The sequence below is a fragment of the Misgurnus anguillicaudatus genome, chromosome 21 (assembly GCF_027580225.2).
Source record: "Misgurnus anguillicaudatus chromosome 21, ASM2758022v2, whole genome shotgun sequence".
In the NCBI taxonomy this organism is placed as follows: domain Eukaryota; kingdom Metazoa; phylum Chordata; class Actinopteri; order Cypriniformes; family Cobitidae; genus Misgurnus; species Misgurnus anguillicaudatus.
In genome coordinates, this window is record NC_073357.2 from 26,532,942 (window position 1) to 26,638,036 (window position 105,095).

The window sequence follows — 105,095 nt, forward strand, 5'->3', positions numbered from 1 at the left end:
GGACAGCCTATCAGCTATCACCTTCAGCTTTCCGCCAAAGTCCCAATAGTCAGATTTAGATAAGAGAAGAAACCATGGACGAAACAAAGGATGAAGACACAGCAGACTATTTAAATTTTCTAAACAAGTTAATGATAGTTTTCGCTTTAAATGTTTGCTGTGTTTACCAAAACAGAGCTTCATCACCGCTTACAAAAATTCTACCACTGGAGAGCGGCGGGGGTCACTGGTGATCCCGAATTATTGTTGTTCAAAATTCATTACTTTTCAAAACATCACACTCTTACTTGATCTGGACAAACTCAGCATCACAAGACAGGTTTAAGACTCCAGCTTCGACATTTGACCACTGTTTGTTATTAAACTGGTTTGCAGTGACATTAATTTCTTAATTTATGCCAGGAGTGCAAAATAATTCACCTGAAACGTTAGTTTTTTTGAATAGAAATCATTAAACATTTATTCTCGTCTTCTCCGGTTTATTTGTATTCAAAGACATAAAATATACAGAATCCGCCAGGGCTATTAGTACAATGGTGCGCATATTTGAAGAAATAATGATTAATTATCACATGTTAGTAAAATATTTAGTCTTACAGAATAAGATTTCTATTAATTTTCCACTGAATTATGCGATCTGAAGAGCTCAAAGAGCGAACAGAGTGAGATGTGTGTCTCCTCTTCCTTATTCGTGTCAGATTTGACCTCAGAGCTCTATCATTTGCTGTACAGTTGTCAATCATCTCACATGGTTCAATGTGCACTGTGGCAGTAGTAATGCAAAATTAAAAAATTTACTCTTGTACTCTTGGTACTCAAGTACTTTTAAAAACAAGTACTTTTTACTTTTACTTGAGTAGACATCTGACTGCAGTACTTTTACTTGTACTTGAGTAAAATTTAGCAAGGGGTAACTGTACTCTTACTCAAGTAATGAACCTGTGTACTCTGTCCGCCTCTGCTTTCCGTGTAGCTTTTAAGAGATTGTTTTGGTGCTCTCTGTATCTCTTATATACAGCTTCGGGGGGAAAAAATAGGAAACCATTTTAATGGTCCCTTTCAGTTTTTGTAGATTTACTATTTATAGGTGTTTAAGTAAAAAAATGATTTTCGTTTCATTCTGTCAACTACTGACAACATTTTGGCCAAATTCTTAAGAAAAATAAAGTTTTATTTGCATTTATTTACTGAAAATTCAAATGGGGAAAATGTGGTTAAAATAACAAAAAAAAAGATTGTCAAGTTCATTTCTCCACTACAAAATACTTTACATGTATTTTAGGAAGAATTCAAAATTTAATTTTTCATTTTGGAAAAACCCTGACTTTTAGTCAAATCTTTCACGAGTCTTGTCATGCTCTCAGTCTTTTACATTTGCTGTTGGGTGACTTTATGTCACTCCCGAGGTTTGCTTTTGTTAAAACTCAACAGACACTGGACTGAATTTTTTCCACGGCTGTATATGCATGCTAGCCACACTACACAGTTGACATAATTTCAGTAGTCTACAAATGAGCTTTGTAGTTTTAAATGTTTAACATTTTTTAACTAACAACAACAAAATTTTTAAATTAACACCAAAGATATACAATTTTAATTATTGCTAAGACAAAACAACTATTGCTCATAAAGACTTAAACATTTTACCATGTATTAAGCTTTGCTGTATACAGTGCATGCATGGATATGCATATTTCAGAAATGTGTTATAAAATGTCTATGCGATCAGAATCTTTGCCTGGTGAAAAAAACAAAATGCATTGAAAATGCACTGAATGAGAGACCCAAGAGAGACACATCTACACTCCAGAATATCACAGACAACCACACTTATAGAAACGCTAGTTACGCAACCACAGGGCAACATTGAACTTCTATAATGGTAGTGAATTTTAACAGAGTTAAAAAATTGTGCTGCTGTATCATTTTAACATAAGAATGGCAGACCTTTTTAATATATACTGTCTAGTGTCATTAGAAAATCTTCAGTGTTTTAGATGTGTTAATTGATTCAGTAACCACTGCAACTGTCAAAATAATGTACACTTAAACTCTGATTTTGTTTGTGCAGACGATAGATAGAGAGGAGTTCATTTTTTTACAGATTAAGATTCCTGGGGTTAATAAAGCACTTAAATTATGTTTGCATAATGTTAGGTTCATGCTAAATCATGCTAACATCATGTAAAATTGTGCTGGCTTCATTTGCAATTAATCTGTAGCAGAATAACATTTTTTTTTATCATCCTATATGTGTGAACTGTGTATAATAACTTTGTAAAGATAAATGCACACACATGCATGTATATATTTAAGAAATGTTTACATGTGTATATACATTTGTAATAATTGTAATTATAAATACTTATATTTTTTCTTAAAATGATACATGCATGTGTATATACATAATTATTATACACAGTTCACACACACACATATGATGTAAACAAAAACTTTTATTCATCGCGATTCTAGCATGAAGACTACTACTTTTCCATCACAACGCTGCAATCTAACTCTTACAGCACTTCTAAAGCTGTCTGTAATGTTTGTCATTCACTACAACTCCTAAACTTATAAATGTAAATGAATTATGATATAAAAATTTCCCTTATTCCTCGTTTTAATCACTATTAGCATCTGTATTGCATGAAAAAGCTCTTTCCTTAAAAAAATGTATTTTTGTGATTTTTTATATATATAAAGAAATATAAATATATTTGATCGATTTACAGATCCTTTAATCATACCGATACATGCTCCTAAACAAGAAAGAATTTTCTGATTTATTGAAGAGACAAATTTCCTTATTTTTTTCTGACGTGTTTCCAAGCGTTAGGGAACTTTTATTTTGAAGCAAACTAAACTCCAGCTTCACTTTCAAGGATGCGACAAACCAAACCTGTGGGATAGCTTTCAGCAGTGCGACCCAAATGCGATAGCGATTGCCAGGGCAATAAGCTTTTAAATGTCAACATTCTTAAGTCATTGTCTTTCTGAAAGAAAAATAAACCGTTCTGCTTCCGAGCTGATTGGTTTACTTTTAACGGGATTGTGTGAAGTCAACACGACAAGCTCTTGGGTTAGCTCGTTTTGCTAAGCAGTCTTTGTCTCAGACCAGCGTGACCATGGTTTAGGATTTATTCTCCAACTTTTGCCTGGTAAAATTGACCTATTTATTCAAGTGAACGTAGTTGCATCTTTGACACCGTTACAAGCTTAAAATGTTGCTGTAAAGTTGCTGTTTATCGTTTTGGTTATATGTATTGCGTCTCTGCTCAGCCGTGCACAGATAGCGATGGAGCGATGCGCAGCTCCGCAGCTCGAGAGCGCGCCCGCCTCACCTCCAGAGCCGATGACTCGTACTGAAATCGAGGTGGACACCGAAGTGACGACTAAAGATGCTTACGAGTGTCGGATTTGTGGTTATAAAGCGATAGACGTTAAATGCCTCAGTCAGCATCTTCACGCCGCTCACCCGGTTACTAGCTTTCCGGAGACAAGCTCGCTGAGGAGCGACAGATGCAATACACAAGAGGAGGAGCGTGGAGGTGTGGATGACGAAGATGATGGTAATAATGATGAGGAGTCAGCCTGCCTGATTGTGCCGAGGTCACAGTCGACTCCTGCTAATAATAAAGTAAGTTGAGTGAATGCATGCCTGCGTGTGTATGTGTGGACTTGCGTGGATGACGTCAATTATCATCTAGTTCTACATTAGACAACCACTGGTGTGTTTTTTTGAGATGGTCCCCTAGACAATTTAGTTTTGAAGAATAATTATATTTGAAAAAAAAAATGGTTACATTTATTTTTGTTATCCTACATTAATCCAAGGGGAAGGATGTGATGTCAATTGTGTAGTGTACAACCAACACCAAGACTGTGAGTCTGTGAGAAGTGAATGTAGGGTGATGTCTTCAGTCAGTTATATTTCAGTCATATTGTGTGTGTTTGGCTTTAGTGGTATGGTCATGTTGCATTTGCTTTTATGCATTTTGTATTCATACTCCTGTTTTCTCACCTTCAGGCAGCCACATCTGAGGGATCCGAATCCGCTTCACTTAATACCACTGAAGACTCAAATGAAACTTCATCCTCCATAGAGGCCCAGGAACGGGAAGACGGGATGGACATCTCTCCTGATCCCAAAGCCACGCAAGGCTCATCTCCTGCATTAATGCCTAAGCATGCATGCCACAGGGGTCAAACTGTGCTTGGCACACCAACCCATAACAAGACTAACCTGGTCTGTCTGCCATTGGTATCAGAAGGATTGAAGCTTATTTGGGTGCGCTCCGAGCAGATCCAGGAACTGGATGCTGTGTCTGATCTTGTGGAGGCGTTTAACGAGTTTCCCTACCCCACGCCGCAGGAGGCGAGTGCTCTGGCTCGGAAGTGCGCATTACCAGCAGACCGAGTGAAAGCGTGGTTCATGATGCAACGGGTGCGTTACGGAATCAGCTGGGGTGATGATGACATTCGTGACATACGGCGCAAGCTTTGGCACATTCAGAAAAGAACAGCAGGAGAGGATTGTGAGGATCTCAACGATGAGGAGGGTGAACGGCAGGATTACTTAGGAAATGTCAGGAGAAGGCCAGATGAAATGCAGCAGGTTTCAAAACAGCCAGCTGTGGCAGAGACCCACATACAACAGAGAGACCACACACCTAAACCCAGCCACGGTGTTCCTCAACACACTACCAATGACCAACATCGCTTCAATGTTAGCCAGAATAATATCACCTCTCAGTCCGACAACGGTGTTCGGCAGTTGCCTAATACAAATGTTGTGTTTAATAATGGTGTTGATCTTTTAAACCAAGTTCCTCAAATGAATTCCCACTTGCACAGTGGCAGTACAAATGTAACCCCTCAGAATACCAGAGTACAGGTTTTTAGTTCCTATGGACAGCCACCATACATGGTAATGAATGACCAACACACCGCAGCTCAGCTTCTTCCCCAGTCGTTCCAAAGCTTGCCAGGGAAAAAAACCAAAGCTCAGCTGATGGCCCTGCGCCGAAGTTTTGTACGGAAGTCTTGGCCCTCCGATGCCGAAGTCCAGCGCCTCCTAAAAGCGACCGGACTGAGCTGCCGTGAAATTCGTAAATGGTTTGCCGACAGCCGCTACCAGCTTCGCAAGAATGGCCGAGCTTGGCTGGCCAAGCTTGCCAAGCACAATCTCGCAATGCAGCAAGCTGAACAGCTAGGGGATGAATCTATACCTGGTGGCAGTTTCTGTAGCAGCGAGGCAGATAACACTGAGGAGCAGTTTGATTTCGATGTGGGTGTGGATGATAATGAGGAAAAAGTTGACCAATTAGATGAGACCGTACAGGAAATAAGTGATGAAGGTGAGTTTGAGGACGGCAAAAGTTCCACTCGGCAACAATCGGCAGAACGCTCCACTTCCCCTTCTCCTTCGCCCTCTCCATCATTCCATCAAGGCCGAGTAGAACCAAATGTGCGACTTCGAAAGAAAACCAGGGAACAGTTGGAAGTTTTGAGGCAGAGCTTCCTTCTCTGCCAGTGGCCGACAAGTGACGACTACTTGATTCTACAGCAGAAGACGGGCCTGACGAAAACTGAGATTATTCAGTGGTACGGAGACACGCGTTACCACATCAAACACAATCAGATGCGATGGATGACATCGCAGGAGAGACAACGCATCATTGAGGTCATAACCCAACAGCAGAAAAAGAACGGGAAGACTATGCGGAGTAAAATCTTACTAGAGGGCTCGGGAGCTTCAGCTTTTATGAATGGAAGCGGAAGTGGTGCTCCCATTACGTGGGCTGAACTCTTTAGAGGAAATGCCCCAGTAGTGCCCGAGGGTGAACTTTTGACTTGATAAGCAAAGTCAGTTCATGAAGGCATTTGTAGCTGTGCAGATAGGTGGAAGCTGAATTCCACATCGCTGCCAAAGATGTTACACAAAAAGTTCAACCTTTTTGTTTTCCCTTAACCGTCTCGGCACCCAAAAATTAATGTTATGATCCAGGCACCTCTCACAACATTGTTATGCAATACGTATCTCTAAACTCGGCATCTTACTTGAATCAAAACTACTTACTTAGTATTAGAATATGTACCTAAAAGTAATTGAAATAAAATAGCGTGCAGCAATGCACTGAATGACTGTAAAATGTATTTTGTTTTGTAGCTTGTTGCATCGGTTTATTCATTGTGATTCAACGGAGCGAGTGCATGTTTGCATTTCATTTTTTTTAGTTGCACTTAAAGCTTGGATATGTATATGTTTGCTTTTACAAAGGTCAGTTGTATTTAAGGTTTTAAGCAGAACTACAGTTTTTTCGATCGAAAGTTCTCTATACAACATTAAGGATTCTTTGATGAAAACAGCGTGCTGATATAACATACTAATTTCTTTACTTGATTATTTTTTTCCCAAACATAACGGGGTGGTTTCCCAGACAGGGTTTAAATTCATTCAGGACTATTTAGTTTATACAAACATACCTTACAAAAAACATTACGGGTGTGCATACCGAGACAAAACGATGGCACTAATATGTTTAAATATATGTGAGTGAGTGCACGCTGTTTTCAGTTAAGACAACTCAAATTTGCATTTTAGTCTGGGATTAAACTTAAACCCTGTCCAGGAAACTGACCCAATGTGTTTTGTTTAAATAAATGATAAATAAAATCTTGTAGTACTAAATGACAGTTTATTATAGTTTATGCATTGAGTGAATTGACTATAGAGACTGTCCTTATCTGTGCCCAAGCTCTTTGTACAAATTTGGTTTTAATAAATAGATTTTAAAACAATCCTATATTAAATGTAATATATTACTGTTTTACTCATTCACTGTCATGAACACATCCGTTTATTTACATTATCATACAGTAGTCTAGCACATAAAATAATAAACATTTCACTATATGTGATAATAGAGCGGACTTTACCAAAAAGGGTCAAAAGCAGTGTTGTGGAAAGTTACTTTTAAAGGTAATGCATTACAATATTAAGTTACTCCCAAAAAAGTAACTAATTGCGTTACTTAGTTACTTTTCATGGAAAGTAATGCTTACGTTACTTTTTAGTTACTTTTGCATTACATTTTCTTGGCTGAGGCTTGACCTCTTTTAGGCCTTGCAGGTGTTTTTTATGACTGAAAAGTTCTGCATTCAGAAATTGCATATTTTATCACAAAAATTTATTTTATCACTTGCCATCTCAGTTTCTGACTCAAACTGTTCCCACACAGGCGTGTACGCATAGAGTGCATAATGTGACTACGTTTAGTTTAATTCAGTACATTATTTTTTTTAATTGAATTAATTAAACTAAAAAAGTAACTTGCATTACTTTTTTGAAAAAGTAACTAAAATATTAATGTGTAGATTTAAAAAGTAATGCGTTACTTTACACGTTATTTCAGAAAAGTAATATTATTATTAGGTAATGTATGTTACTTGTAATGCGTAACGCCAATTAAGCCCCAACACTGGTCAAAACCATAGAATCTATTTCTGCAAACATTGAGTAATCCTGAAATAATAAAAGAAAACTTAAAATTACTCTAAAAGGTCTGTTTTCATAGAAACATTAGCATTTTTCGGTGAATATACAGTTATCGCCATAGCAAAGAAACAATCTGCAAATGAAGCGGTAACAAATCAGTGTCTAAGAAAATATACACAAAGATAAACATCTCTCCATTTACAGTGCCTCTACAGATACATCTCTTAGTTTATTTCCAGTACGCCGTGTGAGTGACAGGTTTGCCTTGCTGAGCGTCAAGAAAATCCGCCCCCTGGATGACACGGCGAATCACATTAGCAGATGAGATCAGCAGGTAACCAGCAGCATGAAGGAGAGCTGACATCATTTTAAGGGCCTCCCTTAAAGTTAAAGGGAGATCAAAAGAAAATCATGGTGAGAGAATAAATTCTGTTTATGACCAGAGACACTAAACTTTACTTTTAGAGTATTTATTATCTGTATGGCCGCACAATGTCTGGAAATGACTTTTATTCCTGTTTACCTCAAGACTTTCTTTGGTCCCAGGCATTGAAAATCGGCACTGACAGAGTAGACCCCTTGATATGTGGCTTTCACGTTCAGTGAGCCAAATAAATCTTTGGGGCTTGTACGGTAAAGATCAAAGGTGACTTGAGCAATGTCTCTTCCTGTCCTTGGCTTGTCGTCAGCTGGTTTATAACCACTCCTTTGATGTAACTATAGAAGCAACAGATTAGATACGGTTCTGAACAATATAATAGACATACTGGACACAGCCGGATGATTTTATGAACAGTATGATCATTCTTTATAAAAAATTATAATTTTAACCGGCTTTAACACATCCCTGGTTTTGCAGAAAAGGCTTAAAGCTAGCCCCAACAACTGAAAATAACTTGCATTACAGATCTTAAAATATGCCAATGAAACTAATTTCTCTCAAGATACACACCAGTAAGGTCTTTTTCTAAGGCACACTGTAAAAAATGTATGTAGAAATTACAGTATTACTGGCAGCTGGTTGCCAGTAACTTACTGTAGATTTTACATGCATGTTATTTACTGGCAACAGTTTGTTCAAAGTTAAATGAACATGAAACATTTTCAGTCTTTATCTTCTACAGTAAGTTACTGGCAACCAGCTGCATAATTACAGCTATTTTTTATGCTTAAAAAAACTTTATTTAACTAAGACCTTGTCCTGGCTTTAACAAAGCCTTTTCTGTGAAACTAGGCCATTATGTTGCACAATCAATATAAAAAACACGTGATGCTTGATGTATTACTTAACCACAGCATGAGACTAAAACATTGATAAGTATAGCACATTACTTAGTATGTCATATGCATAAACAGCCAATTATATTTGCCTGATGGTGTGATGTGTGATAAGGTTCAATGCTGGTGATATTTCCATTATCCAATAGTGTGCTGCTGGTATGACAATGTTGTAGGCCAACCCAGAAATGATCACCACCTGGTTCCCTCAACAAAAAGCCAATAGGATTTTTCCATAGTCAAAACTTAAAGGCGGAGTCCATGATGTTTGAAAGCCAATGTTGATATTTGAAATCACCTAAACAAACATGCCCCTACCCCAATAGAATCTGGACCTTCTGTTGATAGACCCGCCCAACACATACGCAACCCGGCATTTGATTTGATTTGATTGGCTATAAGTGTGTTTTGGTAGTCGGCCCGTCTCCTTTTCCAACGCGTTTTTCAAACATCGGGGACTCCGCCTTTAAGCTCTAACTACACCATGGTCGCTGGACTTCAACGATACCACCACCAAGCTCATGACAATTCTTTTAAACTTTATTAAAAACATGTTCACCTGTGGTTAAATCTCAAAATACTTTGGGAATTGTGCCAATGTGGTGTATTATTTTTAATGTCCCCGATAACATCTCCCATGTAGAAACTTGTTAGAAAGTAAAAATAGACTGTAAATGTTTTTATCTTACCTATTTTTGTTACTTTAACTTAACAAATTAAGTAAAAAAAATGTCAACTTGTTTTTCTAAGTTATGTCAACTTATCACAAGTCAACACTTAAAAAGTGGGTAGAATTGACTTGCAAAATTAAGTTGTTTAAACTACATGCTGCATTTTCCTTAAAGTAAATTACTGATTCAAAGAACCTAATGACTTTCGGAAGAGGGAACGGGAAGTGCAACAATGCTAACTAGTTTCCGGATTTGTGGTCTACAGAACAAAGTCATGATTGCAGCACTAACCAATATAGTCAATAGAATGAATAGTGAGTAAATATTTCTAGATGTCGAATATATGAAATAAACATACAGGATGAGGTTTCCAGGTCTCTCCAGGTTTCAGTCCCATAAAAACGGTGTTGTCTGGTAGGACAGTGAGAAATTCATCTGAGTCAACCTCTGTCCCATCCTCCTCACACACCAAGGTCAGCACATTAGATATCAAGAGAACCTGTCCTGCCTGAGGTATAAAAATAACACCACATTTACATGTGCCAGAATATTTACTTATATGAAATCATCCTACAATGTTTAAGGTCCTGAAAATTATTATAGTATACAAAATGTACATCCTTTTGTTGTTTTGCATGTGTCTGTGATGGTTCCTATAGTTTTCAAGGTCATTGTAGGATTTCTAGAAAACTTGGTTATAACAGAAATTACCCCTTAATTAAAACATGAGGCATAATTAACTTCCTAAGACCCTAGCTTTGGTTTGTCTTTTATTTCAGATTTCTTCCAGCTATATTGGATTAGGAAGAACCAATAAATATTTATACACGTATGTGGACATCCAGGTCTTAGGAGGTTAACTACTATCACTATTACAGTTACTGACTGACACATTCTTTATATTTTTCCAGATTGTTTTTAAAGTAAGAAAAACATAACTATGGGAATTATGCTGTGATGAAAGCTATGTTATCATCTCTTAAAGGTGCAGTGTGTTAATTTTAGCGGCATCTAGTGGTGAGGTAGCGAATTGCAACCAAAGGCTCAGTCCACTGCTCACTCCTCACTTTTGAAACACATAGAGAAGCTACGGTATCCGCCACGGGACAAACATGCCATCATCGGAGACAACTTAGTAAAAACACTTAGTCCATTAAGGGCTTCTGTAGAAACATGGCGGCACAAAATGGCGGCTTCTATGTAAGGGGACCCTCAGTATGTAGATAAAAACGTCTCATTCTAAGGTAATAAAAACATAATGGTTCATTATTAAAAGGTCTTTATACACCCCTGATAATATAGTTTTGTATATTATTTAGTATTTCTGTCAAGAGATCCTTTTAAAAATTACACACTGCACCTTTAAAGTAGCCATCCTTTGCCTATAATTGCTAAAATGGAGAAATGAAAGAGTCATCCATTTTAAAACTGCTGTCTCTGTTTTCTTAACCTTCATTTCAACCGATGAAGCCACTTGGATGAGTGGAAAAACATATTGCACAACAGGAAAACATGATCAGTTGAATTGAGCTTTAGGCATTAGCCTTTGCGTTTAAAAACTCATACATTTTCCCATCAATGCTAATGGATAACCCCACTACTAACCTTCTCTTTTAGCTCCTCTAAAGTTCCTGCAGTGACTCCTTTTTTAATCTCTCTGTTCCAGGAACACACTCTGAATGGACGCTGAGGAGGAGCCCAAACCCGTCTAGACACTGACTTTAAAAAATGAGAGATCGAATTATGGTTGGTTTTTAGGAAAGAACATCATTTAATATTCCAGATCTTCTCCGAAATATGACTGAGCTGTAATCACACTGTATGACATTTAGATCTTTTCTTTAGTGAGACAATGTGGTGAAACAAATTTCTTGTGAAAGACAGGATAAAGGCCGATGTCTAAACACTAAGAACATTGACAAAACATTTAAACAAAACTATGTACATAGTTTTCTTTTTTATCTCAAATGTTTACAAATATTTTTGAAGTGGTTTTTGGTTTACATACAAGATGATTATTATAAATAACAATGCTGAATATTTACAAATTGATGTCAGTATGTTGATATACTGACTTTAAAAGAGAGGATGTTGTTTCCATCATGGTAAGTGCCTTAGTCCACTTGCTTCTCTACTTATTTTGCTTTAGTTGTCTACACTCCCTTCTACGTTAAAATCACTGTTTGAAGTAAACTGGTAATACTTAGTCAGAGCAGGTGGAGAATATCTTTTGTAAAATGTGTACTGTTGTTGTGGCCAGGTGGACTTTGACTTTGCTGGATGATAAGTCTGATAGTGTGTGTCATTGGGCAAGGTCTCTTCTATGACGGTAGGTATGTGTGTAGGAGCGAAGGTTTGGGTTTAGACCCCAAAATGTTACTGAATTAACCCTTATTTTTGTTTTTGATTGAAAATGTCAATATTGCCTGGCACTGATGGTAATCAATTAGTTTAAATAATGTAAGTACTAAGTTATATGTTTAAAAAAACTTTTTTCTCCTTAAGAATAAAGAAGATTGGTCTGAAATTGCCTCTTGACACCACCTCAATCTAAATATTAACTGCATTTGAAAGCCCTATGAAATCTCAGAAATAATGGAGAAGACCTTTATTTTGAAACCTTACAAAAACACAACCACAATTCCACTTTACGATGACAACCAATGAGATAAGGACACTTTAAACCTCTATAATAAAAACAAACAAACAGCATATTTAGATATTGACCAGACTAATGTCATTTAAAAAAAGTTTAATCGAAACATTGTATAAAGTTTTGCTTTTTAAATATATAACAACTGTTTTTATCTATTTTATTATCTTGAAAATCTACTATTCTAATAACGGATTGCGCTAATTTATCTAGTTTTTTTAAATTATTAAACATACAACGAAGGCACAACGTTTCGTTTAATTCAAAATATCAAACTAAAAGAGCAAAACATTAAATAAATTTTTCAAAAAGCATTAGTTAAAACGTACAATAATAGGAAAACAATTTAACAAACATAATAAAAAACAAAACACTTGTCTACTTACCCACTAGGACTTTTAGTATACTTCACACCGGAAACAGCAGTTTCGTCACTTTGGCGCGAGAAGTGGATTTTTCCGCGAATAGCAGTATTTTTATATTGACGGTCTCTTTGTGCTATTGTTGCTTTTAAATAATTAGGAAAATACATATACGACATATGAGATTGTTGTTACAGTTGCGCTTTACAATTATGTTTTAGACGAGTCGTCTTTTTTTTTGATAAATTGTAGGATATAAACTAGTTAAATACTAAGCTGCTTGCACAACTCTTGATCGCTTTGTTGTCTGGACTGTCAAGACGATGACAACCGCAAAGAACTCTAAAAGTGAAGGTGAGTTTATGCAAAGTAAGTTAGCTCTAATCGAAGAATTAACTTACAGAGAGCTAAATTAAAGCATCTAACGTAAGTTAAACGTTAGAGCTGTAACGTTAAAAGTAATGTTTTGAAGATGATTGCGTCTCTTCGAGTAGACAACAGTTTTCTTTTGTGATGCCATCTACATTACGGAATATGATGAGACTTGATGTTAGGTTTCACAAAATTATTACTTCAAAATTAAACATGACGGCATGTGACACGACATAAAAATATGACAATCTACAGTCCTCTTGTGACCGTTTTAACGTAAAGGGGTTCCCTGTCAAGTACATAGACGTGCTTGATTTACGAACTAACTTAGTTTTATTGAACAAAATTATAGTAACTTACTATAGTATTATAGTCGTAATGACATTTCAGTCAGATTTGTGTACGTAATATTCAATCTAAAACAGAAAATGCTTATAGAATATACCTAATAAGTTTATCTGCGTGTGCGTAATGTTAGTTGGAGACTCATTTTTTAATATAGTTAAGACTGTTTGAAATGTTTGCTTGTGTCCTAATGTAAATGTGTTTTCTTCGCAACAGATGCGTCTCTATCCCTGTCAGCTATGCGGCTTATAGCTCCGCCTCTGCGCCTGCTCTCTGCATCCATGTGGAAAGTTATGCAGAAGAGGGATGCAGTGCATTATGGGAAACTGGAGGAGACTGTAACGTCAATCTGTGAAACTGTACCTGGGTTGCTCCACTATAGACATCAGGCCAGGCTTTCATTGGGTTTGCGGGCACTGGTAAGATTACTGAAAGTTAAGTTAAGCAAAAGATGAAAAGTTCAACAGTTACCTGATTTTGCCAACTTTTATACCATTCAAACTATTCTCATCATCAGGCTGTTGTTTTGTCCATTGTAGTATGTAGTACCACATTTTCCCCGTATGTTTTTTGCTTCAGTGAAGTAATCTCTGATCGTAAACTTGTACCTTTAATGCTGTTATAATTTCTCTAAATGCTAAAACATGTGCGTTTTATTCTACAGTTGATCCTTGAAGAACTTCAATCTGATCCTCCTGATGCTGAGCATGTCCTCCAGGAGTTAGACAGGCTGCAAGCTTTCTCAATCGACAGCGGCAGGGTGAGTGCAGGCCAAACACTAGTGCAAAGATTTTTGTGTTTTCCTTGCTTGTCTCATCCAGTTTCTTAAGAAAATACATTGAGTTGTATTGCATATAGGTTCACAGTAGTTGCATTCATTCATATATTCCTACATATGTCTCTTATACGCAGAGGAAGGATAAGAAGGTGGAGGAAGCTAAACGCAATTTCCACACCCTCGTACACTCTCTCCTAAAGAGCCCAGCTGCCAGACAACAATTCTTTAAGGTAGTAAAAAAGTAGATTATATTGCTCAACTCAACTTTAACCCAAAAGCTTGCTACAGTTGTTGCAAATCTGTATTAGTTGCCCCAAGTCGGAGATAGTCTGCAGAATAATGTTTTAGTTTTGACAGTAATTTAAAGGGTATGGGATTTGATCAAGTTTGAGAATATTACATATGTTGGTTGTTTTTCAAATGGCATAGTGTATGCTATGGTTTATCGTTTAAATAACTGATAAAATTACTTTAACATACAGACATCTATTCAGCCTTCTGTTCTGTCTGTTATTGTTTAGTTGAATAACTTGCCTTTCCAGATGAAATGTCTGTTCTTCGGCTTGGATTTTGTAAAATAATTTTCTAAATAAACGCGACAAATAGTCCACTGTGACTTATATATGTTATTTCATCTTAATGACGCATTTTTGAATGATGCTGCTTATAGTCCGGAAAGTACGGTATCGCCAATAGCAGGCTTTCATGACGATAGTTGACGATGGTTATTATTATCATCATAGTTTTGCATTAAAGGAATAGTCTACTCATTTTCAATATTAAAATATGTTATTACCTTAACTAAGAATTGTTGATGCATCCCTCTGTCGTCTGTGTGCGTGCGCGTGGGCGCTGGAGCGCTTCGATAGCATTTTGCTTAGCCCCGTTCATTCAATTGTACCATTTAGAGATAAAGTTAGAAGTGACCAAACACATCAACGTTTTTCCTATTTAAGATGAGTAGTTATACGAGCAAGTTTGGTGGTACAAAATAAAACGTAGCGCTTTTCTAAGCGGATTTAAAAGAGTAACTATATTTTATGGCGTAATAACATTTTTGGGAGTACTTCGACTCGGCGCAGTAACACCCTCCCTCTCCCATTATGAGAGTGAGAAGGGGAGCGGACTTTTCAGGCGAGTCGAAGTACTCCCAAAAGTGCTATTACGCCATAAAATATAGTTCCTCTTTTAAATCCGCTTAGAAAAGCGCTAAGTTTTATTTTGTACCACCAAACTTGCTCGTATAACTACTCGTCTTAAATAGGAAAAACGTTGATGTGTTTGGTCACTTATAACTTTATCTCTAAATGGTACAATTGAATGAATGGGGCTAAGCTAAATGCTATCGAAGCGTCGCAGCGCGCTCCAGCGCTTACGTGCACGCACACAGATGATAGAGGGATGTATCAACAGTTCTTAGTTAAGGTAATAACATATTTTAATATTGAAAATGAGTAGACTATTCCTTTAACATGCACATTCACGCAGTGGATTCACTGGTGCTTATTATGATATTACTTTTTGTTATGAGTAACACTTATGCTAACATTTTATCTCGCTGTAACCGTATATACCACCATACCGCCCAACCCGAGAACAAATATTATTTTTATTAAAGTATAAGGAAATTAGTATAAGGAAGTATTAGCACATAATAACTGTAATTGGCCCCTAACCCATATAGTTTCAAGCATCAGCTATTTGACCACTAATACTCAATTTATTTTTACTTGGACTTCAGGAGGATTTTCATCAACAGTATGGAGAAAACTATGTAGCCAGTCTAGAGAAACTACTTTGGGAGTTTCTAATAAGATTGGATCAACTGTTGCCTGTTCCAGACCTTGCTCAGGTAAAAATTTACATATCAAAACAATGCCCATATTTTTTCCTCTTTATGTTTGTTTGATATTTTTCTGTCATGTTTTCTGTCACTTGCAAATATGTGAATATTATAATAAATATTTACAGGCCGTTTATACCTGGTAATAAGATGCCTTTTTTGGTCAATCGGATTGCCAGTTGACAAGAGAGACGTTTACCCCTGATATGTTAATTCATCTCTTTTGTGCAATTTCGACCACTTCTGTTTTGATTACTGATTGGTGGTCTGTGGGCGAGTCCCTCTGCTTTTGGGATCAAATTGACACAAACTAGTATTAAGTAAGACTCGCGGCTTGTGTTGTTAGTAAACATGCTGCACAGAGTTTTGTACATGTATATGTAAGAGCTTTCTCTGATATTTCAGCGCAACTGATGAAATAAGCTTGTGCAACTTTCAAACACTTGCAAAATGAAACAAAAATTAAAGAGGCAGAGAGCAGCCACTTCAGTTTTATCAATAAAAGCCTCAAAATAGTGCTTTACACTGTTGGCTCGCACTAGAAGTCACGACCGATGGATAAACTTTGTGCTTGGTGCATCACGTTAGATCAGTAGGCGGTCTTATGTGGCTGTTTGAACTAGAGCCCGACCGATAAAGGATTTTAAATGCCGATACCGATACAAATGTTTGTTGTATTGCGATATATCGGCTAATGTTTTTTTATTATTATTTCAGAAACGTGCAACAAAACATTAACAGATTTCCCTAACATTAGTTATTTGTAGTTATTTATGAGTTTTAACTAAAATAATATGATAACGCATTTTAAAAAGTAACTTGTTTCTTTTATTGTCTTGTGACCAACTCACCATGAACTCACTTAACCGTGGATAAGCTCAAAATGTTTCACACCTGTAGTTAGTGCCGTCTTCTGTGATCCGATCGACCAAAATGCATCTTAATATCAGGTGTAAACAGCCTCTTAGACAGAACAGTACAATATAAGTGAGAGAAAACAAAATCCTGTGCATTTCAGACAGTGTCATGGCTCAGCGGTGCCCCTGCTGTTCTGGAGGAGTGTGCTCGCACTGCCTCACAGCCCCAGCTCCTCAGGACTCTGCTGCAACACGAGAAATGTCTCGGACACCTCGGCTCAGGTATAACAATCATCTAGTTGTATGTCAGTAAGTACAACGTTGAACCTAGATATACTGACATCTTCCTTCCTTCCTTCCTGCCCCTCCCTGTGTTGTTGTTTTTTTCCTGTGACAGCATCTCTTCTGTCTTCCACTGGTGACTCGATCCTATCATCCCTTTCCCTCCCTCTTTCTGGCAGAGTGCAGCAGACGGTCCAATCAGAATCCACTCCCAAGTCTAACAGAGTCATTAGTCCAGCCCTGTCGATGCCCAGAACCACTCGTAGATCAGCAAGAGATCTATCACAGATTGCACCTGTGATTGGATCAATTTCCAATCAAATAAACACCGTAACCAATAAGACTGTAACATCCAGTTCAGCAAAACCAATTGACCAGGCTTCAGAGACCTCAGTAAATATGAGGACCAAACTCAGATCATGTACTAAAAAAAAGGAGGATGCACAAAATGAGTATGTTGTTGGTAATATGTTAGTCACAGTCGTCAGTCAGTCATCAAGCAGTGAAACAGAAGGAGAAGACAGCAATAACAAAAGGAGTGAAGACGAAAAACGTAGTGAGGGGAATGACGTACCAAAAAGAAAGACAAAAGGAAAGATCACAAATAGAAAAGAAGATGGAGGTGTTAGGAGAAATTCATCTGAAGAAAACTCCAAAGGCATTTGCTCGGAGGAAGAGGCAAACTTAAGTGCTCTTCTCGTTTCTTGTATGAAGCGCCAAGTGAGAGTTGTTATTCCCAGATTGAAGATCAGCAATCTACCTGTCCATCTGCCTGATGAGCAAGATGCAGCAAAATCTCCATGCCAAACTCGGGACGTATCCACAGCAGGAAACAGTCACTCCATGAAACGGAAGAGGAACTTTGTGGATTGGACTCCGACACCTGAAAAGTACCTGGGGAGTGCAATCAATAAACCGTAAGTAGTAAATATGAGTAGACTAGAAAACAGAATTTTTATAAGGTATATAAACATAAAAATGTATACGGCATGTAATAGTACTATAGTTAATGATAACACAAAAGTTAAAAGTCGTCAATAATTTAAGTTTTTAGTACTCTAATGCTATGGATTTATGATGTTGTGTTGCTTGAGAGAATACTTCCCATTTAATTGTCTGAATGGCTTTTTTTAAGGTCATCTGAGTGCTCTCCATGTATTCCTCCTGTTCTGCGTTTTCCAATGGCTAGTCCAGGTAACCATTTTTTTTCCCATTTATGGCTCATTAGTCATTTTTGGCCAAAAAACTATATTGATTTCTTTTTTTTAGAAACACCATCTTCCATAGCTGATTCGTCTGGAGAAATCATAGTCGATTCTGATGATGAAAGATCAGAGAAAGTGAAGAGAAAGGTTTGTTATGGCACTCATGGGAGTATAACACAGAAAATAAGGTGTTATGATTACCTGTGGCCACGTACATACTGCTCGTCTTTGAATGTTATGTACACAGTGTGTTTATACAGCGACAAGATCCATACTGAACAAGTAGTTGTTAATTCAATGATGCAACTCTCTTTTGGACACTGACAGCTCGTCTGAGATGTCTGTCCTCACTTCAGGAGCAGTACTAGCAAATCAGAGACATTCAGGTATGTGCGTGGACTCATTTGCCCATTCCACTTAAGCTGCGTCCCAGTTCGAAGGCCAGACTAATCTTAGAACGGCTCACAAGCATTTAGTCGTACTGCTGTGAATCGTTGATCTTCAGAGGATACAGCCTCTGAATTGGGACGCAGCTACAGAACAATAATTCAACATTATAAACCAATGTTTAAATCACTTCCAAATTTTGCAGTGTGTACGTGGCCTATTTATCTTTACATATTTCACATTACAATCTACAATTGCACAACACAAAGATTAAATGGTGTCTGTATTGCTAATGTATTGCTGTATTGCTAATGTATTGCAAAACCACAAGATTATTAATCTCAAACATTAACATAAAAAACTATACGTTAACAAACACACATAAAAAGCTTGGATTAAAGTTGTATACCGTTTATATACAACATTCACCCCTCCTCTCTGGCAGATCACAGTCCTCATATTTACTCAAAATATTTTACAAATAGAAATTTACAAAATCTCTACTATCTCCAACAATGCAATTATGACTTGCTTTATGTGTCAAACAGAAAGTCATTCAAAACTCAAGATCAGTTTTACAGAGCTCAAGGGTCTGTGTCTCTCTTTAGACCCGTCCTCTCTTTTAGTGCTTAGCAGCATGTGAAAGCTGAACCAACTAAAAGTATATACTTTTTGGGCTTGGTGTAAGTAGGTGAATTGGGATGCACTGCAGCAAAACCCTTACCAGATGTCACTGTTGTTTTTGCACGTTGAATCCAAAGCAACGCGCTATCCAGTAACAAAAAAGTTTTCCAAATAATTTTTGTGTAATTTCATTTGTGACTTTTCCTATTTGTCAGGTGTTCACACAGCGCTATTGCAAGACAAAGAATGGCACGTATGTGCCGACTCTACAGGAGTTCTGGAATCCAGGGTTTTATCACAGAGACATTGTGTCACCTGGAAACAAATGTTGATTTAGTTACATGGTAACTACTTTTACTATTATAAATAGCTTGTCGTTTTCCTCTATACTACACTTTTAGATAGTATGAGCATTAATAATTGTCATATATTAAATATATTGTGATTATATTTTATTTGTATCATGTGGAATAGTTATTATAAGTGCATTCTTTTTTTTTAATAAAGAATTTTGTCTGCTACTTTTGTACTCCGTAAAGTCCACTTTTGAAGTTCACAAATAATAAAAGAATTGTGTTATCTTGGTCTAAACCAATAATGGACATTTCTACATTTATCCAGTGGCGGCTCGTGACTGCTCTTCCGAGGGACGCAAATTCAAAATATGTGTTCATAGTGTCATGTGTTTGTTGCGTCATGAACCATGTGCATCACGTGCTTTGTCAAAATAAGTGCCTGCTGCACACGCGTCAAAACCATTTATGATAAAAGATACACGCAAGACACTCCCTTAACAGTAAACCCAGTATCTGACAAACGCGAGTGTCTCTTTTATCATAAACCCTTTAGAAGTATCTGCAGCAGGCACTTATTTTGACAAGACACATGATGCACATAGGTTCACTCGACGCGGCGAACACATATTTTGAAATTATAATCAACACACATGATGGGCTACATACATGTTTTGACGAACTTCACATCGTGCGCCCTCGAAAAAAAGAAGTCACCGGCCGCCACTGCGTCAGGGTGTCAGGGAATTTTTTTTTTTTTACAAAAGTTCCTATTACTATTATTAATTGAAATGATCTAGTAACCATGTGCTATTGGAAAGTCATAGGTATGGAGAATGAAAAGGTATAACAACTTAAATATTTTTACAAAATATGCAACAAAAAAAAAACACTTTATTATAATTACAAAATATTTATGCGTTCCCACATAAATTATGTTTTTGTGTTGAATCATACAATCAGACGGCTCCTCTGATGTACACATGCTGCATCAGTACACATTAATGTATATGAGAACAGCATCCGCTGGTATTCAAAGTCTGCAGTTGATGCCTCCGGTTACAGTAAAGGTCTCTCCTGTGATATATGAGGCTTCATCCGTGCACAGGAATGCAATCACACCGCCTATCTCCTCTGGTTTCCCAAGTCTAAAATATTAAGATACAAAACATAAGAATGGTATTGTCTACATTCCAAATAATGAGATTTGATATCATGTCCAATTAATGTAGTGATGACTGGTAACTAGTAACAATTACATACAGGCTTTAAATCTATGTTTTAAAAAAAAGTCTAGTATCAATCATACTCTATTAATCATATATATAACTTAGTCCTAGTATGTATGTATGTATGTATTTATATATATATATATATTAAAATGTTCTGCACTCCATTATGCCAGTGTGATTGTTCAGTTAAAACACTCATATGGCAGTACAAACCTCTATTATCTTTTTATATACGATTTTAACTGTACTTTTCATTCATGTCCTTAAGTCAGTAAATGTACAGACCTTTTCATGCTTATCTGCTTTAGGACTTCTTCTAGCACATTCTCGTTCTCCCACAGCTACAGAAGAATAAAGACACAACTCATTCTTCAAACATGCAGAAAGGGTTTCACTGGTAATTTCTATTAAAGACTAGAACTGAAGTCACAGTTACATTAAAAAAAAAAACTTTTTTACTAGATGTTTAAGTTTTCCTTAAGCACATAGCAAGTACTTTAAACTATAAAACGTCAAGCACTTTTAGTTAAAGGTAATATTGTGTAATTTCATGGGAACTTTGCCTTTTCAAGACACAAAATGCAAGAGTGTAGGAAATCCTTACTGCAGAGCTGAAACGCGTCTTGATGATGCCAGGGGCAACACAGTTGACCCGGATATTACTGTGGGCGAGATCAGGAGCAAGTGCTCGAGTTAACCCAAGCAGAGCTGTCTTACTCACACTGTAAGGGCCCAGGCCCTAAAAGTCAAACGGCAAAATAACATTTCTAAGTGGGAGAACTTGCAAAATAGCAGGGTGTTTAAATACTTATTTTCCTCACTGTATATAGAATATCTTGGTATCCATGACACATTTATGCCAAAATCTTTAATTTTAAATGGTTTATTTTAAATACCATGCTGTTAATATATTGTAGAGAGAAAATAATTCATATTTTGAACTTATTTAGCCATCAATAACAAGTTTATTAATTAGTGCTGGGCAAAGATTAATCGCATACAAAATAAAAGTGACTTTTTGCATGATATACGAGTGTGTGCTGTGTGTAATTATTATGTATATACAAATACACACATTCATGTATTTAAGAAACATTTACATGTGTATATATATTTATTTTTATTTATTCTATATGAAATATAAATTTTAAAAATATATATAAAAACAATTCTGAATGTATGTGTGTGTGGCTAAATATACATAATAATTACACACAGTACACACATATATTATGCAAAAAAAAAAATCACTTTTATTTTGTATGCGATTAATCACGATTAATCTTTGCCTAGCACAAGTATTAATCATGTACACTCAAAATCTCACAAATGTATTGTTTCACTTCAGATGACATTAACATTTATTATTTATTTATCTACTAACCATCTGAATATGGTCATATGGATTACTTTTATGGGTGCACTTTTTAGAGTTTCAAAAACGTAGGCACAATTCATCAAAGCTAAGTAGAGCTAGAATATTATTTATTTACTATAAGATATTGCATTTTTAATATAAGAAAGCCATACCTAGTATGATCTAAAAATTTATTAAAATCCTTCCCCATGTTGATATGTTTCGAAACACATCCTGTTTTGTATTTTCTATTGCTGTTTATTACACTATTATAACTATTACTGTATATACATCACAATGCGTACTACTTATAGCCCAACTTTGTTGTAATAGCAGTAATTTGGCAAGACTAAAATATGTTGCATGATTAAACAAACGATAAAGTAACTTATGGGTTCATACTTGCATTGGCTGGTACCCTGCTACTGAAGACACAAACACAACCGACCCACCTCTGCAATTGAAATTAAACATACATTAGGCCCAAATATACCATTTTAACTGGCAATACTTTTTTTATATCACAACTTTGTGCTCATCTCTCACCCTCTTTTCTCCATGTAAGGAACGACTAGTTTGGTCAGTAGAAATGAACTTTTTACATTCACTCCAAGTATCTGAAAAAATTAAGTGTTAAGCCAGTCAAATTATTTATACAAATGTACGTATGGATTATAATCATAACATGTTGTTCTTTAAGATCTCTTCAAAGAACAAATCTGTACTACGTTTAAAACTATTTTCATACTTTGTCCCAGACGTCCTCTGTTGAGTCTAATATGTTCCCAAAAAATGGGTTCACTGCTGCATTAGACACCAGGATGTCCACACCACCACACTGCTCAACTGTCTGCAATATAAACCAAAATATTCAGAGTTAAACCATTTAGAGACAACAAAAAAATATTTATTTTTCATCACAAAGCCTCCCAAATTCATATTTGGTCAAATAAATAATAATTCACCATGTTAATGAGCTTCTCTCTGTCTTCTGCGTTTCCTACATTACATGTGGTCCCTGTTACTTTTATATTTTTACTGCGCAAAAGTGATACAGCCTTGTCAACGTTGGTCTGTCGTCGACTGCTCACAACAACATGTGCTCCTCTCTGACCCAAGGCCTCTGCAGCCGCAAGCCCAATCCTAAAAAAAATCAGGGTTTGAATGTGTTATGCCACTGTGAATACATTTTTACATTAACTTAGATTTATAATAATGCTTTAGTAACTTTAATACTTAAGAGAATGTGTATTGGCTTAGAAAGTTTTATTTTGGTTCCATACTTTTCTCTATGTGATCTGAATTTTAATGTAAATAATAACAATGGGAAATCCAATGGCATACCCATCAGTTGATGCAGTTACAATAGCAACCTTTCCTGATAGGGGGCTGTGGTGGGACATCATTCTTATACCAGCGACAGATTTTAACCACAGAGACCTGGTTACCGCTTTCAACATTGCCTTCAGATAGAAACAGTACGTTCAGATAATATTTACATCAGACTCGAGGTCACGGTGTAGAAACTCACAATCTCATAGATGATCAAAGGATGTACATCAAATTTAAATGTCATAGCAAAGCCTCTGAAATAGGGATGCATAATAATTAATCGCGATTAATAGCAGAATAAATTTTTTTTTACATCATATATGTGTGTGAACTGTGTATAATAATTATGTATATAAATATGCACACATGCATGTATAATTTTAAGAAAAAAATATATTTATATATTAAGTATTTATATATAATATAAACTATACATAAATATACAAATGTATATACACATGTAAACATTTCTTAAATATATACACATGCATGTGTGTGCATTTATCTATACACATTTTTATACACAATTTACACATATATGATGTAAACAAAAACTTTTATTCTGCTATAGAATAATCGCTATGCATCCCTACTCTGAAATTCTTGTGTCAGTGTGACGTTTTAGTTGTATTTATAATAATTGTATAAAAACAAAATTTTAAAATCCTTTTATGTCATCACAACAAATCCAATGTAGATTATTTAGATCAATTTTATTTAGTGAGAAAATAATGTAAAGTGGGGTTCAAGTTTGATGCACTGAAACCCTTTTGTTTTGATATTATTGTGACTTTAGTACAACAGTTTACAGTCCTCACGTTTAAGTTAGGCCGTTGGGTTAAAGGTTATGCAAGTTCAGGGAGATACAAAGGCCGGTTTTTTACTTTAGCATGAATACAACGATTCTGTACACGGACAGCAAGTGTTTTAAGTATTACCTGTATAGAGGTTAACGTTAAATACAGTTTTGTGTGCTGTTGCACAACAAAACGCAAATCAAATGGAAGGTTAACATTAAATACTGCACAAAGTATAATAAAAGATGACTTATGACAGCAAACTTTACCTGTGAAGTGTGGAGATACTGTATGCTCTCCTGTTGACAGTTGTTGGTCGCGATCAAAACGTTTGTACTTATCGATGCTTCAAACCCTTTACGAATCGTTTGTTTCGAATCAGTGCTTCATAAGCTCGCGCCAAACTGACCGAGTAGCGTGATTTTAGCTGACACGAGTTTTTAATGATGTCGAAAGTGGTTTGTCGCTACGGAGGGTTCTGCAACTGATCTGGAGTCAGTTTTATAACTTGGGTTCATACAAGTGATTCGGTTCATTTGGACTGAGCACAGTCAGGCTCCAAAACAACAAGATACCTATGTTTCAAAATAATAAAAGACTATACATTTTACAGGCACTTAATACTTTACTTTATTGAATTTTATTTAAAATCATCTTTAGATTTACTACAATGAAAAACCACTGGAATTGTATTAAAAATCGTCGGTTTTATCTGCGCTCATATTGGACTTTTGATCGAATCAAAAATTCTTCTTCTTGTTAAATGGCCGCTTACTTCTTTGGAGCTTTACTGCCACCTGCTGTGCATTGCAGTATCCTGCACAAATTATTCTGAAACTTCAGCTTCTCCAGCAAAGCAGGGCATCATTGCCTAAACCTGTGTCTTGTAAAAATGTAAAACGTGTTTTTTGCATCTGTGCATCATACTTACCTTCCCCCAGAATATCCATAACATTCAGTAGCCTCCTCTTTACACAATCAAGTAAACTGCTTGACAGATAATTTACATACTATTTCCATACAGAATATATCCTCCGTTTTATTCCACCCAATGTATTGTTCCCTCAGCAGGACTGACTGGATAATACAGTTTTTTTTATTCGCTTTGGTACTATTTTCACAAGTATGTGGTAAAACCTCACAACTCAAAGCAGATCATCAAAAAGTCAGTTTTTTCAAACATGTAATCACATTTTCAATTGACTTAGTACAATGATACATTCATTTTTCACCACACCTAATCATTGTGTCATCAAAGAAATATCTTTCATATGAAGTCATTGTCTTTCACAATGCAATGCTCACAATACTTTTGATATGCTTCTCATGATTTGCGTAAATACATTTGACCAGCACTAAATCCAACTGATCCTTATGGTTAATCACTGAACCATTTGGTAAACATATATATTTTCATTTCAGCAATATACAGTATATGGATTTTGAGAACTACAGAAATAAAATGTGTGTTTGTACAAACATATAAATTATGTGTAACCACACATGATAAAATACTCTTTATTGCTAATTAATTTTACATAGTGGTAACCACAGTTGTTCATCACAGTAGATATACTGTTAAAGTGGGAGTGTAAACACTGGCAATTTCTTTCAACATGAAGCAGGACAGACAGCAAGGAATAAGAAGATCTTGTGGACAAGGGATCTGTCAGAGAGGTGGGCATGGGCACCCACAGAGAGGTCAAAGAAGTGGACCAAAAACAGGCTTGATCCAAATTACTGCTAATGTGTGCACAAAATGTTATGTTTTGTTCTCTTTTAGTTACATTATAGAAAGTATACCTATGTTACAATTATATCTGAAATTTAAAAACTAATTTGTCCAAATGATTGTAGGGGATGTCTTTATTGATACATCACTTGATTAGACATAGGATGGATATTTTATAAATTAAAGATTATGTAAATGTTGGGTAATGTAAGTGTATTGCCTAATGTGAAACAGTGTAATCTGTCTTTTATAGTATTGTAGCATATTAATTTCAGCACTTCTAAGGCCGATTTGAAACATGTATGTTGCATTGTTTGCTGTTGGATGAACTGATTGTTAAAAGATCATACCGTTGTGTTTCAGTGATTAAACCAAATGTTCTTATTACATACAATAATCTTGTATTTGAAACAATGATCATGTGGACTGAAAACATGTGCAACTTACTGAAAGCATTACATCAAGTTTTGAAAGAATGACTAGCTGTGTTACAAGTGTGACCAGTTTGGATTTTTGTACTAAGAGTTTTGAAAGTGTACACCTTACTTGTGCTGTTTCTGTCTTACATTTACAATCATTTTTTTAATATTGTAATGGTACAAAAAGCTGTCAGGTTTTGGTTACCTAGATATTGTTACAATTTCATGCTTATAAATCTGTTAGAGAAATACAGCTGATCAAAGCTTTCTTTATGTAAAATATCTGATAGATAGATAGATAGATAGATAGATAGATAGATAGATAGATAGATAGATAGATAGATAGATAGATAGATAGATAGATAGATAGATAGATAGATAGATAGATAGATAGATAGATAGATAGATAGATAGATAGATACTTCCACTAGGGGGCGTATTGTACTGTTACAGTTTTTTACAGACACTAGGACACATTTCTCAATACTTAGGTCACAATTGATCCTCAGTTTAGCCCATATAGACTTCTGTTGTGCACACTGTGTGAAGAGTTTTGCAAAAGTGACCTAATAGTCCAGGCAAACTAACTCATTTTGGAGCAAAAAATAGAAGTAATTGTAAAAGAATTTTTTTCAGCCTAGATCATTTCTATGAGGTGTCCAGAACAACATACTAAAAGTCCTAAGAAATCCTAGTTGAGGAAATATGTTAATTTCTCATCAATCCAAAATGTGTGCCAATAAGGCCAGACTACAATACACCCCAATGGGGCTATTTTTTTCCTTTACTCCTATCAAAATTAAACTTTACACAATGAAAGTACCCATGAAAAGTAATTTTTTTTGTATTACAAGTTGCTTTGAAAATTAAATTTAATATGCAAATGAGCTATACACTAATCGAATATGCCCAAAATACACCCAAAAGTAACTTTTTGGTATTACAAGTTTCTTTTGAAATGAATTTGAATATCAACATGAGCTTTACACTTATTTAATATGTCCTAATTTGCATAGACAGAAACATAATTCATATGTATGATAAATATATCGGCCCAATGTTCATCCAATCATCCTGCTGCTTTCAAACTGGCCTCTAACCTGAAAACTGCCTGGCTTGGTAGTTCCTGCCAGCTGTATAACCCCCACCGGTATTATCTTCAGGGTCCAAAGGAACACAAGCCTGAACAGAAGGGGAGGGTTGTGTTTTTTTGTGTGTGTTTTTGTTTTTACATTTTTTTTATGTTTTTTATTCAGCCTGGATCCTCAACCCCTTCTTTGTGGCTTTTGGTTCGGGCACCCCCATATCATTTCCTGGTTTGTTCTTTACTTGGTTCTTCCCCTCCGGATTATATTCATCTGATAAAATTGCCTCACTAAAGCAATCTGAATTGCACTAGCAAAATCTGTACAATTTAAATGCATGTTAAGTTAGAAAATAGATCAACACAGTAAATCATTAACAAAACACAAGAAAGACTGATACCTTTTTTCTTAAGGTCACTAGTATAACAGCATAAATGTACCTGAGGTTTCCTTGCAGCATTGATATGGGTAAAAAAATTGCATTGCAAAATACATTCATTACAATGCAGTGCAATTGGCCATTTATTTTGTTGGGGCACTATTATGGGTCAGTGCTGAAACAATTGATATAAAATCCTCTTATGTTTCAGAATTGAAATGACATTTTTATTAAGAATGTGTAATTGATTGTTTTCCATACTTACATTTTAATCAGGGAACGAAAACACTACCGTATTATAGATATTTATTTAAAAGCAACTAAATGATTTCAGACTTTTTCCATTCAAGATGACACATCGAGCTCTTCAAACAATCCAACCCTAATCATTTTGAGGCTTTAATTCTACATCTCGTCTATTTGGCATAGGAAAGGGATGGCATTGAAAAAAGTAAAGAATGACACTGGCTTTCTCAAACAAGTTAAGGTGTTTAGCCAGTCACAGGAAAATAAGGGAAAAGGCATCATCATTGCAGGTGAAAAAGCTCTAGTATCACTGTATGGGGGCAAAAGGATGAATCACTGGACATGCTAAGATACAGGAGATTCTTTATTAAAGGAACTCAGAACTCATCTCCAGTGGAAGCTCAATCTCTCCCTTCAACGTCAGCAGCTGCAAAGTTCCATAGTCTTCAGGTCTTTTACCAAATGATGAATTGGAAAGGGGGAAGTGAACCTATGGACCCAAAACCTTGGGGGTGCCATGTTTTGGATGGGAGATTAATGCCAATAATGACTGATCAGCCAAGCAGCGTAACGAGCCAACACCAGGTTACTTTTTGCCAGGCTGGGAGGACCAGCTTAAACCAGCTACTGCCACCTTAAATCAACAAAAAACAGCTACCAGCTTATGGTGGTCTTAGCTAAATTTTTCAGTAGGGATTGTTAATCACTGCTATAACTAAACACATACGCATAGGTCTAAAAGGTACCAAATTGTGAAAAGCGCTATATAAATAAAATTGAATTGAAAAAAATGTAGGTTAGGTTGGAGGCCTGTCTGGGAGCAGCGGGATCATTGGATGAGCATTGGGCCGATATATTTGTCATGCATGTGGATGGTGTTTCTGTCTATGCAAATTGGGACGTATTGAATAGGTGTAAAGCTCATGTGAATATTCAAATTCATTTCAAAAGAAACTTGTAATACCAAAATGTTACTTTTGGGTGTATTTTGGGCATATTCGATTAGTGTATAGCTCATTTGCATATTAAATTTAATTTTCTAAGCAACTTGTAATACAAAAAAATTACTTTTCATGGGTGCTATCATTGTGTAAAGTTTCATTTTGATAGGAGTAAAGGAAAAAAATAGCCCTATTGGGGTGTATTGTAGTCTGGCCTTATTGGCACACATTTCGGATTGATGAAAAATTAACACATTTCCTCAGCTGGGATTTCTTGGGACTTTTGGTGTGTTGTTCTGGACACCTCATGGAGGTGATCTGGACTGAAAAAAATTCTTTTACAATTAGTCTGTCGTAAAACGCTATTTTGCCTGGACTATAAGTATTGAGTAATGTGTCCTAGCGTCTGTAAAAAACTGTAACACATAATTGCCAAATTATAAAATTGAAATTAAATATGAAAGATGTCCTTTAAAAAGTTAGGAACATTATGAAATTTTATGAAATGATGTCTTCACTCCCCTGCTAAAGCCCAATGGCTGGTCTGACTAGTTTAACCACTGCAGCTGTCTTTACAGGTTTTAACAGCCTCAAGTCTATTTGTGAAACACTACTGTATTCATAACATGTCTCAGATTGCCACATTTATCCTAAAAATGTTTTTTTTTCTATCCACCAGGTTCAAAATGTGTCAGATGTGATGAAAGTCACAAATTGCATAGGATTCTGTCAGATCAGGATTTTGAGATATTTACCTCCGCTGCACACTTCAGGTTAAAGGAAAAACAAATCTGTAAAACAAGCAGATTCCATGTGGAATTACCCAAACCAAAAACTGTGGAGAACCGGCTTCAAAAATGTCTCTATCTGTAAGTGTGTATGCATTTAAAATGTGACGGGTTTTGATAGGGTACTGCTGTAAACCCTTCTGTCTATCCCTGAAAAACCCTACTGTCCAATGTAAAATCGGTGCTTATTAATAAACCGCATTTATTAATGTGTTCAGGGATTAATTATAATTTAAAGTGATGCAGATGGCATCTCCCATCAGATGTTTCATACTTCCCATATTAGTGACAATATGCATAAGAAGATGAGTCCGCCCATCCACACAATGACACTTTTTAAGTAAAAAAATTGGAAAAGTAAAAAAATCATGTCTATTTCCAAAGCTCACTTATTAGTTACATATAAGGTTAAAAATATTTTTTCTGCCAGTAATTTAACTAAGGTTTACTACAGTGTGACCTCAAACTGTTTTATCTCGTATGGCAACATACCGTAAACTGCTATACCGGCTGGAGACTGGAAAATACCTTGATATGACTTTTAGCTTATATCGCCCACCCCTATTTTCAGTATTGTTTTTGGAATATGAGCAATTGCAGTGTCAAATCACATTGATTCAGCTGCACACTCTCCGCTGAAATAAACACAAGTTTTGTCTTTGCTTGCTTAAAGTTCAGAAAACTTTACACCTATTACCATTATGTGTGAGATGTGCTTTCTATGTTTGCCACCACAGCTGCCTCGGGAGACCTCTGCACGAGCACAGAGAGAGGGAGAGACCCGCAGTGGATTCACTGGTGCTTATTATGAAATTACAGAAATTATTCGTTCATTTGTTACGAGTGAATTATTTTACATGTTTCTCCGTCACACTTATGCTAACATGCAGGAAAGCGCTTTAAACTCTTGGAAACACAAGGCGTGACACACTGCCTTTTAAAAAAAAAGAGCAGTGCGACGCGGCTTTTTATATTGCTAAGCAACCACCGAGTCAGCTGTCTTGTCAATCAAATATTGAAGCGTGAGCGCTCTTTTGCTGTTAACTGTCATATTAGCAGAAACTTTAAAAAGAGGGCGCTTGGTCTGACCTTGTTTGAGGGTGAGAGGTGCACAAACAAAGCAACCGGTTCTTCAAAGCAACTGTAAACTTCCCTCGCCACAATGTAAGGCCCGCCTCTCCCCTCATTCGATTGGACAATGAAAAGACGCGAATGACATTGAGCGCTTCTCCACTCTCAGCGCTCCTTCAGCGCGTGCTGCGGCTGGCGGCAAAAACCGCAAACGATCTCTGCCCAGAGAATATCATTCAAAAAAGGCGCCTGCAACTGCCATAAACGCTTTTGGTGTGATCGACCCCTTAGCCAACAGAGTTAGTTATGCAGAGTACACAGAATAGAAAAATCTGTTCCGGTTGACATTTTATTTCACTGTAACGGTATATACAGCCATAACGCCCAGCCATAGTACAAATATTATTTTTATTAAAGTATTAGGAAATTGTATTAGCATATAATAACTGTAATTGGCTCCTACACTCTATAGTTCCAAGCATCAGCTGTATTGACCACTAATAGACCCCTTCACAGTTCACGTCACAGGCGGCTCCCACTACGCATGTCGGGGTCAGAAAAGTCATTTGCCGTGTCAAATCACATTGAGGGGCAAATAAACTTAACGGCAAACCTGGTGCGATTTTCAATGCTGATTTTAAATATATTGTGTTTTTATTTTTATCATGTGGAAAGTTATTATAAGCTTATTCTTTTTTTTTTTTAAATTAATTCTGCTACTTTTGTACTCTGTAGAGTAAAGTCTGTCTGTGAAGTTCCCAAATAATAAAAGAATTGTGTTATCTTGGTCTAAACCAGGGGTCCTGGAGGGCCACTGTCCTGCAGAGTTTTGTTCTAACCCCAATTAAACACACCTGAAAAATCTAATCAAAGGCTGCAGGATTACTTGGAAATTTAATTCAGGTGTGTTTGATTAGGGTTGTAACTAAACTCTGCAGTACAGTGACCTTTCAGGACCCAGGGTTCCCCACTCCTGGGGCCTCATTTATAAAACTGTGCATAGGATCCTTACTAAAAGTCTACGTACGCACAAATGCCAAAAATGGCATACCCCAAAAAATAATAAGACTTATAAAACAAAGCAATGTTCCCTTTATAAATCACACATCAACTGCAAGTGTGCGTACATGAATCACCCTGCAAGCCCATTCTCCCATTCAGTTTTTTTATAGATCGCAACCTTTGTGTGGGAACTGGTATACGCACGTTTCCAGCCACGTTTTGTGCGTACGCACGCTTTATTAATGAGACCCCTCGTCTAAACCAATAATAGACATTTATACATATATCTCTAAAGTTTTAGGGAATTTTTTTTTACAAAAGTTCCTCTTACTATTCTTAATTTTAATGATCTAGTAACCATGTACTGTTGGAAACTCGTAGTTATTGAGAATGAAAAGGTGTAACAACTTGCAATAAAATAAATAAATATTTTTGCAAATATCACTTTATTATAATTATAAGCTTTAAAGTAGTTTCCACATAAATGATGTTTTTGTGCTGAATCATACAATCAGATTGCTCCTCTGATGTACACATGCTGCATCAGTACACATTAATGTTTATGAGAACAGCAAACACTGGCACTCAAAGTTTGCAGCTGATGCCTCCAGTTGCAGAAAAGGTCTCTCCTGTGACATATGAGGCTTCATCCGTGCACAGGAATGCAATCACACCGCCTATCTCCTCTGGTTTCCCAATTCTAAAATATTAAGACAAAACATAAGAATGGCTTTGTTAAATCATGTACAAATACTGCAGTGATGACTGATAACTAACAATTACATACAGGCTTTAAATCTACGTTTTTAAAAACGTCTAGTAACAATCATACTTTATTAATCAAATAATCATAGACTATTAAATGACAACAGTGATCAATTATATATATATATATATATATATATATATATATATATATATATATATATATTAAAAAATGGATTTATCTCATTTTGCAACGAAACTCTTCATATATATATGTATATATATATATATATATATATATATATATATATATATATATATATATATATATATATATATATATATATATATATATATATATATATATCATACTTTATTAATCAAATAATCATAGACTATTAAATGACAACAGTGATCAATTATATATATATATCTCATTTTGCAACGAAACTCTTCATATATATATACAGTCTTGTTCAAAATAATAGCAGTACAATGTGACTAACCAGAATAATCAAGGTTTTTAGTATATTTTTTATTGCTACGTGGCAAACAAGTTACAAGTAGGTTCAGTAGATTCTCAGAAAACAAACAAGACCCAGCATTCATGATATGCACGCTCTTAAGGCTGTGCAATTGGGCAATTAGTTGAAAGGGGTGTGTTCAAAAAAATAGCAGTGTCTACCTTTGACTGTACAAACTCAAAACTATTTTGTACAAACATTTTTTTTTCTGGGATTTAGCAATCCTGTGAATCACTAAACTAATATTTAGTTGTATGACCACAGTTTTTTAAAACTGCTTGACATCTGTGTGGCATGGAGTCAACCAACTTGTGGCACCTCTCAGCTGTTATTCCACTCCATGATTCTTTAACAACATTCCACAATTCATTCACATTTCTTGGTTTTGCTTCAGAAACAGCATTTTTGATATCACCCCACAAGTTCCCAATTGGATTAAGGTCTGGAGATTGGGCTGGCCACTCCATAACATTAATTTTGTTGGTTTGGAACCAAGACTTTGCCCGTTTACTAGTGTGTTTTGGGTCATTGTCTTGTTGAAACAACCATTTCAAGGGCATGTCCTCTTCAGCATAGGGCAACATGACCTCTTCAAGTATTTTAACATATGCAAACTGATCCATGATCCCTGGTATGCGATAAATAGGCCCAACACCATAGTAGGAGAAACATGCCCATATCATGATGCTTGCACCTCCATGCTTCACTGTCTTCACTGTGTACTGTGGCTTGAATTCAGAGTTTGGGGGTCGTCTCACAAACTGCCTGTGGCCCTTGGACCCAAAAAGAAAAATTTTACTCTCATCAGTCCACAAAATGTTCCTCCATTTCTCTTTAGGCCAGTTGATGTGTTCTTTGGCAAATTGTAACCTCTTCTGCACATGCCTTTTTTTTAACAGAGGGACTTTGCGGGGGATTCTTGAAAATAGATTAGCTTCACACAGACGTCTTCTAACAGTACTTACAGGTAACTCCAGACTGTCTTTGATCATCCTGGAGGTGATCATTGGCTGAGCCTTTGCCATTCTGGTTATTCTTCTATCCATTTTGATGGTTGTCTTCCGTTTTCTTCCACGTCTCTCTGATTTTGCTCTCCATTTTAAGGCATTGGAGATCATTTTAGCTGAACAGCCTATCATTTTTTGCACCTCTTTATAGGTTTTCCCCTCTCCAATCAACTTTTTAATCAAAGTACGCTGTTCTTCTGAACAATGTCTTGAACGACCCATTTTCCTCAGCTTTCAAATGCATGTTCAACAAGTGTTGGCTTCATCCTTAAATAGGGGCCACCTGATTCACACCTGTTTCTTCACAAAATTGATGACCTCAGTGATTGAATGCCACACTGCTATTTTTTTGAACACACCCCTTTCAACGAATTGCCCAATTGCACAGCCTTAAGAGCGTGCATATCATGAATGCTGGGTCTTGTTTGTTTTCTGAGAATCTACTGAACCTACTGGTAACTTGTTTGCCACGTAGCAATAAAAAATATACTAAAAACCTTGATTATTCTGGTTAGTCACATTGTACTGCTATTATTTTGAACAAGACTGTATGAAGAGTTTCGTTGCAAAATGAGATAAATCCATTTTTTAACATTTTTGACAAAACATGTTAATTATTATGTTATCATGTTATTATTTTGTTTTATGGTGCTACTTAGCTGTATTTTTTAAGTTATGAAGATTTAAATCAAAACAAACCAACTGCAGTTGCATTGAAATTAATTGGAATGCACAACCAAAAAACGAGATTTCTGAACAATTTAAAAAACGGTGGTTATCTCGTTTTGTAACGAAACTCTTCATATATATATAATGAGGAGTGTACTGTAATAAACAGTATATATTTAAGCAATAAGGTACGAGAGGCTGTGCTGTATCGTGAATAAGTAACGGCTGAAGGGCGTTGTTAGGCACGACGCGAAGCGGAGTGCCTGCAACCCCTTCAGCCGTTACTTATTCACGATACAGCACTTGCCTCGAGTACCTTATTGCTTTTATAAAACGGTTACTACACAATATTAAAGTAAAAAAAATATTACTGCAACTTTCATGAAGTTAAATCAATAAAAGCATTCCTTCCGCTAGAAAAAATAGTCCCTGACTGCGAACAATAACATGAAAGCTCAAATAAAAACAACAAACTGTTCTCAAACTTTGTCTCATTATATGTTTATGTGTTGCTAAGGGTGTTGCTAAGGGCGCAGTGATATTAAATAGAACTGTTGGGTGAAGCGGTCGTAGCAGTGTTTTATTGTGAATAAAGCACACCTATTGGCCAATCAGAATCAAGGATTGGAACTAACCGTTTTATAAATATATATAATATAATATAATTTTATAAATATATATATATATATATGTTCTGCAGTCCATAAGTGATTGTTCAGTTAAAACACTCATATGGCAGTACTTAGACAGACCTCTATTATCTTTTTATTCATGTCTTAAAGTCAGTAAATGTACAGACCTCTTCATGTTTATCAGCTTCAGGAATCCGTTCAGCAGATTTTCATTCTCCCACAGCTACAGAAGAACAAAGACAAAACTCATTCTTTAAACATGCAGAAAGGGTTTCACTAGTAAATTACTTTAATGACTAGAACTGAAGTCACAGTTACATTAAAAAAATCACTTATTTTTACTAGATATATGTATACGTTTTCCTAAAGCACACAGCAAGTCTTTTAAGTCAACTATAGCACTTTAATTAAAGGTAAGATTGTGTAAATTTATGGAAACTTTGCCTTGTTAAGGCACCAAATGCAAAATTGTAGGAAATCCTTACCATAGAGCTGAAAGGTGTCTTGATGAGGCCAGGAGCAACAGAGTTGACCCGGATATTACTGTGGGCGAGATCAGGAGCAAGTGCTCGAGTTAACCCAAGCAGAGCTGTCTTACTCACACTGTAAACGCCCAGGCCCTAAAAGTCAAAGGGCAAAAAATGACATCAAAAACATAAAAAAAACCTGAACATCTTTTGTAAAGGGCGATAGGGACAAAACAAAATGCCCAAATATTTAAATTGAAATGGTTTATTTTAAATACCATGTTGTTAACATATTTTTAGCTTATTTAGCCATCAATAACAAGTGTATTAATGTAAACACACAATATGAGCCAAGTACACTCAAATTCTCACAAATGTGATGTTTCACCTCAGGAAACATTAACATTTATTATTTATTTATTTATTAACCATCTGAGGTCATATGGGCTACTTTTAGGATAGATGAATGCACTTTTTGGACTTTCAAAAACGTAGACACTAAAGCTAAGTAGAGCTGGAATATTTTTTATTATAAGATATTGTATTTTTAATATATAAAACCATGTCTGGTATGATATAAAAATGTATAAAATTCTTCCCCATGTTGACATGTTTTGAAACACATCCTGCTTTGTATTTTCTATTGTTGTTTATTACACTATTATAACTATTACTTTATATACATCACAATGCGTACTACTTATAGCCCAACTCTGTTGTAATAGCAGTAATTTGGCAAGACTAAAATATGTTGCATGACTAAACAAACGATTAAGTTACTTATGGGTTCATACTTGTATTGGCATGTACCCTGCTACTGAAGACACAAACACAACCGACCCACCTCTGAAATTCAAATGAAACATACATTAGGCCCAAATATAAGATTTTATCTGGCAACACTTTTTTATATCACAACTTAGGCTCATCTCTCACCCTCTTTTCTCCATGTAAGGAACGACTAGTTTGGTCAGTAGAAATTGACTTTTTACATTCACTCCAAATATCTGAAAAAATAAATCTGAAAGTGTTAAGCCAGTCAAATTATTTATACAAATGTACTTATGGATTATAATTATAACAAGTTTTCATACTTTGTCCCAGACATCCTCTGTGGAGTCTAATATGTTCTCAATATATTGGATCATTGCTGCATTATTTACCAGGATGTCCACACCACCACACTGCTCAACGGTCTGCAATATAAACCAAAATATTCAGAGATAAAACAATTAGAGACAACCAAAAAAATCAAAGCCTCCCAAATTTATATTTGGTCAAAAATATAATAATAATTCACCATGTTAATGAGCTTCTCTCTGTCTTCTGCGTTTCCTACATCACATGTGGTTCCTGTTACTTTTATATTTTTACTGCGCAAAAGTGATACAGCCTTGTCAACGTTGGTCTGTCGTCGACTGCTCACAACAACATGTGCTCCTCTCCGACCCAAGGCTTCTGCAGCCGCAAGCCCAATCCTAAAAAAAATCAGGGTTTGACTGTGTTACGCCACTGTTAAATACATTTTTACATTAACTTAGATTTATAATAATGCTTTAGTAACTTTAATACTTAAGAGAATGTGTATTGGCGTAGAATGAGTTTCTTTTGTTTCACACTGTTCTCTACATGATCTTAACTTTAATGTAAATAACAATGGGAAATCCAATGGTATACCCATCAGTTGATCCAGTTACAATAGCAACCTTTCCTGATAGGGGGCTGTGGTGGGACATCATTCGTATACCAGCCACGGATTTTAACCACAGAGACCTGGTTACCGCTTTCAACATTGCCTTCAGATAGAAAAAGTACGTTAAGATAATATTCAAATCAGCCTCAAGGTCAAAGTATAGAAATATAGAATCTCATAGATGATCGAGACTGATAGGATTAATCTATAGCAGAATAAAAGTTTTGTTTACATCATATATGTGTGTGAACTGTGTATAATAATTATGTATATAAATATGCACACATGCATGCATAATTTTAAGATATATTTATATATTAAGTATTTTTATATAATATAAATTATACATAAATATACAAAATACACATGTAAACATTTCTTAAATATATACATGCACGTGTGCATTTATCTATACGAGGTATTATATACAGTTTACACACATATGAACATTTTTTTATATAAAAAATACAGCTAAGTAGCACCATAAAACAAAATAATAACATGATAACATCATAATAAACAGCTTTTGACAAAAATGTAAAAAAATGGATTTATCACGTTTTGCAACGAAACTCTTCATATATAGTTTTTCATTTCAATTTCATTGCGACTTTAACTAACACATTTTCTGCGAGAACCCCTGCCCTGATAACAAGCTCCGGCAGATCCGCAACGGATCCAGACCGGAGCTGCCAGTTTTGTAACGGATCGGTTGCGAATGCACCCCAGAGTTTATTGTAAACAACTTTTATTCTGCTATAGATTAATCGCATCCATACTCTGAAATTCTTAAGTCAGTTTGACATTTTGGTTGTATTTATAATAATTTTATAAAAACAAAAATATAAAATCCTATCACAACAAATCCAATGTAGATTACATAAAAATAATTTAAACGGGTTGATGTTTGATGCACAGAAACCCTTTTGTTTTGAAATTATTGTGACTTTAGTAGCCTACAACAGTTAGATACAAAAGCCGTTTTTTAATTTAAGCATGAATACAACGATTCTGTATGGAGTGTTTTAAGTATTACCACTATAAAGGTTAACGTTAAATACAGTTTTGTGTGCTGACTGCACAACAAAACACACTTACCAACCAAACGCAAATCAAATGGAAGGTTAACATTAAATACTGAAAAAAAGTATGATAAACGATGACTTACCGCAAACTTTACCTGCGATGTGTGGAGATACTGTGTGTGAACGGTTGTCGACCGCGATCAAAACGTGGGTACAGCTTCAAACCTTTTACGAATCGTTTGTTTCGAATCAGTGGTTTATATGAGCTCACGTCAAACTGACCGAGTAGCGTGATTTAGCTGACGAGTTTTTAATGATGTCGAAAGTGGTTTGTCGCTACGGAGAGTTCTGTCAAAGTGTCTGCAACTGATCTGGAGTCAGTTTTATAACTTGGGTTCATAAAAGTGATTCGGTTCACTAATGCATAGTCTCCAAAACAACAAGATACATATGCTTCAAAATAATAAAAGACTATACATTTTACAGGCACTTAAACTTTACTTTATTGAATTATATTTAAAATACTTTAGATTTACTTTAATGAAAAACAACTGGACAGAGCTCCAGACTAACTTTTTTCACTAGGAGCACAGTGGCCCCCAACTGAAAAATTTTAGGGACGCAACCATAAAATTTAGGGGCACATACCGTAAATCAACATGGTTACCAAATATTCACATTTCTACTAAGTAATACACTGTATTACTAATATATACTTTGATGATAGATGCAGAAAGTACAAGCTGTTTTAAATTCAGTGCCACATCACAAAAAAGGTCAAATTTACTCTCAAATTCTGGAGCCCTGCTGGAATTGTATTATAATTGTCGCTTTCAACTGCGTCCTCATTGGACTTTTGATCGAATCAAAGATTCTACTACTTGTTAAATGGCCGCTTACTTCTTTGGAGCTTTACTGCCACCTGCTGTACATTGCAGTATCCTGCACAAATTATTCTGAAACTTCAGCTTCTCCAGCCACACGGCAAAGCAGCGGGCATCATTCCCCAAACCTAGTGTCTTGTAAAAATGTAAAACGTGGTTTTTGCATCTGTGCATCCAACTTACCTCCCCCCAGAATATCCATAACATCCAGGAGCCTCCTCTTTACACAATCAAGTAAACTGCTTGACAGATAATTTACATACTATTTCCCTACAATATCTCCTTCGTTTTATTCCACCCAATGTATTGTTCTCTCGGCAGCACTCACTGAATAATAATAATACCATCTATTTGTGCTGTTTATGTCTTACATTTACAATCATTTGTATTACCTAGATATTGTTACAATTTCATGCTTATAAATATGTTAGAGAAATACGGCTGATCGAAGCTTTTCTATAGATAGATAGATAGATAGATAGATAGATAGAAAGATAGATAGATAGATAGATAGATAGATAGATAGATAGATAGATAGATAGATAGATAGATAGATAGATAGATAGATAGATAGATAGATAGATAGATAGATAGATAGATAGATAGATAGATAGATAGATAGATAGATAGATAGATAGATAGATAGATAGATAGATACTTCCACTAGGGGGCGTACTGTACCGTAAGGAATGGTGCGGTGTCGGGCACAATGAGGGGGGAGCAGCCATATGCGCTCAACTGTAATTCAAAACCAAGAAGGCCAACAGCAGCAGCAGGGAAGGGCGAAGCCTGGTGGAGCGAGACGCGTATCCCTAAAGAAAGAAAGGAAAACAACAGCCGTGCATTGCAGTCGTTTGAGGAGATATGATTTGTGAGGTTTGCCTCTACTTGTGTATTTCACGGTGATTTTTCCAGAAATGTGAACGGTAAGATTGCGCATTGCTATTTAGTTCACATTTACGTTACACTGGGCTGTCGCTGTTTGTTTGTCTCTTTGTGACTGAAATAAATAGCATCCCATTTCATTTATGTTATTTGTGTAGTTGTTATTACCCTTGCTGTTGGTTTACAGGGAGAGTGAGCTTCTTTTATTTATATATATTTTTTCGCTGGTCCCATTTGTCCCATTGGGTTTCTGCTGCATAAAGGAAAGCTTGAGGTTTCTTGGATGGAAAACGAAACGTGGCTTTAAATTATCTGCGCTTTCCCTCCCCTTTCACTGATGCAGCTTAATGCATTTCAATCTACGTATATCAAAGACTTTTTAGGCAGGATTATAAATATATTTCGTATATTTACATATTTGTCTGTATATTTGACCAAGGCCAGTATCCTAGTCTTTAGGCTGTTGTAATAATATCTTGAAGTGGTTTATTTTTTTGTTTAATGCTACTGAATTACACAATTATTATAGATAATGGGGTCTGCTCCTCTATTAACACATAATTACCGAATTATAAAATTTAAAATGAAAGATGTCCTTTAAAAAGTTATGATTTTATGAAATGATGTCTACACTCCCCTGCTAAAGCCCAATGGCTGGTCTGACTAGTTTAACCACTGCAGCTGTCTTTACAGGTTTTAACAGCCTCAAGTCTATTTGTGAAACACTACTGTATTCATAACATGTCTCAGATTACCACATTTATCCTAAAAATGTGTGTTTTCTTCTATCCACCAGGTTCAAAATGTGTCAGATGTGATGAAAGTCACAAATTGCATAGGATTCTGTCAGATCAGGATTTTGGGATATTTACCTCCGCTGCACAGTTCAGGTTAAAGGAAAAACAGATCTGTAAAACATGCAGATGACGCACACGGTCTGGATGTGAATGGGGTTTAGTGGAAAGCCCATGTGGAAATAACCAAACCAAAAACTGTGGAGAACCGGCTTCAAAAATGTCTCTATCGGTAAGTGTGTATGCATTTAAATTGTGACGGGTTTTGATATATAGGGAGGGCACTGCTGTAAACCCTTCTGTTTATCCCTGAAAAACCCCTACTGTCCAATGTAAAATCAGTGCTTCATAATGGGGGAGTGTGTGTTGGGGGTGTTGGGGTACTGGGGCTCAGCTTGCCCAGAGCACTACATCCCCTGTGGGGAATGAGAGGGAAATTTAGAGGTAAATAGAGGATGACAAAAGGACCCAAAACTGGGGGACAGATGTTGTACCCCTCCCCCAGTTGTCTTTCTCATTATCATTAACTCGGCAGCTCTTTTCTTTAATCACCATTTCTCTCTTTCCGTAATCACGGACCTCTGCCCTTACTTATGCATCCTCTCTATCAATATTGATTTAACCATAAAGTCAGTAGTGTGGGTGTCTGAATACAAAAACACCAGAAGGCGGACCCGTGACATCATTTCCGATTTACATTTATGCATTTGGCAGACGGCTTTTATTTAAAGCGACTTACAGTGTATTACAATATATTCATTTTATTAGTTTATGACAATATGTTACCTGAGAATTGAACCAATGACCTTTTTCACTGCTTCCATAATGCTCTACCAGCTGTGCAACAGAAACATCATTCTAAATATAAAGCTTACATGCACATCTTCTTTACAGTTTATGTATGCCAGGAAAATAGGTCAGCGATTATATTGCTATATATATTGACAGTCTTTAAGCCGTTCTTTAATCATTTTCAGTAAAAATTGTCAACTTGTGTCCTTTTTGAATGTTTGAATACAGAATATGTTTAGATTATTCAGCTATGGTCTTATTCTCTGTTGCTGATATAGATGAAGGGCTTGGATGCATTTTGGTTCCTTTTTGTGACTTCTCTTAATAGCACACAACCCAGCTAAAAACAGAGTCCATTGAGGGTGTAAATAAAAGAGTTTTAGATGAGGACATTAGATTTAAAGGAACACTCAATTTTTTTTTAAAATATGCTCATTTTCCATCAACCCTAGAGTTAAACATTAGATTTTTACCATTTTGGAATCCATTTAGCTGATCTCCGGGTCTGGCGCTGGCACTTTTGGCATGGCTTGGCATAGTCCATTGAATCTGATTGGACCATTGGCATCGCGCTAGAGATAACCAAAGAGTTTCGATATTTTTCCTATTTAAAACTTGACTCTTCTGTAGTTACATCGTGTACTAAGACTGACAGAAAATTAAACGTTGCGATTATCTAGGCAGATATGTCTAGGAACTCTTCTGTCATTCCGGCGTAATAATCAAGGACTTAACTGCCGTACCATGGATGCAGCAGGCACAATGATATTAGGTAGCGCCCGAAAGTAGTCCCCAGCTAGGTAACTTTCAATATGACCGGTGTCATGAGCAATTCGGTCCCCCGTGGCATTTTGGTCTCCCCTAGGACCCTGATTAGTACCTAGCACTAATGCCTGTTCAAAAATTTGTCATTGTGATATCTTATCTGCATTAGCAGTCTAGCAAGCTAATCATGTTGTACAAAATAGAAGCATACAATTTAAAAAAAAAAAAGGTAACAAAAAATAATATAATAAACTAATATTCATTTTGCAGACACGTCAGTACTTTTGTGTCATCATCTGCTTTACAAAAACAATACTTTTATTTTTGTAAATTATTAACATACCTTACGGCAGTGGTTTTCAAACTGGGGGCCGCAAGATGGTTCCAGGGGGCCACAGTTTTATGACATTTTATGAAATACATTAAATTATCATGAATTATGTGTAATTAAACCTAAAAAAATAAGGCTACTAATCAAAAGCACTACTTTTTTGTATAATTTTATTAAAATGTTGATAGAAATGTTTTAGAACAGCTTTTGTCACACATTTTCTTTGGGGGGCCGCGAAGGAATGCACCGTACACAAACGGGGCGCACGCTGAAAAAGTTTGGGGACCACTGCCTTACGGAATGTATTTTTTTAAAATAGTAAAAGTGTAGTAATCATGGCTTATAAATTATAATTTTAATGTGCGATTCAACTATGTAGTAATCGTGTTTTGTATAAGTAATTTGTTAACTTTACACAGTAAAAAAGTGGAAAGGGTACAGTATATAATATCTTAATAATAAAATGACACAAGCAATGTGTAGATCTCCCACCTATAGACTAATTTATATACTACTATATGAAACATATCATTTAAAAGACATAAATTGTAATTTAAACAACGTTCTAACTACATAAATCATAACGCGATTTTGTAGGAATTGTAATAAGACACTAAGAAAACTACCCATGATTAGTTTTTTCAGCCAATGGAATCACGGGGGTCCTAAGGGGGCAGAATTGCCAGGGGGGACCGAATTGCTCATGACACCGGCACCAAGTTTGTGTAGTTGCAGAGTGGCAGTCGGGATTATTTTCGGGAACTGCGTAAACTTTAAATTTTCCGTCGGTCTTAGAGCACGATGTAACTACAGAAGAGTCAAGTTTTAAATAGGAAAAAGATCTCAACTCTTTGGTCATTTTTGAGCGCGATGCTAATGGTCTAATCGGATTCAATGGATTATACTAAGCTATGCTAAAAGTGGTACCGCGAGACCCGGAGATCGGCCGAATAGATCCCAAAATGGTAAAACTCAAAATCTAGGGGAGCTGGAAAATGTGCCTATTTTAAAAAAAAAGTGGAATGTTCCTTTAAACATCAACTCTATTACATTGTTGCATGTAGCATTTCTAGCACACTGGGATCTGCACCATTGCTGTCACTCGCCATTCTATCCAAAAGACTCTGTTACAACCTTTCTCTTTTGCTATTTCTAATCTGCCTCCTTTCATGAAAAAATGTATGCAAATTAATGTAGATTTTTTTATGCATGCATGACTTTATATTTTATCACCTTGATAAGAACAGGCTTGATATGTTTTATTTAAAGCCTTTTACTTTTTTCTTCTATCTCCCCATCCTTCCATTCTCTCAGTATCTCTCCACCCTTTCCATAAAGATTACAAGAGTGTTGAGTTTTATGTGTCTCTCTTTTATCTTTTAGACTGTGCTTGCGAAGGCACTTTTTGACAATGCCGCTGAAAGCCCAGAGGAGTTGGCATTCCGTAAAGGTGATATCCTGATGGTTCTGGACCAAGAACAGGAAGGTGGACCTGGCTGGTGGCTTTGCTCCCTTCACGGTCGGCAAGGCATTGCCCCCGCCAACCGACTGCGTCTCCTTCAAACTCAGACTCCCACTTCAAGCACAAGTACAGAAACCCGACGGGCTCCTAGTGTGGATTCAGTCCATCTTTCACCTAACCAACTGGGCTCCGTAAATGGGCTGACTGCTGAAGATTTAGATGGGGTGTATCTCTCTCCACCCAGCTTGACAGAAGGGGTTTACCAAAGCCCTGGGGCAGCACCTGTTCCAGTCAGGTCTGGAGATCTACGCCATCCTGATGGAGGAAGGCCACGATCACACTCTAGTTCTGGAACCAGGCCTCGTCCAGACTGGGGCGATATGTCTGTGGCAGGGAGACCCCGCTCGCCCTCTCTTAAAGGACGGGGTGGGGAGTCAGGGACCCTTTATCAGACACCAACTTCGCCTGCCCCGCTGGCGGCACAACACAGATCACAGGGTGCATTAGCATCAGATTCGGTTTACTTGAGTCCAAGTGCTGTTTCGAGGTCTACAGCAGAAACGGGAGGTGAGGCAAGATATTTAACCCCAAAAGATGCAGCGACAGGGCATTCTGATGGATGCTACTTGGTGCCAAGGTCAGCTGTAACTGCACTGACCAATGAAAATTTATATCAGACTCCGAGTGGTGCAGTACCAGGAATAAATTCGAGACTTACAGATGGAATTGCACCTAAAAGCAGCCCATCTTCTGCCATTAATCCTTCCGGTCAAGATGCCCCAGGCATGTACCAAACCCCAACCACACCTGGCGGAGCAGTATCAAGGACTCCTCAGTCTGAGCGCAAACAAACCTCTGGAACTGCTCCTTCAAAACCGGCGCAAAATGTTAAGCAGACACCTTCCTCTGTCCGAGGATCTCAGAGGACACAGGGTACTTCTTCAACTCCTCCTACTAGTAGAGGAAAACTAACACAAGGTAGCATAAGGGAGTCCCCTCTACTCACCAGGACAGGAAAGTCCGGAGTACCGGGTTCCCCAAACTTTGGCCGCAAACCACCTCCTCCAGCGCCACCAGTTAGAAGTGTAACCAGGAAAGATTTACCTCAATCAAGTATAACTCCAGCTACTAAACCTGTTCTCCAGTCAAAACTTGCATCCACACAGACACAGATGCTTGAAGAGGACAGACAGGGAAATAAAAACGGAAATGCACAAGTGGATGAGAATAAACAGAACGGCGAATCAGTGACCAAGACACCTTGTGCAAATTCTGAAAAACTCAGTGATGAGGTAAGATGCATTAGAAAATGTTGGATCTTAAATGTTTTGAAACGGATAGAGATGATTACTGATTTAAAGTGAGGTTTGTAATATTTAATATTTATTGCTTTAGGTATATGATACACCTCCCACCAAAAGGTGGCAAAATCCAGTTCCTGCAGTGCCTTCTGAGGAAGATGATGATGGGATCTATAACACCCCTCGTGCTGTACTCCCTGATCAGGCCTCTGAGGTAAGAAACAATACATGTCATCCATGTTGTAAAGGAATTGGAAAATGTTATCATCACTTACCGAGCTGTAATCATAATGACAAAAAGCGGTGGTTGAAGCTATGTGGACAGCACTCCAGACTCCATGTGACCCGAGTCTGAGACCTGGCTTGTCATTCTTTCCAGATACTTTCTGTGCCTTTATACTGTCCTCTAAAAATTAGGAGACTAAACCTTAAAATGACAAAAAAGCACCACAAATAACTCGCTATATTCTTTATTCACTGAAAATCTTGCTCCTTATGGGTTAGGGTTATGGGTACTTTTTAGAGCACCAACCGAATTATGTCTGTTCTACCAATTCACATTAAATCAATCGGTGCCTAATTTCCGGTACCTGGCTGAGAACGCATCTGGGTGCTGTGAATCTGGTAGAGAGAGTGAAAGACAGATGGCACAACGTGATGCGTCGTCACCAACGTTCACATGCTTTATGTAAATATTTAGATGGCAATGCAAATATTGAGCACAAAAAAGACGCGTAACAGATCAATCAACGAGCTACTCATGCGCTGTTTAAGGGGTTTTGTGTGTGTGTGTGCATATCAATGCTTCAGACAGCGCGCAAATGCTAACTAATTTAAGGTTTTCTTGCACTGGAATGGATATATATTACACACAATATCTAAAAATGTTGTTATTTGATTATCCTGGTAAATGCACTCTGTCAAGCTAAGCTACCCCTTAAGTGGAAGTGGTAGCATTTTAGAAATAAAACTCGGGTGTAACTGTATATTGGATCTGTGCACTGTTTTTAATATTAATCAAAAAATGGACAAATAAAAAAATCATTGACTTAAAGGTGGGGTGCTTGATCTCTGAAAGCCAATGTTGTCATTTGAAATCATCTAAAGAAACACGCCCATACCCCATTTTAATTTTGACATTCTTTTGATAGACCCGTCCCACACATACGCAACCCACTCAACGATGTCGGTTGATAGACACGCCCCTTACTGCTGATTGGCTACAAGTGTGTTTTGGTACGCGGCTCGACTCCCTTTTCCAAAGTGTTTTTCAAAAATTGTACACCCCGCCTTTAACTTGACTGATTCACTTGTAATTTTAGGGTTAATATATATTTGTATTATGACTTTTTTTCTCTGAACTAAATGTTTTTATTATTACACAGAGATTAAAGTACAGAAAAAAGGTACCGTACTGGTTAAAATGTGAACAGTACCCAACTCAGGGTTCCCACGGGTCCTTGAAATCCTTAAAAGTTTGTGAATCTGGAGGGAAAAATTCAAGGCCCTGGGAAGTTTTTGAAAATATACATAGATACAGGTCATTGATACCGGTTTCCATATTATTCACTGTGTAGTGTAGGATAATATCATAAAAATTCTAGACTTTTTAAGCACAAGTGCTAAACTGTTCGCTTTAAATGCTTATATCTTCTGTATGCGAATGTTGATTCATATCAAAATGCTTTTTTGCATAGTGTTTGACACATGAAAAGCGAGAAAGGAACGAGACGCTGTGTCTCCCTTGCCATAATTCCTGCATCCTTGTAACGCCATCTTTGGCAATATTTTAGATAGCGATATACTTCCTGGCTCCCACGTCACCCTGTTTTTGTCGTTAAGCCTCACCATTGGTTGAAATTGATATACACATTCAGACGCACTTATTACCCCTGGAGGCGTCCCCAAAGTGTCACTGCAGTGACGCATCGCAAGTTCCCTCGAAAGAGAACTGTAACAATGTATCTTAAAGGGTAACACCATGTAAACTTGCTCTCACTTTAAATGTCTCCCCACATTTAGTCCTTGAATTTGAGGGTATTGGACCAGGATATTTCTTGAAAGGTCCTTGACTATGAAGTTAACTAAGGTGTGGGAACCCTGCCAACTGTAGTGTGGGTCCCATTTTTTTTCAATCACATTGCGTTCAGTGACATCAATCGTGGTGCAATGCGTCTTCATTCATCATATTTAAATATACACACAAATGCGATTTGCAAATTAGATCACCGCAGGGGAAGATTTTCAGTAAAAGTTTCACTGACATGAAAGCGAGTACATAATTTTCAATTGTTTGAGGTTTGCAGAAGTTATCAAATCTCTGCATTCTCCTATAGCCTCTCTTGCTGTTTGTTCCCTCTTTGCTGTTTTTCTCGTTCTGCATTTCTTGCTGTCTCGCTCCTATTCATTCATTTTAAACCACACCTTTATTTCTGCTATGAGCTAATTCAGTCCAACACTTCCAACATTTTCGTCAGCTCACGCAATCACACTTGCTTGTCGAGTTGGGCAGATCAGCCAGACTCAAGTGCAAAGTGGCCTGGTTCTCTTTAGACCTCCACCCACATGCTTTCTCTCTTCTTTTCTCTCTCATTTATTCCTGTTAATCCCCACTATATCCTTAGCAGTGAATACTATACTGTTTCACCAGTTAGTCTAAAAGTAGAACATGTTATTTACTATATATTGATAGTGACCAAACATAAGAGACCTTCACAAGGTCATCTGAACTTTGCAGCACTGGTGAACACATATTAAGCTGAACTGCAGCCAAAGCTCTGTGTTCCCACACAACAGTTAAAGAAACAGAGCACATTTTTTTTCAACCTCTGGACTTAGCACAATGGCTTTTATAATGATGTTATTGTAGAAATAAATGGAGTCTGAGATCCACCCTATGAGTAACCTCTTTCTCTGTCATGTCTAGATTTATGATGTCCCCACGCTGGCCCTTAATTCCTCTTCAGACCATCAGCAGCAAACATACAAAATACCAGGACCAGCTGCTGTGACTGGTGATGCAGAGGATGAGGATGTATACAGTGTTCCCAGTCTCCCCGGTTTACCCTTGGAGGCAAGCGAGATGCCAGGAATTAATTCTATTTCCAGTCAAAGAAAGCAAGATTTAACCAGTGAAGATGGGTCAGAAGTTGACGGAGGCATCTATGACATGCCTGCCCTCACTCTAGAAATCCCAACGCGACGTTTGTCCATATCGAGCAATGGATCTGGGGACGTCCAGTGGAAAGCCTCTCTTTCTGCTCTTATCCAGTCTGCACTGACTTATGCATCTCTCACCACCACACCCTCCAGAGACCTAGCTGCTGCACTCGCTGAGATACTTTCTGTTTGGAAGGCAGGCCATGTTGGTGATGTTCCTCAAGTTCTCCAGCAAGTTTGGTCTCGTCTATCAGACCTACTTCCGGCACTAACAGTGTGTGGCACTGCCCCTCCAGCTGACGGTCTACTGCAGATGGTCCGCTGTGCTCTGGAAGACTCCGCCTCCTTTCTGCAAAGTCAGACGCGGCCCAGACTACCTTCCCAGGAGTCTCTGTCCCGGAGACCTTTACCTGCTCTACCGGTGGCAGAGGTCAAACCGATCTCAGGGGACATGGGGTCAAGAAAGGGTAGCTGGATCCAGGAACGACCACTTCCTCCTCCACCACCAGTTGCCTTCCCGTTGCCCCCTGCACCCATCTCCTTAGCCCCTACCACAGGAAGGCCTGAAGATGAGGAACAAGGGAATGAATATGCAGGAATTGGCTTAACTCCTACACCGCCGCCTTCATATCCTGTAGGTGATAGTGTGGGATACGTCAAACTACAGGTTAGGCACCTGTTTTATGCATAAATTATAAAATATATAAGTGTGAACATAATAAACTTAGAAAAAAGTAGGGGTGTCACGATTCTCCAAATCCTCAATTTGATTACATTCGATTCTAAAGTCACTATTCGATTCTCGGTTTTTACATTTTTTTTCAAAGCACAAGAAAATGCTATGCCATTTTTAGACTAAACTAAAATATAATAGGTACACACATACCTGATAAAACAAAACTTCCTGTCAGATGAACATTCCTGTCAGTACTTTGCACCTTGAAACCGTGCTTTTATTACCGTCAGACGAGATTGTGAGACTATACCCCAATAAGTCATGTTTAAATGCTGTTTTCATAACTCTTAAGCAACTGAAATAAGTTGTTGTGAAACTTAAACAGATCTCAGTTCAGAGAAACGACGCCTGTCACAGACGCCATTCTGCTGTCCACGTGTGCGTGTTCTGTTCGGATTGAGTTCAGCTGAGGGCGGGAGGCGCTTGCTGTTTTCTTGTTTCCCATGTAAAGGGTAAAGAGTAGTTTGCGTGGTGACTCCTGCGTCTGCCATGCTATCTTTTGACTGGCTGTAGCTAGCTAAGTTAGAGGAGGTTGCCTCACAGCACTCAACACGTTTTTTTCCCGCTTGGCAAGCCAACCGGACGTGACATTGGGGCATGCATCGACGATTAATTTTTTTTTATTCAAAGTTGGAGGTTGTGACTTAATTTTGATAAATTTCGATTAAAAATCCCCTTAAGGGTGTCGCACACCGGACGCGCAGCTCGTTCTAAAAAAATCAAACACATTGTTTTCTATGAGTATACGCACACCGGCGCCAACAGGTGGCGCCTGTCTGCGGCGCCCAGCTTTGACTCAGAAAGTTGCTCAAATCCCTGTCGCGCCACAGAGTGCCACTCACATAGTTTAACATTAAACAACATCATATTTGTCCCAAATTGTTAGCAATTAACATTGGCTGCCAGGTATATTTTGCATTTCGAAGTAGACGCCGACTAAGCTCACGCTATTTAATGTGCACTTCCGGTGTACAATACTTCCGAGTTGTCCTAGACGCGACTCGACGCGGTGGTGAGCTGCGCGTCCGGTGTGCGACCCCCTTTAGAAAAGAGTAAACGTACATACACCAGTGTTATTGTTTAAAGTTTTATTGATACTTAATTAATTATTAATCTAAAAAAGCCATGAGGTAGAGAGTTTGAATTGTTATATCAAATTTGGAAACAGTAACATTTATTGTTTACATCTGCCTTTATCTGTCACTCAAACCTTTGCCTTTTTATTCTTACATAACCCAGTTAGGATGGTAATTGCTTCTTATGGAGACAAGATATTTTAAAAATTTACATGGGCTAGTGCTGTCCGAATCCAGAATGTCAGTGTTTTTCTCTCACTGCCTGACTAAAAATTTCTGGAATGCCTACGGCTATCCGAATCCACATCTCTGAGATTATAAAAGGGATCAAAGCAAAAGTCATTTGACCACTAAAAAGCAATGTATGGTAATTGTAGGGTTATCTGCATGCAAAGGTTCTTTTCATGCATTTTAAAGTCTGACACCTGCATAGCCAAAAGGCTGAGAAGTATTTACAGGAACAATCGTTCATCACCACTCCACTATAGTGAGAGGGAGCTAATGGGACCAAAAAGAAGAAAGAGGAGAAAAACATGTAAACAATACATGGCCCATTAACATAGCATGCAGCACAGTGGCTCAGTGGATAGCACTGTTGCCTTACAGAAAAAGGGGCCCTGGATGAGCCCCGGCTAGGTCAGGTGGTCTTTTTATTGTGGAGTTTGCATGTTCTCCATGTGTAAGCATGAATGTTGGGGAATTGGAGATACCACATTGCACTCCTTGTTTATGTATGAACCAGATCTTGTCATGAATATAGCCATAAATGCTGGAATGGTGTGAAGAATAAAGAAAGAAAGAATATGTGTATTGATTGAGATACCTGTATAAAAATATATAAACTCAGGGCTGAACCACATGACATGTTTGTAGGATTACAAACTGTAATGCAGATGTCATCATGAGAAAGTTACCATTCGAATAGTGCTAGACATTCCCACAGGTTTTACTCCTCAGTCTTATCTGCCACATATACATTTACTTCTCCTTTCTGCATTAGCCTCTGCCTTAACATTTTTAAGCTCTTCAGTTCTCTTTTTATGGACGTTTACATTGTTTGTTGTTCTTAAATAGGGGAAGCCTGAGCCTCCACCAGACGGCCACACAGATCTGAGTTCCTCACAGCTTATTACCACAAATGACAATAAAGTAAGTACTTGATTATCATTTATGGTTCTACTAAAGGCTGTTCACACACGATACATTATTATTATTATTATTATGCTCTGTCTGCACACAGTTAGCCTAATTGTTAGTCTACGTGCATATGCAATAGACTGACGTCTATGGCCATTGCATCACGTCTTGTTTTGTCAAGACGTGTCTCACACAATTAAACAGCAGCAAGAATATGTGTGAACTCATTTTTGTTATATGCATAATATATAAACAATATACTTTTCTGTGTTTTTCTACAGTTGAGTCCCTCTCCCCCTGTTTCGATGTCTCTGGAGGATTCAGAGCTCCTCTCCTTCTATTCATCTCAGAGTCTCTCTCATCTTTCATGTCTGGCTGATGCCATCGACTCCCTGTTCACAAGTGTCCAAGGGAACCAACCACCTCGAGTTTTTGTTTCCAGGGGGAAAAGTCTTATTGTAACTGCACACAAACTTGTCTTTATCGGGGACACACTTGCACGTCTTCTCAGCTCTTCGGATCTCAGGGCAAAGGTTAGCACTTTAAATAGAGTTGTTTTTATTTGCATAATAGTGTTAAACAGTGCATGTGGGCGTGATGTATCAAATGTAATTTATGATTCATGTTATAACAAGATCTTATTAGACACACCTTGTGAATGGCTTTGTACTTGTTTATGATTCAACAGGAACAGCCAGGAAAGTGATAAACATGTTGACTTGTCACTTTCCAGCAATGCAGTAATAAACAGGTGACTTTATTTAATCGCATTTAAAACACAAACCACTGTTTGTCTCCTCAGGTCACCACCTCCAGTGGACGCCTCTGTCAAGCTCTAAAGGCGGTCGTCGTGGCAACAAAGGGGGCAGCCCAAAATTATCCTTCAGTCCCTGCTACGCAAGAAATGGTGGATAGGGTAGCTGATCTATCCCAGCATGCCGCTGGCTTCTCTGGGCTTTTGCAACGATTAGCGGAGATATCTTGATATTGTTTGTTTGTGTTTTTTTTAAGCTTTATTATTCACAGTGGAATGCCTTATTCTTTTTGTTATTTTTATAAATATGTTTGTTTATCGATTGTGTTTAAAAAGGTATCTAAAGTGTGTCACTGCCTACATTGGTTCAGCAGTGATAAAATGGTGGTATGTGTAGGTTTTGACCCTTTAGAGGATGTGTGCGCGTGTGTGTGTTTTTATTTCTATTTGTTTGTGGTGCCAAGCACACTTAAACATTGTTATAACTTATTGATGGATGTTTCATTTGGAGATGTTTGCAACCTCAGGCACATTTTCTGATAGCTTTATTTTGTCCCCTTATTTTGAGATCTTATCATCACATAGCGTATACCAGTGATCCTTTTATAAAAAGTCTCCATTTAAGGATTTGTAATTATTCTGTTTGTTTGTAAATGTGAAGTGGCCTTGGTGGTGAAGAGATTATTGAAGTGACGTAATTGGAAGTTACAAATGTAAGCAAAACAACAGGGCCATTCGTTCAGATACAGCCATGTCAAAGGCAGTGAACGAGTATGAGTGCTTGATTTTGAAGTTAACAGGACTTTTTGAATGAAAACGTTATAATTTATTGAACTTTGGTGGATGGGTATTGTATAGTGTTTTTCCCACAATGCTGATTCAGAGAAAAACCTGTCCGTCAGGTCAACTCACCTCCCTTTATGAGTGCACGCTTTGTGTCCCTTACTGTTTTCTTTCCCGTAATTCTCACACTCCCACCATCAGATTCTGCCAAATTATCCAACTGATAACAAAGGCAGTTAAATGGTGAAGCAGTTTGGGCAACCGGTTATGCACAATTAATATTATACAGGGTTTTTGTTTTTATTAGGCTATGCAGCGTTTTCGAAACAGCAATATCTATATATCTACTAGCTTCCATAGAGGCATTGAAAACAGTTACTGGTGCATTTATTTGGGATTGTTTGCTATGCTGACAGGTCTGCAAACCGCTTGATACTAACCAGTCTGGGCTTTGTGAATATGCAGGTTAAAACATGCACCTGCTTACTTTCTGTCTTGAGATATCAATCAAGTATCATTAAAGTACCCTTTGTGTTTATGTCACCTTCGTAGGCTGCATCTCAAAGACTTTGTTTTCTTCATAATTCTTTCGTCTGCTCTGTCTATGCTCATTCCCTCAGTTTTATCTCTAAATACATTTTTCTTTATGCTTTTAGTGTTATTCTCGCTGTTGGTTCACATAGATGAGACAAAAATACTCTAGACCTTTAACAAGAGATGTGGTCTACCTGGGCAGCCTTTCTCATAATCTGATTTATTATGTCATTACAATGCTTGTCACGAGAAAACTGCTGAAGTTAACAAGTTAACATAAATGCTATAGTTGACTTTCGGCATTAAATGTGTATTTTGTTTTTTATGTGGCCTTTTAAGTTTATACATATTTGGTCAGCCATATCAAAATGGATGCAGTTGATTTGGTGTTGAAAAGTGGTGGGGTGTCTAATGTAGTGGATCAAGGATTGAGGATTATTCTGAAAAGATTATTCCAGGATTAGATTTAGGTTTGTCTAGTCCTGCCATCTGGTGGACTTTATCAGTATTACTACAAACCATACTTGTGTAAGTAAATAGGAATGAGGGCCTCAACAGGTACTTCAGTAATACTTCTAAACACTTACTGGTGGATATACTAAGCTACGTTATGTTTGCTTTTAAAAGAGCTAGTTTGTCTTCTGTACAAAAACAAATATTTATGTATATAAACTATTGTTCAATAGTCCTCATCAGGAAACAACATTTCCTCTCAGAAGGCTCACCTGTCATTTTTATGCTTATAGTAATGCTTAGGTTTAACTTTTCCATTTATTTATTTGATTTTGTTAATCAAATGTCTGCATGGCTTTAAGTTGCTTTTCTATGCACATGTAACCAGGGATGTTTTCCTGCAACTTTGCATTAATAATTTAAAGTTTGCTTTAAGAATGTATCTATGACGTTCATTGTATGTGCTTTTTGACACTACACTAATGTTAATTTTGACATTTTGTTTGTGAGACATGCTCTACAGGTACTTAGGAAGTCTTTGGTACTTGTCAGATTTCTTCAAAATACAATTTTGCTACAGAAAATGACGCTTGTGTGTTTTTCTTTTTTCCAATTGTTACGACCTGTTATGTTTGTTAAAACTAAATTAAAGACGTGTTTCATTGTAATATACTATATGAAGGACACAGAGGTCACGCCATTAAACGACCGTGTCGGTTTGTAACGTTAAATTGTTGCAAATGTACAATGCATGCATTCATATGGCGCTTTTTACCTGAAAGCTGAAAGATGTTTTTAAACATACAGCAACTTTTGTCTGTGTTTTATGCCTGTCTCGTTCTCTCTTCCGGAGATCCGGGAGCGGTGACGCGCAGTTCGCTCGTGCACAGCCTGAAGTTCGAGCGCTCGAGCGAAGCAAAATGGCGGAACTCGAGGATGTTACGTTAGACGGGAAACCGCTTCATTCGCTTCGCGTAGCGGATTTAAAAACCGCCCTGGAGCAAAGAGGTCTTGCCAAAAGTGGACAGAAAAATGCACTTATTAAACGACTGAAAGGGGTGAGTTTGGTCAAAGGACGAAGTATAAAACCGTGCGCTTGCTGTCAAGTTGAGCCGGAGACGAGACCCGACTTGCAGGCCAAGTATATGTTTCGAGAGCGGGAATGTTTGTGGAGAACATGTGAAACAGTTTGGCACACATCTCAGGACACAGTTGTTTTTGCATCGTCCGGGAGTTGTAACTCGCAATTTAAACGATGCAGTCTTTTCAACACTACGGTTCATGACTAGCCTGAGGTCTCAGAGTTGACATCGTGCTCGTGCGTCGTATGTTTGTAGTGGGGGGCGCGCTTGTCAGCCTCATGTAATGGATTCGCGTTTGACACTTCTCGAGAAAAAATTTTTTTTGGTATTGAAGAAAATAGTTGGTAGAGATAAAATTTTACAGTTAGTAAAAAACGTAAATGCACTTGAAAAACAGGTCCATTAATCAAGTTTGATCGTTTAGATTTGCACTACGTTGAATTAATGCATTGAATCATTCATTTGCGTTTGAATCCCGTGTATGGGAGTGGACAACTTTCACACTGTTTCAGAATGACATTTACATGACAGAAGATGCATTGCAGTTGTTTCCTATGGGTACTTAGCGTAACGACCGGTTAACTGTCCAATTTACACGGGTATTTGCTAAGTATGTGTTAAGAGCGTGAATATTTTGAAAGGCTGCTACCACTCCCATTGCGCTTATAAGGACTGTGTTTAGAGTCCCGTCACACTGTCGGACATTCCGCTTTTGTATAAAGTCGCGTGAGGTCATGTTTTGCTGTTCGGGTAAGTGATGCATTTGTTGGAGCTAAATCTTAGTTTATTTACTTTATGTGTCACTTTGCAACAGTGATACTGTTTGTATATCGGGCAGAGTGTTTGCAATAAAAGATTTGTTTTGTTTTCCGAGTTTTAACTCTTTATATTGAAAACCTTGGTTAGAAGTAACTAGGAAAAGTTTGCAAACGTATGACATGTAAGTTAACCAAGGAATTGCCTTTAGTTAAAGTTAAATCTTTTGCTTTGTTATAAATGTGCTCTTTGTTTGTGTTTGTAAAGGCTCTGATGTTGGAGAATCTCCAGCGAACATCTACCCAACACAGTGGTCTTCAGCCCAACTCTCAGGTAAGTTGATTTTTATCCTATCAGTTGTTCCATTTATGCATCAGCAACATCAATCATACAAACAAAATCTCTAGTATTGAGTTTCCTATATTGTTAAGTACTCTCTAGTAAAAGTGTGTGCATTGTGTGATTCAATCAGTGTGACTGTATTCTAAGATAATGGAGTGTTAGTGTAAACCATATAGATCTCTTGGGATCTTGTATAGTTACATGCTCACACACAATAATCATCCTGCACTATTTCACAGCAAGCTGCTTGACTTAAAATCTCTGTCTTTGAATCTCATACACAGTATTATGTGAAGCATGTGTATAGTTTCTTTTTTATGTACATTTAGGCATTTACCAAATGCTTTTATCCAAAAAGACTTAAAAATATCAGGAAACAATCAAAAAGCTATGTGTCACAGTGAAGCAATAGTACAAAAGGTGCTTATAGCAAGATACAAGTTTTCATGAAACGATACCCGTTGAGAGAAAAGAAAGAGTTAGTGGTGTTTATGTAGTTTATGTTTAGTGTAACTATTTATTTTTAGTATATGTGACCCTGGACCACAAAACCAGTTATAAGTGTAGATTGTTTTGAAATTGAAATTTATACATCATCTAAAAGCTGAATAAATAAGCTTTCCAGCGATGTATGATTTGTTAGGATACAACAATATTTAGCCGAGATAAAAATTTGGAATCTGAGGGTGCAAAAAATTTAAATATTAAGAATATCGCCTTTAAAGTTGTCCAAATGAAGTCATTAGCAACTGCATCACTCAAAAAAATAAAAATAAAGTTTTAATATATTAACGGTAGGAAATCTACAAAATATCTTCATGAAACATAATCTTTACATATCTTAAAGGCGGGGTGCATGATCTCTGACATGCATGCCCCTACCCCAATAGAATCTGGACCTTCTTTTGATAGACCCGCCTCACACATACGCAACCCGGGCTTAGTAGACACGCCCCAAACTGCTGATTGGCTACAAGTGTGTTTTGGTATTCAGCCCGACTCCCTTTCCAAAGTGCAGCCCGCCTTTAATGATTTTTGACATAAAAGAAACAACAATAATTTTGAACCATACAATGTATTTTTGGATTTTGCTGCAAATATGTCTATGCTACTTTAGGTTCACAATCAATTGTTTCCAATGGAAGCGCTGCGCTTTTCAAAAAAGCCAGCTGCTGGCGTTTTTCTGTGGTGAGCGCTGACACTCAGTGGTTTTTTTTGGTGCTCAGTGTTGTTCAACTTTGGGTGAAAAAAAGCTAAATTCAAACTGGGGTCTGGGGCCCCCAGGGGGGCCGCGAGATGGTGCCAGGGTGGGCCCAGTTTTATGACATTTTATAAAATACATTCATTTATCATGAATTCTGTGTAATTAAACCTAAAAAAAAATAATAAGGCTACTAACCAACAGCACTACTTTGTATAACTTAATATGTTTTGTTTAATTAAAATGTTAAAATTTAGAACAGATTTTGTCATAAATTTTGTTTGCGGGGGCCACGAAGGAATGCACCGTACCCAAGGGGGGCCGCACGCGGAAAAAGTTTGAGAACCACTGCTCTAAGCATCTATTACATCTTTGTAAAATTATCCTGCCTATCATTTCTAAGGAAGGTTTATGAGTCTTGATATATGATATTTGAGTTTTTTTACTGTGTATATCTCAGATGGGAGAGGAGATGAGTCAGAACAGCTTTATAAAGCAGTACCTGGCCAAACAGCAGGAGCTCCTCCGACAGAGACTGGAGAGAGAAGCCCGGGAGGCCACAGAGGCAGATGGTAAGCAGACCTGCAAGTACCCATGCACACAGGTTATAACACAGACTTGACTTCACCATCTGTGTTAACATATGCAGACAATATTAACGTATGAGATAGATGATGTTCACAGTTTCCTACGTCCATTTAGTCTTTCCAATGATGAGCCTGCCATGCTAATACTGATGCACCAGAGTCTGACTTCGTCTCTCTGGGTGTAAGTGAGTTCAACTGAATTCTCACACTTGCAGTGTGCTCTGAGGAATTACTGGGCTTTCAGTCATTTTCAAACAAACAATACTCATCTTTCCTTTCTGTGCATTGCATAGGGACCATGAATTTCCTTAAGCTTTATGCTGTTATGTTCAAAATAAAATTTTATTAGAAGTAGTAATAGTAATGTCTAAACTTGATGCTTACATTGTACGTGCAAAATGTTACTTTCAGAGACACAGAGTCCTTCTGGCCCAGAGGAAGATGAACCCACACCGACCAAGGAAAGCACTTCCTGCCTTCCAGACAAGGTGCATACACAGTCTTTGTTTGTAAAGGTTTTATGCATTCAACTTTTTTAACCAGCTCTGTAATTTAACCAGTTATTATGTACTGATTGATTGTTTGATATATTTACACTGCATCACATTGTGCATCTGTTTGTAACCCAGACAGAGGGTGGAGGTGTGGATCCTGGAGGAGGGTTGCCACAGGACCCTGGTTCACACAGGCTGGACACGGGCCCTGCTCCTCTGTCTCACAAATCACCTGACAGTAAAGCTGTGAAGATCAGACGTACTTCTTTTCCCAGACGCGAGGAAGTTGCCACACCTTCTCCTCCACGGGCAGTTGCCTCCTTGTCTGTACGAGTAGTTGGACAACCGGAGCGTCAAGGCCTGCCACTTATGATGTCTCGTTCCCAAGAGAAGGAAGGAATAGCCCCAGCTGAAGCAGGTCCTGCCCACTCCGTACTACAGCTCAGCCGTTCAGCACGAGCTGCTGCTTGTGTCCAGGTTGATAGCGATGATGAGGAAGAGGATAATGATGACAGTGATGACGATGATAAATGGGGTCCTTCCTCACGCACAAGAAAGAATGTCAAAGCTCTTCCTGTACCTCAACCTTCACCGGCTGCAGCCCCCCAGCGATCCCGTCGAAAGCTTCAGCCACCACAGCACATCCCTCCCCAGCCTCAACCAGTCCTTCAGCCTCCTCTGCAACTCCGCCAACCCACTCCTCCCCCGTCCCCTCCTCCAGAGCTGTCCTTTCCTCTACCCGACACTCCCAAACAAAGCCCCCATGACCAAGATGAACCAGTAGACCTAGGAGAAGGTGACGTGCTGGGACCAGGCGCAGTGCCATCTCCTCCAAACCTCAAGAGACAGGATTCCAGCTCCAGTTCTAGATCCAGCAGTCCAGAACCTTCATCCACACACAAACCTGGTCCTTTGAGTCTGCTGGTCCGCAAAATGGAGTCTGAGGGCGTTTTTGAAGGTGGAAACAAGGTGGGGATGGATGGAGAAAGAGAAATGGAAGTTAAAGAGCAGGATGAGGATAGCAAAGTAGCGGAAGCACCCAAAGTACTAATGTTGGCGATGGGAACAAATATTCGTACCGAACCACAAAACTCGTCTCAGCAGCTTCAGCCACAGGTGTCATCAGTTGAACATCATACTCAGAATGATGAGATGAAGAATGAGATCAGGCCAGAGGGAGAGAAAGATGAGCAGAATAAACGTGAGGAGAAAGAAAATGAGAAGGGGGATGAGACCTCTGCATCATTCCATATGACATCACACACAACTTTTCCACGAAAGCGACCACAAATTTTCTCGGAGGTCCCCCCACCTGAGTCACTTAAGTCACCCTCAAAACCCGAGCAGGTGTCGGTTCTTACCGCAGGGCCTGAGTGCTCTGAAGATGTTGCAATGGAGACCGAGTCCACCACAACAATGCCTGAATCAAAACACACTGGGGAGGACAAAAAAATGGAGGTTGTGGAGAAACCTAGCGCAGCAGAAGAGAGTGAAAAAGCAGCATCTTCACACTCTTCATCTGATGAAGATGAAACAGAAAAAACAAGAGAAGCTGACAAACAACGCTCCTCAACATCACGTCAATCATCATCATCTGACTCTGATTCAGAATCATCATCCCCTCGTTCAACAAGCTCTCCTTTACAGGATAAATCCACGCCGCATGGCCCCAAGGTGTGTAATTGGTTTTTTTAAATGTCCATCCTCTATTCTTTAAATCCTATTGGTTTATTCTGCCTTTGTGTTTTCTGGTGATGAGCCTGCCATGCTAATACCGATGCACCAGTTTGACTTAGTCTTTCTGGGTGTAAATGAGTTATGCCAAACTTCTCACACTCGCAGTGTGATCTGAAGAAAACACACAAGATTTGTACACTCTTGACTAGGGCTGTCACGATTATGAAATTTGGCTGACGGTTAATTGTTTAATAAATTATGCCGATTAATTGCCTGTTTATTGCTTTGACATTTAATTGTCATACATTTTTTTGTTTATAAAATAATTTTCACAGATCATTGTGATTATTTAAATTAAATATTTTGCAAGGTTTATCTGGCAGTAAATATTTATACACATAACACATTTATTTAAAGTAATCTGATACGGTCTCGTTTATACAGGCGCTGCAGCTCCCCCTTGTGTTTTTTAGATAGATGTGCAATCATCGCGGTGATCTGAAATCATCACGATGAGGTCAAACAATTGCGATGAGACGGTTATTCAATCATTGTGACAGCCCTACTATTCACCGTGCTTTATGGTTTTGCTATGAATTCAACTGTAATTGTTTTAATTGAATGTGTTTTAAACCAGGATAAAGAGCAAGAAAACAAAAGAGCAGATAATGACGAAAAGAAGGCCCAATCTCCCAGGTCAGCAGCATCTTTCATACATGTCAAATGTGTATCAGTACATGCATTCAGCCTATTTCAAAATGAGCTGTAAACAAAATAAATGGTTTATTTTATCATTTCTGAATTTGGACACTTTGGTTTTAAACTTTGGTTATGTCATTTAAAGTAACAATATGGTGTCTTTTTTTTCGAGGTACATCATTTTAAACTGTTAAACTTATTGCACCCCACACATTCCTTTCTGTCATGGTTTTATAACCATTTGTATTGTCTTCCAATTGCTCTCTCTGGAATCACAGAAACTTGTGTAAATGCAATCCTGCGGTTAACATCCCAGCATGTTGTGAGCTCAGATATGTATGAGCGCAAGCTCAGCCGCCTGTTGTCATGCATAGTTTAGTGAGATTGCCCATTTGCCTTCATTCAGTGTTTTTTCACTGGGACATGCACCAGATGGGACTTCTGACCTAGTCCAGTATTCAAATTTAAATGGGGTGCCAGCTATTGCTATAGCAAATTCCTGTTGATCTTATCTTTTTAAAAGTAAATACATATATCTGTAATAATAGTTTAGCTTTAACCAATAATGTAAATAATAGTTAACTTTACATACATATATCTTGCATATTGGGCTGTATACAAGGTTGTAACTCTTTAGTGGAAGATAGTCTGACGATTATTGAGTATCGCCTGATTGTAATGAAATGGTACTGAAATACCGTTTTTTTTTTTAATGGAAGAATGCATACATGTAACAGTGACGTACTTACGAATTTCTTTAATCATCCTCATTGTACACATTAAGAAAATGTAACAAATTGAAAGGGTAAACCAATCATCTCAACGTTTGATTTAAGATGGTCACGGGTTCAACGTTTATTAGAGCGAAAGCGCTTGAGAAATGTGAGGGCGGTTGTATTTTTATTCAGGCGTTCTGTATGACAGCCTCTCAACCGGCGTGGCCCATGGCGTGGCCTTGGAGGAGGGGTCCTGCTCACACTTCCTTAGCGCTGCTCAAAATGGCTGCTCTGTGAGCGCCGCCGTGACTATACCGACGCATTGCACTAGAGTAAAAAACAGCCTTGCAACGCGCCCACTTCTCGCATTTCTTCCTACGCATCCGTGACCGGCAGAACCGGTATCTAATTGGCAGTCGCGGTCCGGGGAAAGCTTGACATTATGCTATCAGACGGCAACAAAAACGGGTAAGGGTTGTATGTGTGTGAGTGTGTGTGTGAGAGAGCGGGTTTCTAGAAATACCCATAGCGTTACGACGTTGACCAGGCATTAACGCTTGTGTGCGCGAGGTGTCATATTAAATTTATACTAATTGACGTATCGTTTTATTTTTATTATACTCCGTGCTGAAACCCCAAAGGGCTTGGCTGTGTATCAACCCCCACTGGGTTGTCTTTGTATGTTCATTTTGTGCGTCGTGAATTCAGGGGAGCGTTGATTCAAAAATGTTGTCTGGGTGGGTTTGTCAGCTAGTTTTTTTTAAACGCATACGTTTTCACTAGAAAAAAAGAGCATGGTGTTGGGGGAAGGGAATCTTTTTCATGCCCTTTGGTTCATTAAGGATGTGTTTGTTTTTCTGGCATTTTCAATCACTAGAGGCGCATGTAGCAGTGTATTTGGAATGCTGATACTCGTGTTCATAATTGCTTGAATAAAAATGGCGTAAATCTAACCTTATAAATAAAACAGTGTTGGCACAGCTTATATTTCGCCTACATAAGAATTTGTGTTGTGGAAAGGCTAATAAATTTGTTACCTGTTGCTGAATTTAAGGGATAGTTTGCCCAAAAAAGGAAAATTCTGTCATTAGCCTGAATGTGTATAAAATAGTTTTTAATTCTGATGAACACAAAGGATGATATTTGGATAAATGATAGTAAGAGCACAGTTGATGGTATCCATTGACTTCCATTGTAGATAAACAAATACTATTGTGATAAATTATGAAGATATTTTGATAAATGATGGTAGCACACAGTTGACGGTATCCATTGAATCCATAGTATTTGTTTTTTTCTACTATGGCGGTCAGTGGTTACCAGCAGCTGTGTGCTTACAACCATTTATCAAAATATCTTCTTTTGCAAGTGTTTCTTAAAAAGCACAGTTCTGACATTTCCATCTATATTTGAGTATTGGTTTAATTTCCTGTCTTTAAATCAATCTAATATCTAAATAATTACTTTTGTATGTGTGACATCTACATCCTGAGGGGAACAAGGAATAAAACCTAATAAATAATGATGTTAAGCATGTAAAACATGTTTAAATCAGCTTGCCCAAAGGACAGAATGTTGGAATTGAAAATGTTTGCTTATTTTTAGCGAAGTTATTCAGAATACATTGTTATTCATTAATTGTTAATAAGCGACTTTCCTAATGCAACGTAAACTATGGGACCTCCGTAGGTTTGACACAGTCTTTCAAGTTTTTGTCTTTGTGGCTGTCAGTTTTGCATTCATGTGTAAATGTATTTTTTAATGCAGTCAGCACATGCTGAGGGGAAGGGATGGGTTGCCAGATCCCCCCAGAACAAAAAGCCAAGCTTTTGGGGAAGTCTTATGCTTTTACAACTAAGAGGCAGCCTGCCCTCCTCAAAACCACCACCTTAAGGCTGGTTTGCCATCAAGAAACGAGTGCCAATGTGTGCCACAGAAGTTTTTATTGAGAGATGTTGGATTAAATCGAATCCCCCTTTTATTACACTAATGTCATCAACCCGCTGAATTATGGCACTTTTCCATTGCACAGCACCCCACGGCCCGGTCCAGCTTGGGTCGGGTCAGCCCACTTTTGGGAGCTTTTCCATTGGGTGCAGTACGTAGTACCCGATACTTTTTTTCGTACCACCTCGGTTGGGGTTCCAAGCGACCCGAGCTGATACCAAACGTGACGCGAAAACACTGTAGATCACTGATTGGTCTGAGAGAATCACATCATCCCTATAATGTAAAAGATTAGCTTTACCTCAATGCTAGCTTGCGCTGCCTCGAGCAAACATGTTGTCATCTGCTCTGCAATAAGTTCCCAAACTCCCATTTAGCGATGAAAAATATCCACAGGTTGTGAATCCGGGACACCATAACAGTTTTTTCCAGACTTGCAGTCTGTGGCGGAACATTTGCGACGAGCACGTCAGGATTATATATGCTTAAATGCAACCATGCCGTGGGTGTTTGTACAGAAACTGTCATGTGAGACAGAGGTATAGTGATAAACGCGATGTGCAAACATCTGTTTGTGGTGGTAAATTTTTAATTTTGTGGCGGTCAATTTTAATTTTGTGGCGGACTGATCAATAAATAAATGTCTGGGAATGTACAACGACACTCTCACTTGTATGATGTCACAGCAGGCAGCGCAAATATAACGACACGCCTATAATCCCTCCCACTGCGAAGTGATACTAAACTCAATGGAAAAGCTAACCAAGCCAAAGTGAGGTGAGCTGACCCAACCCAAACTAAACTAAACCGTGGGGTACTATGCAATGGAAAAGCACCAATAGTCCAATACCAGTGGTTTATTTTTTATAAATATCTACATTTGTTACATAAAAGGTGTTGCATGTGTTCCATTTGAGATTCTCTTGTAATGTTTGATCTTGGGCGTCAACATTATACAAATGTTATACTACTTTTCACTTGCAATGTTTGCATGTTTTCTGAGCCTGGCATATGATGTCATGTGGTATGTGTATGGCACTGAGTGTAATTCAGCTGTGTAGTTATTTATAGGTAAAGTGACCCACATCAACCACCTTACCCCTCACTCTCTCTCTCTCTCTCTTATCTGTCTCTCGCTCTTTCTCTTGTTCTCTCGACTCTCTAGGGATATAAAGCAGGAAGCTCTCTCTGAGCCTGCAGGCCAAGTTTCCATGGAGCTGGAGAGCCGCTCGGACTCAGTGAGTGATGTGCAACAGTCTGACCACCAGGGGGCAGATGCAAGCGACTCTCGCCCAGAAGAGGTAAGAAGGCATAAAGAAGACCAGTGGAAACAGTTTCACAAAAAAAAATGCAGAGGAAACAACTGAAGTTTATAAAGCAGGTTTAGCTGAACCCCTCAGCAGGTCTAAGTGATACTTGGTTTATTTTGTCTTATTTAGTTTAGTGTTGGGTATTAGTGTATTGCTTTCTCTATTCTGTTGCTTTACTTGTTCTGTTTTTCATCCCCTCCTCTCAATACATAGCAGCAGCTGTAACAGTATCTGGAGGATGTGAATGGCTAATAACGCGTGAAATTAGACCCTGTTAAAGTCATTGTGTGTGGGATGGGATTAGTGTTTAGGATGTGCAGAGATTTTATGGTTTTATATGTTCTCTGTTGAGAAAAAGATCACAGCAAGGTATGAGTCAAGATAGTGGATGAGTAATAAAAGCCAATTTTACAGCCAGCAAAACGTCACTGCTTAAAATATCCACAACCTTCAACAATGTTTAAGATGAATAATTCACCTCAGCTTCTTAGGGTTGTGTTTCTTTGATTTATAATCTGAACGCTTGTGAAATGTTACAGATTTTTAGGCTATTTATTTGTGCAATTTGTCAGGTACCATGGGCATTTTTGGATTCTGCCTGTGCTGTTTTCATATTCGTAATTTATTTTCAAATGCTAAATCACCCTCCTGGAACCTGCGGTGTGCCATAAGACTATTATTAATGTCAATGGCCTCAAAAAGATTATCATTGTCTGTTTGAGTTTGCATAAAGCTTTATGGTATAGCACATAGTGATTTATAGTTTTAAGAATGATGTATTAAAGCCCATGACTAAATGTAGCCAGAGCTGTAGGCTTTAGACTCTCTCTGCCTCCATTTTCCTCTTATTTTATCTCTTTCTCCCACTCTCTCACTTGTTTTCTTTATCTGTGGATCTGGTAGTATGACTGTTTTGTGGTTTAAAATCCCATTGATTGCTTTGTTGTGAAGGTGCCCTCCCCTCTTCCATTGCTCATACTGGTACCTGCATACTGCCACCACCTCTTCTCTTCCACCTCCATCACCTGCCCCGCTATGCCCAAGCGTCACGGCTGTACCAGAGCTAAGCCCCCCAGAGTCGCCACTGCACTCATAGCCTGAAGGAACCTGCCGGATCATTGGCCACTGGCTCTCATCACATAAAACTGATGTGGCCTCCTGATTGGACTGCTTTAAAGAAACCAAAAGAGCTGGTGAAGTGGGGAAGGCATCAGTCATATTATTCAAAAGCCTGAACGTTGCCTATTAACAAAGACGTTTTTGCTAGCCAGACACAAACACAAGATGGACTTCTCCTGTCAACAGAGCGTACACGCAGCTGTTTAAGTGTCTTGACGCCTTCTGCTATTTTGCCCACACTTCAGGACTACTTGAATGAACTGATGTCTACACAGAATTGTGACACAGCCATCTGGTGTTTTGAACTTATGCTTTTTACTACAAAGACAATCATTCAGAGCTGATAAGCAAGGCTTATGGACTAACCACTGGATTTATAAGTCATTTTTGGACCTCATCATTTGGCTGATGTTTGTCATCAACCGCAAACAACGCATTGGTTTTCAAGGATTACATCTTAATACAGCCTCTGACAAATCTAAATGAACTTTCTGGAACATTTCAAAGAACTGTAAGATGACATCTAATCACAACAACATTCCTGATTGTGCATCAACCCAAACTCCCACATGTGCACATGTTTCTTTATCATCATGACCTGCTGTTTTTTTCCACACAGTTGGCAAATGTGTACAAAGGACTTGAGTTATGAACTAAACAAGATTGAGAATTTTGGCTTGTTGGACATCAAAAAGTAATTTGATTGTTTTTTGCGTGTGGATAGTTATGCTCTCACCTCAGCCAGGGTGGACACCAGAGATGCCTGCAGAGTGTAAATGCGTTCCTGTCCCTGTGTCAAAGACTTTTGCTGCTACAAAACCTCTCAGTTATTTCAAAGACTTTAAAAGTTGACCAAGGACAAAATGATAAAAACCACGCAGCCAAAAAGAGCAGTTCCTGTCAGCCGGCCAATCAGCACATTCAATTGTGATCGTATCTCACCCTCGCTCCCCAGCCTCCTCTGATTGGACGTTTGTTGCCTAGATACAGTGCTGTACGGTTGGGCCATAGCCAAGCCAGGGAGGAATCAGGTGTCAATGGTACCAGGATAACCCTTTTTCCCAAGATGTATTTGTTTTTGAATAACTTAAAATGGAAAGGTTTAGTGCTTTGTTAAAAAGGTTTTAGACTATAAGTTAATTGCTGTGTCAATGATAGTAATTTAAGCTTGGTTGACAAGGTGTAGTTTTATTGTATGGTAAAGTAACGTTAGGGAAAGTGGTCAAGCATGTGTTAGCCAGATTTATACTTATAAAAAATAGAGCAGTAGTGATGTAAGGGACATTTTATTCTAGTAGCAGTGTATAATAAGGGTAGGAGACTCTGAGACTCTTATTTGTCAAAGCAACTGCATTCATGTACATTTTTGGTTTAACTGATAGCTGTGCATCTGTTCTTCCCCTCTCCTTTTTCTCGTTCCCCCTTCTTTTCCCAATGTCTCTCTCTCTCTTTTGTCTTGTGTCTGTCTCTTTCCCCACACATCCACTGGGATCTTGTTTCTCCTCCTTTGTATTTTTTCAGAGCTCTGATGCCAAATTGGTTGCTGCGCGCAAGATCTCACTGAGCAGTAAGTATGTTTGGGATATTTTACACTTGCGCCTTGTCCAGTAACAGGGTGCTGGAGCTTTCTATGCTTGGATTCATTGGACTTTTTATTAAATAAATAAAAAAACGTATGGATTAGGGATGCACTGATAGGATTTATTGGGGCCGATACAGATTTAAACAGGCAACTTCTGGCCGATACCGATATTAAACACTTGTATACAATACTATACAGTTGGTCTATTAGCTAGTTTATTTCTGCATCAAATTATTTTTACTGAACATGGATTGGATCTAATTAACATTCAACTGACCAACATCATGAGGGGCCAGTCATACCAAAAGCGCTTTAAACGCGCGCAAACGCAAGGCACGACGCACTGCCTTTTTTAAAAAAAGAGCAGTGCGACGCGGCTTTTCATATTACCAAGCAACCACCGAGTCAGCTGTCTTGTCAATCAAATATTGAAGCGTGAGCGCTCTTTTGCTGTTAACTGTCATATTAGCAGAAACTTTAAAAAGAGGGCGCTTGCTCTGACCTTGTTTGAGGATGAGAGGTGCACAAACACGCAGGAGAGAGTGAGCGAGTGGAGTCAGGTTCTTCAAAGCAACTGTAAACTTCCCTCACCACAACGTAAGGCCCGCCTCTCCGCTCATTCGATTGGACAATGGAAAGACATCGGGCGCTTCTCCGCTCTCAGCGCTCCTTCAAAAACGCGTGTGCGGCAGGCGGCAAAAAAACGCAAGGCGCTTGGGCGCACATAAAACAGCGCGCAAACGCGCCCTGCCCATAATCATTCTAAAAAGGCGCCTGCAACTACCATAAACGTTTTTGGTGTGACTGGCCCCCAAGAGAGGCGCAATTTAAGCTAAAACAAATATTATAAGACAACATGACAACCTTCAAAGGTGGTTTTTGCTATTCAGCATTTCTTTTATAAACAACATAAAAAATTTTTTTACATATAATGGATTTCTTTAATAAACATAAATAATGTCAGTGCTATTGCTTTAAACAGTATAAATATTGCTACTTCAAAAGAAGTTGGACTTCTTTTCCCCCACTAAAGTGCAGTCTGTTTCTTTTATTGTCCAAGACATTTGAGCCAGCTCTACAAAGGTATTCTGTCGGTGCTTAAATCATTTTAATTGAACAACAGACATGCAACTCATTGCCTTTATGCGGTTAATTAATAAACAATTGGTATCAACCTTTCTCGTGCTTTTGCCGATATGCCGATGGTTTCAAATTCATCAAAAATCGGCCGATAAATATCGATGGCCGATACATCGGTGCATCACTAGTTTGGATTTCATAGCCAGGGGGTCTCATTATATCTTTGCATAGATTTCATCCTTAAAATTGACATTTGCACGTGTCCATATTATTTACTTTTTTTCATTACATACCTTTTGAAGCATAGGCTACTATGTATATAGACAAGCAGATGAGCACAGGATATGAGAGAGCAACTAGTTTCGCGTTAACTCTTTTCCCATTATAAAACACGAAGACAATGCATTAGGCATTTAGACCATGAAATATAAAGTCGAAATTTAGTACACACCTTAAAAATAAAGCATACTATGTACAGGTAAGCAGATGAGACCTCAACATGCTTTAATAGCCTACGTTAAATGTTTTCCTCATAGGGATACTCTGGTTTTTGTGTCATTTGGCCAAACAAAATTGATAAAGATGAAGTACCACGCACAGACTATATGACAATATTAATTAGGCATGGGCCGGTTTCAAGGTATATCGAGGTTTTAAACAGTCAAGGTTTCAAAACCACTAAAATGTTCTGTGATACCGTCTCCAAGGTATGAGCCGTGTTTATACAAAATTCATTAAATCATTAAGTCATGCGATTGATTTGATGTTTACATTTAATATACATTACGAAAATATTATATATTTTTTGAAAGCATAATTTAAAGGATTTATTTTTACCTGGCATTTGAAAAAACACATTTTAGTGTTGCAATTTTGATCACGATTTTGCTGCATTCACTCACAAACATAAAGTTTTGATATATTATTTATTTACTGTGTTTTTTTTTTTACAAAATATCTTCACGGAATATGATCTTTACATAATATACTAAGGATTTTTGGCATAAAAGAAAAAAACATGCAATATTTTATTTTTACCTAGCATTTGAAAATAACACATTTTAGTGTTGCAATGGAGAGGTTATTATGCTTATGTCACGTGGGTTTAAACGCAGTGAGCGAGTTGTTCCCGTTCTCTAGCACGCAAGTAATTTACAGCACGTTTCTGTTCTTTGTCCACCAATTCATTTTCATAAATGTGATCCTGGACCACAAAACCAGTGTTGAGTTGCACGGGTATCTTTGCAGGAAAAGCAAATAATATATTGCATGGGTTTTTTCTTTTATGCCAAAAACCTTATATTATGTAAAGATCATATTCCAAGATATTTTGTAAAAAAAAAACACGGTAAATAAATAATACAAACATCGCTTTGCTACCCGTTCTTTGGGGATTTCTCGTTGGAGTTTGTTTTTTTGTAAAAGCTTAAAACTTACCCTGTTTAGTCAACAAGATCATTACTAAAACAACTTTTTTATTAGTAATATGTATTGGTAGGGACTTTTGGACTTTGGCCTTAAAATGATTTTTTTCCTATATTTAGATTTTTTTTAATCGTTGCATCTCGGCCAAATATTAAATAACAAAACATGCATCATTAATAAATAAGCTTTCCATTATGTATAAATCTCTATTTCCAAAATAGACTTAAGTGCTTAGGTTCTACGCTGTAGACTGTCCTTAGCTCTGTGTAGCCTGACGTGCACCTCGCCAAAAATTTAACAACACGTCTGTTCTACGTGGACCGCAAGCGCTGTGAATATCTAACACTAGTATAGTCAGCTATGGTTCTGCACAAGTTACCTACTGCTGGTCTGTGTTTTAGCAAATTTGTGGTTATTTTTAACTCCAGCAGTTAAATCGGAGAATGCTTCAACTGAGTCAGAGTCTGTGGGAGGAACCAACCGGAAGAGAAGGTGGGGTTCTAGTACAGCAGTCACTGCTAAGAAGCCATCAATCAGCATCACCACTGAATCACTTAAGGTACGTCATACAAGTCTACATTCACATTACTGTAGCAATGTTTTATCAAAGACTATGTTTACATGTACACCAATAATGCAGTTATTTTCCATAATCAGAGTAAGGACTTAATCACAGTAAGATGTTTACATGACTGGAGCTGACCTCTTCACTCCTGCTTGCATACAGTTTTTATTTTCTGATTATTCGCAAATGATTGTGCTTATTATTCATACACAGCACAAATGATGAACTCACATATACTGTCCATTAGGGGTGTCACGAGACACTTAATCCACGAGATTGGGTTCACGAGTACAAGATGAGTTTTTTACTCTCACTTTTTTTTAAGAAATCTTCAATGATAAAATAAATGAATGGGAAACTGAAATAACATTATTTTGAAATGTTTTTACTAATCTAGGACTGTCCCTAACAATTATTTTGCTAATTGATAATGAAGTAGGCCTAATTTGATATTTTTGGTAATAAAAATAGACCCAAGTGAGCAATACCTTTAAAATTACATAATAATGACGATGCAATAATAAGTATCAAAACAAGTAAACGCATAACAGTAATCGGTAGCCTTTGTAATAAAAACAGCATTATGTAATATAACAAATGCCTGCAGGGTGCGCTAACGGACCCGCTTCTGTTGCTTTCACTTTATATCCGTGGTCTCCCCACACGGAGTCTGTGAGTTGCTCGCCAGAGCACATTCTATAAATAGCCTAAATTTTTATATTTATTTATTACATATTTTTCATATTAGCTTGGCTTCTTTTATGTATATTAACATTTTAAACAATGATAAAACATATAAACAAATTAAATAAATGTGCTCCTGTCACATTATTTGAGCTGTTTTGGATGATTTGCTTCCTGTCAAGTTTTAAACGAATTTGCGCTTAAAGTGTGTGACAACAAATGCGCACTTCTGTTAGTGTGATATAGATGCGATTAAAGTGTTAACATGGCTGCATACTGCGATTAAAAACTGCGTACGCCACCTGCTTTAATATGATAATACTTGCTGCGATTGTGACCATAATCGCATTATTTGTATCTAAGCATTATGCTTACATGAGGTATAATCGCAATATTGCCAAAATCTTGTTATAATCGCATTATGAGGGTGCATGTAAATGTGATCTTTGCTTTTCAAACGAAAATGTGTAATAATTAAATAAAGTATGTATATGGTGCATGCAATGACATTTTATTCCCCCCGTTTAAGACATTAATTCCAGAGATCAAGCCTTTACAGGAGGCTGTGGTTGAGCTGCACCCAGATGAGGGACGTCTGTCTAGTGAAGAAGACATAGCAGGTCCTCGTGACGTGAAGGAACCAGAGGAGGATCAGGACTTGAAGATCAGACGCACAGTGACACAGGTCAGCAATGCAACAAGCTACACAGTTGAAACCGTTGCTGAAGAGTGATGCATACATATTACAACAGTATACTGTAGAATTGAACTCTTTAATAACTTAACAGAAATGTCTCACTGATATGTTACCCAGTCTGTGAAAACCTAGCTAAAGTAAATTTTTTGTAAATCATTCTACATAATGTAAAGATCATTCTGTGAAAATATAACCTTGATATCTTTAATATTGACTCAGGCTCTGTCTAAGATTGAAATTAAATGTGAAATCAATGACTGAAATCAAACTTGAATTTCATAATTAGATTGAGATTTTGCAACCTATGTTAAACTTATAAGGAGGTTTGTGTCTGTTTGGTATTTCCTGTCCTGTCATTTAATTATTTACGTTTTGCAAATCCAGATTGTTCCATCTGACGCACAGGAGAATGGGGAGAACAAAATGGAGGCTGATGATGATGATGGTGATGATGAAGAACAAAAATGGACTGTAAGAGAAAAGGAAAAACCAAAGAAACGCAAGCGCTCCACTGATGCTGCCATGGAGACACAAGAGGGAGATTCCAAGAAAGGTAACTATCGCTAATACGGTGTACAGCAAGAATTCACATGTTTTCTATGAGGGAGTTTAAATAGTTTTTTTTTTTCAGTTACTCCCAATGACTCTTTGGTGCGGCGCTCCATCAGTCAGCAGAAATCAGGCGTGTCCATAACAATTGACGACCCCGTTCGAACAAGTCGTGATCTGTCTCCTCCTCGTGGGAAAACATCCAACATCATACACATCTGCAACTTGGTAAGCACACGTGTAGTATCAGTTTTCAGTGCGTGTATCAATGTTTGCTACTCTTGCGGTGTACATTGTGGCACTGAGCCATGGGTGTTTCTTCGACTGGCAATGCTTACACGACAAACACAGTTCTTTGACTTCGTGGTAGCTATTAGGTGTTGGTTTACAAGGAAATGAGTTTCAGACTAGTACCAGTATGGAGCATTCATACTGTAATGGGTTTTATCTTTCTGCAGGGAACATGTAGGAACTGTTTAAAAGCCATCTGTTTTTAGGCAATTTTGCAGAAATTTGGTTTCTCATAAATTTAAATTACGATTCAAATAGGAATGTTCATTCGTGTAACGAAGGTCAGACTGTTGGTGGTTTCACTGGAGATTTTGCCAATCTTCTGAACTTAATCTTAAACTGTTTCTTTTAGGTGCGACCTTTCACCTTAGGTCAGCTGAAGGAGCTATTAAACCGGACGGGTACATTGGTGGAGGAGGGTTTCTGGATCGACAAGATCAAATCCCACTGCTATGTCACAGTGAGTTCCTTTTTGTCCTCCTTGTCCTTTTCACACTTGAAATAGTTAACCCAGGGTTATTTTAAATCTGATGTGAATGAAATGCTGGGTTGTGTGTTTCACATTTCAAACTGTTCACACTTTACCAGGGATAACTATTGTAGTGTCAAACAAACTGAATATAAACAGTGCTCCACCGCTGTGAATAACCACATCAGTGACAAAAACGGGTTGCCAAGTAGGGATGTTAACAATTAATCGATCTTCGATTAATTGTCGATAAGAATTAAATCGATAAAACTTAACGATTGTCGAAAAAGCAAGCACGTGTGTCTGGTAGAGGTCGACCGATATGCTTTTTCTCTGGCCGATGCCGATTTTTTAGAAATCAGGGCAGCCGATGGCCGATATGTTTGGCCGATTTTCTACATAATAATCAAAATGTTCTCATCATTATTAGCAGATATTTTAAATGCAAAAATGTCACTATTTAAGTCAAAGTATATATGTACATAATAATCAAAATGTTCTCATCATTATTAGCAGATATTTTAAATGCAAAAAATGTCACTATTTAAGTCAAAGTATTTAAAAATATATGACTGGTCTTTCTGAAGAGTTTTACAACCTCCTCTGCACCATGCATTTATCAGACACAGATATTACCTGACACTCTGCTGTCATCATCTTTGATCAGTTTTTTATCATGGCTTTTATTGCTTTGTAGGATAAAATCCTTATTTGGTAGACCTGATAAAATATTTATTCATCATAAAGTTAACATAGTAAATGTCTATGGTTTTTAGTTGAGACTGTTATTTAGGGCAAATCTTTCTAAACACATTTACATTCTCATTTCTGAGACGCTATAAGTGACTGATTGTGCTGACAGTGACGTCTTGTGAGTTTAGTGTTGGGACAGATCTGTTGTTTCAACCGTTCATTCAAACGAATCCGTTCAAAGGAGTCAGTTCGCGAATCGGACGCGCTATGTTCTAATCCAGGCTGAGCAGCGCAAAACTGTAAACAAAGTCTTACTGTAACAACACGAAAAACATTTCCTTTGTGGCTATGATTTGGTCTTCCGACCTTTCGCCATCAAGTCAGTTTTGTTTTGAGTAATTAAAGCAGGGAGACAGAAAGCGTGCACGCGCGGCTCTTCTCTCTCTGTCACGCAAACAAAACTCATCATCACTCATTAATCACATGAAATGAGCCTAATCTTTGCACGGACTATGCACCGCGAGACATAAGCCCGTCGCGCTGTTGTACTGGCTGCTTAATTCGCGCGATCCGCCATCATGTAGTAAAGCTGTTTGTGAACAAGGCATGGCTGCACACACACGAGACGGGAGCTATCTGCTGCCTGCAGCAAGAGGCAGCGTCACGAGTTCTACAACAGCGCTTAGGTGCCCGCAGATGCGCCTGCCTATTAATCGGCCTAATTTTGCAGCAAAATCGGCCAAAGCCGATTTTTTAAAATATGCCAAAAATCGGCCAATTAATCGGCCGGCCGATAAATCGGTCGACCTCTAGTGTCTGGCGCCTGCGCAAAGCACATACACAGCTGGTGAAAAAAATAACCAAGCACAAAGAAGTTAAACTAGCCATGATCGCAACGATGCTCGATGCCAAACACACACTTGGGCTTTTTAACCTCATTCGAGACGAGGCTGGCTGCTAACGCAATGAAATGGCATCCGCAGTGGATCTGAGAGGGTCCGATGACGAAAATCTAAACACAGTTCGGATACTGAAAGCAAAGACCCTCTTCAGGGAAGCCTGCAAGATTAGCATAGCAGCGCTGCTAACACTGCTTTACACAGGAAAGGAGACCAGAAGCCGTTTTTAATAAACAGATTAAAATGTAAAACTTAAATTCTGGCAAGAAACTGTTAAACGTAAACTGTAACTGACTGTAGTTACACTCTGAACGCCCGCAACATATATCATTGATCATCATTATTGACTGGCTGAGGCGCTACACGCTAAACACTTTTGCAGGTTTTCTAATGGAAGGTTGAAGTCTTCATAATATAAGCATCTTTGCTGAAACTACGCCGCAGCTGAGGTGACGACGGGAAAAGTGCCCTTTGTGTGCTGCTTGGATATAATTACAACAAGCGGTGTATCAATGACTCGAAAAGTGAGGTGAACAACTAGAAAAATAACACTTGATGATAATGAAACTTTTATTTTGTCATGGACGCACTGACTTTCATCCGACTGTGCGGAGTGCCTGTTATGAAGTGGAGTTTACTGTGTCTATTAGTCATTATATTTCATTACGAGATTAAATTGTTGATTTTTATCAAAACACCAACTACATGGACTCATTTTACAATCCCACTAGCATGTTATTTTGCACTATTACTGTTAACGATTATTCGATTGATTGATCGTTAATTTAAATGATCATCGAATATGGGAAATTGCATAATTTGACATCCCTATTGCCAAGTATAATTTTTTTGCCTGTTTTAGATATTTTTTTCAGTCACCCTCAAACTAAAAAGCTACTGTCTAGAAGTTTGTGACTCTACACACTGCTCATTTTGATACTTTCACTCTTGTGATGTGTAAACAGCTTGTGATATGAGGATACACGGCTTCTGATTGGCTGTCTGTTGCTTACCATCAAGTAACTTTTTAACCCCATTTCGTCTCACACTGTAAATGTTCAACACTGCAATAGAGACAGAGCGCAGTTATGCAAATTTGAAAACCACGCCCACCGGGGGGAAAGCAATCCAACCGTCTCCATTGACTTTGTATTGCGAGAAGCCGCCTCCTTGTCATTTCTGGCTTATAACAAAAAACTGAATAATGCCTAAAAGCTGCTATGTGAAAATATGTACAGCTAACAAGCCAAAGAACCCAGAAATACGTTTTTATAAGCTGTCGAGCCGTAAAACCCAGCCTGTAAGGAGAATAAAGTGGATCGCCGACTACATTTCCCCCTAGTGGACGCAGTTCTACTAATAGAAGTACTATAAAAAGTTGCCTGTATCCATTTTTGTGTCTTTAAACGCTCGTTTTTTGGGGTCGACAGCTTATAAAAACTATTTTACAGATTAAACTTAAAAACAGAATAATACATAAAAGCTGCTGTTTGACAAGGTGTACATCTAACAAGCCAAAAAAACACATACGTTTTTATAAGCTGTCGACTTTAAAAAACGAGCGTTTAAAGACACAGAAATGGATACAGGCAACTTTTCATAGTACTACTGTTAGTAAAACTGCGTCCACTAGAGGGAAACGTAGTCGGCGATCCACTTTATTCTCCTTAAAGGCTGGGTTTTATGGCTCGACAGCTTATAAAAACGTATATCTGGGTTCTTTGGCTTGTTAGCTGTACATATTGTCACACAGCAGCTTTTAGGCATTATTCAGTTTTTTGTTATAAGCCAGAGATGACGGGGAGGTGTCCTCTCGCGGTGCGGGGTCGGTGGAGACGGTTGGATTGCGTTCCCCCCGGTGGGCGTGGTTTTCAAGTTTGCATAACTGCGCTCTGTCTCTATGTGGGGTCAACCCTGCGGCGCTAACCCTGATTGAAAGCAGTGTTTAATTACCTCTAGTAAAATTTGGTGATTACGTAATGCGTAATTTATAGTCACGCATAGGTTCTACGCCGTAGCTATGATAGGACTGTCACGATAGCTACTTTTCACAAGTCGGTTTATTGCCCCAGAAATAATTGGCGATAGTCGATAGTAGTCACTGATTATATATGACAATAAAATGGCATAATAATATAGTACATCCTTTCTAAGAACACAACTTAGATTTTTAGGAATATTAAGATAAATATGAAATCTTAATATGAAGTTGAAATGTAAAAAACATTTAAAACCTAAATAAATAAATATAAAATATGCATTTCAATTTTAAACAGCTTAAAGTCAATGTTAAGTGTAAATCCCAGCTGGTTTATTGCTTTAGACGAGTGTTACTCTGATCGCATCTGTATGCGCCATTACGCGCAGTTACATTTATAATCGCTAACCCTTTGATCTAAACACTCGATGTTATGGCGATGTTTTAGAAGACTTTTTATTTGTATAGGCCTTTTCATTGTCTCTGTTTTTGAACAGAGTAGACATGCTGACTCGTTTACATTAACTTCCTCTCCTCATGTTTCATTCACATTGGAGATGCGGGTTGTAGCTTTGAAACCAATTCTAGTTGGATTTATTTGCAAACTGTTGAAAGCTACGCGTGCCACTCTTCCGAGACGGACAGTAAAAATGCTGTCAGTTAAAATGTCTAATGACATTCATTTTTAGGCAAACAAATACACATGGCAGTATGTCGCCTCTTAGGGCTGGGCAATAAAACGTTATCTATATGTACCGTCGATATAATTTTCCCAATAACGATAGAAAAAACTTATTTGATATTATGCCTGTTAATGCATTGCTAAAACTACATTGGACTACATTATTAGTATGAACATCGGTTACTCTACCAGGCCATACTGATTTGGCGACATTTATAGTACATTAAAAAATGTAGGTGAAGAAAAGTAGCCGATCCACCATTGCAAACAAAGTTTAGAACAAACGAAGAACAGGAATCAAACATTATACTGACGAAGGGAGAGCATTTATAGTGTTTTTAAACACCAATTTAATCTTTATGTAAGAAATACACACATTTTTTCTACTGCTTAACAAAAATTGAAGTGTTTCGTTGCAAAATTGTCCAGAAATCTCGTTTTTGGTTGTGCATTCCAATTAATATCAATTCAACTGCAGTTGGTTTGTTTTGATTTAAACCTTTATAACTTAAAAAATACAGCTAAGTAGCACCATAAAACAAAATAATAACATGATAACATAATATTAAACATGTTTTGACACAAATGTAAAAAATTTGTTTTGCAACGAAACTCTTCAATTGTTTATTGTTTGCCTTTAATAAACTGTGTAAATAAAACATACAGTGGGTAAATTAGAACTTTTTTCTACTTGTCATTTTTTAAAAACTTAATCAAATGTATCAATAATTATCGCTATCGTTAGCTATTATATACGTGAATGCGATTTTAAGAACAAAGATGGGCCAAGTTGAGAAGTGATTTAACTCAAACTGCAACAAAAGTCACTGCTTATTTACCTTACTGCTCTTAAGTATGTCTTTATTAAACATTATCATTTCTCTAATGTTATTACTAAACAAACAATACAGAAATCTCAACGTTGTGATTTATTTCTCATATAGTGGTACATTCAATACAAATATAAGCTAATAATTTTGAATCATATGTAAAAGAATTTGTGTTTTAAATGGCAAAATTACTAAACTTCAAGTGTCAGATAATTGGCATTTGTATTGTTTTGCATGATTGATCAAAGAGATGCGTCATGGGCACGTCTGCTTGGCCAGAATTGTCCCAAGGTCGGTCATTTTCGAATATGAAGATGCGTGCATGTTTACAAAAATTGCCGTGCACACCATACAAAATGAGGTCTCATGCACACAACGCGTGCCGTGCACACCAGCGCGCTCATGCGGAAGCGTCAAGTGTAAACAATACTTAAATCATACACAACAAGCTGCTGATGCTTTTTTCTGCGTTTACTGGCCAAGCTGCTACTCTTTGGCTGAATGAGTATGAATGAAAACCAACGTGTAGCCTACGGCGTCAAGGCTACGCTGTAGGACCTATACAGAACTATAAGCACTTCACTTCTAAATTACGCGTGACACGCTCCTTTACCTCAGGTTGGAAGTGGGTGGAAATTAAAACAAAGATAATCAGGGGTTGAATAGCCCTATAGCTTTTTTTAATATTTTACATTTGCCACCTCAAACCTTTTGTGCCACTTTCAAATGTCCGTCTTTTCTCTTTTAGTACACAACTACAGAGGAAGCAGTGGCCACCCGAGAAGCACTGCATGGTGTGAAATGGCCCACCAGTAATCCCAAAGTACTACGTGTGGATTTCTGTGAGCAGAATGAGGTCCAAACAATTTTTCTAAACTTACCCCAGTTTTTACCTATCGTCATTTCCTGTTCTCTTGTAATCAAGCTGTGCACACTTCTCATTTCTATGCATTTCATTTTATGTTTAGTTGGACTTCCATAAAGGTCTCTTGCCCAGTGACCATGCAGGTGATGGTAATGACCCTCAAGCCTCAGGAACCTTGAACCGCCCCGTCGCCCCTCCCCCAGCTAAGCCCACACATCGCGAGAAGGAAAGGGAACGTGAAAGAAATCGCGATGGAGGTGCTTTGGGTGTGAAAGACCAGTGGGCAGAAAGAGAAAGAGCAATGGAGAGAAGAGAGAGGACTCGTTCCGAGCGGGAGTGGGATCGGGATAAGGTGAAGGATTTCGGGAAAGAGGAAAAAGATGGAAAGAGAAGATCACGATCAAGGGATCGACGGCGCAGAGAGAGAGGAAAAAGCAAAGAGAAAAAAACTGAAAAGAAAGGTGAGAAATGTTTTTTTTTAGTCTATCACTATGTTCTTTCTTTGTTTATTTTTTATTTACTGCAACCGCTCACTTCACAGAAAAACCAGATGAGCCTCCAGCAAAACTTCTTGATGATCTGTTCCTTAAAACTAAAGCAGCTCCGTGTATATACTTCCTACCCCTCACAGAGGAGCAGGTCAGTATGTCTCAAACACAAAATAACAGACTTAAACAATCCCATAATTCCTTTTTTACTCATTTAAGTCCTTCCTGTTACTTTCAAGGTGACACAAAGAGCTCTAGAACGTGCCGAGCGAATAAAGGAACGAGAGAAGAGGAGAAAGGAACTTGAGGAGGAAGAGGACAAAAAACGTGAAGAACGGAGAGAACGAGCAAAAGTCCGTGACAGAGATGGAGGGCCCACAGGGGGAGCAGATGGTGTTGTGGGACGTTCCGATGAGGGACAGAGAGACAGGGGTAAAGAAAGAGAGAGAGAAAGCATTAGGGAGGGCGATAAACGGAGAGATGCCCAAAGAAGGAACAGAGCTAATGACTCCAGAACTGCAGGGGGCAGCAGACACTCTCGGAGCCGTAGCAATACTTCTAGAGACAGACGCCGTTGAGTTTGTATCTATGTTCTGTAATGTGTGTATGAGAGTGTGCAAGCGTGTGAGAGAGATCAGGTTTGTCAGTAAAGTTGACAGCTCCAACGGCCGATAAATGAATGATACATAAACATTCTTTTAATTGTCCACAAAAGTACTACCATCTATAAAAACTCTCACTTCTTGGCGCAGTCTTGATCATGTCACATATTAAAGGAATAGTTCACGGAAAAATGAAAATGTCATAGTTTACTCGCTCTCATGTAGTTTCAACACTTGTGAGACTTTGAATTGCTTGAAAAAAATGAACAACATAAACATTCATCAAAACCCTTTTTGTGTTGTTTTATATAGGGGTGAGTAAATGGTGACAGATTTCATTTTTGGCTGAGTTAACCCTTTAACACTATCTGCTGGACAGCAGTGCTGTTTTAGGGAAAAACGTTCAGTTACTGCGTTTGAAACCTCAGAGCAAAATCTATAGAAGAGGCGGGTGAATCTCTTGTTTATTTTAAAAACATCGTCTTAAACAGAACAGAGCATATTTACAAACATTCACAGAACCAAGACTACGTAAATAAATATATTTAGACTCCTCTCCACCCCAGAGTCGTTTTGTTTATAGTTTAATTTGTGCTACTTTAGGTTGTTGGATAGTTAATACAGTGTGTAATTAAGGAACTTGAAGTTATTTGGCGTTAGCATGATATTTTTATATTTCCGTTCGTCCACTTTGTCCAAATTAAATTATTTCCTTGATTGGTGGGACGTTCCCTACCCAAATGTTTTGGCCACTTGAATTGAGCCAGTCCTGCTGTCGACACTGATCTCAGACGTTTTTCAGAAGATCTGAAATTATTTAATGACTACTGATGTCCAGAAATCTATATAGAGAACACGTATGTAAGAGAGCTGATCGTCCCTCTACCCCTGTCTGTTCTCTTACCCTGGAAATATGAAGTTGTTTATTCGTCTTCTCTGTCTATCTGACATGCATAAATTAACCTTTATAGAGAAAATGGCAAGAGGCCTTTTAATATTATTTTAAATATTAATGTTTTAGTTTTGAAGGTAAATTGCAAAAGATTCTCGTTTTGGATTATTTTCTTTATCAATGTACAAAGAATAAATAAAATGCTTAAGGACATGTTGCTTTTGTGTTTTAATTGTATTTAAAGGTTACCAAAGTTTGCATCTAAACGTGAAGCTTTTTTTTCAAAATTCGCAAATTTAAGGGAAAATGTGAATTAGGTGCGTTTCTACAAAATTGTTCCAGCGAATGACTGTGGTATCCTAGTAACCAACAGTAAACAAAACAAGGCACGGTTAGATAATGGGGACAGGACTAAATTTAGTTGCGGTTGGGAAAGTTATACATTTACTAGCAGTGCAGTGCAGCTTGTAATTGCCAAACTGAATGCTGTGTACAGGAGAAGAAATGCTGGTACTAGCAGCAAAGGCATTACGATGACGACGAGCGCCATATATGGGAAAGACAACGTCAGCTGATGCAGCTAGACGATCAGTCGTGTTCGCTACGTCAGAATTTATTCGGCAAAAGCGTTTCCATCTCCCAGTTTTTGCATTTACTTTATCGCATAAATAAAAAAAAAAACACCTCAAGCGAGCGTAAAAACTTTTGCGAATTAAATTTGGCGTTTCTCTAGCTGGGTTTACATTTAAACGTGAAGTGAATCTTTTCAAAATTCGCAAATAAAGAAATAACAAAGACATATGAGGTGCGTTTATAAATAAGTTGTTTGAGCGAATGACGGTAACCTAGTAACCAACAGTAAACAAAACAATGTACGCGTGGAAAATGGAGACAGGACTGCATGAAGTCACATTAAGGGAAAGTTGTTACTTTATTTGTAGTGCAGCTTGTAATTGCCAAACTGAATGCTGTGCACAGAATGCAGACTTTTTATGAAGGCACTAGAAGCAAAACGTCGAGCCCCATATATGGTAAAGACAACTCCATCGGAAACGGCTAGACGGTCAGTACCGTGGGTTTAATGTTCGCTACTTCAGAATTAGGCAAATGCGTTTCCATCTCCCATTTTTCGTATTAACTCTTTATCGTATAAATAAAAAACGGCCTAAAAACTTTTTGCCGATCAAGGGATTCCATTACTTGTTTTCGATGCGATACTTAAATGCGAATAAAATCAGGGCGATGGAACCAAGCTAAATGGAAGTAAATCGAATAAATATGCCTGCACTAGTTGACACAAGCTGGGTTTTATCCAAATGTGAAGCATTTTTTTTCGAAACTCGCAAAAACAGAGAAATGTGAATTAGGTGCGTTTCCATCAAGTTGTTTGAGCGAATGACGGTGGTAACCTAGCAACCAACAGTAAACAAACAAAGATACGCGTGGAGAATGGAGACAGGACTGCATGTATGCGATGGGGCAAGTTGTACAGCTTGTAATTTCCAAACTGAATGCTGTGCACAGAAGAAGAAATGCAGCGTTTTTGATGAAAGTACTAGCAGCAAGGACATTGCGACGACGTCGAGCCACGTGTATGGAAAGACTACTCCAGCGTAAACAGCTAGACGATTAGTCGCATGGCGTGGGTTTAATGCTCGCTAACAATACGTCAGAATTAATTCGGCAAATGCGTTTCCATCTCCCGTTATTCGCATTCAATCTTTTTCGCATATATCAAGAACCATTTTAAGCGAGAAATTCGCAAAAAAGAAAAACAAAGAAATGCGAATTAAGTGCGTTTCGATCAAGTTGTTTGAGCGAATGACGGTGGTATTGGTAACCTAGTAACCAACAGTAAACAAAATCTACGCGTGGTAAATTGAGACAGGACTGTCTGCATGTAGTCACGATGGTCACGAAGTTATTATTTATTAGCCGTTTAGCTTGTATATTTGCAAACAGGTTTTTTTATGAACAGCATTTTTTTTATGAAGGCACTTGCAGCAAAGACATTGCGACGACACCGAGCCCCATATATGGAAAAGTCAACTCCAGCAAACAGCTATCCACACTATTCCTACGCCCCATGACGCTTTGCGCGAATTGTGGGTGCGACTTCCGGCGCGTACTGTCACTGGACCAGAGCCTGTGATTTCCATGATGATTACTGTCATAATTTCATGTATGAACCAGTGTGAGGATGAAATTAAGAAGTGTCCTGATACATCAAGATATATTTAATCGTTTCATGTTGTTCCTCGGGGGTGACGGATCTTCAATGTGCAAATAAAAGCACAGAGACATGCCGTATCTCTACAGTGGGACAGTCAGTCGAGTGTTTAATACATGGAATATACAGACACTTCTTGTTTTTAAACTTTTCAGGTGATGGTTTAAAATGTCACAACTGTCCCTGGTGTGAGGTTTTTTTAAACGGCAATTTTTAATCGACTTACCGAGTTTTTATGGCTACACATCAAGTTTCACGCGATCCGACAGCAGCAGTAACTTATGCTTCTCATTCAATACAATGTAAGTTATTTAAACAAACCATAATAAACATATTAAACTCCTATTACATGTTTTCAGTTTTCGTTTTATGAAAATATTATACAGTAAATAAGACATGAGCTTATGAAATTATTTGCTTAAAAAATTCATTTAAAACACAACAAAAGTAACGGTATGCGTAATTACAAACTATTATAAACATTAACTAATAAGCAGTTAATGTCGTAGGCTATATGTACTGTAATCTCATTTTTGTAATAATATATAGTAGCAGAATAAATAAATCAGCATATTTTTATCTGAATAATATGTTGTTTTTGAATAATTATTGTATTTATTGTTCACTGTCAGTTTCTATGAAAGGTTTTACTGGATGGATGTGTGGATACAGTTAGATGCACGTGCGCCACATAAACATTCAGTTCTTGTGCGTGTATTATAGTAAAAACAACCGTTTTGTAAAGATTTACTGCGTTTGTATCATCTATTATGTTAACCCTAACTGCACAAATTATGGCGATCTTCCTGGATTTCATAATAAGCATTAAAATGCCAGTCAAAACGGCAGACTCGTATCCTACTATTAGCTGTAGTGGCTCACCGGAAGTTTTACCCATCTGAGCTCAAGATGGCGTTGCCCGCATTTACCTCAGGAATAGTGTGGATAGACGGGTTGCACGGCGACGTCACTAACTGGTTGCGCGCGCAACCGAGGGGCAGAAAGAAGAGACGTGCATTGTGTTGTATGCTAGTAGCGGTGTCTGTAAGTCAAAATGCCAAGGAATTTTTGTGTGGAAAATAGTACCAACAGAGTCAGTGCTGGGTCCGTAATGTTAACATACCAGTAGATGCGACTATTACGTTACTAGCATTATAATTATAACATTATAATTCATACATGTATCACAGTAACACTGCAAAAATAAAGACAGAAAAACAGATCCAACTAAAATCAAGTCTTACTTATATACAAACAATAAAGAACGCTTCAATAATTAAGGTTGCTGCAGTAGCGGATCAGCTCACCAATCTGGCTTTCTGCCCCCTGGATGCGCGCGCACCCTGTAATGTTTGTAAACTTGCAACCCCTCTATAGACGATCAGTCACGTGGGTAATGTTCTAACAATACGTCAGAAATAATTCGGCAATTGCGTTTCCATCTCCCATTGTTTGCATTTACTCTTTATTCGCATAAATCAAAAAACATTTCAAGCGAGCATAAAACTTATTTGCGAATTAAATTTGGCGTTTCCGTGTCTCGTTTCTTAAGCGATACTTCATAATGAGCATAAAGTCAGTGATGGAAACCCAACTAATTGGAAGTAAATCGAATAAATACTACTAGAAGCTGGTTTTCTTTCAGGCAAATCTTTTCAAAGTTCGCAAAAAAGAAAGAAAAAGAAATGCGAATTAGGTGCGTTTCCATCAAGTTGTTTGAGAGAATGACTGTGGTATTGGTAACCAACAGTAAACAAAACAAGGTAAGTTACGCGTGGAAAATACAGAAAGGACTGCATGTAGTCACGGCGGTCACGAAGTTATTAATTTATTAGCCGTTTAGCTTGTAATTGACAAACTGAATGCACGTGCACAGAGAAGAAATGCAGCATTTTTGATGAAGGCACGAGCAGCAAAGACATTGCGATGACGCCGAGCCCCATATATGGTAAAGACAACTCCGGCGGAAACGGCTAGACGATCACGTGGGTTTAATGTTCCCTAAATGCGTTTCCATCTCCCATTATTCGCATTTAAACTTGATCAAAAACCACCTTAAACGAGCATAAAACTTACTTGCGAGTTAAATTTGGCGTTTCCATTAATCGTTTCTTAAGCGATAAATCAAAATGAGCATGAAATCAGGGAAACCAAGCTAAATGGAAGTAAATCGAATAAATACTGGGATTTCACCCAACGTGAAGCGAATCTTTTCGAAATTCGCAAAAAATATAAAATAAATGCGAGGTGCGTTTCCATCAAGTTGTTTGAGCGAATGACGGTGGTATTGGTAACCTAGTAACAGTAAACAAAACAATGTAAGCCTGGAAAATGGAGTAGGAATTAATTCGCCAAATGTGTTTCCATCTTTCATTATTCGCACTTATACTTTTTTTTTAAACATTTAAGCGATATTTATCATGATGGAAACAGAGAAAAATTATTTTTTAAAGCCAATAGTGACCAAATGCCACAAATAAGAATTTTCTTAATGTCTGGTAATCAGCCACGTATGAATTATTCGTAGATTGTACAAGAAAGCAACACAAGCACAGAGAAAGCAGATACTTTATTAAAACAGATACAGGAATGTTTTTAATCTTTTGCAATCATTTTATTTTTTAAAAAAAAATCTCTTAATAGGTAAACATGTTTAAGTGCAAAATCTTTGCTAGTGTTATTAAATATAGAAAAATGTTAAGCAAAGAAAGTCCCTTGTTTTTCCCTACAGCAAACAGTAGACATGGGAGTAAAACAGTAGTGTTCTGTAATAACTTAACTCCCCTAGTAATGTAGTAAGCAGGCAATAATCTTAAATTGTAAAAATTGTGTTCAGCAGGATTCTGTTTGTGCATTTCCAACCACTAGAGGGCGATATTGTCTTGGTGGTGGGATTCGCACTTGAAATGTACTATGACCTCAAGTCTCAAAAACTCAGTAAGATTTAAACAAAAACGTTCCCCCTCACGCTATTTTAAAAATGGACCTGGCATAAAAGAGAGAAACATTAGAAAAAAACAACATTATTCAGTGGTCGCTTGCGTGCATGTGACAGTACGAAGTAGTTTATGTTGGTCAGCCACATCAATTCAGTGGGTATTGTGAAGGAGAAGGTTATGTGTGGTGGCACACCCTGGTCATGTGACAAGAGTGGCAGAGGAGGTGGGACTCCAGCGGGAAGCACTGAGATCCAGGCTCATCGGAGAGTTGCTTCCCACACTCCTAAAGAAAGAAAGGAAGGGAGGATTGCAGAGATTACAACCCTGTGTGATACCACATTCTTTTCCCAAAACAAAACATGAAGATAAGGGTCCTATCTGAAACGAAACAAACTAAACTCCCAAGTAACTAGAATGATTCTGATCGGGTTATCCAAACCACCTGCTGTAATACCTACCTCACAGTGATAACACTCAAAGTGATAATCCTTGTTCATAGACACCACCCTGAGGATCTCCTCGCTGCCCTGAACACAGACAACAACAGCACGGTCAAAATCCCTTCAGAACGTTCCCTTAAATTAATCATTCGGCACAGACAAAACTAGGAAATCTTTTACCTCAGTAGGCAAGATGGGCTGTAAACAGGCAGCGCACTTGGGAGCAAACGTTCTATGGACCAGAAATAAAATTATGTAATCACATCAACAGTAAAAATGTAAAAGTTTTCATAACTTTAGGGCTCTATCCTGCACAGAGTTTCGATTAATCCAGAACATTTAACTAGTTATTACAAACAAATCTTTTAAAAAAACAAAACTGGTGTGCATTTTGAGACAAAAAGGCACTGAAATGTGTTTAGATGTTTTTAAAATAACATGCATTTTAGTCTGGGATGAGGATAACCCTGCCTTCGATCACAAACACACAAACTTGTAGACTGTGTTTTTCAATTTTGAGGAGTTCAAGGAAAGGCAAAATAACTAAATAAATCAGTAAAAAATAACAATAGTCATTACATTGTAATGCACACCCACTGAAAATATTTCTTTCTTTAGGATGTTTTATGGTAATATGTTGGCTTCGTGTGTTGTGTGTAACACACTTTTTGACTAATACGATCTCACTTTACATCTTGCATCAAGAGTTTCGCAGCATTTCTTAATTGTATACCAGTGTGCCCACATTATTCATAACCTTGATCAATCCAACCAACCTGTTGTAGTCAGAAACACAGTAGACGTTGTTGAGGTAGTCCACTGTGAATGGCACTCCATCCAATGCCTTCGAGCAGACTGTACAGCGGAAACATCCTGGGTGATACGAGTTCCCTAAAGCCTGCAGAATCTGAATTAAACAGTAAATATTGAGTGTCAACATTCTGACCCATTCAGTATACCAACATTGACAAAATTTGAGACTACATACCTGCTCCAAGATGAGGTGACCACAAACGTTGCACTTCTCAGCTGCCTCCTGAAAGCCTGAGAACTGTAATTAAAACATTTAGAGTATATGAACATGATCAAGTGTGTTTATTATAGTGCTGGGAAAAGATTAATCGCGATTAATTTAATAATATAATATAAAAATAAAAGTTTTTTTTTGCATAGTATATGAGTTTGTGCTGCGTGTAATTAATCTGTATATAAATACAAACACATTCATGTATGTATTTAAGAAACATTTACATGTGTATATTTCTATTTATGTATATTTTTATATATTATATATAAATGTAAAAATCTGAAATGACTATATGTATGTGTGTGTGGTTAAATATACTTATACCACGGGTCTGTTGAATGCTGCATTCTGATTGGCTGAGAAATGTTCTATGGGTGTTGATTATTTTTCTGTAAACCGCACACCTAACTTTTCAAATGTCTTAAAAATAGGCACCAGAGCAATGTTTGTGGTAACCGTGGTATAAGCGGAATAATTGACTATGGTCCTGTGAATTATGTGAAAATAATGCACACCAGCGGTGTAACGGCACTCAGTTTCGCGTCGTGCCGCATTACCACCTTGGTGTGCATTATTTTCTTATAATTCAATGGCCCGTCGTCAATTATTCCTTACATAATAATTACACTTAGTACACAAACAGGTATTATGCAAAAAAAATCACTTTTATTTTGAACGCGATTAATTGCGATTAATCCTTTCCCAGCACTAGTTTATTATATACAGTTGGCCCAAAAAGTATTTGGGCACTTAAAGGCTGAAGTATATTAAAATTTTTAAGTGTACGCGGTAGGGATGCACCCATAGGATTTTTTTGGGCCAATGCCGATTTAAACAGACAACTTCTAGCCGATGCTGATACCGATATTGACCACTTGTATACAATACTATACAGTTGGTCTATTAGCTAGTTTATTTCAGAATCAAATTATTTTTACTGAACATGGATTGGATCTAATTAACATTCAACTGACCAACATAATAAGAGAGGCACAAATTAAGCTAAAACAAATATGGTTTTTATTTTATTTTATTTAGCATTTATTTTATTAACAACATTAACTCATTTTTTTACATATAATGGATTTCTTTATGCAGTTAATTAATAAACAATCGGTATCCGCCTTTCTCGTGCTATTGCCGATATGCCGATGGTTTCAAATTCATCAAAAATCGGCCGATAAATATCGGCGGCCGATACATCGGTGCATCACTAGTACGCGGGGGTCCTCGTACTGTACGCGAAGCAATTTTTGCCATCAGAAGAGTGCTTGCGTACAGTACGCACACTGCCAGATTTTAAAACTCTGCATACATTGTATGCGTAAGTCATGATTGCGAGTACAGGAGAATGCAGCATGTAGCCCAGGAGGTGCAATGCATTTTCCCACAATGCGCATACGTTGAACGACTGTGTACACGTACGAATAAACTGCACTTTGCAAGGCTGTGCTTTCGACCGTTTGCATATGTGCTCGTACACGTAAAAATAAAGACTATGCTTAAGGCACACTTAAAGGGATAGTTCAGAAACAAATTAAAATTCAGTCATCCTTTACTCACTCTCATGTTGTTACAAACCTATCCTGTATAAATTTCTTTGTTCTAATGAACACAAACTGTTCATGAGCTCCATTCACTTCCATAGTATTCTTTTTTTCTTATTATGGCTCATGATCGGTTTGGTTACAAACATTCCTTAAAATATCTTCCTTCGTGTTCATCAGAACAAAAAATTATACAGGTTTGTAACAACATGAGAGTGAGTAAATGATGACAGAATTCCCATTCTTGGGTGAATGATCCCTTTAAAAATCAAATGTTTTACTTTTTAACCAAAGTTTTTTTTCTCTTATCACACATAACCAAATGGTCTCATCATAACATAATTTAGTTTGCCAACCCGAATGTGTCAAATTACTTTTAACAGCATAACTACGTTTATTTTAATATTTCACAAAAAAAGTCTGTTAAAGGGGTCATAGCGTGAAAATCAGACTTTTTCCATGTTTAAGTGCTATAATTGGGTCCCCAGTGCTTCTAAAGAACAACACAGTAACTTAGTTTTGATAAACTAATTCTCAGCAAACATGTGAAAAAATAGGTTGTGTTTTGTGACGTAGGTAGCGAGTATTATTACAAAAATACCATCCCTTAAATTTGCACTATCCAACCCAGTACTGCCATTTAGTGCAGAGAGAAAAACAATTTGACAGCACAATTGAGTTTTAATTTTAACGATCCACTATCATGGCGATCAGTGCTTGCATTTCATCAGCTCATTTGCATTTTAAAGGACACACCCAAAAAAGGCACATTTTTGCTTAGGCCTACAAAGTGGCAATTCTAGCATGCTATAATAAATAATCTATATGATATTTTGAGCTAAAACTTCACATATTTACTCTGGGGATACCAAATACTTATCTATTTTACATCTTAAAATAATCTCATTGTATGACCCCTTAAAAAAGTAATGCTTATCATATTTATACATTTTTAAGTGTGGTTTATTTAAGAGTCTAAACACTATTTGTGGCAACTGTATTTTTAACATTATAAATAGAAAATGGTTTGCTTACAAAAGAAACATTGCAACAGAGAGAAACAGGGAAAATCTGTCATGACTCACCAAACCTCAATGAAATAGCAAAGTGGCTACACATGGCATTCTTTGAATAGATGTCCACATAGTCAAAGTCAAAATTAAATTTTTTAACAAAAGGTCATACTTACCATGTAGTCCTCTTTACAGTAAACCGAGCCATTGACGTTATAAAAGTCCTTGTTTCTCAAAGTTCGTCCTAAAGGTAAAAAGCATTAAATTAATATTAAGGCATTATACAGCACGCACTGTTTATGCTATTTATTGATTATTGAGGACTAAAAATACTCACCACAAGAAACGCATATGAAGCAGCGTGTGTGATACAGGCTGTTCAGCGCCTGGCAGGCATTATCTGCACCATAAACACCTTTGCCGCACTTCACACATGTACCTGAAAGCAAGGGTACGACCACAAACACAGTTTGAATACACTTTAAACAAATGCAGCATAGCACTATTTCGAGTCATTCTTCTCACACACACCCCTCACAGATGGATTATCTTGGGCACTGAGGTCATTACCTAATCATACCAATTACACAAAATAAGGCAACAGATCTGTCTGGACTCAAATGCATGTCGATGCAATACGCCCGTACATTCCTTCTTCAGAATAACTGCCAGTGGGTTCGTTTTTTGGGGGGTTCGTAATGGTAAACATGCTAATAAATCTGATCTGACCCTAACTACCCTTTCATTATTCAAGAAAAAGAACCTAACAGCCTGTTAAATACAAGAATTAGATGTTGCTAGTGATGTGTCAGAATGAGGTAATGTCTTAAGCTTTACACAGGTGCTTTACAGACAACAGGGAGTTTTCCCTGTCGCAACAAAAAAACACGTTACACACACACACACAGAGTAGGCACAAATACACACCCAAGCCTCTGAATTGAGTGTGTGAGAGAGCCTTCCCTCAGGACTCAAATACCTGAGCTGAGCAAGCACACGCCAGCACACGCTAGTGCACGCTAACACACATGAACACACCCTCAAACTGTGCCTGGTCAAAAGCCAGGAACGCTTACATATATACAGCACCCTCCTTTTTTAACCAAGCCTCCGTCCCACTGTATTGCCCACAGCCCTCCGGCACGACCAACACCACCCAGCCTGCAATCCGGGGCCATGCACAATCACCACGCTTGCTCCAGGTAGATACCTCCGACTGCGCAGCCGGCCCTGAACTCAATGTAGCCCTGGGTGGAGGGGTATATGTGTGTGTGTATACTTGCACAGCAACATGCGAGTTAGTTATTATGGTTAGTTAGAGAAACGGGCTGAAAAGAAGGGCTAGTATGTATTTTTGAATTCTTTGAACTTATCATCTGACGAAGGCAGGATCTTTCAACTGCTTTTTGTTTCCCATTGGAAGCTCCTACAAGTTTTAGCAGGTCTGAAGCGGTTTTCATCTCATCAAATCACACCACACATATACACTTATTGCCAGAGAGCATCATTAGTCACAACCACATTAGAACTAGCGAAATTGAAGGAGTTAGTGATCTCACCAAAGTATTCCTGTCTGTCCAGAGATACTGATGACTCTCTTCCAGGCATCTGTTCCTCCACGGACTGCCCTTGCACCCCGGCCGAGGCTGGCGTGGGCGCAGAGCTGGTAGATACGGGCTTTTCTTTTAAGGTCAGGCCTTCGAGGCGACCTTCTCCTTCCAGGACATCTCTCAATAGCAGGCGGGTAAGCTCCTGCTGATAGCGGGCTCCTGGCAGGTCAGAGTGTCTGGCTCTCTCGCCATCGCCTCCTGATCCTCGCATATCCGAACCCCCCCATTCCGGTTCTGCGCGGTGGTAGGTTGCGGTATGTGTGCTCAATGCAGGTGGATAGGAGTGACGACTGTCATGTCCGACTCCTGACACCCCATCGAGATAGTCCCTCCACACCTCCATAGGGGGCGCTCCCGTCTTCCCGGATGCCAATACGGGGTACACCTGACACGAAATGGGGCCTCCTAGTTGGGTAGAGGAGAGATGCTGGGCAGGCCCAGGTGTGTGACGGGTGTCGTAGCCCAGGCTGATGCCGCTCGTCCGGTTACTGCTGCAGCGACTTCCCATTGGGCTTCCACCACCTCCACCTCCTCCGCTAGCAGTACTGCTAGCAAAACTAGAGCGAGGACTTGCCAACACAGACTCCTGTAGGCTGAAAGAGGAGCAGGGGCTCAACGCTGGGCCGGGGGGGAACAAGAATCCCCCTACTCCGCTATCAAAGGTCCTCTGAGGTGGGTGAGAGAGGGAAGCAGGTCGCCCACTGTCCCAGGGTTCACCGCCAGAGCTCAGACGCTTGTAGAAAAGAGCTTCCTGCAGAGAAAAGCGTTTATGACGCTCTAGTTCAGGTAGGAAGCTCGGATCTGTGGCAGATGAGCGGGCGGCTGTGCTGTGCGTGGGGTACGGAGGTGGCACGGATGACAGCGGAGGAGGCTGGGCGAGAAGCTGTTGACGGCGGACAAGCTGCTGAAGCTCGAGCGAGTAACGCCGCTGGTTCAAGGCTGCGCGAGAATTTGGGCTGTACGCCCCCAGTGGGTCACCTTCGCCTCTGGGTGACTCACCTCGCCTCAACAGATCACAAGTACCACGACCCTCCATCGTTTCAGGCAGGTAGCATGATGCTCGTTGCTGGGGCGACCGGCGCCGCAGTGGAGCGAGGGTAGAGGGGTGATGGTCGATCCCGGGCCCACATTCCTCAGGTACAGGTGCTGAGGTGGTATTTGACGGTGTTATTCGCTGAGATGTGGCCACTTTGCCAGGTCTTCCACCTGACTGTCCACAAACCTCCCCGGAGGAGGAGCACGAGAGGGGGAACGGAGTCGACGTGCTCACAGGGGGGTTGATCTTTGTCACGGCTCCGTTACTGGCATTGTTACTATTACTGTTGTTATTTGCATTAGCCAACTCATTTTTCTTTTTGCTAAACTTGACACTTGCAGAGTCAGTCAGTTTCAGCTTTTGCTTCAGTTTGCTGCCAAGTCGATCCATTGCGTTTTAATATACGCCTCAACTACAGCATAAAATAAAAATACAAATTTTCTCTTAAATGCCACCTGAAAACCAGTACAGTTTAAATAGCGTACTCCATAAATACGGTGAAATACAGTGTGGACACAAACATAATTCAAGTGTTTTAACAGCAGGTGACATAAGAGACAAGGAGATATGTAAATTTTACATCCAAACAAAGCAACAACAACAATAAAATTACAAACAACTACGTGTTAAAACTGAACAACAAATAAATATTGAACTTGGAAGATAAATAAAAACACTATGACATTTTTTGCAGGCTACATGTCTAGTCAGACTAGAAGAGAAGCTATTTGTCTCCAAACTGTTTGCATTTGAAGAAACCTCTGGACGTGCGCGTGAACATAAGCATGTTCATCCATTTGTTTGCGGTCAATTCGGTCTTGTATTAAGCACAAATAAATGAAAAAAGGATGGTTTGAAAGATTCTTTAAATACTTCAAACACACTCGCAGAGCTGAAAACTACATTTAAACAATACGTGTGCCAGTCTCATCCATAACATTGAACCACCGCTGCCACTAAGTTACACTGATTCACTTGCAAGTCTTATTACAACTCGGTTCTTTGTTTCAGTTGATTTATCAAAGCGGCGTTGCTGGTGGTGGTTAAATAAAAACAAAGTTTGAATACTGAATAAAGTCCAGTGTGGTCCACGTTTCCTTTGACTGTGTTGAGGTTAAGCACACAGGTTATGGGATAGCACGGCGTCCCTTTCTGCCGCAGCTAGCGGCTTTCAACCAAGTCGAGTTGAAAACGTTTTTCTGTGCTGCTGATAATAGCTTTCAAGTCCGTTTCCGGTAATTTAAAAGCATTTGTTCCTCACGAAAAGAGTACACGGCAGATCAAAGTGTAGCGCACACAGTCCGGTTCGGAAGAAAATGACCATTATTCCTCAAATGTGTTTAAGTCTCTCAAATGCGCGTAACAAAAAGCAACTGCAACAGGTCGGAAAAAAGTTCGCGTATCACTCACTCACCCAAACAAACTCGCATAGAGCAATGCGCACGTCGCACTCTACGCCGGAAAAGTGCAGCAAAATCTTTACCGTACAGTTTCTTTCTTTCCAAAAAAATTCCTACCTCCCCCTTTCTTCTTCCTCTGTGGATTTTTCCCGACCGGAACACCTTTCCCCCGGGCACCGCGCGCGCATGAATAGCATCCCACTATTTCGTCACACAGACCAACTTCTTAAACAGACTGTGCCCATTGGTTTATCCGAGTGTTTGAAGTAGACTTATGCAAACAACTATAACATAATCGCACTTTATCATTTTATTAAAATAGCGAACGCACTTTCGTTATGCAGAAAAATGTGTGGTTTGAATAAACAATATTCAATATGTTAAACAATAAAGCGCAAACAAGAGTCTATATGTTATTTTATCTGCCAGATGCCATTATGAGTCCTCTTTTGTTTATATCATCGATTCGTTGCGAAACATTATGTGTTACTTATTCTATACAATGAACAGCACAAGCCTAAATGGTTGTATATCTTTACATATTGCCTGTGCCATTTTTCCAACCCTAAGGCCTAATTGGTGCCTTTGGAATGGAATGTGCGGATGAATATCGCAGAGTTCCCCGGGACGGCGTGCGTCGGCCGCATGTGTGCTTTTCGCGAGCGCAACAATATAACTGTTTTTCTTTTCTTCCCTCTCGGAAAATGCCTCTCATTGCTCCATAGTTACCAAGTGGCATAAATTCCGGTGACAACTGACCTGCTGTCGTATGGTTACTGTATTCAACCCCACAGAGACCCCAGAAAGACCCAGTGCTGTTCTTTTGTTTAAAACCTCGTTTTTTCCCTACCCCGGAGCTCCCTCCTCCCTTCCTCGTCTTGTCTGCTGCTTTTCCTGCGGTTTTGTGGGTGCGCGCATGCACGGACGCGCGCTATCCGGCGAGTGAGGACTTGTCTGGGAGCGCACGCGGGAATGTTTCGGCGTTTACTCAGCAGTGCTCGCGCTGGTAAACAGGAGGAATGAAGGGGATATGTGCGGCTGAAAGAGCCATTAAGTGGAAGGTGTTACGATGGTACTTTGGAGGCGCCCACATGTCTTGTTTTTTTTTTCTTTTTACTAAATGTTTTATTATTCTGTGGCTGCGAAATACATGACAATAATAGCTTTGTTTTTCCACCACCAGCTAAAGGACCACTTACTCAACGATTAGTTAAGTTAAATTAGGTGTATAATTAAAATACACATTAGTCCATCGTTTTTTGTTCTGAGTTTTTGATTATACATGTTATTAAAATAAACAAAGTAAATAAGTAAATAAGACAAAGCCTGTAGTGTATTTATTGGGATCACAGCATTCTCTAGTGGTTAAAAAAATAAGGCACCTTATATTGATAAAATGTTTATTTTATTGTACTTACTTATTCCTCTCTTATTTTATATGTTTGTTGTTCGTTTACATTTTATATTTATTTTCAGTTCGGATATAAAGCTTTAATTTAGAAGGTAATTCAGCAAGTAAAATATAAAAGTCTGTGCTGTATTTGATGTTATTACAGCATCATCTACTGGTAGAAATAAGTCAAGACAGCATTTCTTTATTTTTCCCTTCTGACTTGCCGTAGTTGTAATAATCCAATATGGCAGCACCCTTGAGGTCGTTTTGTACTACAGGTGAGGCAAAAAAATTCAACATTTCGCAACGTTTATGTTTTTCTTGATCTTGTTATGTTTATTGCAAAATATATTTTGGTATTTATTTAGCTCAGGAGTGATAGTTGAGTCGGTTCTTTTAAAACACGACATCGTGCTTCGTGCTAATGGATAACGTTACTGTCAAATAGTTACTATCACAGCTTTAATGTAACGTTACGGGCTAAATTTTTCTTAATGACTGCTCTTTATGTTTAACATCAGTTTTAAGGCAGTCTGTTCGCCCGTTTTCTTCAACATGTGTCACCCGTGCTGGCAAGAAATGGAGAATTGAGTAAGTTTTCTTTGCAATTTAAGATTGACCATTTGTATTAACAGCGCAATTGCATTGTAAGTTACTAGCAAGGTCAGCATTTTTATTTGTTGGTATTGTTTTCATGCTATATCTTTAATTTAAACGATTTTGTCTGCAGAAATGGTTTAGCATGCAGTGGATCAGAGTATGGCCCATTAACAGATCTTCCTGACTGGTCCTATGCAGGTGATGAACCTTTACACCTTGTTGATATTTATTAGGGTGTTGAAAGGTGCTTCAGTATGTTGAACCCTACTGCAATTTCTATTATGTTTATTTAGCAGTTTTCTATCAACAGTATTTCTATAAATGTAAACATGAGCACAGACAGTGCTTTGTTTAATGTATTATGATGATGCATTTATTAGGCATTTATGCATAATATTGATGCATAATATGATTTATTATGTGATGCATTTCAGATGGAAGGCCTGCACCTGCATTGAAAGGACAGATACGCAGACAAAAGCAAAGAGAGGAGTTTGCGGTACATTTTTTATTATTGTTATTATTATCAAGATTTTTTCAGCAGATTTTTGTTTAATTGTTAAAATTAACTTTTACTTACTATTAACAGTTAATTATTTCTTTACATTTCGGTCCTCATGTAGAGACGAGCAGTGTATCTGAATGCAGAGCTGGATAAAGGAATGGAGCAATGGCAGAAAAGAAAGAACGAGCAGAGTGAGAAAGAAGAGCAATTGAGATCATTAATGCTGAAACCTAAAGGCAATTTATTATTAAAGAACAAAAAATAAAGTTGGTCTGTGATTTCAATATTTAATGCTGATTACATAGTTTACATTATAAATGTACTAAGACACCACAAGGAGACCTTTTGGTAGTGAAAACAACTATCAATGTTACTTCTTATTTTGTATGCCAGGATTTAGCAAATTCTGTAGTGACTGGACCTGTAGCCATTTAGCTAAACTGATTTTACATTTTGTACTGTACATAGATGTTCACACCCATATGCACTAGCATGTGTCTCAAATGGAAAAAGAATTCCCAATTTTTTTATTGTCAGCATTGTTAGTTTGGTGTGCAGTAGGGGTTTCAGTTGATAACCAGCTAGCTTAGACCTTAACCACTATACCACATCCACAGGTGGTGTGACATGAAAGCTACACAATTCTTGATTCTGGTGATGTAATTGAATTCAGTGGCAGTAAAAGTCTTACATAATCAAAAGAAAAGAACTTTGAAAAAATCTTTTAAAACCATGATTTAGACTATATTAAGGCCTTAAGCAGACACATTTATCCAGTATGACTTACACAATTGAGGAAAACAGCAAAGGGATTTGGCTTACAAAGTTTCAGCATGTTTTTAGAGTCTTCAATTTACATCACATCTCTAAGTGCTACTTGCTATATTATCACACACTCACAGAATAATATTTCATGGATGATTACAACAATGCCATTGTTTGATAAAACATCCAGTAATACATGTAAATCTAAAACGCTTCTGTCAAAATCTCTATCACTCCACTAGGTGGCAGTGTTTACTCAACTTATTAACACCTGGCAGATGTTGGTTTTTGACTTTCTTTTTCCAGTCATGGGATAAAGATTCTTGCACATAGTATGCAATTACAAAAAATCTGTCTCTCATTTTCCACACATTTTGTATTTTTTATTTACTTCCAATTATTTTCTGTGGTCACATGTTTTCTTAAATAAGATATGCTGTGATAAAACCAGTTCCAAGATGCATAAACATCCAGATGAAATGTTGCCACACTGTCTCCTGCCTGAGAAAGTAATTAAGGGTGTTGCTATAGTGACTCTATTTTATATTAGCTGCAACATGCCCATTACTTTTATAGACCAGAGAACCTCTAAAGACATACAGCATATTAACCCACTAGATTCATATGGACATATATATTCAGTTTATGGATCGTAGTTTTATTATGCATTGAATTCAGAAAACTGGAGACTATGCAATGCATTGTAAGGAAGAGCCAGGATATTATTAATATAACTCTAAATGTGTTCGACTAAAGAAAAGAAAGCATTCACATTAAATTAAGATGAATAAATTATGAGGTGATTTTAATTTTTTGGGTGAACTTTTCCTTTACTTGCATCCTTTACCAGGCATTGCTTTGTCAGCGTTTCATTTAGAAAGGCTCACATGTCTTAATCCCTTTGAAGAGGTTAAAGGGTGCAGGGGCTTAAAAAACTGTTCATTGGAACGCACTTCTTCCCATGCCCATAAGAAGCCAGCATCGTCAAACAAAGAATCTGCACATAGAATCATGGGAACAAAGTGTCCATCCAGGGCACTTCACTTTAATTGTTGATTAGAAATATGCTGTTATTTTTGATAAATTGATATCATATATATTTATCCATTTAAGTAGATATGTCTTGTCTTGTATTACCAAAATAGCTGCCGGGTGTAGTGACTTTAAGGAATTTTGGTCTGGCACTTGCAACAGTTCTTGTATATAGTATTTACCCACTTAAATGCATGTTTCTGTCATGCATTGTTTGTTCTGAGGTCTTCCTCAAAATAAATCTATGACAAACAAATGACTGTTTCTTACTGATTTGGTTTCTTTCTTTTTGTCTTATGGCATCAAATATAAAAAAAATACAATTTAAAAGTGAAGGGTTATTTTTATAGCTCGGCATTGGGTCAAATTAACTTAGAAAATGATTATATTTGACCCATGATGGGTAAAACAACCCAGAATTTTGGGTTGAAAAAACCCAGCTAAATTACAACTCAATGGGTTAAGTTCATCCCTTTTTGACCCAATACTGGGTTGAAAATAACCTAGCATTTAAAAATAAAGCAGGTAAAGAACCTAAAATATAACAATTATTGATATTTATTCATGTAATTAACTCATTTGCTGCCAGACATTTTTTTAAAAGTTGCTGGCCAGCATTTGTTTGTGATTTTCACAAAATGCCTTCCAGAAAAATTTTCTTCTAAAAATATATATACATACAAATATATCAAATGAAAGAACAGACCCTCTGCTTTCAAACAAACAATAAACAAACAAACAAAACAGTGACAAAATGTCATCCTATCTATATATTTTTATCTGCTTATAAACTCTTAAATATGGTATTTTTCTTTAAAAATAATTATAAAATAATTTTTTAGCAAAAAGCTAAAATAATTGCATTTTTTTGAAGAAATTTTGTTAGGGATCAGATTCAGAACGATTATCAAAACATACAAAAGTTTAAAATTAGTAAATAACGTTTTGGCTTCAGTTTTTTCATAATTTTTTCATCTAGTGGATAATCGCGGTATTGCAGATTAACATGAAAATTCTTGAGAGAGACAATTTTTATGGAAATGTTCTCTGTTAATTGACGGGATAACAAACTCGTCAATGGCGGGAAAGAGTTAATAACAGATAGTTGTTTGTTATTCATTCAGTGAAATTTCTCTCTCTCTCTCTCTCTATCTCTCTCTCTCTCTCACACACACACACACACACACACACACACACACACACACACACACACACACACACACACACACACACACACACACACACACACACACACACACACACACACACACACACACACACACACACACACACACACACACACACACACACACACACACACACAACACACACACACACACAGGTCTTCCTGCTGATTTCAGCAGCCTCTCTCCATAATTATGGCTCCAGTTGCTGATTTTTGCAGATTTTTTCCTCTGGTGTTTTACTGGATTCTGGATCAGATTCAACATTTTTGTCAGCAGTATAAATGTTTTGTTTAAATGTTGAAAGCTGACAAACACAGCAGAAAATCCCCCTCTCACACCACTGAGAAAAAAAATATTTTCCTTTCATCTTATTGTGATTGCATATTTTCCTCGAATCATTACTTAATATTTTTCCTGTCTTTCTTCAGTAGATGCTTTTTTTCTGATAATGTTTTTCCAGTTTCTTTGTCCGGTTCCCTATCTCTCTTTCTCTTTAACTCTGCCCCTATTGCATGTTGTTTTGGTTTTTAACTAAATGAGATCCAGATGTTGTTTGGAGCGCAGAAAGGAAAGACATAGCAGAGGACAGGGAAGGTTAAGGGGAGGACCTAAAGATGAGATGAATGTTCAGCCCTTTAACATAAATACAAGAAAAGAAAACAGAAGAAGGTGGAGATTTGAAAGCAGATGTGGATGAAGTGGAAGTGTGAATGTAAGTTGGACAGGTTCCTAACAGGATACGACAAAGCTAAATTTACAGTTTTTTTTGTTTTTAAACTTGAACTGGACTTTTGGATTTGGCAGTGCTCTGCTTTAGTGTAAGTGAGAGATAGAAAGACATCACTCTAAAAACGAATGTGTTAAAATAACACATAAACCATGCATAGATTTTTCGAAATAGCAGTTATGGCGACTGTTGCATACAGTGGTGTGAAAAGATTTTGCCCCCTCCAGATTTCTTATGTTTTTACGTATTTGTCACACTTTAATGTTTCAGATCACCAAACAAATTTAAATATTAGTCACACAACATGCAATTTTGTGTAAAAAAGTGATTGCTCCCTAAACCTAATAACTGGTTGGGCCACCCTTAGCAGCAACAACTGCAATCAAGCGTTTGCAATAACTTCTAATGAGTCTGTTACAGTGCTGTCAAGGATTTTGGTCCACTTATCTTTGCACAATTGTTGTAATTTACACACATTTGAGGGTTTGAAAGCATGAACCGCCTTTTTAAGGTCATGCCACAGCATCTCAGTAGAATTGAGGTCAGGACTTTGACTAGGCCACTCCAAAGTCTTCATTTTGCTTTTCTTCAGCCATTCAGAAGTGGACTTGCTGGTGTGTTTTGGATCATTGACAATGGTTCAGAACCCAAGTTCGCTTCAGCTTGAGGTCACAAACAGATGGCCGGACATTGTCCATCATAATTTTTTGGTAGACAGCAGAATTTGTAGTTTCATTAATCACAGCAAGTCTTACAGGTCCTGAACCAGCAAAACAGCCCCAGACCATCACACTACGACCACCAGAATGGTTGGTATGATGTTCTTTTTCTGAAATGCTGTGTTACTTTTACGCCAGACATAATGGGACACACACCTAGTTTTGTCTCATCAGTCGACAGAGTATTTTCCCAAAAGTCTTGGGGATCATCAATATGTCTTGGAGCTCTGCCATGCAGGCCATTTTTGCCTAGTCTCTTTCTCATGGGGAGTCATGAACACAGACCTTAACTGATGCAAGGGAGGCCTGCAGTTCTTTTGACTATATTAACACACCCAGTATGTGTTATTTTAACACATTATGCGTTATTTCCTTTTGATTCTAAGTTCATAAATAGAAGGGACGACACAAGTTATTTTAGGAGGTCTTTTTGTTGTTCCAAAAATAACACTAAGATCTGTTAAGTTAAGGACAACAAATCTAGACACAAGATGTGTTATTTTAACACATGATTCGTTTTAAGAGTGATACAGCAGCAAGGTGAGAACCAACACTGGGAGGGACATTTCATGGAAGTCAGTAAGTTCTTTTGATGTTGTTGTGGGGTCTTTTGTGATCTCTTGGATGAGTCATCCCTGTGCTCTTGGGGTAATTTTGGTCGGTCGGAGACTCCTGAGAAGGTTCTCTACTGTTCCTTGTGTTCACCATTTGGGGATAATGACTGTTAATGTGGTTTGCTGAACTCCCAAAGCTTTAGAAATGGCTTTATAACATTTTCCAAGCTGATAGATCCTAATTACTTTCTTTCTCATTTGTTTCTGAATTTCTTTGGATCTAAACACCTTTGGATATTTTAGTTTACCTCACTTTGTCAGGCAGGTCCAATTTAAGGGAAATTTAACTAAATTTAAGTAAAATAACAGGAAAAAAACAATTAACTAATGTTAACTTAAAGTGAGTACATACACTCACCTAAAGAATTATTAGGAACACCTGTTCAATTTCTCATTAATGCAATTATCTAATCAACCAATCACATGGCAGTTGGTTAAATGCATTTATGGTGTGATTTAAGCAATTTTGAGCATGGCATGGTTGTTGGTGCCAGACAGGCCGGTCTGAGTATTTCACAATCTGCTCAGTTACTGGGATTTTCATGCAGTTAACTATTTCTAGGGTTTACAAAGAATGGTGTGAAAAGGGAAAACATCCAGTATGTGGCAGTCCTGTGGGCGAAAATGCTTTGTTGATGCTAGAGGTCAGAGGAGAATGGGCCGACTGATTCAAACTGATAGAAGAGCAACTTTGACTGAAATAACCACTCATTACAACCGAGGTATGCAGCAAAGCATTTGTGAAGCCACAACACGCACAACCTTGCGGCGGGGTGGCTACAACAGCAGAAGACCCCACCGGGTACCACTCAGCTCTACTACAAATAGAAAAAATAGGTTACAATTTGCACGAGCTCACCAAAATTGGACAGTTGAAGACTGGAAAAATGTTGCCTGGTCTGAAGAGTCTTGATTTCTGTTGAGACATTCAGATGGGAGAGTCAGAATTTGGCATAAACAGAATGAGAACATGGGTCCATCATGCCTTGTTACCACTGTGCAGGCTGGTGGTGGTGGTGTAATGGTGTGGGGGATGTTTTCTTGGCAAACTTTAGGCCCCTTAGTGCCAATTGGGGATCGTTTAAATGCCACAGCCTACCTGAGCATTGTTTCTGACCATGTCCATCTCTTTATGACCACCATGTACCCATCCTCTGATGCCTACTTCCGGCAGGAAAGTGCACCATGTCACAAAGCTCGAATCATTTCAAATTGGTTTCTTGAACATGACAATGAGTTCACTGTACTAAAATAACAGAACTAAGAAAATCGTAGAACTAAGGTAGTTCTGAAGGCGAAAGGGCAAATATTTGACCACAGAATGCTTTGATTGACCTTGATCAGATTCAAGAATCCCAGATGGTTGTTCTATGAAAATAAACTTTCAGACTGGAGAAGCGTATGCTAGGGAATAGTATGTAGGTTACACAAAACACACACAAACAGTCTCAAATACAAGCAGCTGTCCAGGCCACGTCCTCTTCGCCAGCTCAATGTGTGTATATGTGTGTGTGGCCGTATGTGTACTTTTTCCCCTGGCCACCCCACCAGACGGGAACCAAGCACACTAAGGATGACTGCCAGAGCTCACCCACACCACCTTGGCAAGGGCAAGACTTCCTGTCCTGTCCTCATCTGTCCATCCTTGAATGTCTGAGTTGAACTGCTCTGCTGAAACATTTGTTTTTCATATAATTCTTTAACATATATCAAAGAATGACATATGTGTTGTATTATATGCACGCTTTAGAGATCTGCAACTTCCTACAAAATCAAAACCTGATGTCTCTGCAAGCAAAGAAACCGCAAGGGTTTCATGAGGAGTGGAATGTTTTGTCAAAGAAAGAAAGAAAGAAAGAAACAGAAATCATGAATAATAAGACAAGTCCCGTCATGTCACCCTTTAATATGATGAACTGGCTTTAGTTTTCATCTGACATAGCACTTTGACTATAGTAGCTACAGTGGTAAATGCTAATTCATGATGAGTGAAGAAAAAGAAAGGGATTTTAAAGGGAGGGTACAGGAAAAACAGCACATAGATGTTTGTGGTGGGGGCGTCATTTGAAAGCCTCATAAAAGACAACAATTTTGCTGTGTGGATAAATGGGGGTGGGAGGATAAGCGGAAATGGCAGACGGCTGTTTTTCTGTCTCACTCAGCTGGAACAATTTTAAGACACTTTGAAAAAAAAATGCACAATGTTGCCACTTTTGTACAGTAATGTCACCAACTATGTTGTACAGTACTCTCTTTAACAATGTCGTGTAACATAAGCATGCACCCATCTCTTTATTTAATAAGTTGAAGCATACTTGCTTGAAAAATGTCATTCTATAACCCATAAAGCCAATTCAAATCAATAGCTGCAAAATTTGCAATTTAATATTAGAAGCTGTTCTTGGGGTTAAAGTTTACACAAAACAATCAGAAAAGGTGTACACTGTAATCGGATTTGCAAGTAATTTAAATTATCTTATCAAGTGATGAGTTGTTGCAACTTATTAAATCAAGTTGAATTTGCTATAGTCATGTCAACTTTATTTTATGTTACAGCATCTCATCACTAGTCAATACAGTTAAAAAGACTTGATTTAACTTAAAAATGTAAGTGCAAACCATTTTTTACAGTGTATGTATGTGAATTAAGGTGTTGATCATATAATTAGAATATCATGAAAAAGTTAATTTATTCAAAAAGTGAAACTTG

At 37.9% G+C, this 105,095-nt stretch overlaps 9 protein-coding genes and 2 non-coding genes across 18 annotated transcripts; 7 read left to right on the forward strand and 4 right to left on the reverse strand.

Annotated features, from left to right (window-relative positions):
* Window positions 1-2,862: 2,862 nt before the first annotated feature.
* On the forward strand, window positions 2,863-6,155 carry homezb (homeobox and leucine zipper encoding b). 2 transcript variants are annotated; one of them, XM_055199413.2, is made up of 3 exons: window positions 2,863-3,161; window positions 3,283-3,640; window positions 4,031-6,155. In XM_055199413.2, exons 2-3 carry the CDS (start codon window positions 3,299-3,301, stop codon window positions 5,858-5,860), a joined length of 2,172 nt encoding a protein of 723 aa, XP_055055388.2. In that variant the 5' UTR covers window positions 2,863-3,161; window positions 3,283-3,298; the 3' UTR covers window positions 5,861-6,155. The 2 variants fall into 2 exon arrangements, with proteins under 2 accessions (XP_055055388.2, XP_073716023.1); XM_073859922.1 differs by having other exon boundaries at window positions 2,864-3,640.
* Window positions 6,156-6,643: 488 nt separating this feature from the next.
* On the reverse strand, window positions 6,644-11,744 carry cideb (cell death inducing DFFA like effector b). The gene is made up of 5 exons (XM_073859923.1): window positions 11,520-11,744; window positions 11,056-11,164; window positions 9,809-9,958; window positions 8,025-8,218; window positions 6,644-7,881 (listed from the first exon to the last, which is right to left on the reverse strand). The coding sequence occupies exons 1-5, from the start codon at window positions 11,552-11,554 to the stop codon at window positions 7,731-7,733; spliced, it is 639 nt and encodes a 212-aa protein (XP_073716024.1). The 5' UTR covers window positions 11,555-11,744; the 3' UTR covers window positions 6,644-7,730.
* Window positions 11,745-12,497: 753 nt separating this feature from the next.
* tinf2 (TERF1 (TRF1)-interacting nuclear factor 2) lies at window positions 12,498-19,679 on the forward strand. 3 transcript variants are annotated; one of them, XR_008643054.2, is made up of 11 exons: window positions 12,498-12,819; window positions 13,399-13,601; window positions 13,847-13,942; window positions 14,095-14,190; window positions 15,702-15,812; window positions 16,822-16,942; window positions 17,058-17,859; window positions 18,078-18,136; window positions 18,212-18,294; window positions 18,395-18,533; window positions 19,374-19,679. XR_008643054.2 is itself a non-coding variant. In XM_055199426.2 (10 exons), exons 1-10 carry the CDS (start codon window positions 12,789-12,791, stop codon window positions 19,488-19,490), a joined length of 1,719 nt encoding a protein of 572 aa, XP_055055401.2. In that variant the 5' UTR covers window positions 12,499-12,788; the 3' UTR covers window positions 19,491-19,679. The 3 variants fall into 3 exon arrangements, 1 of the variants encoding a protein (XP_055055401.2); XR_008643059.2 differs by having other exon boundaries at window positions 12,499-12,819; window positions 18,475-18,533; XM_055199426.2 differs by lacking the exon at window positions 18,395-18,533 and having other exon boundaries at window positions 12,499-12,819.
* A 658-nt stretch (window positions 19,680-20,337) lies between these two features.
* Window positions 20,338-23,503, reverse strand: dhrs4 (dehydrogenase/reductase (SDR family) member 4). The gene is made up of 8 exons (XM_073859924.1): window positions 23,385-23,503; window positions 23,006-23,183; window positions 22,789-22,890; window positions 22,587-22,657; window positions 22,443-22,494; window positions 21,288-21,422; window positions 20,969-21,024; window positions 20,338-20,599 (listed from the first exon to the last, which is right to left on the reverse strand). Exons 1-8 carry the CDS (start codon window positions 23,498-23,500, stop codon window positions 20,485-20,487), a joined length of 825 nt encoding a protein of 274 aa, XP_073716025.1. The 5' UTR covers window positions 23,501-23,503; the 3' UTR covers window positions 20,338-20,484.
* An 8,756-nt stretch (window positions 23,504-32,259) lies between these two features.
* Window positions 32,260-55,306, reverse strand: LOC129440243 (dehydrogenase/reductase SDR family member 4). 5 transcript variants are annotated; one of them, XM_055199486.2, is made up of 10 exons: window positions 55,176-55,306; window positions 40,120-40,250; window positions 37,514-37,632; window positions 37,137-37,314; window positions 36,931-37,032; window positions 36,773-36,843; window positions 36,631-36,682; window positions 35,855-35,989; window positions 35,537-35,592; window positions 32,260-32,532 (listed from the first exon to the last, which is right to left on the reverse strand). In XM_055199486.2, exons 1-10 carry the CDS (start codon window positions 55,201-55,203, stop codon window positions 32,418-32,420), a joined length of 987 nt encoding a protein of 328 aa, XP_055055461.2. In that variant the 5' UTR covers window positions 55,204-55,306; the 3' UTR covers window positions 32,260-32,417. The 5 variants fall into 5 exon arrangements, with proteins under 5 accessions (XP_055055461.2, XP_055055473.2, XP_055055480.2 ...); XM_055199498.2 differs by lacking the exon at window positions 55,176-55,306 and adding an exon at window positions 39,455-39,566 and having other exon boundaries at window positions 40,120-40,255; XM_055199505.2 differs by lacking the exon at window positions 40,120-40,250 and having other exon boundaries at window positions 55,176-55,282.
* Window positions 40,220-54,984, forward strand: efs (embryonal Fyn-associated substrate). Its single transcript, XM_055199474.2, has 8 exons — window positions 40,220-40,364; window positions 41,120-41,349; window positions 44,389-45,759; window positions 45,863-45,982; window positions 48,695-49,594; window positions 51,814-51,888; window positions 52,158-52,409; window positions 52,679-54,984. The coding sequence occupies exons 2-8, from the start codon at window positions 41,338-41,340 to the stop codon at window positions 52,859-52,861; spliced, it is 2,913 nt and encodes a 970-aa protein (XP_055055449.2). The 5' UTR covers window positions 40,220-40,364; window positions 41,120-41,337; the 3' UTR covers window positions 52,862-54,984.
* On the forward strand, window positions 55,273-81,814 carry acin1b (apoptotic chromatin condensation inducer 1b). Its single transcript, XM_055199459.2, has 17 exons — window positions 55,273-55,458; window positions 56,506-56,571; window positions 58,242-58,353; window positions 58,780-58,856; window positions 58,998-60,536; window positions 61,177-61,235; window positions 65,067-65,202; window positions 67,852-67,897; window positions 70,846-70,976; window positions 72,196-72,351; window positions 72,748-72,916; window positions 72,995-73,140; window positions 73,556-73,663; window positions 79,503-79,610; window positions 79,723-80,080; window positions 80,161-80,258; window positions 80,347-81,814. Exons 1-17 carry the CDS (start codon window positions 55,321-55,323, stop codon window positions 80,683-80,685), a joined length of 3,786 nt encoding a protein of 1,261 aa, XP_055055434.2. The 5' UTR covers window positions 55,273-55,320; the 3' UTR covers window positions 80,686-81,814.
* On the forward strand, window positions 58,487-58,598 carry LOC129418201 (small nucleolar RNA U6-53/MBII-28). The gene has a single exon (XR_008636031.1). It is a non-coding gene; the product is annotated as a small nucleolar RNA U6-53/MBII-28 (small nucleolar RNA).
* On the forward strand, window positions 60,609-60,719 carry LOC129418197 (small nucleolar RNA U6-53/MBII-28). Its single transcript, XR_008636030.2, has one exon. It is a non-coding gene; the product is annotated as a small nucleolar RNA U6-53/MBII-28 (small nucleolar RNA).
* A 4,567-nt stretch (window positions 81,815-86,381) lies between the features above and the next one.
* Window positions 86,382-95,687, reverse strand: ajuba (ajuba LIM protein). Its single transcript, XM_055199532.2, has 8 exons — window positions 92,357-95,687; window positions 91,135-91,236; window positions 90,974-91,041; window positions 88,199-88,261; window positions 87,987-88,117; window positions 87,391-87,442; window positions 87,229-87,297; window positions 86,382-87,053 (listed from the first exon to the last, which is right to left on the reverse strand). Exons 1-8 carry the CDS (start codon window positions 93,831-93,833, stop codon window positions 86,946-86,948), a joined length of 2,070 nt encoding a protein of 689 aa, XP_055055507.2. The 5' UTR covers window positions 93,834-95,687; the 3' UTR covers window positions 86,382-86,945.
* Window positions 95,688-96,459: 772 nt separating this feature from the next.
* mrpl52 (mitochondrial ribosomal protein L52) lies at window positions 96,460-97,607 on the forward strand. Its single transcript, XM_055199543.2, has 5 exons — window positions 96,460-96,514; window positions 96,758-96,827; window positions 96,967-97,034; window positions 97,271-97,335; window positions 97,460-97,607. The coding sequence occupies exons 1-5, from the start codon at window positions 96,481-96,483 to the stop codon at window positions 97,604-97,606; spliced, it is 384 nt and encodes a 127-aa protein (XP_055055518.2). The 5' UTR covers window positions 96,460-96,480; the 3' UTR covers window position 97,607.
* The last annotated feature ends 7,488 nt before the right edge of the window (window positions 97,608-105,095 follow it).

Excerpts from the sequence above, each read along its gene's own strand:
- ajuba (XM_055199532.2), bottom strand. The coding sequence starts at position 93,833 with ATGGATCGACTTGGCAGCAAACTGAAGCAAAAGCTGAAACTGACTGAC. Across the intron at positions 87,443-87,986 it reads TGTGTTTCTGACTACAACAG|AACGTTTGCTCCCAAGTGCG; the intron begins GTTGGTTGGATT and ends TCTGGTCCATAG. Across the intron at positions 87,298-87,390 it reads AGCCCATCTTGCCTACTGAG|GGCAGCGAGGAGATCCTCAG; the intron begins GTAAAAGATTTC and ends GTCTGTGTTCAG.
- mrpl52 (XM_055199543.2), top strand. The coding sequence starts at position 96,481 with ATGGCAGCACCCTTGAGGTCGTTTTGTACTACAG. Across the intron at positions 96,828-96,966 it reads GGCAAGAAATGGAGAATTGA|AAATGGTTTAGCATGCAGTG; the intron begins GTAAGTTTTCTT and ends TTTTGTCTGCAG. Across the intron at positions 97,336-97,459 it reads AGCAAAGAGAGGAGTTTGCG|AGACGAGCAGTGTATCTGAA; the intron begins GTACATTTTTTA and ends GTCCTCATGTAG.
- dhrs4 (XM_073859924.1), bottom strand. The coding sequence starts at position 23,500 with ATGTTGAAAGCGGTAACCAGGTCTCTGTGGTTAAAATCTGTCGCTGGT. Across the intron at positions 22,891-23,005 it reads GAGAGAAGCTCATTAACATG|ACAGTTGAGCAGTGTGGTGG; the intron begins GTGAATTATTAT and ends TTTATATTGCAG. Across the intron at positions 22,658-22,788 it reads CAGAGGACGTCTGGGACAAA|ATACTTGGAGTGAATGTAAA; the intron begins GTATGAAAATAG and ends TAATTTTTTCAG.
- efs (XM_055199474.2), top strand. Across the intron at positions 45,983-48,694 it reads TCCCTGATCAGGCCTCTGAG|ATTTATGATGTCCCCACGCT; the intron begins GTAAGAAACAAT and ends TGTCATGTCTAG. Across the intron at positions 52,410-52,678 it reads CTTCGGATCTCAGGGCAAAG|GTCACCACCTCCAGTGGACG; the intron begins GTTAGCACTTTA and ends TTGTCTCCTCAG.
- homezb (XM_055199413.2), top strand. The coding sequence starts at position 3,299 with ATGGAGCGATGCGCAGCTCCGCAGCTCGAGAGCGCGCCCGCCTCACCT. Across the intron at positions 3,641-4,030 it reads CGACTCCTGCTAATAATAAA|GCAGCCACATCTGAGGGATC; the intron begins GTAAGTTGAGTG and ends TCTCACCTTCAG.
- LOC129440243 (XM_055199486.2), bottom strand. The coding sequence starts at position 55,203 with ATGTTTAAAAACATCTTTCAGCTTTCAG. Across the intron at positions 36,844-36,930 it reads CAGAGGATGTCTGGGACAAA|ATATTTGGAGTGAATGTAAA; the intron begins GTATGAAAACTT and ends TTATTTTTTCAG. Across the intron at positions 32,533-35,536 it reads AAGCTGATAAACATGAAGAG|AATTGGGAAACCAGAGGAGA; the intron begins GTCTGTACATTT and ends TTAATATTTTAG.
- cideb (XM_073859923.1), bottom strand. The coding sequence starts at position 11,554 with ATGATGGAAACAACATCCTCTCTTTTAAAGTCAGT. Across the intron at positions 9,959-11,055 it reads TAGAGGAGCTAAAAGAGAAG|GCAGGACAGGTTCTCTTGAT; the intron begins GTTAGTAGTGGG and ends TTTATACCTCAG. Across the intron at positions 8,219-9,808 it reads AGACCTGGAAACCTCATCCT|TTACATCAAAGGAGTGGTTA; the intron begins GTATGTTTATTT and ends TTGCTTCTATAG.
- acin1b (XM_055199459.2), top strand. The coding sequence starts at position 55,321 with ATGGCGGAACTCGAGGATGTTACGTTAGACGGGAAACCGCTTCATTCG. Across the intron at positions 70,977-72,195 it reads TCACCACTGAATCACTTAAG|ACATTAATTCCAGAGATCAA; the intron begins GTACGTCATACA and ends CCCCCGTTTAAG. Across the intron at positions 73,141-73,555 it reads TCATACACATCTGCAACTTG|GTGCGACCTTTCACCTTAGG; the intron begins GTAAGCACACGT and ends TGTTTCTTTTAG.
- tinf2 (XM_055199426.2), top strand. The coding sequence starts at position 12,789 with ATGACAACCGCAAAGAACTCTAAAAGTGAAG. Across the intron at positions 14,191-15,701 it reads CCAGACAACAATTCTTTAAG|GAGGATTTTCATCAACAGTA; the intron begins GTAGTAAAAAAG and ends CTTGGACTTCAG. Across the intron at positions 16,943-17,057 it reads TCTCGGACACCTCGGCTCAG|CATCTCTTCTGTCTTCCACT; the intron begins GTATAACAATCA and ends TTCCTGTGACAG.